A 144179-nucleotide genomic window follows, 5' to 3' on the forward strand; every position below is an offset into this window, starting at 1 on the left:
GTTCCACTGAAGAATAGACATCGACAAAAAAGAGAGATAGGATAGCAACAGAGAAAGAAGAAGAAATAGAGGTGAAAAAGGAACAAAGCATGTTAAAGAAGCACAGGGTCAGCGAAGTCAGGTATAGGGGGCATGGGTAAACTGAGTAAAGAAGGAGAGACAGGAGCGGGAGGACAGACCAGAGGTGGACGAGCAGGGTCCAGAGGAGGAGGAGGAGGATGATGAGGAGACAACCGAGAGGGAAGGGCAAGGAGAGCAGGAGGAGGAGAGGAAGAAAGAGGGGAGCACACCTCAGCAAGGGCAGCAACCGAGACGGAAGCGGGGGCCAAAGAAACCTCCACAGTAGGAACAGGAGGCTCTACCACCGAAACAGGAGGGAAAAGGAACGATAGAATCAGAGATAGGGGGCGAAGAAGAAAGCGAAGCCTTCTTACCTGCCGAGGAGGAGGAGGGAGAGGAGCTGGGTTTTCGCTTCTGACTCAGAGACAGGTGTCCCAGCAGCAATGTACTGGGCACCAGAGTGAACAACATGACCACCAGGAGAGCGATGGACATTAGCCCACATAGTCAAGCGGCGTGGAGAGCCAAGAGACGGAGGAGAATGACGGAAAGGAGGATCAGAGGGAGAGGAGAAAGAAGACGCAGTAGACATGACAGACTGGGTAGAAAGAAGGGGAACCATAGACCGAGAACCAGGAGGGGGACCCTTTTGGACAGAACGTAATGAACAGGGGAGGATGAGGTGGGCATGTCCGGGTCTAAGGCCGGGAAACGGTTGTGAGACTGAGGAAGGTGGGAGGGACAAGGAGAGGAAGAGCACAACACGCGAGCATAAGAGACACCAGCAAAAGGGGGGAGTCAATGAACTTGGCGCCTCGCTTAAGGAAAAGACAAACGGTCCCGGTGCCTCAAGTTTGTAACGTATACACGTGCGGGAGAAGGTAGGGTGGGCCTCACCGCAACTGAGGCAGTGAGCTTGGGGGGAAGTGCACTCCAACTTAGTGGCCCACATCCTCACACATGGGAGAGAGAGAGACAGAACCAGAGCAGCAGAGGGCACCATGCCCAAACCTCCAGCATTTATTACAGAGCCGAGGAGTTGGAATATACTCCTGAACGGAGCATCTGGCACCAGCAAGAATGACAGAGGGCACAAGGGTCCTACCACCAAAAGTAATCTTCACAACCCGAATTGGCAGACGACGACGACCACGAGGGGGACGAATAAACGTATCCACCTGATGGACAGAATGACCATGGGCCGCGAGGATATGCTTGATATCCTCGTGGTAGTCTTTTAGATTTCTAACACCGGTTGCAACATGGTGCGGGAGGAGAACAGTGCCAACACTGGCATTTAACTGAGCGTTCTTGGAGACCCGAACAGGGGTTTCGCCAATGCAGGATAAGGCAGCTAAGCGGGTGGCTGCATCTTGAGAAGGAGCAGCAACGACACAGGTAAAGGATGAGGTCAAAGTACTTAGTCCACGTAGCAGGACGAAACATGGCATGGTATGAATTAGTATGGGAAGGGAGCACACGAGAGCGGCCGTAGCGGGGATGGCAATGAGAACCTCTAGAGAGAGATGGGTCATAAGGCGCAGTAGTCACAATAAGAGATGGAGTCGTGCGTGCAAGGGGAACGAGGCCGTCACCACAGTGGGTTTGGGGCCCGACCCAACCACAAAGGGAGGGGGGATAGCAGGGAGGAGGAGTCCGGTCTGGGCCTAAACCGGACCCTGTTGTGGGGAGGCTACAGAGCCCGGTCTTCCAGGACAGTCCGACTCAGGGGGCCCGGTCGCCCACCCCATGAGCCTGGGTAAGAGAAGTCGTGTCGTCAATCATGCAGCAATCAATTGAAACGTTTTGGACCTGGAACCAAGGGATACCACCTACCAGAGCAGCAAGGAAGGCCGAGCGTGGGCCAGTGGAGGAAGGGTGAGTCGTCCCCAGCAGTGCTCTCCCTTTTGAACATGGGGATCCCTACTACATCGTCCATTCTCCCATACTGGTGCTAATACCCCATTCCCCCTATCGCCCCAGCCTGGACACCCAACCATCCACTCAGGGCGGCCCCTCACGGGCGACCCCTCCAGCGGGTGGTCCGATGGCTCACAAGGCCCCTACGTGAAGCCCTTCTGCACGTACACCACCCGGAGAGTGGGTGCAAAGGCAACCCACACCGGTCCGAGGGAGGTGTACGTGAGCCCCTCACCATGGAGAGGAGGCACCATGGAGGGGTCGGCTTGTTATAATTTACATCGGGGGTAAGACCTAATGTCCACAATGACACTGGGGGACATGGTAACATCACTTGAGTTACAGCAGTCGTCAGGAATGGTTGTACTTCGTTGATCTCCTGGAAGAAGGAAGAATATAGTGCCCTGTGTTAGCGGTGAAGTGAAGGCTACTTGTTTTCAAGTGTGAGGAAGCTGTTGGGAACATCGTACACCATTTCTCTGTGATATGAAGATATTAGAGACGACCTGGAAACGAGTGGTTAGTCGTGTCTGTGTGGAAATCCAATGTGTGTATTCCTTCAAAAGGAGGGAAATAAGCAGACGTTTCTGTGTGAAGCCTGCCGGGCGACTCAGTGTACTCAAATCAGGACTCAAAGTAGCTTGGTGATGCGGTCCTAAAACGATTTTGTCAGCAACCTTGGTGAACACCATGTTGACACATGTCTATGTTGTCAGAGTAGCTACCATTGTTTGATCGTGTGCCCAGCGCTCATAGTGAGTATGTGTATATAGTTTAGATATTTTATTAAGACAGATAGCTAAAATAAGGAGTTAGTGTTGAGTGAACATGCTAGAGGTGGTAGCGGCACACCTTCACTCGCCCTTGTCTAGTGGGCGACTGAGGGGGCAGAGCCCTAGGCTGATCTCTACTGTGGACTCGTCCAGGATGGGGGGAGGTCCCATCACGGCGGCGCTGTAGTGTTTAAAGGGATGTCATATAGAGGAGTTTATTTTCTGTGAATACATTTATTTACGTTTGCTAGGAAAACATTTTACTATGGCATGGTGATGTATATGCAGGTTTGTATGGGAGAAGTGAGTGAAGGAACTTCGAACCAGAGTAGTATTATATGCTAAACTCTATGTGGGAACTGCGCTGCAAGGTGGAGCAGAACTTCCAGTGAGCAGTGGAACTCCATTGACAGTGAATCTTCAAGTAGTGTAGGGAGCTACACGAATCTTAAGTGAAGCCATGTGAGAGAGCTTCATTGACATTCGAGGAGGACTTCAGATTTAGCAGATTAGAGGAACTGCAGGGGTACCTTACTTGAATTCCGAGGACCCAAATAGTTGTTTGTAATAGTGGGCCTCGAGGAATAGAACAGAGGTTCATATGGACACATTGATGTTTAAGGGAGTGCTTGATTGCATTTTGGCATGAAAGGCGCAGTGCAAGAAGAAAGATAGACGTCTTTTTGTAGTAAGAGATATATGAATATTTTTGTACTATGTATTTCAGCCCAGAACAGTGAAGGGGCCAACAAGTTGTAAGCTGAAGATTGACCAGCAGCCCAGTACGGTAATAGGATGAAGACAAAGGAATATTGGGGTGTTATCAGTTAGCAGCAGCCTAGGAGGTTGCATTGTAATATCTTGTATATATTCATGCGTATGTTCGTATGTATTAAATGTTTTATGTTAGCTGGTATTTGCTCTTGTCCTGGTGATGGTTCCTGGATATTGAGTGTGTGTCACGGTTGCAAATTGGGGGTGATAGTGGACAATAACTAAGAAGAAATTTGATAGATCATCCTACAGGAAGGAGAGTGCTGGGAGTCAGAGCAGCTAGAGAGCAGGTGTGTACTCTTGAAAACTAGGCAGTGTGAGCTGTACCCCTGAATAAAGGTGACGTTACTCCCCTCTTGAAAAACAAGAAGCTTACCAGGTTGATCTCCCAACTAATTGCGAGCACTCCAGTGTCCATTGCTGGTCGACTGACGGCAGCAGTAGTGTGGCTGTCTTAAGTAATTATCAAAGAAGGCACCAAGATGTGGATGTCGTGGTTGGTCATATTTTCTGTCAGGGACGGGTTGGGGTCTCTGTTCGACGGTAAGCTAGTATCAGGTTGGTTCAATAACCAGCAATAATAACAATAGCGCGTTTCATTATAGAAAATCCCAACCCCCCCTCCCACACCATAATAGTTACACCTGTGGATCATGTAACTAATGAAGTGATCCTACCTCTTGTCATTCTAGCTTTGTGGAGATGTTGGGTCACTTGGATGTAGAGAAACAGATATGCAAACTCTGCTAGACGAGTATGACTGTTTGGGGAAGTGGCTACACAGACCCACCTCATTAGCCATGATATTCAGCTCACAGACCCCACGCCCACTAGTATGCACCCCTACAGAGTGTCGCCAGAGAAGAGGGCTATTACAAGGGAGTGGAGTTCCTCCTAGAACATTGTCTCATTAAACCTTGCCAAAGTTCCTGGTGCTCACCCTGTTTGTTGGGTTCCTATGCCGGATGGGATGTGGCGCCTATGTACTAACTACAGGCGAATGATCAAGGTAACTGTAGATTATTGACCCGGCTGTTGTGGTGTCAGCACCAGGAGCGCGGCCCTCCGTCTGTTTTTGCGTCTGCGTCATGGGTATTATTCGCTGTACAGAGACTATAGGCCTGGAGTTTTCTGGCCGAGCGACGTATCTTGCGGTGGAAGTCATTCTGTTCGATATGCTCCACGTTCGAGAGTCTGATGTATTTGGTATATAGCTGCTAACGACCTACCGAGCACTTGTCAAGTTTCACTCCCTGTCTATCTATTGAAACTTCGAAGCCCGGTAAGATGGGCTTTTGTTTACCCTCCCGGGTAACAGGGTACCGACAATGCCTCCCCTGCATTCGATTGTTCCGAGTCCTCATGGGAGGTGGTTCCCCATGCCGTTGATGCTGGTGATAATAGTGGGTTGGTAGTAAGTAATTATTAATAAAAGGCTCCAAACCGGGAAGGCTATGTAGCACCACCAAATGTGCGGGATAATCAGAGGGCGCTAAATATCACCAAGGATGCCAATACGAGAACAGAAACGCATAAGGCGAACGATATCAAAAGTATCCGAGTCGCCAAGAATTCCATCGAGGGACAAGCGACCGCGGGGGACGGTTCTTAAAACAAGACACACGTTCGTCCTGGAAGTCAGGACATTCAACAAGGATATACACAACTGTAAGAGGGACAACGCAATTTGGACAATAAGGAGCAGGTCGGCGCTCCATTAAGTGACCGTGAGTTAAACGGGTATGGCCAATACGTAACCTAGCTAGAGCCGTTTCCCACCGCCGGTTACGGTGGCAGAACGAAGGCCACTGGGACACAGGACTCTTTAGAGTACGCAGTTTGTTACCAATAACAGAAGACCAACAACTCTGCCAGCGGGCAAGGTTAGAGGCATGAATAACTGGGTAAAAGTCGGAATAAGGAATACTTTTACGGGAGATGGGACAAGGGCGGATAGCTTCCTTAGCGGCAGCATCCGCACGCTCAATTAAAGAGACACCAACATGGCTGGGAACCCAGCAAAATGCAACTGACTTAAATTTACTGAAGATAAGAAACAGCCAATGTTGAATCTCGACAACCACCGGGTGGACCGGATTAAAGTTCTCTAACGCCATGAGGGCACTACAAGAGTCAACTACCACCACAAAGGAGGATTGACACCGGGAAAGCTGGATACGAGGAGCATAGAGAATAGCATAAAGTTCTGCTGTGAAGATGCTAGCCTCCGGAGGAAAGCAACACATATAAGTGTGGTCAGGAAAAACAACAGAGTAGCCTACACCGTCAGCAGACTTAGACCCATCGGTGAAGATGGGAACGGAGTGGGAGTAAGAAGAAAAGTGCTCAAGGAAGAAGCGTTTCAGAACTGTAGGGGGGGTAAAAGCTTTAGTGATGCGGGTCAGAGAAGTACAAAATTGGGGAAGGAGGACCCTCCACGGGGGCAAGGATGGAACAATACAAGGAGAAACATTGGTAATATGAACTGAAAGAGAATCCTGTAAGCGAGACAAACGGACAGAAAGAAGGAGGTGAAGAGGAACAGGAACTATAGGAGGGGTAAAAGTCAAAGCACGATAGAGGCGAAAGTGAGGATGCTGTAAGGATCGCGCAAGATACTGTAACGATCATGTAAAACTGTAAAACTGTAGCGATCATGGCGATCCTGGAGAGACAGAAAGCCAGTGTCAGCGTACAAGCTGAGGGTAGGAGTTGAACGAAAAGCACAAGAGCTGAGGCACAACCCAGTATGGTGCAAAGGATCAAGACGGCGAAGAGTAGAAGGAAAAGCAGAAGAGTAAGCAGGGCAACCATAATCGAGTTTGGACAGGATGAAATAGGAGTGCAAATAGAGGAGCGTGCGCCTACCTGCTTCCCAAGAAGTATGAGACAAAACCTTTAGTAGGTTAAGGGCCTTAGAGCATTCAATACGGAGGTAAGAGACATGGGGCGACCAAGACAAACGAGTGTCAAAGAATAACCCCAAAAGCTTGGCAGAATCTTTGTACTCAGGGGAAAGACCATAAAGTGACAAAGAGGGACGAAGAACGACCCACTTCCGAGTAAAAGTCATGGCACAATTCTTAGTAGTAGAGAACTTGAAGCCATGATTGGTGACCCAAGATGACACGGCATCAATTGCAAGTTGAAGCCGCCGTTGAAGGAGAGGCGAATCATCACCCCGACAGCAAAGAATAAGATCGTCGACATAAAGAGCGGAGAAGATGTAGCGGGTTGGTAGTGGTTCTGAAGAAGGCAGAAACGGCGGGTACCATGCCTCACACCCCGTTTCTTCGGTGGCGTTCTTGCCACCGACTCCTCCACCAGGTGGGGACTGGAGAGGCGGTCTTGCCGCCTCTGCAGTCGACGGAGAGGCATCCCAACATAGGCGATCCCAAAGGCATCCCAACATAGGCGATCCCAACGGCATCCCAACATAGGCGATTTGGGATGTCTAGGTTAAGACGTATCTGATGATAGATTAAAGTCACATGTATGGGTGTTTTTGATTATAAGTGATTTGTTCCTGTTGCACATGTTTCCTATGCTTTGCGGTGTTTGTGTCTGTGTGTGTGGTTGTGGGGTGGGTGGTTGCATGTGTGTGTGTGTGTGTGTGTGTGTGTGTGTGTGTGTGTGTGTGTGTGTGTGTGTGTGTGTGTGTGTGTGTGTGTGTGTGTGTGTGTGTGTGTGTGTGTGTGTGTGTGTGTGTGTGTGTGTGTGTGTGTGTGTGTGTGTGTGTACTCACCTAGTTGTACTCACCTAGTTGTGTTTGCGGGGGTTGAGCTCTGGCTCTTTGGTCCCGCCTCTCAACCGTCAATCAACAGGTGTACAGATTCCCGAGCCTATCGGGCTCTATCATATCTACACTTGAAACTGTGTACGGAGTCAGCCTCCACCACATCACTTCCTAATGCATTCCATTTGTCCACCACTCTGACACTAAAAAAGTTCTTTCTAATATCTCTGTGGCTCATTTGGGCACTCAGTTTCCACCTGTGTCCCCTTGTACGTGTTCCCCTTGTGTTAAATAGACTGTCTTTATCTACCCTATCAATTCCCTTCAGAATCTTGAATGTGGTGATCATGTCCCCCCTAACTCTTCTGTCTTCCAGCGAAGAGAGGTTTAATTCCCGTAGTCTCTCCTCGTAGCTCATACCTCTCAGCTCGGGTACTAGTCTGGTGGCAAACCTTTGAACCTTTTCCAGTTTAGTCTTATCCTTGACTAGATATGGACTCCATGCTGGGGCTGCATACTCCAGGATTGGCCTGACATATGTGGTATACAAAGTTTTGAATGATTCTTTACACAAGTTTCTGAATGCCGTTCGTATGTAGGCCAGCCTGGCATATGCCGCTGATGTTATCCGCTTGATATGTGCTGCAGGAGACAGGTCTGGCGTGATATCAACCCCCAAGTCTTTTTCCTTCTCTGACTCCTGAAGAATTTCCTCTCCCAGATGATACCTTGTATCTGGCCTCCTGCTCCCTACACCTATCTTCATTACATTACGTTACATTTCGTTGGGTTAAACTCTAACAACCATTTGTTCGACCATTCCTTCAGCTTGTCTAGGTCTTCTTGAAGCCTCAAACAGTCCTCTTCCGTTTTAATCCTTCTCATAATTTTAGCATCGTCCGCAAACATTGAGAGAAATGAATCGATACCCTCTGGGAGATCATTTACATATATCAGAAACAAGATAGGACCGAGTACAGAGCCCTGTGGGACTCCACTGGTGACTTCACGCCAATCGGAGGTCTCACCCCTCACTGTAACTCTCTGCTTCCTATTGCTTAGATACTCCCTTATCCACTGGAGCACCTTACCAGCTACATCTGCCTGTCTCTCCAGCTTATGTACCAGCCTCTTATGCGGTACTGTGTCAAAGGCTTTCCGACAATCCAAGAAAATGCAGTCCGCCCAGCCCTCTCTTTCTTGCTTAATCTTTGTCACCTGATCATAGAATTCTATCAAGCCTGTAAGGCAAGATTTACTCTCCCTGAACTCATGTTGGCGATTTGTCACGAAGTCCCTTCTCTCCAGATGTGTTACCAGGTTTTTTCTCACGACCTTCTCCATCACCTTGCATGGTATACAAGTCAAGGACACTGGCCTGTAGTTCAGTGCCTCTTGCCTGTCGCCCTTTTTGTATATTGGGACCACATTCGCCGTCTTCCATATTTCTGGTAGGTCTCCCGTCTCCAGAAACTTACTATACACTATGGAGAGTGGCAAGCAAAGTGCCTCTGCACACTCTTTCAGTGTCCATGGTGAGATCCCATCTGGACCAACAGCCTTTCTAACATCCAGATCCAGCAGGTGTCTCTTGACCTTCTCTCTCGTAATTTCGAACTCTTCCAACGCCTTGTGTGTGTGTGTGTGTGTGTGTGTGTGTGTGTGTGTGTGTGTGTGTGTGTGTGTGTGTGTGTGTGTGTGTGTGTGTGTGTGTGTGTGTGTGTGTGTGTGTGTGTGTGTGTGTGTGTGTGTGTGTGTGTGTGTGTGTGTGTGTGTGTGTGTGTGTGTGTGTGTGTGTGTGTGTGTGTGTGTGTGTGTGTGTGTATGTGTGTGTGTGTGTGTGTGTGTGTGTGTGTGTGTGTGTGTGTGTGTGTGTGTGTGTGTGTGTGTGTGTGTGTGTGTGTGTGTGTGTGTGTGTGGTTCGGGTTTGTATTCCGGGTTCCTGCGTGTTCCGGTTATGTGTTTGTGTGTTGGGTTATGTGTGGCCCTTCTGGCTTGCTGTGTGTGAGGATCTGATTTGTCTTTCCCGGTATGTTTGTGTTTGTGTCTTAGGTGTAAAATGTATTTTTCATGTGCCCGGTATAGTAGACCCTTTCCCCTTACTTGAAGATTGAATTGACCAGTTAGTTTATTGCCAATTAATTTCTAAGCTAGAGCTGTCAGTGGGTTATCACCAGGTGCCCTTGACAGACCGAGTAAGTGAAGTGTGAGCATTTGTAACACCAGACTGGTGTTTATCAGTATAATGTAATGCCCTTAAAGTTGCAAAACGCACCAGCAACTTTTCAATGATTGATGAACTTACTTTTGCAGGACATTTCCAATTGCCGTACATTTGTAGACGACATTGTCTTATTTATTGATTCCTGGCCGGAACATTTACATGGTTTGAGAAGTAATTATCAGAAGGAGGCACCAAACCGGGAAGGCTATGTAGCACCATCAAATATGCGAGATAATTAGAGGGTGCTAAATATCACCAAGGATGCCAATACGAGAACAGAAACGCATAAGGCGAACGATATCAAAAGTATCCAAGTCACCAAGAATGCTATCGAGGGACAAGCGACCGCAGGGGACGGTCGGAAAATAAGACACACGCTCGTCGTGGAGGTCAGGAAATTCAACAAGGATATGCACGACCATAAGAGGGACAATGCAATTTGGACAATAAGGAGAAGGGCGGCGCTCCATCAAGTGACCATGAGTTAAGCAAGTAGTTATCAAAACAAGGCACAAAACTGGGAAGGCTACGTAGCACCATCAAATGTGCAGGATAATCAGAGGGCACTAAATATCACCAAGGCTGCCAATACAAGAACAGAAACGCATAAGGCGAACGATATCAAAAGTATCCGAGTCGCCAAGAATACGATCGAGGGACAAGCGACTGCGGGGGACGGACGGAAAACAAGACACATGCTCGTCCTGGTTGTCAGGAAATTCAACAAGGATATGCACGACCATAAGAGGGACAATGCAATTTGGACAATAAGGAGCTGGGCGGCGCTCTATCAAGTTACCATGAGTTAAGCGTGTATGGCCAATACACAACCTCGCCAGAGCTGTTTCCCATCCTCGGTTACGGTGAGAGGAGGATGGGCATGAGGACACACAACTCTTTAGAGTATGCAGTTTGTTACCAGTAACAGAAGACCAAGAAGCCTGCCAACGGGTAAGGATGGAGGAATAAGTAACTGGGTAAAAGTTGGAATAAGAAACAACCTTAGGAGAGATGGGATAAGAGCAGACAGCTTTCTTGGCAGCAGCATCCGCATGTTCATTAAAAGAGACACCAATATGGCTTGAAACCCAACAAAACTCAACCGACTTAAATTTACTGTGAACAAGAAACAGACAATGCTGGATCTCGACAAGATCGAGATCCAGATGACCCAAGATGACACGGCATCAATCGCAAGTTGAAGCCGGCGTTGAAGGAGAGGCGAATCATCATCATGACAGAATAGGGTAAGATCGTCGACATAGAAAGCGGAGAAGACGCCAGAATGAACAGAGGAAAGAAGACCATTGAAGGCAACCAGAAAAAGAGTAGTGCTCAGAACACTACCCTGTGGCACACCTTCGTATTGATGAAAAGAGGCAAAGAGAGTGGTACCAATCCTCACCGGAAAGGAACGAGGAGATAGGAAGCTGCGGAGAAAGAGTGAAAGAGGGAGATGAGACAAAGGCCAAAAGAATGAAGTTGGGATATAAAATAATTGTGCAAAGTGGTGCCGTAAGCCTTTTCAGTGTCAAAAAGGACGGCAACAACGGAGGTCTTCGCAGGAAAAGCAGTACAAAAATATAGACAAAGTTCGCCAGGACGTCTGTTGTGCTGCGGCACTTGCAGAAACCAAATTGAAAAGGGGAGAGGTCATTATGGGGTTCTAAGAACCAAATCAGACGAACGTTAACCATACGTTCAAAAAGCTTGCAGACAACTTGTGAGGGCAATAGGGCGAAAGTCCTTAGGGGATATTCCCAGAGACCCTGGTATGCGAACAGGAAGCACAACGGCATCGAGCCAGTCCTCAGGGACTGACACTGACTCCAAACCCAATAATACAGACTCGGTAAATACTGAAACGTGCACGGAGAGATATGGCGAAGCATCTCATAATGAATGCCATCGGAGCCCGCCGCCGTAGAACCGCAGAGGGCCAGGGCAGACCGAAGTTCAGAGAGAGAGAGAGAGAAGGGATCGTTATAGGGATGTCGAAGACAAGTGCATAAATCTAAAGGACAGGTTTACGAAGAAGGAAAGATTGGGGAAGATGAAAACCAGAGCTAACAGAAGAAAAGTGGGAACCCAGTTTGGTAGCGACCTACAACGGGTCCGCCACAGGAGTACCACGGTGGTGAAGGACCGGTGAGATATCGGGAACGAACTTACCCGCTATCTGGCGGATACGCTTCCAGATTTGCGGCAGATCTGGAAGCGTGTAACAGTGGAGACAAGACGCCCAACATTTATGTTTAGCCATACGGATGGCCCTATGAGCCACCGCACTCGTCTTCCGAAATAAAAGAAAAGAATCGTCCGTCTGCCAGCGGTGGTGTCTCTTCCAGGCTGCACGCTTACAGCGGACAGCCCGAGCAGTCTGCATTCCACCAGGGAACGCACTTCCGTGGTCCCCGAGAGGAAGAGTGAGGAATAGAACGGAGGGCAGCATTAAAGACGGTGTCATGAAAAAGGAGAGAGCGAGGGAGAGGCAGAAGGGAGAGTTCAGAGAGAAAAGCACTGAGGGTAAATAGGTTGCAGTCTGCCTTAGCAAACTGCCACCTTGGGAAGGAGAGAGGAGGGTGAAAAGAGAAAAAGGTAACAAGCATGGGGAAATGGTCACTGCCTTGGAGGTCATTAAAAACCTGCCACGTGAAATCTAAGAGAAGACGAGCAAAGAGAAAGATCAAGACAGGAAAGGGTGCGAGTCTGAGAGTCCAAATGCGTGAACTCACCAGAATTCAGAAGAGACAGGGAAGAAGAGAGGATGAACGGCTCAAGAAGGCGACCCCGGGTGCTCGTCTGAACATCACCCCAAAGGAAATGACGACAATTGAAATCTCCCAGCAGGAGCAAAGGCTCCGGCAAGGAGTCCAGTAGGTGTTTAAGATTGGGAAGAGAAAGCGGAACACTTGGGGGGATATAAATGGAACAAACCATGTACCATTTCCTCACAAAGATACGAGCATCCGAACAATGGAGAGGTGAAGGAAAAAGTAAGGGGACAAAGGGAACATCAGAGCGAATCAAGAGAGCAGAAGAATTAAGAGCCCCAGCAACAGCTGGAGGGGGGGAGGGAGAGAGAGGAATAGCCTGGAAAGCTATCAGAACGAGCACCAAGCATCGGCTCCTGGAGACAGATACAAAGGGGCGAAAACCGCGAAATCGGAAGTTGGAGTTCAAGGAAATTGGCGTAATAACCACGAACGTTCCACTGAAGAATAGACATCGACAAGAAGAGAAAGGACAGCAACAGAGAACAACGAATAAACGAAGGTGAAAAGGGAACACAGCACGCTAAAGAAGCGCAGGATCAGGGTCAGGGTCAGCGAAGTCAGGGTTAGGAGGCATGGATGGCAAAGAAGGAGGGAAGGAAGCCGGAGGTCTCACCAGGGTCTGGAGGCGAAAGAGGGCATAACCGAGGGTCAAGGACAGCAGCAGGAGAGGCAGAAACCTGGGAGTGCATCCCCAGCAAGAACAGCAACCGAGAGGGAATCGGAGGCCAAAGAGACATCCATAGCAGGAACAGGGGGCGTAACCACCGAAACGGAAAGGGATGGAACGACAGTGTCAGAGGTAGGGGGCGAGGAAGAAAGCGAAGCCTTCATACCCGCCTGGGAGGAGGAAGGAGAGGAGCCAGGCTTACGCTTCTGACTCAAAGAGACAGGTGTCCCAACAACAATGTACTGGGCAACAGATTCTAGCGTTTCAACAGATGAAGCAGAACGAAAGCATACACGACGCCGTTAGGAGAGCGATGGACATCAGCCCGCACTGATAGGCGGCGTGGAGAGCCCATAGACGGAGGAGAAGGACGGGAAGAAGGATCGGAGGGAGACGAGGAAGAAGACACATGAGACATGACAAACCGGGCAGAAAGAAGGGGAACCTCAGACAGAGGTTCTGGAGGACCTGGAGGGGGGACCGTTTGGGATAGAACTCAAAGGAACAAAGGAGTGGGCGGTGGGCGTGTCAGAGTCTAAGGCCTGGAAACGGTTTTGAGTCAGAGGAAGGTGGGAAGGACGAGGAGAGTAAGAGCGCAACACGCGAGCATAAGAGACGTTAGCATAAGGTGGAAGACGACGAACTTGGCGCCTCGCCTCAAGAAAAGACACACGATCCCGGTGTTGCAAGTTGAAGACGGCTGCTTCAAGCTTGTAATGTATACATGCACGGAAGAAGGTAAGGTAGGCCTCACCTCAATTGAGGCAGCGAGCCTGGGGAGAAGGGCACTCCGACTTTGAGTTACCTTCGCCACAACACATAGGACAGAGAGAGAGACAGAACCAGAGCAGCAGAGGGCACCATGCCCAAACCTCCAGCACTTATTACAGAGCCGAGGAGAGGGAATGTACCCCTGGACGGAGCACCTGGCATTAGCAAGAATGACAGAGGATGGAAGGGTCCTACCATCAAAGGTAATCTTCACAACCCGAAGGGGATGACGGCGACGACCACGAAGCGGATGAGTACATGAGTCAACCTGGAGGACAGAATGGCCCTGGACTTCGAGGATATGCCGAACATCTTCGTGGCAGTCCTGTAGATTCCGATCACCGGATACAACATTGGTGGGAGGAGAATAGTGCCAACACTGGCATTCAACCGAACGTTCTTGGAGACCCGAAGAGGGGTCTCGCCAAGGCAGGATAAGGCTGCCAAGCGGGAGGCTGCATCCTGAGAAGGAGCAGCAACGACACGTGTACCAAGATGGGTGGGGTGGAAGGAAACAGAGGCATCTACTGAATCAACAAGGTGCCTATGGAGGGAGAAATCGTCAGGAGGCGTAGACTCTAGAGGGAAGAGATCAAAGTATTTGACCCGCGAAGCGGGACCAAACAAGGCTTGATACGCCTCAGTACCGGAAGGAATCAAGTGAGTGCGGCCGTGGCGAGGAGGGCGTTGAGAACCCATAGAGAGAGAGAGAGAGAGAGAGAGAGAGAGAGAGAGAGAGAGAGAGAGAGAGAGAGAGGGGTTAAAAGGTGCAGTAGTCACAACTAGATTCTTAACCGTGCCAGGGGACGAAGTGGTCATCACTGGGGGCTTGGGGCTCGACCCAACTACAGATGAGGGAGGGGAGCCGATGGGAGTAGTCAGGAGGGTCAAAGGAGGAGCAAGGTCGGGGCCCAATGCAGCGGGGGCTACAGAGCCCGGTCTTCCAACACAGTCCGACTCGGGAGCTTGGTTTCCCACCCCACTAGCCTGAGAAGGTACAAGAGGAACATTTACAGACATACTGACGAGAAAAAACACTTTCATTCACGAATATGCCCCCACACCCACCATGGAGCCCCAATTAGGGGCAGGACACCCAACAAGAAGCTATCGCCAATCATGCCGGGGCCCCCTTTGGGTGCATCATGAGTATAGGCCCCACAAACGCCCCCTTAAGAACCGTCAGTCCATCGAGATCGAGTTCAGACACGAAAGGATGAAGGGCAATAAAAGGTTCCCCTCGCTCTCGACGTTGGGTGTACAGTCTTACGGATGCAAGAGTATGCCTCTTCAAACACCCGGGCATCAAAACACAAGAAAGCCGAGAGAATTATCAAAACGGGCAAAAGGACGGCGGGAAACGATAATTCGAAAGGAGAAGAGGGGGGGGGGGTGAAAAATGAAATGCTAGGAAAGGAAAATACGTCTGGCACAATTTGTAAAGACAGCAGCAGGAGCATAAGGCTGCAAAAGGACAGAGGACAGACCCATGGTGCATCACACTCCGGCAGCCGTCCACCAAGCGCCCCTCACGGCGACAACGAGCCAGACAGGGAGGGGGAGTTATGTTAGGTTAGTTAGCTTAGGTTAGTTAAGTTTGATTAGCTAAGTTACATCAGTTAGGGGATGAATAGGATAGAATAGTTCAGGTTAGCTTAGATATATATTTTAACAGACGTGAAAGTTTGATAAGAAAAGCTTAACTAGTTACACTTGGGAGAGAGATTTTATGTCTGAAGATGTCTTAGAGTAAAACATTGATGTCTTGGAGAACAACTTTGATGAACGAAACTGAGTTAGAGATTACTTTTGATGACTGAGAATAATTTTTGATGACTGAGATAAATTTTTTTGATAGCTCTGAGAATAACTTTGATGACAGAGATTAACCTTGATGACAGATAATAACTTTGATAATTTAGAGAATAACTTTGATGAACGAAGATGTCTGAATAACTTTTTTGTCTTAGATAATAGCTTTTGTGGACATGAGTAGTATTTTGACGTTTTTGAATGTGTCTTTGATGTCTTGAAGAGTAACTTTGATGCCTCTGAGTGTGTGTGTGATGTTTCGAAGAGTATTTTTGTTGTCTGAGTATGTGCTTGAAGTCTCGAAGAGTGTCTTTGACTATTTTTCTTACTTAACGACACAATTTTTGTTACGAAAGTGCTGAAAGAAGTTACATTTGACTTCTTTAGTTCAGGGGAAGAATAATTTTAGTTAAGAAAAGACAAGAAAATATAATGAACGTGACTGTTTACAGTTGATTGACGAATGATTTTACTTATGGAACGTTAAGAAAAATTTGTCTTGGTAAATTTGATTTTAAAGAACATTTAAGAGAATACGGCGAACATAGTGAACATATGGGGAACACAGAAAACATGTAAGAAAAGCTGATGAACATAGTGAACATGCAGGGAATATGAACTTACAAAGAACATGAAGACATGATAAGGAACATAGGGAATACAACGAATGAACACTGAACATGTGAAGAACCAGCTCAGAACATTGAGAACATGAATATTGAGTATAAAAGTACTCAAGTATATAAGAAACGTCGTCGTTCCTTCAACTTCTAGTGTGTGGTCTGGTCAACATTGAATATAAAATCTGTACAGAGAACATGTGATGAACATGAAAACATGAACACAGGAAACATGGAGAATATGACAAAGAAAATATGAAAGAATGCGAAGAACACATTGAAGAACACACAAAATACACAAATATTTTAGGATTATTGAAGGTTTGGATAAGTTGGGAAATGGGAGAGATGAAGGGGAGGTAAGGAATGAGAAGGAACAGGGGAAAGGTAAAGGGTGTGGGGAGATATGGGCAGATGGGAGATGGGGGAAGGTAAGGGATGAGAAGGTAAAGGAGGGAAAGGGTAAGGTGTGATTTTTGACCGAGTGATTATTGCTTACTTGGGTAAACAAAGAGTAATGAGAGTAGGGTGCAATCTGACCGTGTGAATATTAGCATGTTAGTGATTATTTACATAGCTGAGTACAAAAAGGGTATTAAGGACAGGATATGTTTACTTTTGATAGACTGGAGAGCACCTTGATCTGATTTAATTTTGATGAACTAAGGCGGAGGACGAGAGTTGGAGCTCGGAAATTTGCTTTTGATTTATTTTATTACATTAGAAATATAGTGATCTTAAATATTAGGGGATTTGGTCCAATAATAAAGAACTTGTACAAATGAGCTAAGGTAGGGGACAAGAGTTAGAGCTCGGTAATTGTTTGGATTTATTTTATAGAGGGTTTGAAAATGTAGTTGGGTTTTTAAATCTCAGAGGAATTGCTCGGGTATTGACAGAAATGTAACAGTTAAGTAGGCGGAGGACAGGAGCTGAAACTCGGTAACTATTTTCTTTACTTGCTTAGTTAGAAGTGCGATGGGTTTAAATTTTAGGGAAATTGTTCAGGTAATAACGAAGATATGAGAGGGGGCTAAGGCGAGGGGGACAAGAGCTTGAGGTTGATAACTAAATTATTGTATTTTGCTATGTCTGAAATAGCTATGTTTTAAATTTCAGGGGAATTGGTTAGTTACGAAAGATGATATGCGAAATAACTATAGCGGGGGGCAGGAACTGAAGCTCGGTAATTGTTCGGATCCTATTTACTGTGTATGAAATACAGCGGGTTTAAATTTCAGGAAAATTGTTCAGGTATTAACTAAGATTTGTGAGGGAACTAACGTAGGGGACAGGAGCTAGAACTCGGTAATTGTTCGGATCTTATTTACTACGTCTGAAATATGCTTGTTTAAAATTGGGCTAATATTGGGCTATTAGTAGGGAAACTACACTTATAAATACGATGTCTAACGAATTTGGTCTTAAAATGGTCTTTGAAGAAAGTAAGTACATAAGTAAGTAATTATCAAAAGAAGGCACCAAACCGGGAAGGCTATGTAGCACCATCAAAGTGCGAAATAATCAGAGGGCGCGAAATATCACAAAGAATGCTAATACAAGAATAGAAATGCATAAGTGTAACAATATCAAAAGTATCCGATTCACCAAGAATTCTATCGAGGGACAAGTGACCGCGAGGGACGGTCGGAAAGCACGACACATGCGCATCCTGGAAGTCAGTATATTCATCAAGGATATGCATGACTGTAAGAGGGACAATGCAATTTGAACAATAAGGTTAAGTGACCGTGAGTTAAGCGAGTATGGCCAATACGCAACCTTGCTAGAGCCGTTTCCCACCGTCGGTTGCGGTAGCAGGAGGAAGTCCACGGGGGGGGGGACACTATGTTTGAGAGTATGCAGCTTGTTACCAACTAGAGAAGACCAACAACCCTGCCAATGGGCAAGGATGGAAGAATGAATAATTGGATAAAAGTTGGAATAAGGAATGCTCTTACGGGAGGCAGGACAAGAGTGGATAGCTTCTCTAACAGCAGCATCCACACGCTCATTTAAAGAAACACCAATATGGCTATGAACCCAGCAAAGCTCAATGGATTTAAATTTACTAGCGATAAGAAACGGCCAATGCTGAATCTCTACGACCACTATATGGACAGGATTAAGGGACCCTAGAGCCATGAGGGCACTACGAGAGTCAACTACAAATATATAGGAGGATTGACAATGATAAAGCAGGAGACGGAGAGAATAGAGAATAGCATAAAGTTCTGCTGTGAAGATGCTAGCCTCCGAAGGGAGGCAACAAACACAAGTGCGATCAAGAAAAACAACAGAGTAGCCCAGACCGTTCGCAGACTTAGACCCATTGGTGAAGATGGAAACGGAGCGGGAGTGTGAAGAAGTGTTCAAGGAAAAGGAGTTTCAGAACCTTAGGAGGAGTAAAAGCTTTAGTGATGCGGGTCAAGGATGTACAAAACTTTGGAAGGTGGATTCTCCACAGGGGCAAGGAAGGAACAATACGAGGAGAAACACGAGAAATACCAACAAAAAGAGAATCCTGTAAATGAGGTAGCCAGAGGGAAAGAGGTAGGCGATGAAGAGAAACAGGAACCACAGGAGGGGTAAAAGTTAAAGCACGACTGAGGCGAGATGAAGGATGTAATGACCGGGCAAGATAGTGAAGACGGTAGCGATCACGGTGGTCCTGGAGAGATAGGAAGCCAGTATAAAAATGCTAGCTGAGGGCGGGAGTCGAACGAAAGACATCAGAGCTGAGGCGCAACCCAGAATGGTGTAAAGAATCAAGAAGGCGAAGAGTAGAAGGAGAAGCAGAAGAGTATGGAGGGCTACCATAATCGAGTTTGGACAGGATGAAATAGGAGTGCAAATAGAGGAGCGTGCGCCTACCTGCTCACCAAGAAGTATGAGATAAAACCCTAAGTAGGTTAAGGACCTTACAGCACTCAACTCGGAGGTAAGAGATATGGGGCGACCAAGACAAACGAGTGTCAAAGATTAACGCCAAAAGCTTCGCGGAATCTTTGTTCACAAGAGGATGACCATAATATGACAAAGGACGTAGTACGACATGCTTTCGAGTAAAAGTCATAGCACAAGTCTTATTGGTAGAGAAGTTGAAGCCATGATTGGTGGCCCAAGATGACACGGCATCAATCGCAAGTTGAAGCTGCCGTTGAAGGAGCGGCGAATTACCCAGACAGCAGAGGGTGAAATCAACATAGAGAGCGAAGAAGATGCCAGAAGGAAGAGAGGAAAGAAGAGCATTGAGGGCAACTAGAAAAAGAGTAGTGCTCAGAAGACTACCCTGGGGCATACCCACACACATACTGCCTAAAAGGGGCAGAGAGAGAGGTACCAAGCCTCACTCAAAAGGAACGACGAGAGAGGAAAATCTGGAGGAATAGGGGGAGAATCCCACTAAGGCCAAATGAATGAAAGTGGGACAGAATATGATACCGCCAGGAAGTGTCATAAGCCTTTCCCAGGTCAAAAAAGGACTGTGACAATGGAGGTCTTCGAAGCAAAAGCGGTACGAATATAGACCTCCAAGTTCACCAGTACCTCAATTGTGCTGCGGTACTTGCGAAAACCATATTGAGTAGGAGAGAGGTGGTGATGGTGTTCCAAGAACCTCTTCAGACGAACGTTAACCATACATTCAAAGAGCTTGCAGACACAACTCGTGAGAGCAATAGGGCGGAAGTCCTGGGGGATGACTCGAGAGACTCTGATTTCCGAAGAGGGAGGACAACAGCATCGAGCCAGTCCTCAGGGACTGACGACTACTCCCAGACCCAATTATACAGACCCGGTAAATACTGAGACGTGCATGAAGGGAGATGGCGAAGCATCTCATAATGAATGCCATCAGTGCCTGTAACCATAGAACCGCAGAGGGCCAGGGCAGACTGGAGCCCAGAGAGAAAGAAGGGATCGTTAAAGGGAAAGTGAAGACGGGTACAGAAATCTAAAGGGCGATATTCAAGAATAGGCTTACGAAGAAAGAAGGATTGAGGAAGATGAGAACCAGAGCTAACAGAAGAAAAGTGTGAACCCAGTTCGGTTGCGACCTGCAACGGGTCCACCACAAGAGCACCACGAAGGTGAAGGACCGCCGAGACATCAGGAACGAACTTACCCGCTATCTTGTGGATATGCTTCCAAACTAGTGTCAGAGGAGTTTCGAACATAATGGTGGAGACATAAGACATCCAAAATGCACGTTTAGCCGTACGGATGGTCGTAGGCCACCGTGCGCCTTCCGAAACAAAAGAAAAGACTCGACCGTTTGCCGGCAACGGTGTCTCTTCCAGGCTGCACGCTTACAGCGGACAGCCCAAGCACTGTCCATAATCCACCAGGGAATGCACTTCTGTGTTCCCCGAGAAGAAGAACGAGGAATAGAGGAGGGCAGCGTTAAAGACAGTGTCATGGAAAAAAAGGAGGGTGCGAGGGAGAGGCAGAACGGATTGGTCAGAGATAGTAGCACATAGGGTAAACAGGCGCCAGTCAGCCTCGGCAAACCGTCACCTAGGAAAGGAGAGAGGAGGGTGAAGAGAGAGGAGGGTGAATAGAAAAAGGTAACAAGGCTGGGAAAATGGTCACTGCCATGGACGTCATGAAGGATCCACCACTCGAAATCTAAGTAAAGGGATGACGAGCAAAGAGAAAGATCGAGACATGAAATCGAGCGAGTCCGAGAATCCAAATGAGTGGGCTCACCAGAATTCAGAAGAGACAGGGAAGAAGAGAGGATGAACAGCTCGAGAAGGCGAACCAAGGGTGTTTGTCAGCGCATCACCCCAAAGAGCACGTCGACAATTGAAATCACCCAGCAGGAGCACAGGCTCTGGCAAGGAGTCCAGGAGGCGTTTAAGATCGGGAAGAGAAAGTAGGACAGTTGGGGGGAGATAAATGGAACAAACCGTGTACCATTTACACACAAAGACACTGGCAGCAGAACTGTAGTGAGGTGTCGAAAAAAGTAAGGGGACAAAGGGAACATCAGAGTGAATCAAGAGAGCAGAAGAGTTATGGGCCCCATCAACAGCCGAGGGAGAGGGGGGGTGGGGAAAGAAAAGAAGCGACCAAGACGAGCACTAAGCATCGGCTCCTGCAGACAGACACAAAATACGAAAACTGTGAAACTAGAAGTTGGAGGTCAAGGAAATTGGCGTAACATCCACGGATGTTCCACTGAAGAATAGACATCTACAAAAAGAAAGAGGAGAGCAACAGAGGGCAAAAAAAAGGTGAAAAAGGAACACAGCCCGTTAAAGAAGCACAGGGTCATCATCAGGGTCAGCAAAGTCAGGGTTAGGGGGCATGGGTAAACTGAGTAAAGAAGGAGGGAAAGGAGAGTGAGGACAGACCAGAGGTGGGGACGAGCAAGTTCCGGCGGAGGAGGAGCAGGAGGAGACAACAGAGAGGGGCGGGCATGGAGAGCAGGAGGAGATGGGGCAGAAAGAGGGGAGCGCACCTCAGTAAGGGCAGCAATCGAGACGGAACCGGGGGCCAAAGAAACCTCTACAGTAGTAACAAGAGGCTCTACTACCGAAGCGGGAGGGGAGGGAACGATAGATTCAGAAATAGGGGCGAAGAAGAAAGTGAAGCCTTCTTACATACTGGGGAGGAGGAAGGAGAGGAGCTAGGTTTTTGTTTCTGACTCAAAGAAACAGGTGTCCCAGCAGCAATGTACTGGGCAACAGACTAGTGTCTCAATAGGAGAAGAAGAACGAGAGCGAGCAACATAATCACCGGGAAAGCGATGGACATCAGCCCGCACTGTCAGGCGGCGTGGAGAACCAAGAGACAGAGGAGAATGACGGGAAGGAGGATCAGAGGGAGAGGATAGAGAAGACACAGGAGACATGACAGACTGTGTAGAAAGAAGGGAAACCACAGACGAGAACCAGGAGGAGGAGGAGGACCCTCCAGGACAGAACGTAAAGGAATAGAGGTGGGCATGGTGGGCATGTCCGGGTCTAAGGCCTGAAAACGGTTTTGAAACTGAGGAAGATGGGAAGGACGAGGAGACGAAGAGCGCAACATGCGAGCATAAGAGATGCCAGCGAAGGGGAGGGGGAGATGATGAACTTGGCACCTCGCCTCAGGAAAAGACAAACGGTCCCGGTGCTTCAATTTGAGGACGGCTGCCTCAAGTTTGTATCGGATACACGTGCGGGAGAAAGTAGGGTCGACCGAGGCCTGGTCGACGACCGGGCCGCGGGGACACTAAGCCCCGGAAGCACCTCAAGGTAGCCTCAAGGTAGGGTAGGCCTCATTGAAATTGAGGCAGCGGGCCTAGGGAGAAGTGCATTCCAACTTGAAGTGACCCTCGCCCCACACATGGGACAGAGAGAGACAGGACTAGAGCATTTGAGGGCACCATGACCAAACCTCCAGCACTTATTTCATAGCCGGGGAGATTGAATATACTCATGAACGGAGCATCTGGCACCAGCAAGAATAACAGAGAACGGAAGGGTCCTACCATCAAAGGTAATCTTCACAACCCGAATTGGCAGACGGCGGTGACCACGAGGGGGACGAATAAACGTATCCATCTGAAGGACAGAATGACCTTGGGCTTCGAGGATATGCTTGATAGCCTCGTGGCAGTGTGAGATTTCTAACACCGGTTGCATCATGGTGCGAGAGGAGAACAGTGCAAACACTGGCATTTAACCGAGCGTTCTTGGAGACCCGAACAGGGGTCTTGCAAATGCAGGATAAGGCGGCCAAACAGGTGGCTGCATCCTGAGGAGCAGCAGCAACGACACGGGTACCGAGACAGGTGGGGGTTGAAAGTAACAGGCATCTACTGAATACACATGATGCCTATGAAGGGAAAAATCGTCAGAGAGAGTTGAATCTTAAGGATGGAGGTCAAAGTACTTAGTCCACGTAACAGGACCAAACAATGCACGATATGAATTTGTATGGGGAAGGGAGCATACGAGAGCGGCCGTGACGGCAATGAAAACCTTTAGAGAGAGATGGGTCGTAAGGTGCAGAAGAGATGCAATAAGAGATGGAGCCAAGCAAGAGGACGAGGCGGTCACCACAGCGGGCTTGGGGCTCGACCCAACCACAGAAGAGGGAGGAGAGCAGGGAGGAGTCCAGTCAGGGCCTAAACTGGGCCCTGTAGTGAAAGCTACAGAACCCGGTCTTCCAGGACAGTCCAACTCAGGGGCCTGGTCGCCCACCCCATGAGCTTGGGTAAGAGAAGTCGTGTCGTCATCCATGCAGCAATCAATTAGAAAGGTTTGGGACCTGGAACCAAGGGATACCACCTACCATGGCAGCCAGAGAGGCCGAGCGTGGGCCAGTGCAAGAAGGGTGCGTCGTCCCCAGCGGTGCTCCCTCTTTTCAAAAGGAGAGTCTCCCACTGGTGCTAAGACCGCATTCCTCCTATCGCCCCAGCCTGGACACCCAACGATCCACTCAGGGCAGCCCCTCACGGGCGACCCCTCCAGCGGGTGGTCCGATGGCTCACAAGGCCCCTACGTGGTGCGCTTCTGCACGTACACCACCCAAAGAGGGGAGCAGGAGAGGGGGCAAAGGCAACCCACACCGGTCCCAGGGAGGTGTACGTGAGCCCCTCACCAAGGCAAGGAGGCACCATGGAGGAGGGTCTTTGAAGAAAATTGATCTTTGAAGAAAATCAATGGATATAAATTGGATAAGTTTAGATTTAGGAAAGACTTGGGTAAATACTGGTTCAGTAACAGGGTTGTTGATTTGTGGAACCAATTGCCGCGTAACATTGTGGAGGTGGGGTCCCTCGATTGTTTCAAGCACGGGTTGGACAAGTATATGAGTGGGATTGGGTGGTTATAGAATAGGAGCTGCCTCGTATGGGCCAATAGGCCTTCTGCAGTTACCTTTGTTCTTATGTTCTTATCTGAAAATGGTCTCTGAATATTTTTAGGCTCAACTGGATTCAGATAATATTTGAATTTCCTCCATAAGAACTTTTTAAGAACGTAGGTGTAAGTAAAACTGAATTATTTTGATCTTAAAATCGTCTCTGATTAATCTTTGTCTTCAATTGGACTGATTAATTTTTGGTCATGAACTGGACGAATTTTGGGGCTTAAGCTGGACTCTGATGGATTTTGGATCTTTAAACGGTCTCTGCCTAATTTCTGGTGATGAACTGGACTTTGGTGAAAATTGGTCTGAAAATGGTCTCTGAATAATTTACTGTCTCTACTGGACTTTGACAAATTTTACTGGGCTCGGAATAATTTGAGTAAAATAATCTGTCTTAAATGGTCTCTGAAGAAAATAGGTCTTCAAATGGTCTGTTGAAAATAGGTCTTCATATGGTCTGTTGAAAATTGATCTTTTTCAGATGAAATAGCCATAAATGGATATAAAACTAAAAGTCACGGCTAAGATGTCTGTTTTCATTAACAAAACTTCTGTTAACATATTCTCTGAAAATAGTAGTTTTTCTAAATTTCAGTCATAAACTCGTAAATAAATTTCTATGTTAAAATGAACTCCGAAATATATTCATAAAACGGAACTCTGAAAAATTTTGATTTTCCCCATAAAAACTCTTAACAAACTTTTATGAAATTATTTTCCTCATAAGAACTCTGAATAATCTTTTATGATCGCTTTATCCGAAAATAGTCTTTGAAAAATGCGTGATTTTCAAAAACAAAAATTGTCCGTAGAGATTACGTGGGACCCCCGACACCGCAGCGACAAATGGGAAATTTACCTGGAACCCCCGACGCCTTAGCGCCAAGTGGCCAAAAAAATTTATTTGTCAGTAAGGGGTCAACCCTACTACTGTGTACAGTACTAGTGGTGGTGCTGGTGTGATAGTGGTGGTGTACTAGTGGTGTGGTAGTGGTGGTGTACTAGTGGTGTGGTAGTGGTGGTGTACTAGTGGTGTGGTAGTGGTGGTGTACTAGTGGTGTGGTAGTGGTGGTGTACTAGTGGTGTGGTAGTAGTGGTGTACTAGGGGTGTGATGGTGGTGGTGTACTAGTGGTGGTACTCCCCTAATTGTGCTCAACTAATTGTGCTTGCGAGGGTTGAGCTTTGTCTCTTTGGTCCTGCCTCTCAACTGTCAATCAACTGGTGTACAGATTCCTGAGCCTACTGAGCTCTATCATATCTACATTTGAAAGTGTGTATGGAGTCAGCCTCCACCACATCACTGCCTAGTGCATTGCATTTATTAACTACTCCGACATTGAAAAAAACTCTTTCTAACGTCTCTGTGGCTCATCTGGGTACTAAGTTTCCACCTGTGTCCCCTTGTTCGTGTCCCACCAGTGCAGAAAAGTTTGTCTTTTCCACCCTGTCAATTCCCCTGAGAATTTTGTAGGTGGTTTTCATGTCTCCCCTTACTCTTCTGTTTTTGTACACCTTGTAGGTGGTGTGGTGGTAGTGGTATACTAGTGGTGGTGGTGTGGTGGTTGTACTTACCTAATTGTGCTTGCAGGGGTTGAGCTTTGGATCTTTGGTCCCACCTCTCAACTATCAATCAACTGGTGTACAGATTCCTGAGCCTACTGGGCTCTATCATATCTACATTTGAAACTGTGTATGGAGTCAGCCTCCACCACATCACTGCCTAAAGCATTCCATTTATTAACTACTCTGACACTGAACAAATTCTTTCTAACGTCTCTGTGGGTCATCTGGGTACTAAGTTTCCACCTGTGTCCCCTTGTTTGTGTTCCACCCGTGCTGAAGAGTTTATCTTTGTCCACCCTGTCAATTCCCCTGAGTATTTTGTAGGTGGTTATCATGTCTCCCCTTACTCTTCTGTTTTCCAGGGATGTGAGTTTCAGCTCCTTTAGCCTTTCCTCGTAGCTCATTCCTCTCAGTTCCGGGACGAGCCTGGTGGCATACCTCTGAATCTTCTCTAGCTTTGTCTTGTGTTTAACTAGGTATGGACTCCAGGCTGGAGCTGCATACTCCAGGATTGGTCTTACATAAGCGGTATACAGGGTTCTGAAAGATTCCTTACACAAGTTTCTAAAGGCAGTTCTTATGTTTGCCAGTCTAGCATATGCCGCTGATGATATTCTTTTGATGTGGGCCTCTGGGGACAGGTTCGATGTGATATCAACCCCCAAATCTTTCTCTCTATTTGACTCTTGTAAGATTTCACCTCCCAGATGATACCTTGTGTTCAGCCTCCTGCTCCCTTCGCCTAATTTCATTAACTTACACTTTCCTGAGTTGAACTTTAGCAAACATTTTCTAGACCATTCCTCCAGTTTATCCAGGTCATCCTGTAGTCTCTGTCTATCTTCATCCGTCTTGATTCTTCTCATAATTTTTGCATCATCAGCAAACATTGAGAGAAATGAGTCTATACCTTCCGGAAGATCATTTACATATATTAGAAACAGTGGTGGTGTTGTGGTGGTGGTGGTAGTGGTGTACTAGTGGTGTACTAGTGGTGGTGGTAGTGGTGCTGGTGGTAGTGGTGGTGGTGGTGTACTCACCTAATTGTACTCACCTAATTGTGCTTGCAGGAGTTGAGCTGTGGCTCTTTAGTCCCGCCTCTCAATCGTCAATCAACAGGTGTACAGTTTCCTGAGCCTATTGGGCTTTATCATATCTTCACTTGAAACTGTGTATGGAGTCCGCCTCCACCACATCACTTCCTAATGCATTCCATTTCTCAACCGCTGACACTAAAAAAGTTCTTTCTAATATCTCTGTGGCTCATTTGGGCACCCAGTTTCCACCTGTGTCCCCTAGTGTGTGTGTGCCCCTTGTGTTAAATAGCCTGTCTTTATCTACCCTATAAATTACCTTGAGAATCTTTAATGTTGTGATCATGTCCCCCTAACTCTTCTGTTTTCCAGCGAAGTGAGGTTTAATTCCCGTAGCCTCTCCTCGTAGCTTATACATCTCAGCTCGTGTCGGGACAGGTTTGTCTGGTGGCAAACCTTTGAACCTTTTCTAGTTTGGTCTTATCCTTGACTAGATATGGACTCCATGCTGGAGCTGCATACTCCAGGATTGGCCTGACATATATGGTATACAAAGTTCTGAATGATTCCTTGCACAAGTTTCTGAATGCCGTTCTTATGTTGGACAGCCTGGCATATGCCGCTGATGTTATCCTCTTGATATGGGCTGCCGGGGACAGGTCTGGCGTCATGTCAACCCCCAAGTCTTTTTCTCTCTCTGACTCGAAGAATTTCATCTCCCAGATGAAATTAACTGAAATTTACTTAAAATGCAATATTATGCAAAATTCTGAGATTTAAAAGCCAAATCACATATCGTGATACTACATGAAATAGTATCGAAATATTGGTAAAAACGAATATATTCACGTGAAGTCACACTACATGAAAAACGTGAACAAAATCGCACTATTACCATATTTGAGGATTTTAACTTCAAATCATAAAGCGAGGTTTTGTATTATTTAGATCTTAGAAAAGACATATAAAAATGTTGTTTCCAATACAATTGATAAAAATCAGTGTGTTTTCATTAGAATTGAGTAAAATGTTCCTGATTTTCCGTTTATATTACCGATGGAAGATGTACACGTAAAACCGCTTGAATCCGGCTGAAACGTCGATATATGCAATACAAACAGAACTTCTCCCCTTTTCAATATCTTACTGAGTATTTTATCGAGAAACAAATAGTTGATTAAAAATTAAGTATTTGTTTTTTTCTTCTAATCAATTAGGTGTTTGCTTCATTTTTATCGAATATTTAATGAATTATTAACAATAAACTGAAAATTCACAAAAACGTGGAAAAACGGCAAAATATTGCCTAATTCGATGATATTTTGTTTAAATCACATAAAGGGAAAAAAGATGATAAACGTCAATATATTGCTAAATTCAATGATTTTTAGTACGAAACAAAACGCAAGAAAACTTGCTTAAAAATGAAAAATTTAGCGAAATTCTGAGATTTGAAGGCCAAATCACATATCGTGAGAAAACATGAAGTATTATCGAAATATTGGTAAAAACGAATATATTTACGTAATGTCACACTACATGAAAAACGTGAAAAAAGTCGCTATATTTCCAAATTTGAGGATTTTTACTTCAAATCAAAAAGCGAGGTTTCGTATTTTTTAGATCCTAGAAAAGACATAAAAATGTTGTTTCCAATACAAATGATAAAAATCAATGTGTTTTCATTAGAATTAACTAAAATGTTCCTGATTTTCCGTTTATATTACCGATGGAAGATGTACACGTAAAACCGCTCTAAACCGGCTGAAACGTCGATATATGCAATAAAATCACAACTTCTCGCTTTTTCATTATCTTACTCAGTTTTTTTTACGAGAAACAAATAGTTGATTGAAAATGAAGTATTTATTATTAATTTCAAATCAATTATGTGTTTGCATCATTTTTATCGTATATATAATGAATTATTACCAATTAACTGAAAATTCACAAAAACGTGGAAAAACCGCAAAATATTGCCTAATTCGATGATATTTTCTTTATATCACATAAAGGTAAGGGGGATGATAAACGTCAAAATATTGCTATATTCGATGATTTTTTAGTACGAAACAAAATGCAAGAAAACTTGCTTAAAATGCAATATTATGCGAAATTCTGATATTTAAAGGCCAAATCACATACCGTGATACTACATGAAATAGTATCGAAATATTAGTAAAAACGAATATATTCACGTGATGTCACGCTACATTAAAAACGTGAACAAAATCGCTCTATTATCTAATTTGAGGATTTTAACTTCAAAACATAAAGCGATGTTTTGTATTATTTAGATCTTAGAAAAGACATATAAAAATGTTGTATCCAATACAAATGATAAAAATCAATGTGTTTTCATTAGAAATATCTAAAATGTTCCTGATTTTCCGTTTATATTTCTGATGGAAGATATACACGTAAAACCGCTCTAATCCGGCTGAAACGTCGATATATGCAATAAAAACAGAACTTCTCGCTTTTTCAATATCATACTCAGTATTTTAACGAGAAACAAATAGTTGATTGAAAATGAAGTATTTAAGTTTTTTTCTAATCAATTATATGTTTGCATCATTTTTATCGTATATTTAATGAATTATTAACAATAAACTGAAAATTCACAAAAACGTGGAAAACGGCAAAATATATCCTAATTCAATGGTATTTTGTTTAAATCGCATAAAGGAAAAGAGGATGATAAACGTCAAAATATTGCTAAATTCAATGATTTTTAGTACAAAATAAAACGCAAGAAAACTTGTCTAAAAATGAAAAATTTGCGAAATTCTGAAATTTGAATGCCAAATCACATATCGTGAGAAAACATGAAGTAGTATCGAAATATTGGTAAAAACGAATATATTTACGTAAAGCGACACTACATGAATAACGTGAAAAAAGTCGCTATATTACCAAATTTGAGGATTTTAACGTCAAATCATAGAGCGAGGTTTCGTATTTTTTAGATCCTAGAAAAGACATAAAAATGTTGTTTCCAATACAAATGTTAAAAATCAATGTGTTTTCTAAAATGTTCTTGATTTTCAGTTTATATTACCCATGGAAAATGTACACGTAAAACCGCTCTAATCCGGCTGAAACGTCGATATATGCAATAAAAACATAACTTCTCGCTTTTTCAATATCTTACTCAGTTTTTTAACGAGAATAAATAGCTGATTGATAATGAAGTATTTATTGTTAATTTCTAATCAATTTTGCATCATCATCATCGTGTGATGCAAAGTTTTGCAGTTTTGCAGTCCTGCAGTTTTGCAATTTGCATCATTTTTATCGTTTATATAATGAATTAATAACAATAAACTGAAAATTCACAAAAACGTGGAAAAACGGCAAAATATTGCCTAATTCGATGATATTTTGTTAAAATCAAATAAAGGAAAAGGGGATGATAAACGTCAAAATATTGCTATATTCGATGATTTTTGGTACGAAACAAAATGCAAGAAAACTTACTTAAAATGCAATATTATGCAAAATTCTGTATTTAAAGGCCAAATCACATGTCGTGATACTACATGAAATAGAATCGAAATATTGGTAAAAACGAATATATTCACGTGAATTCACACTACATGAAAAACGTGAACAAAATCGCTCTATTACCATATATGAGGGTTTTAACTTCAAATCATTAAGCGAGGTTTCGTATTATTTAGATCCTAGAAAAGACATATAAAAATGTTACTTCCAATACAAATGATAAAAATCAATGTGTTTTCATTAGAATTAACTAAAGTGTTCCTGATTTTCCGTTTATATTACCGATGGAAGATGTACACGTAAAACTGCTCTAATCCGGCTGAAACGTCGATATATACAATAAAAACAGAACTTCTCCCCTTTTCAATATCTTATTCAGTATTTTAACGAGAAACAAATAGTTGATTGAAAATGAAGTATTTAATGTTAATTTCTAATGAATTATGTGTTTGCATCATTTTTATCGTATATATAATGAATTAATACCAATAAATTGAAAATTCACAAAAACGTGGAAAAACGGCAAAATATTGCCTAATTCGGTGATATTTTGTTTATATCACATAAAGGAAAAGGGGATGAAAAACGTCAAAATATTACTAAATTCAACGATTTTAAGTACCAAACAAAACGTAAGAAAACTTTCTTAAAAATGCAATATTAAGCGAAATTCTCAGATTTAAGGCCAAATCACATATCGTGGGAAAACACATATCGAAATATTGGTAAAAATGAATATATTTACGTACAATCACACAACATGAAAAACGTGAAAAAAATTGCTATATTACCATATTTGAGGATTTTAACTTCAAATCATAAAGCGAGTTTCCATATTATTTAGATCCAAAAAAGACATATAAAGATGTTGTTTGCAATACAAATGATAAAAATCAATGTGTTTTCATTAAAATACTCTAAAATATTTCTGGTTTTCCGTTTATATTACCGATGGAAGATGTACACGTAAAACCGCTCTAAACGTCGATATATGCAATAAAAACAGAACTTCTCCCCTTTTCAATATCTTACTCAGTATTTTAACGAGAAACAAATAGTCGATTGAAAATGAAGTATTTAATGTTAATTTCTAATCAATTATGTGTTTGCATCATTTTTATCGTATATATAATGAATTATTAACAATAAACTGAAAATTCACAAAAACGTGGAAAAACGGCAAAATATTGCCAAATTCGATGATATTTTGTTTATATCACATAATGGAAAAGGGGCTGATAAACTTCAAAATGTTGCTATATTCGATGATTTTAGTACGAAACAAAATGCAAGAAAACTTGATTAAAATTCAATATTATGCGAAATTCTGATATTTAAAGGCCAAATAACATATCGTGATAATACATGAAATAATATCGAAATATTAGTAAAAACGAATATATTCCCGTGATGTCACACTACATAAAAAACGTGAACAAAATCGCTCTATTACTTTATTTGAGGATTTTAACATCAAATAATTAAGCGAGGTTTCGTATTATTTAGATCTTAGTAGAGACATATAAAAATGTTGTTTCCAATACAAATGATAAAAATCAATGTGTTTTCATTAGAATTAACTAAAGTGTTCCTGATTTTCCGTTTATATTACCGATGGAAGATGTACACGTAAAACCGCTCTAATCCGGCTGAAACGTCGATATATGCAATAAAAACAGAACTTTTCCCCTTTTCAATATCTTTCTCAGTATTTTAACGAGAAACAAATAGTTGATTGAAAATTAAGTATTTACTGTTAATTTCTTATCAATTATGTGCTTGCATTATTTTTATCGTATGAATTATTACCAATAAACTGAAAAATCACAAAAACGTGGAAAAACGGCAAAATATTGCCTATTTCGATGATATTTGGTCTATATCACATAAAGGAAAAGGGGATGATAAACGTCAAAATATTGCTAAATTCAATGATTTTTAGTAGAAAACAAAACGTAAAAAACTTGTTTAAAAATGCAATAATAAGCGAAATTCTCAGATTTAAGGCCAAATCACATATCGTGAGAAAACATGAAGTATAATCGAAATATTGGTATAAATGAATATATTTACGTAAAATCACACTACATGAAAAACGTGAAAAAAATCGCTATATTACCATATTTGCGGATTTTAACTTCAAATCATAAAGTGAGGTTCCATATTATTTAGATCCTAGAAAAGACATATAAAGATGTTGTTTGCAATACAAATGATAAAAATATGTGTTTTCATTAAAATACGCTAAAATATTTCTGATTTTCCGTTTACATTACCGATGGAAGATAAACACGTAAAACAGCTCTAAACGTCGAAATTTGCAATAAAAACCGAACTTCTCCCCTTTTCAATATCTTACTCAGTATTTTAACGAGAAACAAATAGTTGATTGAAAATGAAGTATTTAATGTTAATTTCTAATCAATTATGTGTTTGCATCATTTTTATCGTATATATAATGAATTATTAACAATAAACTGAAAATTCACAAAAACGTGGAAAAACGGCAAAATATTGCCTAATTCGATGATATTTTGTCTATATCACATAAAGGAAAAGGGGATGATAAACGTCAAAATATTGCTAAATTCAATGATTTTTAGTAGAAAACAAAACGTAAAAAACTTGCTTAAAAATGCAATAATAAGCGAAATTCTCAGATTTAAGGCCAAATCACATATCGTGAGAAAACATAAAGTATAATCGAAATATTGGTATAAATGAATATATTTACTTAAAATCACACTACATGAAAAACGTGAAAAAAATCGCTATATTACCATATTTGAGGATTTTAACTTCAAATCTTAAAGTTGATTTAAAGTTGTAAAGTTACATATTATTTAGATCCTAGAAAAGACATATAAAGATGATGTTTCTAATACAAATGATAAAAATCAATGTGTTTTCATTAAAGTACTTCAAAATATTTCTGATTTTCCGTTTATATTACCGATGGAAGATGTACACGTAAAACCGATCTAATCTGGCTGAAACGTCGATATATGCAATAAAAACAGAACTTCTCCCCTTTTCGATATCTTACTCAGTTTTTTAACGAGAAACAAATAGTTGATTGAAAATGAAGTATTTAATGTTAATTTCTAATCAATTATATGTTTGCATCATTTTTATCATATATATATATTGAATTAATAACAATAAACTGAAAATTCACAAAAACGTGGAAAAACGGCAAAATATTGCCTAATTTGATGATATTTTGTTAAAATCACATAAAGGAAAAGGGGCTGATAAACGTCAAAATGTTGCTATATTCGATGATTTTAGTACGAAACGAAATGCAAGAATATTACCGATGGAAGATGTACACGTAAAACCGCTCTAATCCGGCTGAAATGTCTATATATGCAATAAAAACAGAACTTCTCCCCTTCTAAATATCTTACTCAGTATTTTACCGAGAAACAAATAGTTGATTGAAAATGAAGTATTTAAGTTTTTTCAAATCAATTATATGTTTGCATCATTTTTATTGTATATTTAATGAATTATTAACAATAAACTGAAAATTCACTAAAACGTGGAAAAACGGCAAATTATTGCCTAATTCGATGATATTTTGTTTATATCACATAAAGGTAAAGGGGAGGATAAACGTCAAAATATTGCTATATTCGACGATTTTTAGTACGAAACAAAATGCAAGAAAACTTACTTAAAATGCAATAATATGCAAAAATAGAGATTTAAAGGCCAAATAACATATCGTGATACAACATGAAATAGTATCGAAATTTTTCTTAAAAACGAATATATTCACGTGAAGTCACACTACATGAAAAACGTGAACAAAATCGCACTATTACCATATTTGAGGACTTTAACTTCAAATCATAAAGTGAGGTTTCGTATTATTTAGATCTTAGAAAAGACATATAAAAATGTTGTTTCAAATACAAATGATAAAAATCAATGTGATTTCATTAGAATTAACTAAAGTGTTCCTGATTTTCCGTTTATATTACCGATGGAAGATGTACACGTAAAACCGCTCTAATCCGGCTGAAACGTCGAAATATGCAATAAAAACAGAACTTCTCGCTTTTTCAAAATATTACTCAGTTTTTAACGAGAAACAAATAGTTGATTGCAAATGAAGAATTTACTGTTAATTTCTAATCAATTATGTGTTTGCATCAATTTTATCGTATATATAATGAATTATTACCAATTAACTTAAATTTCCCAAAACGTGGAAAAACGGCAAAATATTGCCTAATTCGATGATATTTAGTTTATATCACATAAAGGAAAAGGGGATGATAAGCGTCAAAATATTACTAAATTCAATGATTTTTAGTACAAAACAAAACATAAGAAAACTTGCTTAAAAATGCCATATTAAGTAAAATTCTCAGATTTAAGGCCAAATCACATATCGTGAGAAAACATAAAGTATTATCGAAATATTGGTAAAAATGAATATATTTACGTACAATCACACTACATGAAAAACGTGAAAAAAATCGCTATATTACCATATTTGAGGATTTTAACTTCAAATCATAAAGCGAGGTTCCATATTATTTAGATCCTAGAAAAGACATATAAAGATGTTGTTTGCAATACAAATGATAAAAATATGTGTTTTCATTAAAATACTCTAAAATGTTTCTGATTTTCCGTTTACATTACCGATGGAAGATGTACACGTAAAACCGCTCTAAACGTCGAAATATGCAATAAAAACAAAACTTCTCCCCTTTTCAATATCTTACTCAGTATTTTAACGAGAAACAAATAGTTGATTGAAAATGAAGTATTTAATGTTAATTTCTATTCAATTATGTGTTTGCATCATTTTTATCGTATATCTAATGAATTATTAACAATAAACTGAAAATTCACTAAAACGTGGAAAAACGGCAAAATATTGCCTAATTCGATGATATTTTGTCTATATCACATAAAGGAAAAGGGGATGATAAACGTCAAAATATTGCTAAATTCAATGATTTTTAGTAGAAAACAAAACGTAAAAAACTTGCTTAAAAATGCAATAATAAGCGAAATTCTCAGATTTAAGGCCAAATCACATATCGTGAGAAAACATAAAGTATAATCGAAATATTGGTATAAATGAATATATTTACTTAAAATCACACTACATGAAAAACGTGAAAAAATCGCTATATTACCATATTTGAGGATTTTAACTTCAAATCATAAAGTTGATTTAAAGTTGTAAAGTTACATATTATTTAGATCCTAGAAAAGACATATAAAGATGTTGTTTCTAATACAAATGATAAAAATCAATGTGTTTTCATTAAAATACCTCAAAATATTTCTACTTTCCGTTTATATTACCGATGGAAGATGTACACGTAAAGCCGCTCTAATCCGGCTGAAACGTCGATATATGCAATAAAAACAGAACTTCTCCCCTTTCCGATATCTTACTCAGTTTTTTAACGAGAAACAAATAGTTGATTGAAAATGAAGTATTTAATGTTAATTTCTAATTAATTATGTGTTTGCATCATTTTTATCGTATATATATTGAATTAATAACAATAAACTGAAAATTCACAAAAACGTGGAAAAACGGCAAAATATTGCCTAATTCGATGATATTTTGTTAAAATCACATAAAGGAAAAGGGGCTGATAAACGTCAAAATGTTGCTATATTCGATGATTTTAGTACGAAACAAAATGCAAGAATATTACCGATGGAAGATGTACACGTAAAACCGCTCTAATCCGGCTGAAATGTCTATATATGCAATAAAAACAGAACTTCTCCCCTTCTAAATATCTTACTCAGTATTTTACCGAGAAACAAATAGTTGATTGAAAATGAAGTATTTAAGTTTTTTCAAATCAATTATATGTTTGCATCATTTTTATCGTATATTTAATGAATTATTAACAATAAACTGAAAATTCACAAAAACGTGGAAAAACGGCAAAATATTGCCTAATTCGATGATATTTTGTTTATATCACATAAAGGTAAAGGGGATGATAAACGTCAAAATATTGCTATATTCGATGATTTTTAGTACGAAACAAAATGCAAGAAAACTTACTTAAAATGCAATATTATGCAAAAATAGAGATTTAAAGGCCAAATAACATATCGTGATACAACATGAAATAGTATCGAAATTTTTCTTAAAAACGAATATATTCACGTGAAGTCACACTACATGAAAAACGTGAACAAAATCGCACTATTACCATATTTGAGGATTTTAACTTCCAATCATAAAGCGAGGTTTCGTATTAATTAGATCTTAGAAAAGACATATAAAAATGTTGTTTCCAATACAAATGATAAAAATCAATGTGCTTTCGTTAGAATTAACTAAAGTGTTCCTGATTTTCCGTTTATATTACCGATGGAAGATGTACACGTAAAACCGCTCTAATCCGGCTGAAACGTCGAAATATGCAATAAAAACAGAACTTCTCGCTTTTTCAAAATATTACTCAGTTTTTAACGAGAAACAAATAGTTGATTGCAAATGAAGTATTTACTGTTAATTTCTTATCAATTATGTGTTTGCATCAATTTTATCGTATATATAATGAATTATTAACAATTAACTGAAAATTCACAAAAACGTGGAAAAACGGCAAAATATTGCCTAATTCGATGATATTTTGTTTATATCACATAAAGGAAAAGGGGATGATAAACGTCAAAATATTACTAAATTCAATGATTTTTAGTACAAAACAAAACGTAAGAAAACTTGCTTAAAAATGCAATAATAAGCGAAATTCTCAGATTTAAGGCCAAATCCCATGTCGTGAGAAAACATAAAGTATAATCGAAATATTGGTATAAATGAATATATTTACTTAAAATCACACTACATGAAAAACGTTAAAAAAATCGCACTATTACCATATTTGAGGATTTTAACTTCAAATCATAAAGCGAGGTTTCGTATTTTTTAGATCCTAGAGAAGACATAAAAATGTTGTTTCCAATACAAATGATAAAAATCAATGTGTTTTCATTAGAATTAACTAAAATGTTCCTGATTTTCCGTTTATATTACCGATGGAAGATGTTCACGTAAAACCGCTCTAAAAAGGCTGAAACGTCGATATATGCAATAAAATCATAACTTCTCACTTTTTCAATATCTTACTCAGTTTTTTAACGAGAAACAAATAGTTGATTGAAAATGAAATATTTATTATTAATTTCTAATCAATTATGTGTTTGCATCATTTTTATCGTATATATAATGAAATATTACCAATAAACTGAAAATTCACAAAAACGTTGAAAAACGGCAAAATATTGCCTAATTCGATGATATTTTGTTTATATCACATAAAGGTAAGGGGGATGATAAACGTCAAAATATTGCTATATTCGATGATTTTTAGTACGAAACAAAATGCAAGAAAACTTACTTAAAATGCAATATTATGCAAAAATCTGAGATTTAAAGGCCAAATCACATATAGTGATACTACATGAAATAGTATCGAATTTTTTCTTAAAAACGAATATATTCACGTGAAGTCACACTACTTGAAAAACGTGAACAAAATCGCACTATTACCGTATTTGAGGATTTTAACTTCAAATCATAAAGCGAGGTTTCGTATTATTTAGATGTTAGAAAAGACATATAAAAATGTTGTTTCCAATACAATTGATAAAAATCAATGTGTTTTTATTAGAATTGATTAAAATGGTACTGATTTTCCGTTTATAATACCGATGGAAGATGAACACGTAACAACTTGAATCCGGCTGAAACGTCGATATATGCAATAAAAACAGAACTTCTCCCCTTTTCAATATCTTACTCAGTATTTTAACGAGAAACAAATAGTTGATTGAAAATGAAGTATTTAATGTTAATTTCTAATCAATTATGTGTTTGCATCATTTTTATCGTATATATAATGCATTATTAACAATAAACTGAAAATTCACAAAAATGTGGAAAAACGGCAAAATATTGCCTAATTCGATGATATTTTGTTTATATCACATAAAGAAAAAGGGGCTGATAAACTTCAAAATGTTGCTATATTCGATGATTTTAGTACGAAACAAAATGCAAGAAAACTTGATTAAAGTGCAATATTATGCGAAATTCTGATATTTAAAGGCCAAATAACATATCGTGATAATACATGAAATAGTATCGAAATATTAGTAAAAACGAATATAATCCCGTGATGTCACACTACATAAAAAACGTGAACAAAATCGCTCTATTACCTTATTTGAGGATTTTAACTTCAAATAATTAAGCGAGGTTTCGTATTGTTTAGATCTTAGAAGAGACATATAAAAATGTTGTTTCCAATATAAATGATAAAAATCAATGTGTTTTCATTAGAATTTACTAAAGTGTTCCTGATTTTCCGTTTATATTACCGATGGAAGATGTACACGTAAAACCGCTCTAATCCGGCTGAAACGTCGATATATGCAATAAAAACAGAACTGAACAAAATCGCTCTATTACCAAATTTGAGGATTTTAACTTCAAATAATTAAGCGAGGTTTCGTATTGTTTAGATCTTAGAAGAGACATATAAAAATGTTGTTTCCAATATAAATGATAAAAATCAATGTGTTTTCATTAGAATTTACTAAAGTGTTCCTGATTTTCCGTTTATATTACCGATGGAAGATGTACACGTAAAACCGCTCTAATCCGGCTGAAACGTCGATATATGCAATAAAAACATAAAAAACGTGAACAAAATCGCTCTATTACCTTATTTGAGGATTTTAACTTCAAATAATTAAGCGAGGTTTCGTATTGTTTAGATCTTAGAAGAGACATATAAAAATGTTGTTTCCAATATAAATGATAAAAATCAATGTGTTTTCATTAGAAATTACTAAAGTGTTCCTGATTTTCCGTTTATATTACCGATGGAAGATGTACACGTAAAACCGCTCTAATCCGGCTGAAACGTCGATATATGCAATAAAAACAGAACTTCTCCCCTTTTAAATATCTTACTCAGTATTTTACAGAGAAACAAATAGTTGATTGAAAATGAAGTATTTAATGTTAATTTCTAATCAATTATGTGTTTGCATCATTTTTATCGTAATATAATGAATTATTAACAATAAACTGAAAATTCACAAAAACGTGGAAAAACGGCAAAATATTGCCTAATTCGATGATATTTTGTTTATATCACATAAAGGTAAGGGGATGATAAACGTCAAAATATTGCTATATTCGATGATTTTTAGTACGAAACAAAATGCAAGAAAACTTACTTAAAATGCAATATTATGCAAAAATCTGAGATTTAAAGGCCAAATCACATATCGTGAGAAAACATGAAGTATAATCGAAATATTGGTAAAAATGAATATATTTATGTACAATCTCTCTACTAGAAAAACGTGAAAAAAGTTTTGCAGTTTTGCAGTCTAGCAGTTTTGCCGTTTGCATCATTTTTATCGTATATATAATGAATTAATAATAATAAACTGAAAATTCACAAAAATGTGGAAAAACGGGAAAATATTGCCTATTTCGATGATATTTTGTTTATATCACATAAAGGAAAAGGGTATGATGAACGTTAAAATATTGCTAAATTCAATGATTTTTAGTACAAAACAAAACGTAAGAAAACTTGCTTAAAAATGCAATATTAAGCGAAATTCTCAGATTTAAGGCCAAATCACATATCGTGAGAAATTATGAAGTATAATCGAAATATTGGTAAAAATGAATATATTTACGTACAATCACACTACATGAAAAACGTGAAAAAAATCGCTATATTACCATATATGAGGATTTTAACTTCAAATCATAAAGCTAGGTTCCATATTATTTAGATCCTAGAAAAGACATATAAAGATGTTGTTTCCAATACAAATGATAAAAATCAATGTGTTTTCATTAAAATACTCTAAAATATTTCTGATTTTCCGTTTTATTACCGATGGAAGATGTACATGTAAAACCGCTCTAATCCGGCTGAAACGTCGATATATGCAATAAAAACAGAACTTCTCCCCTTTTCAATATCTTACTCACCATTTAACGAGACACAAATAGTTGATTGAAAATGAAGTATTTAATGTTAATTTCTAATCAATTATGTGTTTATATCTTTTTTATCGTATATATATTGAATTATTAACAATAAACTGAAAATTCACAAAAACGTGGAAAAACGGCAAAATATTGCCTAATTCGATGATATTTTGTTTATATCACATAAAGGAAAAGGGGATGATAAACGTCAAAATATTACTAAATTCAATGATTTTTAGTACAAAACAAAACGTAAGAAAACTTGCTTAAAAATGCAATAATAAGCGAAATTCTCAGATTTAAGGCCGAATCCCATATCGTGAGAAAACATAAAGTATAATCGAAATATTGGTATAAATGAATATATTTACTTAAAATCACACTACATGAAAAACGTGAAAAAAATCGCACTATTACCATATTTGAGGATTTTAACTTCAAATCATAAAGCGAGGTTTCGTATTTTTTAGATCCTAGAGAAGACATAAAAATGTTGTTTCCAATACAAATGATAAAAATCAATGTGTTTTCATTAGAATTAACTAAAATGTTCCTGATTTTCCGTTTATATTACCGATGGAAGATGTTCACGTAAAACCGCTCTAATCCGGCTGAAACGTCGATATATGCAATAAAATCATAACTTCTCGCTTTTTCAATATCTTACTCAGTTTTTTAACGAGAAACAAATAGTTGATTGAAAATGAAATATTTATTATTAATTTCTAATCAATTATGTGTTTGCATCATTTTTATCGTATATATAATGAAATATTACCAATAAACTGAAAATTCACAAAAACGTTGAAAAACGGCAAAATATTGCCTAATTCGATGATATTTTGTTTATATCACATAAAGGTAAGGGGGATGATAAACGTCAAAATATTGCTATATTCGATGATTTTTAGTACGAAACAAAATGCAAGAAAACTTACTTAAAATGCAATATTATGCAAAAATCTGAGATTTAAAGGCCAAATCATATATAGTGATACTACATGAAATAGTATCGAATTTTTTCTTAAAAACGAATATATTCACGTGAAGTCACACTACTTGAAAAACGTGAACAAAATCGCACTATTACCGTATTTGAGGATTTTAACTTCAAATCATAAAGCGAGGTTTCGTATTATTTAGATCTTAGAAAAGACATATAAAAATGTTGTTTCCAATACAATTGATAAAAATCAATGTGTTTTTATTAGAATTGATTAAAATGGTACTGATTTTCCGTTTATAATACCGATGGAAGATGAACACGTAACAACTTGAATCCGGCTGAAACGTCGATATATGCAATAAAAACAGAACTTCTCCCCTTTTCAATATCTTACTCAGTATTTTAACGAGAAACAAATAGTTGATTGAAAATGAAGTATTTAATGTTAATTTCTAATCAATTATGTGTTTGCATCATTTTTATCGTATATATAATGCATTATTAACAATAAACTGAAAATTCACAAAAATGTGGAAAAACGGCAAAATATTGCCTAATTCGATGATATTTTGTTTATATCACATAAAGAAAAAGGGGCTGATAAACTTCAAAATGTTGCTATATTCGATGATTTTAGTACGAAACAAAATGCAAGAAAACTTGATTAAAGTGCAATATTATGCGAAATTCTGATATTTAAAGGCCAAATAACATATCGTGATAATACATGAAATAGTATCGAAATATTAGTAAAAACGAATATAATCCCGTGATGTCACACTACATAAAAAACGTGAACAAAATCGCTCTATTACCTTATTTGAGGATTTTAACTTCAAATAATTAAGCGAGGTTTCGTATTGTTTAGATCTTAGAAGAGACATATAAAAATGTTGTTTCCAATATAAATGATAAAAATCAATGTGTTTTCATTAGAATTTACTAAAGTGTTCCTGATTTTCCGTTTATATTACCGATGGAAGATGTACACGTAAAACCGCTCTAATCCGGCTGAAACGTCGATATATGCAATAAAAACAGAACTTCTCCCCTTTTAAATATCTTACTCAGTATTTTACAGAGAAACAAATAGTTGATTGAAAATGAAGTATTTAATGTTAATTTCTAATCAATTATGTGTTTGCATCATTTTTATCGTAATATAATGAATTATTAACAATAAACTGAAAATTCACAAAAACGTGGAAAAACGGCAAAATATTGCCTAATTCGATGATATTTTGTTTATATCACATAAAGGTAAGGGGATGATAAACGTCAAAATATTGCTATATTCGATGATTTTTAGTACGAAACAAAATGCAAGAAAACTTACTTAAAATGCAATATTATGCAAAAATCTGAGATTTAAAGGCCAAATCACATATCGTGAGAAAACATGAAGTATAATCGAAATATTGGTAAAAATGAATATATTTATGTACAATCTCTCTACTAGAAAAACGTGAATAAAGTTTTGCAGTTTTGCAGTCTAGCAGTTTTGCCGTTTGCATCATTTTTATCGTATATATAATGAATTAATAATAATAAACTGAAAATTCACAAAAATGTGGAAAAACGGGAAAATATTGCCTATTTCGATGATATTTTGTTTATATCACATAAAGGAAAAGGGTATGATGAACGTTAAAATATTGCTAAATTCAATGATTTTTAGTACAAAACAAAACGTAAGAAAACTTGCTTAAAAATGCAATATTAAGCGAAATTCTCAGATTTAAGGCCAAATCACATATCGTGAGAAATTATGAAGTATAATCGAAATATTGGTAAAAATGAATATATTTACGTACAATCACACTACATGAAAAACGTGAAAAAAATCGCTATATTACCATATATGAGGATTTTAACTTCAAATCATAAAGCTAGGTTCCATATTATTTAGATCCTAGAAAAGACATATAAAGATGTTGTTTCCAATACAAATGATAAAAATCAATGTGTTTTCATTAAAATACTCTAAAATATTTCTGATTTTCCGTTTTATTACCGATGGAAGATGTACATGTAAAACCGCTCTAATCCGGCTGAAACGTCGATATATGCAATAAAAACAGAACTTCTCCCCTTTTCAATATCTTACTCACCATTTAACGAGACACAAATAGTTGATTGAAAATGAAGTATTTAATGTTAATTTCTAATCAATTATGTGTTTATATCTTTTTTATCGTATATATATTGAATTATTAACAATAAACTGAAAATTCACAAAAACGTGGAAAAACGGCAAAATATTGCCTAATTCGATGATATTTTGTTTATATCACATAAAGGAAAAGGGGATGATAAACGTCAAAATATTACTAAATTCAATGATTTTTAGTACAAAACAAAACGTAAGAAAACTTGCTTAAAAATGCAATAATAAGCGAAATTCTCAGATTTAAGGCCAAATCCCATATCGTGAGAAAACATAAAGTATAATCGAAATATTGGTATAAATGAATATATTTACTTAAAATCACACTACATGAAAAACGTGAAAAAAATCGCACTATTACCATATTTGAGGATTTTAACTTCAAATCATAAAGCGAGGTTTCGTATTTTTTAGATCCTAGAGAAGACATAAAAATGTTGTTTCCAATACAAATGATAAAAATCAATGTGTTTTCATTAGAATTAACTAAAATGTTCCTGATTTTCCGTTTATATTACCGATGGAAGATGTTCACGTAAAACCGCTCTAATCCGGCTGAAACGTCGATATATGCAATAAAATCATAACTTCTCGCTTTTTCAATATCTTACTCAGTTTTTTAACGAGAAACAAATAGTTGATTGAAAATGAAATATTTATTATTAATTTCTAATCAATTATGTGTTTGCATCATTTTTTTCGTATACATAATGAAATATTACCAATAAACTGAAAATTCACAAAAACGTTGGAAAACGGCAAAATATTGCCTAATTCGATGATATTTTGTTTATATCACATAAAGGTAAGGGGGATGATAAACGTCAAAATATTGCTATATTCGATGATTTTTAGTACGAAACAAAATGCAAGAAAACTTACTTAAAATGCAATATTATGCAAAAATCTGAGATTTAAAGGCCAAATCACATATAGTGATACTACATGAAATAGTATCGAATTTTTTCTTAAAAACGAATATATTCACGTGAAGTCACACTACTTGAAAAACGTGAACAAAATCGCACTATTACCGTATTTGAGGATTTTAACTTCAAACATAAAGTTAGGTTTCGTATTATTTAGATCTTAGAAAAGACATAAAAATGTTGTTTCCAATACAATTGATAAAAATCAATGTGTTTTCATTAGAATTGAGTAAAATTTTCCTGATTTTACTCAATAAATATATTACCGATAAAAGTTTATATTTATATTATATAAACTACCGATGGAAGTTTATACCGTTTATATTACCGATGGAAGATGTACACGTAAAACCGCTTGAATCCGGCTGAAACATCGATATATGCAATAAAAACAGAACTTCTCCCCTTTTCAATATCTTACTGAGTATTTTATCGAGCAACAAATAGTTGATTGAAAATGAAGTATTTAAGGTTTTTTCAAATCAATTATGTGTTTGCTTCATTTTTATCGAATATTTAATGAATTATTAACAATAAACTGAAAATTCACAAAAACGTGGAAAAACGGCAAAATATTGCCTAATTCGATGGTACTTTGTTTAAATCACATAAAGGGAAAAAGGATGATAAACGACAATATATTGCTAAATTCAATGATTTTTAGTACGAAACAAAACGCAAGAAAACTTGCTTAAAAACGCAAAATTTGCGAAATTCTGAGATTTGAAGGCCAAATCACATATCGTGGGAAAACATGAAGTATTATCGAAATATTGGTAAAAACGAATATATTTACGTAATGTCACACTACATGAAAAACGTGAAAAAAGTCGCTATATTTCCAAATTTGAGGATTTTTACTTTAAATCAAAAAGCGAGGTTTCGAATTTTTTAGATCCTAGAGAAGACATAAATATGTTGTTTCCAATACAAATGATAAAAATCAATGTGTTTTCATTATAATTAAATAAAATGTTCCTGATTTTCCGCTTATATTACCGATGGAAGATGTTCACGTAAAACCGCTATAATCCGGCTGAAACGTCGATATATGCAATAAAATCATAACTTCTCGCTTTTTCAATATCTTACTCAGTTTTTTAACGAGAAACAAATAGTTGATTGAAAATGAAATATTTATTATTAATTTCTAATCAATTATGTGTTTGCATCATTTTTATCGTATACATAATGAAATATTACCAATAAACTGAAAATTCACAAAAACGTTGAAAAACGGCAAAATATTGCCTAATTCGATGATATTTTGTTTATATCACATAAAGGTAAGGGGGATGATAAACGTCAAAATATTGCTATATTCGATGATTTTTAGTACGAAACAAAATGCAAGAAAACTTACTTAAAATGCAATATTATGCAAAAATCTGAGATTTAAAGGCCAAATCACATATAGTGATACTACATGAAATAGTATCGAATTTTTTCTTAAAAACGAATATATTCACATGAAGTCACACTACTTGAAAAACGTGAACAAAATCGCACTATTACCGTATTTGAGGATTTTAACTTCAAATCATAAAGCGAGGTTTCGTATTATTTAGATCTTAGAAAAGACATAAAAATGTTGTTTCCAATACAATTGATAAAAATCAATGTGTTTTCATTAGAATTGAGTAAAATGTTCCTGATTTTACTCAATAAATATATTACCGATAAAAGTTTATATTTATATTATATAAACTACCGATGGAAGTTTATACCGTTTATATTACCGATGGAAGATGTACACGTAAAACCGCTTGAATCCGGCTGAAACATCGATATATGCAATAAAAACAGAACTTCTCCCCTTTTCAATATCTTACTGAGTATTTTATCGAGCAACAAATAGTTGATTGAAAATGAAGTATTTAAGGTTTTTTCAAATCAATTATGTGTTTGCTTCATTTTTATCGAATATTTAATGAATTATTAACAATAAACTGAAAATTCACAAAAACGTGGAAAAACGGCAAAATATTGCCTAATTCGATGGTACTTTGTTTAAATCACATAAAGGGAAAAAGGATGATAAACGACAATATATTGCTAAATTCAATGATTTTTAGTACGAAACAAAACGCAAGAAAACTTGCTTAAAAACGCAAAATTTGCGAAATTCTGAGATTTGAAGGCCAAATCACATATCGTGGGAAAACATGAAGTATTATCGAAATATTGGTAAAAACGAATATATTTACGTAATGTCACACTACATGAAAAACGTGAAAAAAGTCGCTATATTTCCAAATTTGAGGATTTTTACTTTAAATCAAAAAGCGAGGTTTCGAATTTTTTAGATCCTAGAGAAGACATAAATATGTTGTTTCCAATACAAATGATAAAAATCAATGTGTTTTCATTATAATTAAATAAAATGTTCCTGATTTTCCGCTTATATTACCGATGGAAGATGTTCACGTAAAACCGCTCTAAACCGGCTGAAACGTCGATATATGCAATAAAATCATAACTTCTCGCTTTTTCAATATCTTACTCAGTTTTTTAACGAGAAACAAATAGTTGATTGAAAATGAAGTATTTATTATTAATTTCTAATCAATTATGTGTTTGCATCATTTTTATCATATATATAATGAAATATTACCAATTAACTAAAAAATTCACAAAAACGTGGAAAAACGGCAAAATGTTGCCTAATTCGATGATATTTTGTTTATATCACATAAAGGTAAGGGGTGATGATAATCGTCAAAATATTGCTATATTCGATTATTTTTAGAACGAACCAAAATGCAAGAAAACTTACTTAAAATGCAATATTATGCAAAATTCTGAGATTTAAAGGCCAAATCACATATCGTGATACTACATGAAATAGAATCGAAATATTGGTAAAAACAAATAAAATTATAATAAAATTCACGTGAAGTCACACTACATGAAAAACGTGAACAAAATCGCTCTATTACCATATATGAGGATTTTAACTTCAAAGCATAGAGCGAGGTTTCGTATTATTTAGATCTTAGAAAAGACATATAAAAATGTTGTTTCCAATACAATTGATAAAAATCAATGTGTTTTTATTAGAATTGATTAAAATGGTACTGATTTTCCGTTTATAATACCGATGGAAGATGAACAAGTAACAACTTGAATCCGGCTGAAACGTCGATATATGCAATAAAAACAGAACTTCTCCCCTTTTCAATATCTTACTCAGTATTTTAACGAGAAACAAATAGTTGATTGAAAATGAAGTATTTAATGTTAATTTCTAATCAATTATGTGTTTGCATCATTTTTATCGTATATATAATGAATTAATACCAATAAATTGAAAATTCACAAAAACGTGGAAAAACGGCAAAATATTGCCTAATTCGATGATATTTTGTTTATATCAAATAAAGGAAAAGGGGATGATAAACGTCAAAATATTACTAAATTCAACGATTTTAAGTACAAAACAAAACGTAAGAAAACTTGCTTAAAAATGCAATATTAAGCGAAATTCTCAGATTTAAGGCCAAATCACATATCGTGAGAAAACACATATCGAAATATTGGTAAATATGAATATATTTACATACAATCACACTACATGAAAAACGTGAAAAAATCGCTATATTACCATATTTGAGGATTTTAACTTCAAATCATAAAGCGAGTTTCCATATTATTTAGATCCTAGAAAAGACATATAAAGATGTTGTTTGCAATACAAAGGATAAAAATCAATGTGTTTTTATTAAAATACTCTAAAATATTTCTGATTTTCCGTTTATATTACCGATGGAAGATGTACACGTAAAACAGCTCTAAACGTCGATATATGAAATAAAAACAGAACTTCTCCCCTTTTCAATATCTTACTCAGTATTTTAACGAGAAACAAATAGTTGATTGAAAATGAAGTATTTAATGTTAATTTCTAATCAATTATGTGTTTGCATCATTTTTATCGTATATATAATGAATTATTAACAATAAACTGAAAATTCACAAAAATGTGGAAAAACGGCAAAATATTGCCTAATTCGATGATATTTTGTTTATATCACATAAAGAAAAAGGGGCTGATAAACTTCAAAATGTTGCTATATTCAATGATTTTAGTACGAAACAAAATGCAAGAAAACTTGATTAAAGTGCAATATTATGCGAAATTCTGATATTTAAAGGCCAAATAACATATCGTGATAATACATGAAATAGTATCGAAATTTTAGTAAAAACGAATATAATCCCGTGATGTCACACTACATAAAAAACGTGAACAAAATCGCTATATTACCAAATTTGAGGATTTTAACTTCAAATCATAAAGCGAGGTTTCGTATTATTTAGACCCTAGAGAAGACATATAAAGATGTTGTTTCCAATATAAATGATAAAAATCAATGTGTTTTCATTAGAATTAACTAAAATGTTCCTGATTTTCCGTTTATATTACCGATGGAAGATGTACACGTAAAACCGCTCTAATCCGGCTGAAACGTCGATATATGCAATAAAAACAGAACTTCTTCCTTTTCAATATCTTACTCAGTATTTTAAAGAGAAACAAATTGTTGATTGAAAATGAAGTATTTATTGTTAACTTTTAATCAATTATGTGTTTGCATCATTTTTATCGTATATATATTGAATTATTAACAATAAACTGAAAATTCACAAAAACGTGGAAAAACGGCAAAATATTGCCTAATTCGATGATTTTTTGTTAAATTCAAAAAAAGGAAAAGGGGATGATAAACGTCAAAATATTGCTATATTCGATGATTTTTAGTACGTAACAAAATGCAAGAAAACTTACTTAAAATGCAATATTATGTAAATTCTGAGATTTAAAGACCAAATCACATATCGTGATACTACATGATATAGTATCGAAATATTGGTAAAAAGAATATATTCACGTGAAGTCACACTACATGAAAAACGTGAACAAAATCGCTCTATTACCATATTTGAGGATTTTAACTTCAAATCATAAAGTGAGGTTTCGTATTATTTAGATCATAGAAAAGACATATAAAAATGTTGTTTCCAATACAATTGATAAAAATCAATGTGTTTTTATTAGAATTGACTAAAATGTTCCTGATTTTCTGTTTATATTACCGATAAAAAATGTACACGTAAAACCGCTTGAATCCGGCTGAAACGTCGATATATGCAATAAAAACAGAACTTCCCCCCTTTTCAATATCTTACTAAGTATTTTATCGAGAAACAAATAGTTGTTTGAAAATGAAGTATTTAAGTTTTTTTTTCTAATCAATTATGTGTTTGCATCATTTTTATCCTATATTTAATGAATTATTAACAATAAACTGAAAATTCACAAAAACGTGGAAAAACGGCAAAATATTGCCTAATTCGATGGTGTTTTGTTTAAATAGCACAAAGGAAAAAAGAATGATAAACGTCAAAATATTGCTAAATTCAATGATTTTTAGTACGAAACAAAACGCAAGAAAACTTGCTTAAAAATGCAAAATTTGCGAAATTCTGAGATTTGAAGGCCAAATCACATATCGTGAGAAAACATGAAGTATTATCGAAATATTGGTAAAACGAATATATTTACGGAAAGTCAAACTACATGAAAAACGTGAAAAAGTCGTTATATTACCAAATTTGAGGATATTTACTTCAAAACAAAAAGCGAGGTTTCGTATTTTTTAGATCCTACAAAAGACATAAAAATGTTATTTCCAATACAAATGATAAATATCAATGTGTTTTCATTACAATTAACTAAAATGTTCCTGATTTTCCGTTTATATTACCGATGGAAGATGTACACGTAAAACCACTGTAATCCGGCTGAAACGTCGATATATGCAATGAAAATAGAACTTCTCCCCTTTTTAATATCTTACTCAGTATTTTAACGAGAAACAAATTGTTGATTGAAAATGAAGTATTTAATGTTAATTTTTAATCAAATATGTGTTTGCATCATTTTTATCGTATATATATTGAATTATTAACAATAAACTGAAAATTCACAAAAACGTGGAAAAACGGCATAATATTCCCTAATTCGATGATATTTTGTTAAAATCAAATAAAGGAAAAGGGGATGATAAACGTCAAAATATTGCTATATTAGATGATTTTTAGTACGAAACAAAATGCAAGAAAACTTACTTAAAATGCAATATTATGCAAAATTCTGAGATTTAAAGGCCAAATCACATATCGTGATACTACATGAAATAGTATCGAAATATTGGTAAAAACGAATATATTCACGTGAAGTCACACTACATGAAAAACGTGAACAAAATCGCTCTATTACCATATTTGAGGATTTTAACTTCAAAACATAGAGTGAGGTTTCCTATTATTTAGATCATAGAAAAGACATACAAAAATGTTGTTTCTAATACAATTCATAAAAATCAATGTGTTTTTATTAGAATTGACTAAAATTTTCTTGATTTTCTGTTTATATTACCGATAAAAGATGTACACGTAAAACTGCTTGAATCCAGCTGAAACGTCGATATATGCAATAAAAACAGAACTTCTCCCCTTTTCAATATCTTACTGAGTATTTTATCGAGAAACAAATAGTTGATTGAAAATGAAGTATTTAAGTTTTTTTTTCTAATCAATTATGTGTTTGCATAATTTTTATCGTATATTTAATGAATTATTAACAATAAACTGAAAATTCACAAAAACTTGGAGAAACGGCCAAATATTGCCTAATTCGATGGTATTTTGTTTAATTCACAATAAAGGAAAAAAGGATGATAAACGTCAAAATATTGCTAATTTCAATGATTTTTAGTACGAAACAATACGCAAGAAAACTTGCTTAAAAATTCAAAATATGCGAAATTCTGAGATTTGAATGCCAAATCACACATCGTGAGAAAACATGAAGTATTATCGAAATATTGGTAAAAACGAATATATTTACGTAATGTCACACTACATGAAAAACGTGAAAAAAGTTGCTATATTACCAAATTTGAGGATTTTTACTTCAAATCAAAAAGGGAGGTTTCGTAGTCTTTAGATCCTAGAAAAGACATAAAAATGTTGTTTCCAATACAAATGATAAAAATCAATGTGTTTTCATTAAAATACTCTAAAATTTTCCTGATATTCCGTTTATATTACCGATGGAAGATGTACACGTAAAACCGCTCTAATCCAGCTAAAACGTCGATATATGCAATAAAATCATAACTTCTCGCTTTTTCAATATCTTACTCTGTTTTTTAACGAGAAACAAATAGTTGGTTGAAAATGAAGTATTTATTATTAATTTCTAATCAATTATGTGTTTGCATCATTTTTATCGTATATATAATGAATTAATACCAATAAACTGAAAATTCACAAAAACGTAGAAAAACGGCAAAATATTGCCTAATTAGATGATATTTTGTTTATATCACATAGAAGAAAAGAAATAAACGTGAAAATATTGCTATATTCGATGATTTTTAGTACGAAACAAAACGTAAGAAAACTTGTTTAAAAATGCAATATTAAGCGAAATTCTCAGATTTAAGGCCAAATCACATATCGTGAGAAAACATGAAGTATAATCGAAATATTGGTATAAATAAATATATTTACGTACAATCACACTACATGAAAAACGTGAAAAAATCGCTATATTACCAAATTTGAGGATTTTAACTTCAAATCATAAAGTTGATTTAAAGTTGTAAAGTTCCATATTATTTAGATCCTAGAAAAGACATAAAGATGTTGTTTCCAATACAAATGATAAAAATCAATGTGTTTTCATTAAAATACTCTAAAATATTTCTGATTTTCCGTTTATATTACCGATTGAAGATGTACAAATAAAACTGCTCTAATCCGGCTGAAACGTCGATATATGCAATAAAAACAGAACTTCTCCCATTTTCAATATCTTACTCAGTTTTTTAACGAGAAACAAATAGTTGATTGGAAATGAAGTATTTAATGTTAATTTCTAATCAATTACGTGTTTGCATCTTTTTTATCGTATATATATTGAATTATTAACAATAAACTGAAATTTCACAAAAACGTGGAAAAACGGCATAATATTGCCTAATTCGATGATATTTTGTTAAAATCAAATAAATGAAAAGTGGATGATAAACGTCAAAATATTGCTATATTCGATGATTTTTAGTACGAAACAAAATGCAAGAAAACTTACTTAAAATGCAATATTATGCAAAATTCTGAGATTTGAAGGTCAAATCACCTATCGTGATACAACATGAAATAGAATCGAAATATTGGTAAAAACGAATATATTCACGTGAAGTCACACTACATGAAAAACGTGAACAAAATCGCTCTATTACCATATTTGAGGATTTTAACTTCAAATCATAAAGCGAGATTTCATATTATTTAGATCTTAGAAAAGACATATAAAAATGTTGTTTCCAATACAATCAATAAAAATCAATGTTTTTATTAGAATTGACTAAAATGTTCCTGATTTTCCGTTTATATTACCGATGGAAGATGTACACGTAAAACAGCTTGAATCCGGCTGAAACGTCGATATATGCAATAAAAACAGAACTTCTCCCCTTTTCAATATCTTACTAAGTATTTTATCGAGAAACAAATAGTTGATTGAAAATTAAGTATTTAAGTTTTTTTTCTAATCTATTATGTGTTTGCATCATTTTTATCGTATATTTAATGAATTATTATCAATAAACTGAAAATTCACAAAAACGTGGAAAAACGGCAAAATATTGCCTAATTCGATGATATTTTGTTAAAATCAAATAAAGGAAAAGGGGATGATAAACGTCAAAATATTGCTATATTCGATGATTTTTAGTACGAAACAAAATGCAAGAAAACTTACTTAAAATGCAATATTATGCAAAATTCTGAGATTTAAAGGCCAAATCACATATCGTGATACTACATGATATAGTATCGAAATATTGGTAAAAACGAATATATTCACGTGAAGTCACACTACATGAAAAACGTGACCAAAATCGCTCTATTACCATATTTGAGGATTTTAACCTCAAATCATAAAGTGAGGTTTCGTATTATTTATATCATAGAAAAGACATATAAAAATGTTGTTTCCAATATAATTGATAAAAATCAATGTGTTTTTATTAGAATTGACTAAAATGTTCCTGATTTTCTGTTTATATTACCGATAAAAGATGTACACGTAAAACCGCTTGAATCCGGCTGAAACGTCGATATATGCAATAAAAACACAACTTCCCCCCTTTTCAATATCTTACTTAGTATTTTATCGAGGAACAAATAGTTGATTGAAAATGAAGTATTTAAGGTTTTTTCTAATCAATTATGTGTTTGCATAATTTTTATCGTATATTTAATGAATTATTAACAATAAACTGAAAATTCACAAAAACGTGGAAAAACTGCAAAATATTGCCTAATTCGATGGTGTTTTGTTTAAATAGCATAAAGGAAAAAAGGATGATAAACGTCAAAATATTGCTAAATTCAATGATTTTTAGTACGAAACAAAACGCAAGAAAACGTGCTTAAAAATGCAAAATTTGCGAAATTCTGAGATTTGAAGGCCAAATCACATATCGTGAGAAAACATGAAGTATTATCGAAATATTGGTAAAAACGAATATATTTACGGAAAGTCAAACTACCTGAAAAACGCGAAAAAAGTCGCTATATTACCAAATTTGAGGATTTTTACTTCAAAACAAAAGCGAGGTTTTGTATTTTTTAGATCCTACAAAAGACATAAAAATGTTGTTTCCAATACAAATGATAAAAATCAATGTGTTTTCATTAGAATTAACTAAAATGTTCCTGATTTTCCGTTTACATTACCGATGGAAGATGTACACGTAAAACCACTCTAATCCGGCTGAAACGTCGATATATGCAATAAAAATAGAACTTCTCCCCTTTTTAATATCTTACTGAGTATTTTATCGAGAAACAAAAAGTTGATTGAAATGAAGTATTTAAGGGGTTTTTTCTAGTCAATTATGTATTTGCATAATTTTTATCGTATATTTAATGAATTATTAACAATAAACTGAAAATTCACAAAAACTTGGAAAAACGGCAAAATATTGCCTAATTCGATGGTATTTTGTTTAATTCACATAAAGTAAAAAAGGATGATTAACGTCAAAATATTGCTAATTTCAATGATTTTTAGTACGAAACAATATGCAAGAAAACTTGCTTAAAAATGCAAAATATGCGAAATTCTGAGATTTGAAGGCCAAATCACACATCGTGAGAAAACATGAAGTATTATCGAAATATTGGTAAAAACGAATATATTTACGAAATGTCACACTACATGAAAAACGTGAAAAAAGTTGCTATATTACCATATTTGAGGATTTTTACTTCAAATCAAAAAGGGAGGTTTCGTAGTCTTTAGATCCTAGAAAAGACATAAAAATGTTGTTTCCAATACAATTGATAAAAATCAATGTTTTTATTAGAATTGACTAAAATGTTCCTGATTTTCCGTTTATATTACTGATGGAAGATGTACACGTAAAACAGCTTCAATCCGGCTGAAACGTCGAAATATGCAATAAAAACAGAACTTCTCCCCTTTTCAATATCTTACTAAGTATTTTATCGAGAAACAAATAGTTGATTGAAAATGAGAGTTGCTCCTGAGCTACCGTGCAGTGAGGACGTGTCGCCTGCTGCTCCGGTGGTTTGAGTCGGTTCTCACTACGTGTAGAGAGCCATGGGGAAGGCTCAGCGCAAGAGGGAATGGAAGCAGCTTTCGGACGAGGAAGGACGGGGGACCGATGTGCAGCAGGCCCCAAAGAAAACTGCTATCGAGGCTTTACCACTTGCTTCTACCAGCAAGTCAGCGGACGTAATGGACCTAGAGAGGACAGCGTCAGTCACACACCAGCCAGTGTCAGTCAATGTTTCTCTGTCCGCAACGCTGCCGCGGGACGGCAGTATGAGTCAGGAGAGGACACCACCGGTTTCACGCCAGCCAATGTCGGCCATTGTTCCTCTCTCCACAGCCCAGCCGCAGGACAGCAGTATGGGACAGGGGAGGACACCACCAGTCTCACACCAGACATCGCCAGCCTCTGCACTTCTTCCGAAATTCAAGATCATGCAGACCGACCACTTTCCTACAGCATATGGAGTAGTAACGGCGATGGAAAAAGAACAACCAGAGCTCAAACTTTTCATTACAGTCAACCTGAAGGGAGAAATAATACTGACACCTCAAGACCAACAGACTGCACATTACTTAGAGAAGGTAAGAGTCCTGCAGGGGAAACCTGTATGCTTGGTAAAGCTGGACCCTTCAGAACGACGCACACGAGTCGTGCTTTTGGGATACCCAATCGACTTTCCCCTGGATCCAGTGCTAGAACACAAGCAAGTCCTGAGTGCGGAACGTTGCCACACAAAAGTAGACAAGGCAGCGACGCGTCAGGTTCTGGTGACCGTCATGGGACATGTGCCGGAAACTTTCGGTCGTGGAAATTGGGGGACATACCGACAGAGGCCATACGTCCCGGAACCCCTACGCTGCTTCAGGTGTCAGAAATACGGCCACCATCAGTCACGCTGCACAGGACAGGAGAGGTGCGGAGTGTGCAGCCTGAGACATCCCACCAAAGACTGTATTGCCAAGCACAAGGCGAACCAGACCACAACGGCCAAATGTCCAAATTGTGGAGGCAAACATCATGCCTGGAGCACAACCTGCTCTGCACGGAAACAAAAGGTGCAGACAGCTCAGGCCAGGGTCAACACACTGACCAGCGGTACATCCACCAACACCACCGTCTGGAACACTCGTGCACAGCCACAACAGCCACCCGCTCTCACAGAGCAAAATTTCCCGAATCTGTCAATTCCGAATCAGACATTACACGAAAGTGTTGCAGAAGTCCAGCAAGTGCAAATGAGCAGAAAACACTTACTTTCGGAATCTACTCACCAGCTATACAGTTTTACCGAGGTCCAGCTGAAAACCATCGTGAAGATCATGGCAGAGACCATTATCAATTGCCTACAGATGACGCAGAACGCCTCATAACAACAGACTCAAGACATCACTTGTGTGATAATGGACAAGATCGTGCAGCAGACCACAGTTACACGAGAAATAGACAGTCTCCGACAGGATGGAGCACAAGAGGACAAACAACGCAACTTGGACTTACTGACTACCAACAACAGTCGGATAGTCATGACACCGGAACTTCGACATTCACAAACGCAACTACAAGACGCAGTGACCACCCACGATCAACAGAATCTTCCAACACAGGAGACAGACAACAACAGCCAATGCAGTCTGATCTGCAGCAACGCCAACAAAGACGTATTGAACAGCAGAGATGCGCAGGTTCCGCCAACACAGGAAACGGCCGCGAGCAATCAATGCAGTCCGACTTGCAGCAATACCAACAACAAAGTGATGGACCACAGTTCTGCACAGATTCCAACAACGTCGGGGATGACCACGAACTATCAATGCAGTCCGATTTGCAGCGACACGACTTGCGAGGCGGAGAATATAGAGGTCGATTCCGAGGAGGAGTTCTAGTAGAACAAGCAACACCAACCGAACCCGTCGTCTGGCCGTTACGAATTCTGCAGTGGAACATACAAGGTCTTGGAAATAAAAAACACACACTTCAGGAGGCTGCAATCAGCACGAAAGCAGATATAATCGTTTTGGAAGAAACTCTTTTCCCAGCCACGAAATCCTTCAGATTAGCTGGATATCAGCACTATGTTCTCCCGTATGAGCAGGGGAGACTAAGAGGATTAATGACCCTAGTCAGAAACACCATACCCAGCAAGAAAATAGACTCGGTTTCATGTGGGGATGGAGTAGAGGTATTAGCAGTTACAGTGAATATGGCTAATTTTGAGCTCCTCATATACAACGTCTACAAGCCCCCTCGACGTAAACTAGAAGCAGAGGCAGTGCTTGCCTTGGCCACGCAGGAAAATTTAATTCTTGCTAGAGATTTTAATGCTCATCATCCAGAGTTAGGTGCAACTGGGCCAGCCAATGCAGATGGGCGCCATTTAGCTGCAGCTCTGCGAGAAGTACCTGAAATTACACTTCTCAACACTGGGGAACCCACTCACATTCTAGGAGGTTCCCTTGATCTTACATTCATCTCCACAGCACTCCAGCAACAGGCGAAGTGGGAAGTAGACCCGGTGATCACTAGTGACCACTATGCTACTGTCACGACACTCAACCTGGCACGACCTCCTACACCTCCTGCGCGGCCTCGGTGGAATTTAGGGAAGGCCAATTGGAATGTACACCAGGAAGAACTTGAAAAATGGTATGCAACGTACACGCCACCTGAGGATTTGAACATACACGAGACCAATCTGCAGGAAGCCGTTGCAGCTGCTGCGAACAAAGCTATTCCAATCATTATCACAGGTAACACGAAACGAAAGAACTATTGGTTCTATAGTAATGACGTTAAAGAACGGAACCACAGAGTCAATATCTTCAGAAAACATCTAAAGAGAAACCCCACACCAGAAGGACGAACTCTGCTACGAGCGGTGATATCTGAAGCAAGGCGAGTTTCTCGAGAAGTAAAGGAGGCAAGATGGTTTGAGTGGTGTCAAACTCTAAATGAACATAGTAGTCTTGGCAAGATATGGGGTCAGATTAAAACTATATCAGGTCGACCAGCCCGGCCACAGGCATGTATTCAACCATTGCAGGAGGCTGAGAGACTTGCTCTCCAATTTGCAGAAAGAACAGCTTCATATCAGCTTCCTGCAATGGTCCGAAGGCAGCAAGAACACTTAAAACAAGAGAGGATGACAGTCATTCATGAGGGCTTAGCTATAAATGACGAATGTGACTGTCCCTTCACCGAACAGGAACTAAGCAGAGCCAAAAAGGGTGGTAAGGACACTGCACCAGGTGCTGATAACATTACATACTCAATGATCGCACGTGCAGGTCCTGCTGGAGACCGAGGGATGTTGGACGTCATCAATGCGTCTTGGCAGCAAGGCACACTACCGCCCTCTTGGAAGAAAGCAGACATCATACCGATTCCTAAGCCGAATGAACCTGGCAATTACAGACCCATTTCCTTAACATCATGCGTTAGTAAAACTGCAGAACGGATGGTCTTAAATAGGCTACTGTGGAAGACTGGAGACCTTCATAAACACATATTTGGCTTCACTAGAGGTGTAGGTACTGCCAACTGCATAGCAACATTACTAGGAACAGTTAACTCGGGTCCAGCTATAGTGGTCTTCCTTGATTTGGAAAAAGCATTTGAACTTGCAAGCCCGCCAGCAATACTACACACCTTAGTTAAAAAAGGTGTGAGGGGGAAAATGCTAGCATGGATTCAAGATTACCTAAGTCACAGGTATGCCAGAGTAAAGTTGCAAGGACAAGTGTCGGACTACCACTTGCACGAGAATGGGACTCCACAAGGAGGAGTCCTCAGTCCTAGTCTTTTTAACATCCTTATGGAAAACCTTGTTACCATGTCCTTTACAGAAGGGGTTACATTGCTAAGCTATGCTGATGATCTAGCATTAGTCGTTACGGGTCCTTCACTTCTAAATAAAGCTCAAGGTGCTTTAGATCAAGTGACATCTGAATGCAGTGTTTTAGGGCTAAAAATATCTGCACAGAAGTCTAAGGCGATGAGACTAGGTGGCAAGGCTCCAGACAGGCACCTACGCATTCAGGACATTAACCTTCAGTGGGTTCCACAATATCGATATCTCGGAGTGTGGATTGATTTTAAGATGACATTCAATAAGCAAATTCAATATCTAAAGGAGAAAGCAAAGTCACGAATAAATATAATGAGAGCAATCACAGGGCCCCGTCTAGGAGCGGGACACAGAGTGTTGAGAATGTTTTTACATACACGCCGTTCGTTCCCTGGTTGATTATGCAGCACCTGCCTTACTCACTCTTTCTCCTGGTCAGTGGGCAAACGTTGAGGTTATTCAAAATGATGCATTGCGAGTCATAACAGGTGCTCCCAGATGGACTAAAATCCTGAACCTAAGACTAGAGACAAAGCTAACGTCGATTGAAATAAGGGTAAAGGGGATTGCTGCGTGCATGCTGACCAAGATATTGACTAGACCTAGAATCAGTTCACTTAAAGATTTGATCACTGGAGCACTAACTCTGGACAGAAGAGCCTCCAATAGCAACAGGTGGACCCATTGTGCGATAAACGCCATCGATACGTTCGATATGGCAAACACAGTCACTGAGAGGGGTGTCGACGACATACATGCAGACTTTGTTATACAAGCCCCTTGGGAATCTCTGCCAGCAGACTTTCAGATTATGGCTCTTGACGGAAAGAAGAACCAGACACATCCTCATCTGCTACGTCACATTGCACAGATGCATATAGAAGCAAACATGGCATCCGACAGCTTCACTTACTTCACGGATGGGTCAGTAGACCAGCAGGGACAGGAAACCGGAGCTGCAGTTAAAGCAGGAAACTCTGTATATAGTTGGAGGCTCTCAAATGGGTGTTCGACTTTACAGACTGAGATGCTAGCCATTCAAAAGGCTTTGGAACATGCTCTTGCTGAACACCGCCAACATGTTATCGTCCATACAGATTCGAGAACCGCCATTGAAACCTTGCAACAGGAACACATATGTGATAACATCCATCTGATCACCAATGTCTTATCATTCATGCACACACTCCACCGACAAGGCCGACGGGTGCTTATCAACTGGGTGCCAAGTCATGTGGGACTATTAGGTAATGACATTGCAGACGAAGCTGCAAAACTTGCTACTAAGAGGAGGAATGTAGACATTTACATACCACCGAGTCTCTCCCAGATGAAGAAAGTGATTCGAAACAGAGCAATGCGAAGGCTGTACAGTGACCACAACACAGCAGTTGCAACATCAGGATCTGCGAGTTGGTACAAGAATTCCACCAACTACGAACCACTTAGTTTGATGAAAGGGGGCAGTAGAACAACAGAAGTGCACTTACATCGCATCAGGCTTGGATACCCATGTGCATGGGAAATAGGCTTACGGGTTCCGGAAGGTGAGAGGAAATGTCAACACTGTGGAGAAATGCCCGACAGACCACTGGAACATTATCTAACACAGTGCACAGTTACAAACCCGTTAAGATTTCACCTTCGATTCGACAGAGCAGAGGAAGTTGTTAAACACATATGGCAAAATCTTACTGAAGCGACCATACGGGTCATACATACTCATCCTCCGCCCAGGTAAACCAGAAACGAGCATCACTTAGTGGGCCAGCCAGAGGCTTAGGGCCCGCGCAGGATTATCCCTGCTAAAAAGAAAGAAAAAAAAAAAAAAAAAGATTGAAGATGAAGTATTTAAGGTTTTTTTCTAATGAATTATGTGTTTGCATCATTTTTATCGTATATTTAATGAATTATTAACAATAAACTGAATAATTCACAAAAACTTGGAAAAACGGCAATATATTGCCTAATTAGATGGTATTTTGTTTAAATCACATAAAGGAAAAAAGGATGATAAACGTCAAAATATTGCTAAATTCAATGATTTTTAGTATGAACAAAACGCAAGAAAACCTGCTTAATAATGCAAAATTTGCGAAATTCGGAGATTTAAAGGCCAAATCACATATCATGAGAAAACATGAAGTATTATCGAAATATTGGTAAAAACGGATATATTTACGGAATGTCACCCTACATGAAAAACGTGAAAAAAATCGCTATATTACCAAATTTGAGGATTTTAACTTCAAATCATAAAGCGAGGTTTCATATTATTTAGACCCTAGAGAAGACATATAAAGATGTTGTTTCCAATATAAATGATAAAAATCAATGTGTTTTCATTAGAATTAACTATAATGTTCCTGATTTTCCGTTTATATTACCGATGGAAGATGTACACGTAAAACCGCTCTAATCCGGCTGAAACGTCGATATATGCAATAAAAACAGAACTTCTCCCTTTTCAATATCTTACTCAGTATTTTAACGAGAAACAAATTGTTGATTGAAAATGAATTATTTATTGTTCATTTTTAATCAATTATGTGTTTGCATCATTTTTATCGTATATATATTGAATTATTAACAATAAACTGAAAATTCACAAAAACGTGGAAAAACGGCATAATATTCCCTAATTCGATGATATTTTGTTAAAATCAAATAAAGGAAAAGGGGATGATAAACGTCAAAATATTGCTATATTCGATGATTTTTAGTACGGAACAAAATGCAAGAAAACTTACTTAAAATGCAATATTATGCAAAATTCTGAGATTTAAAGGCCATATCACATATCGTGATACTACATGATATAGTATCGAAATATTGGTAAAAACGAATATATTCACATGAAGTCACACTACATGAAAAACGTGAACAAAATCGCTCTATTACCATATTTGAGGATTTTAACTTCAAATCATAAAGTGAGGTTTCGTATTATTTAGATCATAGAAAAGACATATAAAAATGTTGTTTCCAATACAATTGATAAAAATCAATGTGTTTTTATTAGAATTGACTAAAATGTTCCTGATTTTCTGTTTATATTACCGATAAAAGATGTACACGTAAAACCGCTTGAATCCGGCTGAAACGTCGATATATGCAATAAAAACAGAACTTCCTCCCTTTTCAATATCTTACTAAGTATTTTATCGAGAAACAAATAGTTGATTGAAAATGAAGTATTTAAGGTTTTTTTCTAATCAATTATGTGTTTGCATAATTTTTATCTTATATTTAATGAATTATTAACAATAAACTGAAAATTCACAAAAACGTGGAAAAACGGCAAAATATTGCTAAAGTCAATGATTTTTTGTACGAAACAAAACGCAAGAAAACTTGCTTAAAAATGCAAAATTGGCGAAATTCTGAGATTTGAAGGCCAAATCACATATCGTGAGAAAACATGAAGTATTATCAAAATATTGGTAGAAACGAATATATTTACGGAAAGTCAAACTACATGAAAAACGTGAAAAAGTCGCTATATTACCAAATTTGAGGATTTTTACTTCAAAACAAAAAGCGAGGTTTCGTATTTTTTAGATCCTTCAAAAGACATAAAAATGTTGTTTCCAATACAAATGATAAAAATCAATGTGTTTTCATTAGAATTAACTAAAATATTCCTGATTTTCCGTTTATATTACCGATGGAAGACGTACACGTAAAACCACTCTAATCCGGCTGAAACGCCGATATATGCAATAAAAATAGAACTTCTCCCCTTTTCAATATCTTACTCAGTATTTTAATGAGAAACAAATTGTTGATTGAAAATGAAGCATTTAATGTTAATTTTTAATCAAATATGTGTTTGCATCATTTTTATCGTATGTATATTGAATTATTAACAATAAACTGTAAATTCACAAAAACGTGGAAAAACGGCAAAATATTGCCTAATTCGATGACATTTTTATAAAATCAAATAAAGGAAAAGGGGATGATAAACGTCAAAATATTGCTATATTCGATGATTTTTAGTACGAAACAAAATGCAAGAAAACTTACTTAAAATGCAATATTATGCAAAATTCTGAGATTTAAAGGCCAAATCACATATCGTGATACTACATGAAATAGAATCGAAATATTGGTAAAAACAAATATATATTCACGTGAAGTCACACTACATGATAAACGTGAACAAAATCGCTCTATTACCATATTTGAGGATTTTAACTTCAAATCATAAAGTGAGGTTTCGTATTATTTAGATCATAGAAAAGTCATATAAAAATGTTGTTTCCAATACAATTGATAAAAATCAATGTGTTTTTATTAGAATTGACTAAAATGTTCATGATTTTCTGTTTATATTACCGATAAAAGATGTACACGTAAAACTGGGTGAATCAGGCTGAAACGTCGATATATGCAATAAAAACATAACTTCTCCCCTTTTCAATATCTTACTGAGTATTTTATCGAGGATCAAATTGTTGATTGAAAATGAAGTATTTAAGGTTTTTTTTTCTAATCAATTATGTGTTTGCATGATATTTATCGTATATTTAATGAATTATTAACAATAAACTAAAAATTCACAAAAACTTGGAAAAACGGCAAAATATTGCCTAATTCGATGGTATTTTGTTTAATTCACATAAAGGAAAAAAGGGTGATTAACGTCAAAATATTGCTAATTTCAATGATTTTTAGTACGAAACAATACGCAAAAAAACTTGCTTAAAAATGCAAAATATGCGAAATTCTGAGATTTGAAGGCCAAATCACACATCGTGAGAAAACATGAAGTATTATCGAAATATTGGTAAAAACGAATATATTTACGTAATGTCACACTACATGAAAAACGTGAAAAAAGTTGCTATATTACCATATTTGAGGATTTTTACTTCAAAACAAAAAGGGAGGTTTCGTAGTCTTTAGATCCTAGAAAAGACATAAAAATGTTGTTTCCAATATAAATGATAAAAATCAATGTGTTTTCATTAAAATACTCTAAAATGTTCCTGATTTTCCGTTTTTATTACCGATGGAAGATGTACACGTAAAACCGCTCTAATCCGGCTGAAAGGTCGATATATGCAATAAAATCATAACTTCTCGCTTTTTCAATATATTACTCAGTTTTTTAACGAGAAACAAATAGTTGATTGAAAATGAAGTATTTATTATAATTTCTAATCAATTATGTGTTTGCATCATTTTAATCGTATATATAATGAATTAATACCAATAAACTGAAAACTCACAAAAACGTGGAAAAACGGGAAAATATTGCCTAATTAGATGATATTTTGTTTATATCACATAGAAGAAAAGAAATAAACGTGAAAATATTGCTATATTCGATGATTTTTAGTACGAAACAAAACGTAAGAAAACTTGCTTAAAAATGCAATATTAAGCGAAATTCTCAGATTTAAGGCCAAATCACATATCGTGAGAAAACATGAAGTATAATCGAAATATTGGTATAAATGAATATATTTACGTAAAATCACACTACATGAAAAACGTGAAAAAAATCGCTATATTACCAAATTTGAGGATTTTAACTTCAAATCATAAAGTTGATTTAAAGTTGTAAAGTTCCATATTATTTAGATCCTAGAAAAGACATAAAGATGTTGTTTCCAATACAAATGATAAAAATTAATGTGTTTTCATTAAAATACTCTAAAATATTTCTGATTTTCCGTTTATATTACCGATGGAAGATGTACAAGTAAAACCGCTCTAATCCGGCTGAAACGTCGATATATGCAATAAAAACCGAACTTCTCCCCTTTTCAATATCTTACTCAGTTTTTTAACGAGAAACAAATTGTTGATTGAAAATGAAGTATTTAATGTTAATTTCTAATCAATTATGTGTTTGCATCTTTTTTATCGTATATATATTGAATTATTAACAATAAACTGAAAATTCACAAAAACGTGGAAAAACGGCAAAATATTGCCTAATTCGATGATATTTTGTTAAAATCAAATAAAGGAAAAGTGGATGATAAACGTCAAAATATTGCTATATTCGATGATTTTTAGTTCGAAACAAAATGCAAGAAAACTTGCTTAAAATGTAATATTATGCGAAATTCTGATATTTAAAGGCCAAATCACATATCATGATAATACATGAAATAGTATCGAAATATTAGTAAAAACGAATATATTCCCGTGATGTCAGACTACATAAAAAACGTGGAACAAAATCGCTCTATTACCTTATTTGAGGATTTTAACTTCAAATCATAAAGCGATGTTTCGTATTATTTAGATCCTAGAAAAGACATATAAAAATGTTGCTTCCAATACAAATGATAAAAATCAATGTGTTTTCAATAATATTAACTAGAATGTTCCTGATTTTCCGATTATATTTCTGATGGAAGATATACACATAAAATGGCTCTAATCCGGGTGAAACGTCGATATATGCAAAAAAAACATAACTTCTCGCTTCTTTTAATATCTTACTCAGTTTTTTAACGAGAAACAAATAGTTGATTGATAATGAAGTATTTAATGTTAATTTCTAATCAATTTTGCATCATCATAATCGTGTGATGCAAAGTTTTGCAGTTTTGCAGTCAAGCAGTTTTGCAGTTTGCATCATTTTTATCGAATATATATAATGAATTAATAACAATAAACTGAAAATTCACAAAAACGTGGAAAAACGGGAAAATATTGCCTATTTCGATGATATTTTGCTTATATCACATAAATGAAAAGGGTATGATGAACGTCAAAATATTGCTAAATTCAATGATTTTTAGTACTAAACAAAACGTAAGAAAACTTGCTTAAAAATGCAATATTAAAAGAAATTCTCAGATTTAAGGCCAAATCACATATCGTGAGAAAACATGAAGTATAATCGAAATATTGGTAAAAATGAATATATTTACGTACAATCACACTACATGAAAAACGTGAAAAAAATCGCTATATTACCATATATGAGGATTTTAACTTCAAATCATAAAGCTAGGTTCCATATTATTTAGATCCTAGAAAAGACATATAAAGATGTTGTTTCCAATACAAATGATAAAAATCAATGTGTTTTCATTAAAATACTCTAAAATAATTCTGATTTTCCGTTTTATTACCGATGGAAGATGTACGTGTAAAACCGCTCTAATCCGGCTGAAACGTCGATATATGCAATAAAAACAGAACTTCTCCCCTTTTCAATATCTTACTCAGCATTTTACCGAGACACAAATAGTTGATTGAAAATGAAGTATTTAATGTTAATTTCTAATCAATTATGTGTTTGCATCTTTTTTATCGAATATATATTGAATTATTAACAATAAACTGAAAATTCACAAAAACGTGGAAAAACGGCCTAATTTTGCCTAATTCGATGATATTTTGTTAAAATCAAATGAAGGAAAAGGGGATGATAAACATCAAAATATTGCTATATTCGATGATTTTTAGAACGAAACAAAATGAAAGAAAACTTACTTAAAATGCAATATTATGCAAAATTCTGAGATTTAAAGGCCAAATCACATATCGTGATACTACAAGAAATAGAATCGAAATATTGGTAAAAACAAATATATATTCACGTGAAGTAACACTACATAAAAAACGTGAACAAAATCGCTCTATTACCATATTTGAGGATTTTAACTTCAAATAATTAAGCGAGGTTTCGTATTATTTAGATCTTAGAAGAGACATATAAAAATGTTGTTTCCAATATAAATGATAAAAAACAATGTGTTTTCATTAGAATTAACTATAATGTTCTTGATTTTCCGTTTATATTACCGATGGAAGATGTACACGTAAAACCGCTCTAATTCGGGTGAAACGTCGATATATGCAATAAAAACAGAACTTCTTCCCTTTTCAATATCTTACTCAGTATTTTAACGAGAAACAAATAGTTGATTGAAATTGAAGTATTTACTGTTAATTTCTTATCAATTATGTGTTTGCATCATTTTTATCGTATATATGATGAATTATTACCAATAAACTAAAAATTCACAAAAACGTGGAAAAACGGCAAAATATTGCCTATTTCGATGATATTTTGTTTATATCACATAATAGAAAAGGGGATGATAAACGTCAAAATATTGCTAAATTCAATGATTTTTAGTACAAAACAAAACGTAAGAAAACTTGCTTATAAATGCAATATTAGGCGAAATTCTCAGATTTAAGGCCAAATCACATATCGTGATAAAACATGAAGTATAATCGAAATATTGGTATAAATGAATACATTTACGTGAAGTCACACTACATGAAAAACGTGAACAAAATTGCTCAATTACCATATTTGAGGATTTTAACTACAAATCATAAAGCGAGGTTTCGTATTATTTAGATCATAGAAAAGACATATAAAAATGTTGTTTCCAATACAATTGATAAAAATCAATGTGTTTTCATTAGAATTAACAAAAATGTTCATGATTTTCCGTTTATATTACCGATGGAAGATGCACACATAAAACCGCTCTAATCCGCCTGAAATGTCGATATATGCAATAAAAGCAGAACTTCTCCCTTTTCAATATCTTACTCAGTATTTTAACGAGAAACAAATTGTTGATTGAAAATGAAGTATTTATTGTTAATTTTTAATCAATTATGTGTTTGCATCATTTTTATCGTATATATATTGAATTATTAACAAAAAACAGAAAATTCACAAAAACGTGGAAAAACGGCAAAATATTGCCTAATTCGATGATATTTTGTTAAAATCAAATAAAGGAAAAGGGGATGATAAACGTCAAAATATTGCTATATTCGATGATTTTTAGTACGAAACAAAATGCAAGAAAACTTACTTAAAATGCAATATTATGCAAAATTCTGAGATTTAAAGGCCAAATCACATATCGTGATACTACATGATATAGAATCGAAATATTGGTAAAAACGAATATATTCACGTGATGTCACACTACATGAAAAACGTGAACAAAATCGCTCTATTACCATATTTGAGGATTTTAACTTCAAATCATAAAGTGAGGTTTCGTATTATTTAGATCATAGAAAAGACATATAAAAATGTTGTTTCCAATACAATTGATAAAAATCAATGTGTTTTTATTAGAATTGACTAAAATGTTCCTAATTTTCTGTTTATATTACCTATAAAAGATGTACACGTAAAACCGCTTGAATCCGGCTGAAACGTCGATATATGCAATAAAAACAGAACTTCCCCCCTTTTCAATATCTTACTAAGTATTTTATCGAGAAACAAATAGTTGATTGAAAATGAAGTATTTAAGGTTTTTTCTAATCAATTATGTGTTTGCATAATTTTTATCGTATATTTAATGAATTATTAACAAGAAACTGAAAATTCACAAAAACGTGGAAAAACGGCAAAATATTGAATAATTCGATGGTGTTTTGTTTAAATAGCAGAAAGGAAAAAAGGATGATAAACGTCAAAATATTGCTAAATTCAATGATTTTTTGTACGAAACAAAACGCAAGAAAACTTGCTTAAAAATGCAAAATTTGCGAAATTCTGAGATTTGAAGGTCAAATCACATATCGTGAGAAAACATGAAGTACTATCGAAATATTGGTAAAAACGAATATATTTACGGAAAGTTAAACTACATGAAAAACGTGAAAAAAGTCGCTATATTACCAAATTTGAGGATTTTTACTTCAAAACAAAAAGCGAGGTTTCGTATTTTTTAGATCCTACAAAAGACATAAAAATGTTGTTTCCAATACAAATGATAAAAATCAATGTGTTTTCATTAAAATACTTTTAAATGTTCCTGATTTTCCGTTTATATTACCGATGAACATGTACACGTAAAACCGCTCTAATCCGGCTGAAACGTCGATATATGCAATAAAATCATAACTTCTCGCTTTTTCAATATCTTACTCAGTTTTTTAACGAGAAACAAATAGTTGATTGAAAATGAAGTATTTAATGTTAATTTCTAATCAATTATGTGTTTTCATCTTTTTTATCGTATATATATTGAATTATTAACAATAAACTGAAAATTCACAAAAACGTGGATAAACGGCAAAATATTGCCTAATTCGATGATATTTTGTTAAAATCAAATAAAGGAAAAGTGGATGATAAACGTCAAAATATTGCTATATTCGAAGATTTTTTGTACGAAACAAAATTCAAGAAAACTTGCTTAAAATGTAATATTATGCGAAATTCTGATATATAAAGGCCAAATCACATATCGTGATAATACATGAAATAGTATCGAAATATTAGTAAAAACGAATATATTCCCGTGATGTCAGACTACATAAAAAACGTGGAACAAAATCGCTCTATTACCTTATTTGAGGATTTTACCTTCAAATCATAAAGCGATGTTTTGTATTATTTAGATCCTAGAAAAGACATATAAAAATGTTGCTTCCAATACAAATGATAAAAATCAATGTGTTTTCAATAATATTAACTAAAATGTTCCTGATTTTCCGATTATATTTCTAATGGAAGATGTACACGTAAAATGGCTCTAATCCGGGTGAAACGTCGATATATGCAAAAAAAAACATAATTTCTCGCTTCTTTTAATATCTTACTCAGTTTTTTAACGAGAAACAAATAGTTGATTGATAATGAAGTATTTAATGTTAATTTCTAATCAATTTTGCATCATCATCATCGTGTGATGCAAAGTTTTGCAGTTTTGCAGTCTAGCAGTTTTGCAGTTTGCATCATTTTCATCGTATATATAATGAATTAATAATAATAAACTGAAAATTCACAAAAACGTGGAAAAACGGGAAAATATTGCCTATTTCGATGATATTTTGTTTATATCACATAAAGGAAAAGGGTATGATGAACGTCAAAATATTGCTAAATTCAATGATATTTAGTACAAAACAAAACGTAAGAAAACTTGCTTAAAAATGCAATATTAAGCGAAATTCTCAGATTTAAGGCCAAATCACATATCGTGAGAAAACATGAAGTATAATCGAAATATTGGTAAAAATGAATATATTTGCGTACAATCACACTACATGAAAAACGTGAAAAAAATCGCTATATTACCAAATTTGAGGATTTTAACTTCAAATCATAAAGTTGATTTAAAGTTGTAAAGTTCCATATTATTTAGATCCTAGAAAAGACATATAAAGATGTTGTTTCCAATACAAATGATAAAAATCAATGTGTTTTCATTAAAATACTCTAAAATATTTCTGATTTTCCGTTTATTAGCGATGGAAGATGTACATGTAAAACCGCTCTAATCCGGCTGAAACGTCGATATATGCAATAAAACAGAACTTATCCCCTTTTCAATATCTTACTCACCATTTTAACGAGACACAAATAGTTGATTGAAAATGAAGTATTTAATGTTAATTTCCAATCAATTATGTGTTTGCATCTTTTTTATCGTATATATATTGAATTATTAACAATAAACTGAAAATTCACAAAAACGTGGAAGGCTTAAGAGAGGGATGCAGAGGCTCAAGAGAGTGATGCAGAGGCTCAAGAGAGTGATGCAGGAGCTCAGGAGAGTGATGCAGAGGATTAAGAGAGTGATAGAGAGGCTCAAGAGAGTGATGCAGAGGCTCAAGAGAGTGATGAAAAAGCTTAAGAGAGTGATGCAGAGTCTTATGAGAGTGATGCAGAGGCTTAAGAGGGATGCACAGGCTCAAGAGAGTGATGCAGAAGCTCAAGAGAGTGATGCAGAGGCTTAGGAGAATAATGCAGAGGCTCAAGAGAGGGATGCAAAGATTGAAGAGAGAGATGAAGAGGCTCAAGAGAGTGGTGCAGAGGCATAAGAGAGGGATACCGAGGCTCAAGAGAGTGATGCAGGGGCTTAAGAGAGTGATGCAGAGGCATAAGAGAGGGATGCAGGGGCTCAAGAGAGGGATGCAGAGGCTCATGAGAGTGATGCAGAGGCTTACGAGAGTGATGCAGAGGCTCAAGAGAGGGATGTAGAGGCTCAAGAGAGTGATGCAGAGGCTCAAGAGAGTGATGCAGAGGCTCAAGAGAGGGATTCAGAGGTTTAAGAGATGGATGCAGATGCTCAAGAGAGTGATCCAGAGGCTCAAGAGATTGATGAAGAGGCTCGAGAGAGTGATGCAGAGGCTCAAAAGAGGGATTCAGAGGCTCAAGAGAGGGATGCAGAGGCTCAAGAGAGTGATGCAGAGGCTCGAGTGAGTGATGCAGAGGCTCAAAAGAGGAATTCTGAGGCTCAAGAGAGGGATGCAGAGGCTGATGAGAGTGTTGCAGAGGCTCAAGAGAGGGATGCCGAGGCTCAAGAGAGTGATGCAGAGACTCAAAAGAGTTATGCAGAGGCTCAAGAGAGTGATGCAGAGGCTTAAGAGAGTGATGCAGAGGCATAAGAGAGGGACGCAGGGGCTCAAGAGAGTGATGCAGAGGCTTAAGAGAGTGATGCAGAGGCATAAGAGAGGGACGCAGGGGCTCAAGAGAGTGATGCAGAGGCTTAAGAGAGTGATGCAGAGGCACAAGAGAGGGACGCAGGGGCTCAAGAGAGGGATGCAGAGGCTCACGAGAGTGATGCAGAGGCTTAAGAGAGTGATGCAAAGGCTCAAGAGAGGGATGCAGAGGCTCACGAGAGGGATGCAGAGGCTCATGAGCGTGAGGCAGAGGCTTAAAATTGTGATGCAGAGGCTCAAAATAGGGATAAAGAGGCTTATGAGGGTGATGCAGAGGCTCAAGAGAGTGATGCAGAGGCTCAAGCGAGGGATGCAGAGGCTCAAGAGAGTGGTGCAGAGGATTACAAGAGTGATGCAGAGGCTCAAGAGATGGATGTAGAGGCTCAAGAGAGTGATGCAGAAGCTTCAGAGAGTGATGCAGAGGCTTAAGAGAGTGATGCAGAGGATCAAGAGAGTGATGCAGAGGCTCGAGAGAGGGATTCAGAGGCTCAAGAGATGGATGCAGAGGCTTAAGAGAGTGATGCAGAGGCTTAAGAGAGTGATGCAGAGGCTCAAGAGAGTGATGCAGAGGCTTAAGAGAGGGATTCAGAGGCTCAAGAGATGGATGCAGAGGCTTAAGAGAGTGATGCAGAGGCTCAAGAGAGTGATGCAGAGGCTCGAGAGAGTGATGCAGAGGCTCAAAAGAGGAATTCTGAGGCTCAAGAGACGGATGCAGAGGCTGATGAGAGTGTTGCAGAGGCTCAAGAGAGGGATGCTGAGGCTCAAGAGAGTGATGCAGAGACTCAAGAGAGTTATACAGAGGCTCAAGAGAATGATGCAGAAACTTTCGAGAGTGATGCAGAGGCTCAAGAGAGGGATGTAGAAGCTCAAGAGAGTGATGCAGAAGCTCAGGAGAGTGATGCAGAGGCTCAAGAGAGTGATGCAGAGGCTGAAGTGAGAGATGCAGAAGCCCACAATAAGTGATGCAGAGGCTCAAAATAGGGATGCAGAGGCTTAAGAGGGTGATGCAGAGGCTCAGGTGAGTGATGCAGAGACTCAAGAGAAGGATGCAGAGGCTGAAGAGAGTGATGCAGAGGCTCAAGGGAGTGATGCAGAAGATGAAAAGAGGGATGCAGAGGCTCAAGAGAGTGATGCAGAGGCTCAAGAGAGTGATGCAGAGGCTCAAGAGAATGATGCAGAGGCTCAAGAGAGGGATTCAGAGGCTCAAGAGAGGGATGCAGAGGCTCAAGAGAGTGATGCAGATGCTTAAGAGAGTAATGCAGAGGCTCAAGAGAGTGATGCAGAAGATGAAGAGAGGGATGCAGAGGCTTAAGAGAGTAATGCAGAGGCTCAAAAGAATGATGTAGAAGATGAAGAGAGTGATGCAGAAGCTTAAGAGAGTAATGCAGAGGCTCAAGAGAGTGATGCAGAGGATGAAGAGAGGAATGCAGAGGCTTAAGAGAGTTATACAGAGGCTCAAGAAAGTGATGCAGAGGATGAAGAGAGGGTTGCAGAGGCTCAAGAGAATGATGCAGAGGCTCAAGAGAGTGATGCAGAGGCTCAAGAGAGTGATGCAGAGGATGAAGAGAGTGATGTAAAGTCTCAAGAGAGTGATGCAGAGGATCAAGAGAATGATGCAGAGGCTCGAGAGAATGACGCAGAGGCTCAAGAGAGGGATTCAGAGTCTCACGAGAGGGATTCAGAGGCTTAGGAGAGTGATGCAGAGGCTGAAGAGAGTGTTGCAGAGGCTCAAGAGAGGGATGTAGAGGCTCAAGAGAGGGATTCAGAGTCTCACGAGAGGGATCCAGAGGCTTAGGAGAGTGATGCAGAGGCTGAAGAGAGTGTTGCAGAGGCTCAAGAGAGGGATGCAGAGGCTCAAGAGAGGGATGCAGATGCTCAAGAGAGTTAGGCAGAGGATGAAGAGAGTGATGCAGAGGCTCGAGAGAGTGATGCAGAGACTCAAGAGAGTTATGCAGAGGCTCAAGAGAATGACGTAGAGGCTTGACAGAGGGATGCAGAGGTTCAAGAGAATGATGCAGAGGCTCAAGAGAGTGATGCAGAGGATGAAGAGAGGGATGCAGAGGCTTAAGAGAGTGATGCAGAGGCTGAAGAGAGTGTTGCAGAGGCTTAAGAGAGGGATGCAGAGGCTCAAGAGAGTGAAGCAGGGGCTCAAGAGGGTGATGCAGAGGCTCAAGACAGGGGATGCAGAGGCTTAAGAGAGGGATGCAGAGACTCAAAAGAGTGATGCAAAGGCTCAAGAGAGTGATGCAGAGGCTCAAGAGAGTGATGCAAAGGCTCAAGAGAGGGATGCAGAGGCTCATGAGAGGGATGCAGAGGCTTAAGAGAGTGATGCAGAGGCTTAGGAGAATGATGCAGAGGCTCAAGAGAGGGATGCAGAGGCTCAAGAGAGTGATGCAGAGGCTCCAGAGAGTGATGCAGGAGCTCAGGAGAGTGATGCAGAGGATTAAGAGAGTGATAGAGAGGCTCAAGAGAGTGATGCAGAGGCTCAAGAGAGTGATGAAAAGGCTTAAGAGAGTGATGCAGAGTCTTATGAGAGTGATGCAGAGGCTTAAGAGAGGGATGCAGAGGCTCAAGAGAGGGATGCAGAGGCTCAAGAGAGTGATGCAGATGCTTAAGAGAGTAATGCAGAGGCTCAAGAGAGTGATGCAGAGGATGAAGAGAGGGATGCAGAGGCTTAAGAGAGTAATGCAGAGGCTCAAAAGAATGATGTAGAAGATGAAGAGAGTGATGCAGAAGCTTAAGAGAGTAATGCAGAGGCTCAAGAGAGTGATGCAGAGGATGAAGAGAGGAATGCAGAGGCTTAAGAGAGTTATACAGAGGCTCAAGAAAGTGATGCAGAGGATGAAGAGAGGGTTGCAGAGGCTCAAGAGAATGATGCAGAGGCTCAAGAGAGTGATGCAGAGGCTCAAGAGAGTGATGCAGAGGATGAAGAGAGTGATGTAAAGTCTCAAGAGAGTGATGCAGAGGATCAAGAGAATGATGCAGAGGCTCGAGAGAATGACGCAGAGGCTCAAGAGAGGGATTCAGAGTCTCACGAGAGGGATTCAGAGGCTTAGGAGAGTGATGCAGAGGCTGAAGAGAGTGTTGCAGAGGCTCAAGAGAGGGATGTAGAGGCTCAAGAGAGGGATTCAGAGTCTCACGAGAGGGATCCAGAGGCTTAGGAGAGTGATGCAGAGGCTGAAGAGAGTGTTGCAGAGGCTCAAGAGAGGGATGCAGAGGCTCAAGAGAGGGATGCAGATGCTCAAGAGAGTTAGGCAGAGGATGAAGAGAGTGATGCAGAGGCTCGAGAGAGTGATGCAGAGACTCAAGAGAGTTATGCAGAGGCTCAAGAGAATGACGTAGAGGCTTGACAGAGGGATGCAGAGGTTCAAGAGAATGATGCAGAGGCTCAAGAGAGTGATGCAGAGGATGAAGAGAGGGATGCAGAGGCTTAAGAGAGTGATGCAGAGGCTGAAGAGAGTGTTGCAGAGGCTTAAGAGAGGGATGCAGAGGCTCAAGAGAGTGAAGCAGGGGCTCAAGAGGGTGATGCAGAGGCTCAAGACAGGGGATGCAGAGGCTTAAGAGAGGGATGCAGAGACTCAAAAGAGTGATGCAAAGGCTCAAGAGAGTGATGCAGAGGCTCAAGAGAGTGATGCAAAGGCTCAAGAGAGGGATGCAGAGGCTCATGAGAGGGATGCAGAGGCTTAAGAGAGTGATGCAGAGGCTTAGGAGAATGATGCAGAGGCTCAAGAGAGGGATGCAGAGGCTCAAGAGAGTGATGCAGAGGCTCCAGAGAGTGATGCAGGAGCTCAGGAGAGTGATGCAGAGGATTAAGAGAGTGATAGAGAGGCTCAAGAGAGTGATGCAGAGGCTCAAGAGAGTGATGAAAAGGCTTAAGAGAGTGATGCAGAGTCTTATGAGAGTGATGCAGAGGCTTAAGAGAGGGATGCAGAGGCTCAAGAGAGTGATGCAGAAGCTCAAGAGAGTGATGCAGAGGCTTAGAAGAATAATGCAGAGGCTCAAGAGAGGGATGCAATGATTGAAGAGAGTGATGAAGAGGCTCAAGAGAGTGGTGCAGAGGCATAAGAGAGGGATACCGAGGCTCAAGAGAGTGATGCAGAGGCTTAAGAGAGTGATGCAGAGGCATAAGAGAGGGATGAAGGGGCTCAAGAGAGGGATGCAGAGGCTCAAGAGAGTGATGCAGAGGCTTACGAGAGTGATGCAGAGGCTCAAGAGAGGGATGCAGAGACTCAAGAGAGTGATGCAGAGGCTCAAGAGAGTGATGCAGAGGCTCAAGAGAGGGATTCAGAGGCTTAAGAAATGGATGCAGATGCTTAAGAGAGTGATGCAGAGGCTCAAGAGAGTGATGCAGAGGCTCAAGAGAGTGATGCAGAGGCTCGAGAGAGTGATGCAGAGGCTCAAAAGAGGGATTCAGAGGCTCAAGAGAGGGATGCAGAGGCTCAAGAGAGTGATGCAGAGGCTCGAGTGAGTGATGCAGAGGCTCAAAAGAAGAATTCTGAGGCTCAAGAGAGGGATGCAGAGGCTGATGAGAGTGTTGCAGCGGCTCAAGAGAGGGATGCCGAGGCTCAAGAGAGTGATGCAGAGGCTTAAGAGAGTGATGCAGAGGCATAGGAGAGGGACGCAGGGGCTCAAGAGAGTGATGCAGAGGCTTAAGAGAGTGATGCAGAGGCATAAGAGAGGGACGCAGGGGCTCAAGAGAGGGATGCAGAGGCTCACGAGAGTGATGCAGAGGCTTAAGAGAGTGATGCAAAGGCTCAAGAGAGGGATGCAGAGGCTGCCGAGAGGGATGCAGAGGCTCATGAGCGTGAGGCAGAGGCTTAAAATTGTGATGCAGAGGCTCAAAATAGGGATAAAGAGGCTTATGAGGGTGATGCAGAGGCTCAAGAGATTGATGCAGAGGCTCAAGCGAGGGATGCAGAGGCTCAAGAGAGTGGTGCAGAGGCTTACAAGAGTGATGCAGAGGCTCAAGAGATGGATGTAGAGGCTCAAGAGAGTGGTGCAGAAGCTTAAGAGAGTGATGCAGAGGCTTAAGAGAGGGATTCAGAGGCTCAAGAGATGGATGCAGAGGCTTAAGAGAGTGATGCAGAGGCTCAAGAGAGTGATGCAGAGGCTCGAGAGAGTGATGCAGAGGCTCAAAAGAGGAATTCTGAGGCTCAAGAGACGGATGCAGAGGCTGATGAGAGTGTTGCAGAGGCTCAAGAGAGGGATGCTGAGGCTCAAGAGAGTGATGCAGAGACTCAAGAGAGTTATGCAGAGGCTCAAGAGAATGATGCAGAATCTTTCGAGAGTGATGCAGAGGCTCAAGAGAGGGATGTAAAAGCTCAAGAGAGTGATGCAGAAGCTCAGGAGAGTGATGCAGAGGCTCAAGAGAGTGATGCAGAGGCTGAAGTGAGAGATGCAGAAGCCCACAATAAGTGATGCAGAGGCTCAAAATAGGGATGCAGAGGCTTAAGAGGGTGATGCAGAGGCTCAGGTGAGTGATGCAGAGGCTCAAGAGAAGGATGCAGAGGCTGAAGAGAGTGATGCAAAGGCTCAAGAGAATGATGCAGAGGCTCAAGAGAGGGATTCAGAGGCTCAAGAGAGGGATGCAGAGGCTCAAGAGAGTGATGCAGATGCTTAAGAGAGTAATGCAGAGGCTCAAGAGAGTGATGCAGAGGATGAAGAGAGGGATGCAGAGGCTTACGAGAGTAATGCAGAGGCTCAAAAGAATGATGTAGAAGATGAAGAGAGTGATGCAGAAGCTTAAGAGAGTAATGCAGAGGCTCAAGAGAGTGATGCAGAGGATGAAGAGAGGAATGCAGAGGTTTAAGAGAGTTATACAGAGGCTCAAGAGAGTGATGCAGAGGATGAAGAGAAGGTTGCAGAGGCTCAAGAGAATGATGCAGAGGCTCAAGAGAGTGATGCAGAGGCTCAAGAGAGTGATGCAGAGGATCAAGAGAATGATGCAGAGGCTCGAGAGAATGACGCAGAGGCTCAAGAGAGGGATTCAGAGTCTGACGAGAGGGATTCAGAGGCTCAGGAGAGGGATCCAGAGGCTTAGGAGAGTGATGCAGAGGCTGAAGAGAGTGTTGCAGAGGCTCAAGAGAGGGATGCAGAGGCTCAAGAGAGGGATGCAGATGCTCAAGAGAGTTAGGCAGAGGATGAAGAGAGTGATGCAGAGGCTCGAGAGAGTGATGCAGAGACTCAAGAGAGTTATGCAGAGGCTCAAGAGAATGATGTAGAGGCTTGACAGAGGGATGTAGAGGTTCAAGAGAATGATGCAGAGGCTCAAGAGAGTGATGCAGAGGATGAAGAGAGGGATGCAGAGGCTTAAGAGAGTGATGCAGAGGCTGAAGAGAGTGTTGCAGAGGCTTAAGAGAGGGATGCAGAGGCTCAAGAGAGTGAAGCAGGGGCTCAAGAGGGTGATGCAGAGGCTCAAGACAGGGTATGCAGAGGCTTAAGAGAGGGATGCAGAGACTCAAAAGAGTGATGCAAAGGCTCAAGAGAGTTATGCAGAGGCTCAAGAGAGTGATGCAAAGGCTCTAGAGAGGGATGCAGAGGCTCATGAGAGGGATGCAGAGGCTTAAGAGAGTGATGCAGAGGCTTAGGAGAATGACGCAGAGGCTCAAGAGAGGGATGCAGAGGCTCAAGAGAGTGATGCAGAGGCTCCAGAGAGTGATGCAGGAGCTCAGGAGAGTGATGCAGAGGATTAAGAGAGTGATAGAGAGGCTCAAGAGAGTGATGCAGAGGCTCAAGAGAGTGATGAAAAGGCTTAAGAGAGTGATGCAGAGTCTTATGAGAGTGATGCAGAGGCTTAAGAGAGGGATGCAGAGGCTCAAGAGAGTGTTGCAGAAGCTCAAGAGAGTGATGCAGAGGCTTAGAAGAATAATGCAGAGGCTCAAGAGAGGGATGCAATGATTGAAGAGAGTGATGAAGAGGCTCAAGAGAGTGGTGCAGAGGCATAAGAGAGGGATAACGAGGCTCAAGAGAGTGATGCAGAGGCTTAAGAGAGTGATGCAGAGGCATAGGAGAGGGATGAAGGGGCTCAAGAGAGGGATGGAGAGGCTCAAGAGAGTGATGCAGAGGCTTACGAGAGTGATGCAGAGGCTCAAGAGAGGGATGTAGAGACTCAAGAGAGTGATGCAGAGGCTCAAGAGAGTGATGCAGAGGCTCAAGAGAGGGATTCAGAGGCTTAAGAGATGGATGCAGATGCTTAAGAGAGTGATGCACAGGCTCAAGAGAGTGATGCAGAGGCTCGAGAGAGTGATGCAGAGGCTCAAAAGAGGGATTCAGAGGCTCAAGAGCGGGATGCAGAGGCTCAAGAGAGTGATGCAGAGGCTCGAGTTAGTGATGCAGAGGCTTAAGAGAGTGATGCAGAGGCATAGGAGAGGGACGCAGGGGCTCAAGAGAGTGATGCAGAGGCTTAAGAGAGTGATACAGAGGCATAAGAGAGGGACGCAGGGGCTCAAGAGAGGGATGCAGAGGCTCACGAGAGTGATGCAGAGGCTTAAGAGAGTGATGCAAAGGCTCAAGAGAGGGATGCAGAGGCTGCCGAGAGGGATGCAAAGGCTCATGAGCGTGAGGCAGAGGCTTAAAATTGTGATGCAGAGGCTCAAAATAGGGATAAAGAGGCTTATGAGGGTGATGCAGAGGCTCAAGAGAGTGATGCAGAGGCTCAAGCGAGGGATGCAGAGGCTCAAGAGAGTGGTGCAGAGGCTTACGTGAGTGATGCAGAGGCTCAAGAGAGGGATGTAGAGGCTCAAGAGAGTGATGCAGAAGCTTAAGAGAGTGATGCAGAGGCTTAAGAGAGTGATGCAGAGGCTCAAGAGAGTGATGCAGAGGCTCAAGAGAGGGATTCAGAGGTTCAAGAGAGTGGTGCAGAGGCTTACGAGAGTGATGCAGAGGCTCAAGCGAGGGATGCAGAGGCTCAAGAGAGTAGTGCAGAGGCTTACGAGAGTGATGCAGAGGCTCAAGAGAGGGATGTAGAGACTCAAGAGAGTGATGCAGAGGCTTAAGAGATGGATGCAGATGCTTAAGAGAGTGATGCAGAGGCTCAAGAGAGTGATGCAGAGGCTCGAGAGAGTGATGCAGAGGCATAGGAGAGGGACGCAGGGGCTCAAGAGAGTGATGCAGAGGCTTAAGAGAGTGATGCAGAGGCATAAGAGAGGGACGCAGGGGCTCAAGAGAGGGATGCAGAGGCTCACGAGAGTGATGCAGAGGCTTAAGAGAGTGATGCAAAGGCTCAAGAGAGGGATGCAGAGGCTGCCGAGAGGGATGCAGAGGCTCATGAGCGTGAGGCAGAGGCTTAAAATTGTGATGCAGAGGCTCAAAATAGGGATAAAGAGGCTTATGAGGGTGATGCAGAGGCTCAAGAGATTGATGCAGAGGCTCAAGCGAGGGATGCAGAGGCTCAAGAGAGTGGTGCAGAGGCTTACAAGAGTGATGCAGAGGCTCAAGAGATGGATGTAGAGGCTCAAGAGAGTGGTGCAGAAGCTTAAGAGAGTGATGCAGAGGCTTAAGAGAGGGATTCAGAGGCTCAAGAGATGGATGCAGAGGCTTAAGAGAGTGATGCAGAGGCTCAAGAGAGTGATGCAGAGGCTCGAGAGAGTGATGCAGAGGCTCAAAAGAGGAATTCTGAGGCTCAAGAGACGGATGCAGAGGCTGATGAGAGTGTTGCAGAGGCTCAAGAGAGGGATGCTGAGGCTCAAGAGAGTGATGCAGAGACTCAAGAGAGTTATGCAGAGGCTCAAGAGAATGATGCAGAATCTTTCGAGAGTGATGCAGAGGCTCAAGAGAGGGATGTAAAAGCTCAAGAGAGTGATGCAGAAGCTCAGGAGAGTGATGCAGAGGCTCAAGAGAGTGATGCAGAGGCTGAAGTGAGAGATGCAGAAGCCCACAATAAGTGATGCAGAGGCTCAAAATAGGGATGCAGAGGCTTAAGAGGGTGATGCAGAGGCTCAGGTGAGTGATGCAGAGGCTCAAGAGAAGGATGCAGAGGCTGAAGAGAGTGATGCAAAGGCTCAAGAGAATGATGCAGAGGCTCAAGAGAGGGATTCAGAGGCTCAAGAGAGGGATGCAGAGGCTCAAGAGAGTGATGCAGATGCTTAAGAGAGTAATGCAGAGGCTCAAGAGAGTGATGCAGAGGATGAAGAGAGGGATGCAGAGGCTTACGAGAGTAATGCAGAGGATCAAAAGAATGATGTAGAAGATGAAGAGAGTGATGCAGAAGCTTAAGAGAGTAATGCAGAGGCTCAAGAGAGTGATGCAGAGGATGAAGAGAGGAATGCAGAGGTTTAAGAGAGTTATACAGAGGCTCAAGAGAGTGATGCAGAGGATGAAGAGAAGGTTGCAGAGGCTCAAGAGAATGATGCAGAGGCTCAAGAGAGTGATGCAGAGGCTCAAGAGAGTGATGCAGAGGATCAAGAGAATGATGCAGAGGCTCGAGAGAATGACGCAGAGGCTCAAGAGAGGGATTCAGAGTCTGACGAGAGGGATTCAGAGGCTCAGGAGAGGGATCCAGAGGCTTAGGAGAGTGATGCAGAGGCTGAAGAGAGTGTTGCAGAGGCTCAAGAGAGGGATGCAGAGGCTCAAGAGAGGGATGCAGATGCTCAAGAGAGTTAGGCAGAGGATGAAGAGAGTGATGCAGAGGCTCGAGAGAGTGATGCAGAGACTCAAGAGAGTTATGCAGAGGCTCAAGAGAATGATGTAGAGGCTTGACAGAGGGATGTAGAGGTTCAAGAGAATGATGCAGAGGCTCAAGAGAGTGATGCAGAGGATGAAGAGAGGGATGCAGAGGCTTAAGAGAGTGATGCAGAGGCTGAAGAGAGTGTTGCAGAGGCTTAAGAGAGGGATGCAGAGGCTCAAGAGAGTGAAGCAGGGGCTCAAGAGGGTGATGCAGAGGCTCAAGACAGGGTATGCAGAGGCTTAAGAGAGGGATGCAGAGACTCAAAAGAGTGATGCAAAGGCTCAAGAGAGTTATGCAGAGGCTCAAGAGAGTGATGCAAAGGCTCTAGAGAGGGATGCAGAGGCTCATGAGAGGGATGCAGAGGCTTAAGAGAGTGATGCAGAGGCTTAGGAGAATGACGCAGAGGCTCAAGAGAGGGATGCAGAGGCTCAAGAGAGTGATGCAGAGGCTCCAGAGAGTGATGCAGGAGCTCAGGAGAGTGATGCAGAGGATTAAGAGAGTGATAGAGAGGCTCAAGAGAGTGATGCAGAGGCTCAAGAGAGTGATGAAAAGGCTTAAGAGAGTGATGCAGAGTCTTATGAGAGTGATGCAGAGGCTTAAGAGAGGGATGCAGAGGCTCAAGAGAGTGTTGCAGAAGCTCAAGAGAGTGATGCAGAGGCTTAGAAGAATAATGCAGAGGCTCAAGAGAGGGATGCAATGATTGAAGAGAGTGATGAAGAGGCTCAAGAGAGTGGTGCAGAGGCATAAGAGAGGGATAACGAGGCTCAAGAGAGTGATGCAGAGGCTTAAGAGAGTGATGCAGAGGCATAGGAGAGGGATGAAGGGGCTCAAGAGAGGGATGGAGAGGCTCAAGAGAGTGATGCAGAGGCTTACGAGAGTGATGCAGAGGCTCAAGAGAGGGATGTAGAGACTCAAGAGAGTGATGCAGAGGCTCAAGAGAGTGATGCAGAGGCTCAAGAGAGGGATTCAGAGGCTTAAGAGATGGATGCAGATGCTTAAGAGAGTGATGCACAGGCTCAAGAGAGTGATGCAGAGGCTCGAGAGAGTGATGCAGAGGCTCAAAAGAGGGATTCAGAGGCTCAAGAGCGGGATGCAGAGGCTCAAGAGAGTGATGCAGAGGCTCGAGTTAGTGATGCAGAGGCTTAAGAGAGTGATGCAGAGGCATAGGAGAGGGACGCAGGGGCTCAAGAGAGTGATGCAGAGGCTTAAGAGAGTGATACAGAGGCATAAGAGAGGGACGCAGGGGCTCAAGAGAGGGATGCAGAGGCTCACGAGAGTGATGCAGAGGCTTAAGAGAGTGATGCAAAGGCTCAAGAGAGGGATGCAGAGGCTGCCGAGAGGGATGCAAAGGCTCATGAGCGTGAGGCAGAGGCTTAAAATTGTGATGCAGAGGCTCAAAATAGGGATAAAGAGGCTTATGAGGGTGATGCAGAGGCTCAAGAGAGTGATGCAGAGGCTCAAGCGAGGGATGCAGAGGCTCAAGAGAGTGGTGCAGAGGCTTACGTGAGTGATGCAGAGGCTCAAGAGAGGGATGTAGAGGCTCAAGAGAGTGATGCAGAAGCTTAAGAGAGTGATGCAGAGGCTTAAGAGAGTGATGCAGAGGCTCAAGAGAGTGATGCAGAGGCTCAAGAGAGGGATTCAGAGGTTCAAGAGAGTGGTGCAGAGGCTTACGAGAGTGATGCAGAGGCTCAAGCGAGGGATGCAGAGGCTCAAGAGAGTAGTGCAGAGGCTTACGAGAGTGATGCAGAGGCTCAAGAGAGGGATGTAGAGACTCAAGAGAGTGATGCAGAGGCTTAAGAGATGGATGCAGATGCTTAAGAGAGTGATGCAGAGGCTCAAGAGAGTGATGCAGAGGCTCGAGAGAGTGATGCAGAGGCTCAAGCGAGGGATGCAGAGGCTCATGAGAGTGGTGCAGAGGCTTACGAGAGTGATGCAGAGGCTCAAGAGAGGGATGTAGAGACTCAAGAGAGTGATGCAGAGGCTCAAGAGAGTGATGCAGAGGCTCAAGAGAGGGATTCAGAGGCTTAAGAGATGGATGCAGATGCTTAAGAAAGTGATGCAGAGGCTCAAGAGAGTGATGCAGAGGCTCGAGAGAGTGATGCAGAGGCTCAAAAGAGGGATTCAGAGGCTCAAGAGAGGGATGCAGAGGCTCAAGAGAGTGATGCAGAGGCTCGAGTGAGTGATGCAGAGGCTTAAGAGAGTGATGCAGAGGCATAGGAGAGGGACGCAGGGGCTCAAGAGAGTGATGCAGAGGCTTAAGAGAGTGATGCAGAGGCATAAGAGAGGGACGCAGGGGCTCAAGAGAGGGATGCAGAGGCTCACGAGAGTGATGCAGAGGCTTAAGAGAGTGATGCAAAGGCTCAAGAGAGGGATGCAGAGGCTGCCGAGAGGGATGCAGAGGCTCATGAGCGTGAGGCAGAGGCTCGAGAGAGTGATGCAGAGGCTCAAAAGAGGGATTCAGAGGCTCAAGAGAGGGATGCAGAGGCTCAAGAGAGTGATGCAGAGGCTCGAGTGAGTGATGCAGAGGCTCAAGAGAGGGATGCTGAGGCTCAAGAGAGTGATGCAGAGACTCAAGAGAGTTATGCAGAGGCCAAAGAGAATGATGCAGAAACTTTCGAGAGTGATGCAGAGGCTCAAGAGAGTGATGCAGAAGCTCAGGAGAGTGATGCAGAGGCTCAAGAGAGTGATGCAGAGGCTGAAGTGAAAGATGCAGAAGCCAACAATAAGTGATGCAGAGGCTCAAAATAGGGATGCAGAGGCTTAAGAGGGTGATGCAGAGGCTCAGGTGAGTGATGCAGAGGCTCAAGAGAAGGATGCAGAGGCTGAAGAGAGTGATGCAGAGGCTCAAGGGAGTGATGCAGAGGATGAAAAGAGGGATGCAGAGGCTCAAGGGAGTGATGCAGAGGCTCAAGAGAGTGATGCAGAGGCTCAAGAGAATGATGCAGAGGCTCAAGAGAGGGATTCAGAGGCTCGAGTGAGTGATGCAGAGGCTCAAAACAAGAATTCTGAGGCTCAAGAGAGGGATGCAGAGGCTGATGAGAGTGTTGCAGAGGCTCAAGAGAGGGATGCCGAGGCTCAAGAGAGTGATGCAGAGGCTTAAGAGAGTGATGCAGAGGCATAGGAGAGGGACGCAGGGGCTCAAGAGAGTGATGCAGAGGCTTAAGAGAGTGATGCAGAGGCATAAGAGAGGGACGCAGGGGCTCAAGAGAGGGATGCAGAGGCTCACGAGAGTGATGCAGAGGCTTAAGAGAGTGATGCAAAGGCTCAAGAGAGTGATGCAGATGCTTAAGAGAGTAATGCAGAGGCTCAAGAGAGTGATGCAGAGGATGAAGAGAGGGATGCAGAGGCTTAAGAGAGTAATGCAGAGGCTCAAATGAATGATGTAGAAGATGAAGAGAGTGATGCAGAAGCTTAAGAGAGTAATGCAGAGGCTCAAGAGAGTGATGCAGAGGATGAAGAGAGGGTTTCAGAGGCTCAAGAGAATGATGCAGAGGCTCAAGAGAGTGATGCAGAGGATGAAGAGAGTGATGTAAAGTCTCAAGAGAGTGATGTAAAGTCTCAAGAGAGTGATGCAGAGGATCAAGAGAATGATGCAGACCCTCGAGAGAATGACGCAGAGGCTCAAGAGAGGGATTCAGAGTCTCACGAGAGGGATTCAGAGGCTTATGAGAGTGATGCAGAGGCTGAAGAGAGTGTTGCAGAGGCTCAAGAGAGGGATGCAGAGGCTCAGGAGAGGTATTCAGAGTCTCACGAGAGGGATCCAGAGGCTTAGGAGAGTGATGCAGAGGCTGAAGAGAGTGTTGCAGAGGCTCAAGAGAGGGATGCAGAGGCTCAAGAGAGGGATGCAGATGCTCAAGAGAGTTATGCAGAGGATGAAGAGAGTGATGCAGAGGCTCAAGAGAGTGATGCAGAGACTCAAGAGAGTTATGCAGAGGCTCAAGAGAGTGATGAAGAGGCTCAAGAGAGTGATGCAGAGGCTGAAGAGAGGGATGTAGAGGCTCAAGAGAGTTATGCAGAAGCTCAATAGAGTGATGCAGAGGCTTAAGAGAGTTGTGCAGAGTCTTAATAGAGGGGATGCAGAGGCTCAAGAGAGTGTTGCAGAGGCTGAAGAGAGTGATGCAGAGGCTCAAGAGAATGATGTAGAGGCTTGACAGAGGGATGCAGAGGTTCAAGAGAATGATGCAGAGGCTCAAGAGAGTGATGCAGAGGATGAAGAGAGGGATGCAGAGGCTTAAGAGAGTGATGCAGAGGCTGAAGAGAGTGTTGCAGAGGCTTAAGAGAGGGATGCCGAGGCTCAAGAGAGTGAAGCAGGGGCTCAAGAGGGTGATGCAGAGGCTCAAGACAGGGGATGTAGAGGCTTAAGAGAGGGATGCAGAGACTCAAAAGAGTAATGCAAAGGCTCAAGAGAGTGATGCAGAGGCTCAAGAGAGTGATGCAAAGGCTCAAGAGAGGGATGCAGAGGCTCATGAGAGGGATGCAGAGGCTTAAGAGAGTGATGCAGAGGCTTAGGAGAATGATGCAGAGGCTCAAGAGAGGGATGCAGAGGCTCAAGAGAGTGATGCAGAGGCTCAAGAGAGTGATGCAGGAGCTCAGGAGAGTGATGCAGAGTCTTATGAGAGTGATGCAGAGGCTTAAGAGAGGGATGCAGAGGCTCAAGAGAGTGATGCAGAAGCTCAAGAGAGGGATGCAGAGGCTTAGGAGAATAATGCAGAGGCTCAAGAGAGGGATGCAAAGATTGAAGAGAGTGATGAAGAGGCTCAAGAGAGTGGTGCAGAGGCATAAGAGAGGGATACCGAGGCTCAAGAGAGTGATGCAGAGGCTTAAGAGAGTGATGCAGAGGCATAAGAGAGGGATGCAGGGGCTCAAGAGAGGGATGCAGAGGCTCAAGAGAGGGATGCAGAGGCTTACGAGAGTGATGCAGAGGCTCAAGAAAGGGATGTAGAGGCTCAAGAGAGTGATGCAGAGGCTCAAGAGAGTGATGCAGAGGCTCAAGAGAGGGATTCAGAGGCTTAGGAGGTGGATGCAGATGCTTAAGAGAGTGATGCAGAGGCTCGAGAGAGTGATGCAGAGGCTCGAGAGAGTGATGCAGATGCTCAAAAGAGGGATTCAAAGGCTCAAGAGAGGGATGCAGAGGCTCAAGAGAGTGATGCAGAGGCTCGAGTGAGTGATGCAGAGGCTCAAAAGAGGAATTCTGAGGCTCAAGAGAGGGATGCAGAGGCTGATGAGAGTGTTGCAGAGGCTCAAGAGAGAGATGCCGAGGCTCAAGAGAGTGATGCAGAGACTCAAGAGAGTTATGCAGAGGCTCAAGAGAGTGATGCAGAGGCTTACGAGAGTGATGCAGAGGCTCACGATAGGGATGTAGAGGCTCAAGAGAGTGATGCAGAAGCTCAAGAGAGTGATGCATAGGCTCAAGAGAGTGATGCAGAGGCCCAAGAGAGGGATGCAGAGGCTCAAGAGAGTGATGCAGAGACTGAAGTGAGAGATGGAGAAGCCCACAATAAGTGATGCAGAGGCTCAAAATAGGGATGCAGAGGCTTAAGAGGGTGATGCAGAGGCTCAGGAGAGTGATGCAGAGGCTCAAGAGAGGGATGCAGAGGCTGAAGAGAGTGATGCAGAGGCTCGAGTGAGTGATGCAGAGGCTCAAGAGAGGGATGCTGAGGCTCAAGAGAGTGATGCAGAGACTCAAGAGAGTTATGCAGAGGCTAAAGAGAATGATGCAGAAACTTTCGAGAGTGATGCAGAGGCTCAAGAGAGGGATGTAGAAGCTCAAGAGAGTGATGCAGAAGCTCAGGAGAGTGATGCAGAGGCTCAAGAGAGTGATGCAGAGGCTGAAGTGAGAGATGCAGAAGCCCACAATAAGTGATGCAGAGGCTCAAAATAGGGATGCAGAGGCTTAAGAGGGTGATGCAGAGGCTCAGGTGAGTGATGCAGAGGCTCAAGAGAAGGATGCAGAGGCTGAAGAGAGTGATGCAGAGGCTCAAGGGAGTGATGCAGAGGATGAAAAGAGGGATGCAGAGGCTCAAGGGAGTGATGTAGAGGCTCAAGAGAGTGATGCAGAGGCTCAAGAGAATGATGCAGAGGCTCATGAGAGGGATTCAGAGGCTCGAGTGAGTGATGCAGAGGCTCAAAAGAAGAATTCTGAGGCTCAAGAGAGGATGCAGAGGCTGATGAGAGTGTTGCAGAGGCTCAAGAGAGGGATGCCGAGGCTCAAGAGAGTGATGCAGAGGCTTAAGAGAGTGATGCAGAGGCATAGGAGAGGGACGCAGGGGCTCAAGAGAGTGACGCAGAGGCTTAAGAGAGTGATGCAGAGGCAGAAGAGAGGGACGCAGGGGCTCAAGAGAGGGATGCAGAGGCTCACGAGAGTGATGCAGAGGCTTAAGAGAGTGATGCAAAGGCTCAAGAGAGTGATGCAGATGCTTAAGAGAGAAATGCAGAGGCTCAAGAGAGTGATGCAGAGGATGAAGAGAGGGATGCAGAGGCTTAAGAGAGTAATGCAGAGGCTCAAAAGAATGATGTAGAAGATGAAGAGAGTGATGCAGAAGCTTAAGAGAGTAATGCAGAGGCTCAAGAGAGTGATGCAGAGGATGAAGAGAGGAATGCAGAGGCTTAAGAGAGTTATACAGAGGCTCAAGAGAGTGATGCAGAGGATGAAGAGAGGGTTTCAGAGGCTCAAGAGAATGATGCAGAGGCTCAAGAGAGTGATGCAGAGGATGAAGAGAGTGATGTAAAGTCTCAAGAGAGTGATGTAAAGTCTCAAGAGAGTGATGCAGAGGATCAAGAGAATGATGCAGACCCTCGAGAGAATGACGCAGAGGCTCAAGAGAGGGATTCAGAGTCTCACGAGAGGGATTCAGAGGCTTAGGAGAGTGATGCAGAGGCTGAAGAGAGTGTTGCAGAGGCTCAAGAGAGGGATGCAGAGGCTCAAGAGAGGGATTCAGAGTCTCACGAGAGGGATCCAGAGGCTTAGGAGAGTGATGCAGAGGCTGAAGAGAGTGTTGCAGAGGCTCAAGAGAGGGATGCAGAGGCTCAAGAGAGGGATGCAGATGCTCAAGAGAGTTAGGCAGAGGATGAAGAGAGTGATGCAGAGGCTCAAGAGAGTGATGCAGAGACTCAAGAGAGTTATGCAGAGGCTCAAGAGAGTGATCAAGAGGCTCAAGAGAGTGATGCAGAGGCTGAAGAGAGGGATGTGGAGGCTCAAGAGAGTTATGCAGAAGCTCAATAGAGTGATGCAGAGGCTTAAGAGAGTTGTGCAGAGTCTTAATAGAGAGGATGCATAGGCTCAAGAGAGTGTTGCAGAGGCTGAAGAGAGTGATGCAGAGGCTCAAGAGAATGATGTAGAGGCTTGACAGAGGGATGCAGAGGTTCAAGAGAATGATGCAGAGGCTCAAGAGAGTGATGCAGAGGATGAAGAGAGGGATGCAGAGGCTTAAGAGAGTGACGCAGAGGCTGAAGAGAGTGTTGCAGAGGCTTAAGAGAGGGATGCAGAGGCTCAAGAGAGTGAAGCAGGGGCTCAAGAGGGTGATGCAGAGGCTCAAGACAGGGGATGCAGAGGCTTAAGAGAGGGATGCAGAGACTCAAAAGAGTAATGCAAAGGCTCAAGAGAGTGATGCAGAGGCTCAAGAGAGTGATGCAGAGGCTCATGAGAGGGATGCATAGGCTTAAGAGAGTGATGCAGAGGCTTAGGAGAATGATGCAGAGGCTCAAGAGAGGGATGCAGAGGCTCACGAGAGTGATGCAGAGGCTCAAGAGAGTGATGCAGGAGCTCAGGAGACTGATGCAGAGTCTTATGAGAGTGATGCAGAGGCTTAAGAGAGGGATGCAGAGGCTCAAGAGAGTGATGCAGAAGCTCAAGAGAGTGATGCAGAGGCTTAGGAGAATCATGCAGAGGCTCAAGAGAGGGATGCAAAGATTGAAGATAGCGATGAAGAGGCTCAAGAGAGTGGTGCAGAGGCATAAGAGAGGGATGCAGAGGCTCAAGAGAGTTAGGCAGAGGATGAAGAGAGTGATGCAGTGGCTCGAGAGAGTGATGCAGAGACTCAAGAGAGTTATGCAGAGGCTCAAGAGAATGATGTAGAGGCTTGACAGAGGGATGCAGAGGTTAAAGAGAATGATGCAAAGGCTCAAGAGAGTGATGCAGAGGATGAAGAGAGGGATGCAGAGGCTTAAGAGAGTGATGCAGAGGCTGAAGAGAGTGTTGCAGAGGCTTAAGAGAGGGATGCAGAGGCTCAAGAGAGTGAAGCAGGGGCTCAAGAGGGTGATGCAGAGGCTCAAGACAGGGGATGCAGAGGCTTAAGAGAGGGATGCAGAGACTTAAAAGAGTGATGCAAAGGCTCAAGAGAGTGATGCAGAGGCTCAAGAGAGTGATGCAAAGGCTCAAGAGAGGGATGCAGAGGCTCATGAGAGGGATGCAGAGGCTTAAGAGAGTGATGCAGAGGCTTAGGAGAATGATGCAGAGGCTCAAGAGAGGGAAGCAGAGGCTCAAGAGAGTGATGCAGAGGCTCCAGAGAGTGATGCAGGAGCTCAGGAGAGTGATGCAGAGGATTAAGAGAGTGATAGAGAGGCTCAAGAGAGTGATGCAGAGGCTCAAGAGAGTGATGAAAAGGCTTAAGAGAGTGATGCAGAGTCTTATGAGAGTGATGCAGAGGCTTAAGAGAGGGATGCAGAGGCTCAAGAGAGTGATGCAGAAGCTCAAGAGAGTGATGCAGAGGCTTAGAAGAATAATGCAGAGGCTCAAGAGAGGGATGCAATGATTGAAGAGAGTGATGAAGAGGCTCAAGAGAGTGGTGCAGAGGCTCAAGAGAGTGATGCAGAGGCTGAAGAGAGGGATGTGGAGGCTCAAGAGAGTTATGCAGAAGCTCAATAGAGTGATGCAGAGGCTTAAGAGAGTTGTGCAGAGTCTTAATAGAGAGGATGCATAGGCTCAAGAGAGTGTTGCAGAGGCTGAAGAGAGTGATGCAGAGGCTCAAGAGAATGATGTAGAGGCTTGACAGAGGGATGCAGAGGTTCAAGAGAATGATGCAGAGGCTCAAGAGAGTGATGCAGAGGATGAAGAGAGGGATGCAGAGGCTTAAGAGAGTGACGCAGAGGCTGAAGAGAGTGTTGCAGAGGCTTAAGAGAGGGATGCAGAGGCTCAAGAGAGTGAAGCAGGGGCTCAAGAGGGTGATGCAGAGGCTCAAGACAGGGGATGCAGAGGCTTAAGAGAGGGATGCAGAGACTCAAAAGAGTAATGCAAAGGCTCAAGAGAGTGATGCAGAGGCTCAAGAGAGTGATGCAGAGGCTCATGAGAGGGATGCATAGGCTTAAGAGAGTGATGCAGAGGCTTAGGAGAATGATGCAGAGGCTCAAGAGAGGGATGCAGAGGCTCACGAGAGTGATGCAGAGGCTCAAGAGAGTGATGCAGGAGCTCAGGAGACTGATGCAGAGTCTTATGAGAGTGATGCAGAGGCTTAAGAGAGGGATGCAGAGGCTCAAGAGAGTGATGCAGAAGCTCAAGAGAGTGATGCAGAGGCTTAGGAGAATCATGCAGAGGCTCAAGAGAGGGATGCAAAGATTGAAGATAGTGATGAAGAGGCTCAAGAGAGTGGTGCAGAGGCATAAGAGAGGGATGCAGAGGCTCAAGAGAGTTAGGCAGAGGATGAAGAGAGTGATGCAGTGGCTCGAGAGAGTGATGCAGAGACTCAAGAGAGTTATGCAGAGGCTCAAGAGAATGATGTAGAGGCTTGACAGAGGGATGCAGAGGTTAAAGAGAATGATGCAAAGGCTCAAGAGAGTGATGCAGAGGATGAAGAGAGGGATGCAGAGGCTTAAGAGAGTGATGCAGAGGCTGAAGAGAGTGTTGCAGAGGCTTAAGAGAGGGATGCAGAGGCTCAAGAGAGTGAAGCAGGGGCTCAAGAGGGTGATGCAGAGGCTCAAGACAGGGGATGCAGAGGCTTAAGAGAGGGATGCAGAGACTTAAAAGAGTGATGCAAAGGCTCAAGAGAGTGATGCAGAGGCTCAAGAGAGTGATGCAAAGGCTCAAGAGAGGGATGCAGAGGCTCATGAGAGGGATGCAGAGGCTTAAGAGAGTGATGCAGAGGCTTAGGAGAATGATGCAGAGGCTCAAGAGAGGGAAGCAGAGGCTCAAGAGAGTGATGCAGAGGCTCCAGAGAGTGATGCAGGAGCTCAGGAGAGTGATGCAGAGGATTAAGAGAGTGATAGAGAGGCTCAAGAGAGTGATGCAGAGGCTCAAGAGAGTGATGAAAAGGCTTAAGAGAGTGATGCAGAGTCTTATGAGAGTGATGCAGAGGCTTAAGAGAGGGATGCAGAGGCTCAAGAGAGTGATGCAGAAGCTCAAGAGAGTGATGCAGAGGCTTAGAAGAATAATGCAGAGGCTCAAGAGAGGGATGCAATGATTGAAGAGAGTGATGAAGAGGCTCAAGAGAGTGGTGCAGAGGCATAAGAGAGGGATACCGAGGCTCAAGAGAGTGATGCAGAGGCTTAAGAGAGTGATGCAGAGGCATAAGAGAGGGATGAAGGGGCTCAAGAGAGGGATGCAGAGGCTCAAGAGAGTGATGCAGAGGCTTACGAGAGTGATGCAGAGGCTCAAGAGAGGGATGCAGAGACTCAAGAGAGTGATGCAGAGGCTCAAGAGAGTGATGCAGAGGCTCAAGAGAGGGATTCAGAGGCTTAAGAAATGGATGCAGATGCTTAAGAGAGTGATGCAGAGGCTCAAGAGAGTGATGCAGAGGCTCAAGAGAGTGATGCAGAGGCTCGAGAGAGTGATGCAGAGGCTCAAAAGAGGGATTCAGAGGCTCAAGAGAGGGATGCAGAGGCTCAAGAGAGTGATGCAGAGGCTCGAGTGAGTGATGCAGAGGCTCAAAAGAAGAATTCTGAGGCTCAAGAGAGGGATGCAGAGGCTGATGAGAGTGTTGCAGCGGCTCAAGAGAGGGATGCCGAGGCTCAAGAGAGTGATGCAGAGGCTTAAGAGAGTGATGCAGAGGCATAGGAGAGGGACGCAGGGGCTCAAGAGAGTGATGCAGAGGCTTAAGAGAGTGATGCAGAGGCATAAGAGAGGGACGCAGGGGCTCAAGAGAGGGATGCAGAGGCTCACGAGAGTGATGCAGAGGCTTAAGAGAGTGATGCAAAGGCTCAAGAGAGGGATGCAGAGGCTGCCGAGAGGGATGCAGAGGCTCATGAGCGTGAGGCAGAGGCTTAAAATTGTGATGCAGAGGCTCAAAATAGGGATAAAGAGGCTTATGAGGGTGATGCAGAGGCTCAAGAGATTGATGCAGAGGCTCAAGCGAGGGATGCAGAGGCTCAAGAGAGTGGTGCAGAGGCTTACAAGAGTGATGCAGAGGCTCAAGAGATGGATGTAGAGGCTCAAGAGAGTGGTGCAGAAGCTTAAGAGAGTGATGCAGAGGCTCAAGAGAGGGATTCAGAGGCTCAAGAGATGGATGCAGAGGCTTAAGAGAGTGATGCAGAGGCTCAAGAGAGTGATGCAGAGGCTCGAGAGAGTGATGCAGAGGCTCAAAAGAGGAATTCTGAGGCTCAAGAGACGGATGCAGAGGCTGATGAGAGTGTTGCAGAGGCTCAAGAGAGGGATGCTGAGGCTCAAGAGAGTGATGCAGAGACTCAAGAGAGTTATGCAGAGGCTCAAGAGAATGATGCAGAATCTTTCGAGAGTGATGCAGAGGCTCAAGAGAGGGATGTAAAAGCTCAAGAGAGTGATGCAGAAGCTCAGGAGAGTGATGCAGAGGCTCAAGAGAGTGATGCAGAGGCTGAAGTGAGAGATGCAGAAGCCCACAATAAGTGATGCAGAGGCTCAAAATAGGGATGCAGAGGCTTAAGAGGGTGATGCAGAGGCTCAGGTGAGTGATGCAGAGGCTCAAGAGAAGGATGCAGAGGCTGAAGAGAGTGATGCAGAGGCTCAAGAGAGTGATGCAGATGCTTAAGAGAGTAATGCAGAGGCTCAAGAGAGTGATGCAGAGGATGAAGAGAGGGATGCAGAGGCTTACGAGAGTAATGCAGAGGCTCAAAAGAATGATGTAGAAGATGAAGAGAGTGATGCAGAAGCTTAAGAGAGTAATGCAGAGGCTCAAGAGAGTGATGCAGAGGATGAAGAGAGGAATGCAGAGGTTTAAGAGAGTTATACAGAGGCTCAAGAGAGTGATGCAGAGGATGAAGAGAAGGTTGCAGAGGCTCAAGAGAATGATGCAGAGGCTCAAGAGAGTGATGCAGAGGCTCAAGAGAGTGATGCAGAGGATCAAGAGAATGATGCAGAGGCTCGAGAGAATGACGCAGAGGCTCAAGAGAGGGATTCAGAGTCTGACGAGAGGGATTCAGAGGCTCAGGAGAGGGATCCAGAGGCTTAGGAGAGTGATGCAGAGGCTGAAGAGAGTGTTGCAGAGGCTCAAGAGAGGGATGCAGAGGCTCAAGAGAGGGATGCAGATGCTCAAGAGAGTTAGGCAGAGGATGAAGAGAGTGATGCAGAGGCTCGAGAGAGTGATGCAGAGACTCAAGAGAGTTATGCAGAGGCTCAAGAGAATGATGTAGAGGCTTGACAGAGGGATGTAGAGGTTCAAGAGAATGATGCAGAGGCTCAAGAGAGTGATGCAGAGGATGAAGAGAGGGATGCAGAGGCTTAAGAGAGTGATGCAGAGGCTGAAGAGAGTGTTGCAGAGGCTTAAGAGAGGGATGCAGAGGCTCAAGAGAGTGAAGCAGGGGCTCAAGAGGGTGATGCAGAGGCTCAAGACAGGGTATGCAGAGGCTTAAGAGAGGGATGCAGAGACTCAAAAGAGTGATGCAAAGGCTCAAGAGAGTTATGCAGAGGCTCAAGAGAGTGATGCAAAGGCTCTAGAGAGGGATGCAGAGGCTCATGAGAGGGATGCAGAGGCTTAAGAGAGTGATGCAGAGGCTTAGGAGAATGACGCAGAGGCTCAAGAGAGGGATGCAGAGGCTCAAGAGAGTGATGCAGAGGCTCCAGAGAGTGATGCAGGAGCTCAGGAGAGTGATGCAGAGGATTAAGAGAGTGATAGAGAGGCTCAAGAGAGTGATGCAGAGGCTCAAGAGAGTGATGAAAAGGCTTAAGAGAGTGATGCAGAGTCTTATGAGAGTGATGCAGAGGCTTAAGAGAGGGATGCAGAGGCTCAAGAGAGTGTTGCAGAAGCTCAAGAGAGTGATGCAGAGGCTTAGAAGAATAATGCAGAGGCTCAAGAGAGGGATGCAATGATTGAAGAGAGTGATGAAGAGGCTCAAGAGAGTGGTGCAGAGGCATAAGAGAGGGATAACGAGGCTCAAGAGAGTGATGCAGAGGCTTAAGAGAGTGATGCAGAGGCATAGGAGAGGGATGAAGGGGCTCAAGAGAGGGATGGAGAGGCTCAAGAGAGTGATGCAGAGGCTTACGAGAGTGATGCAGAGGCTCAAGAGAGGGATGTAGAGACTCAAGAGAGTGATGCAGAGGCTCAAGAGAGTGATGCAGAGGCTCAAGAGAGGGATTCAGAGGCTTAAGAGATGGATGCAGATGCTTAAGAGAGTGATGCACAGGCTCAAGAGAGTGATGCAGAGGCTCGAGAGAGTGATGCAGAGGCTCAAAAGAGGGATTCAGAGGCTCAAGAGCGGGATGCAGAGGCTCAAGAGAGTGATGCAGAGGCTCGAGTTAGTGATGCAGAGGCTTAAGAGAGTGATGCAGAGGCATAGGAGAGGGACGCAGGGGCTCAAGAGAGTGATGCAGAGGCTTAAGAGAGTGATACAGAGGCATAAGAGAGGGACGCAGGGGCTCAAGAGAGGGATGCAGAGGCTCACGAGAGTGATGCAGAGGCTTAAGAGAGTGATGCAAAGGCTCAAGAGAGGGATGCAGAGGCTGCCGAGAGGGATGCAAAGGCTCATGAGCGTGAGGCAGAGGCTTAAAATTGTGATGCAGAGGCTCAAAATAGGGATAAAGAGGCTTATGAGGGTGATGCAGAGGCTCAAGAGAGTGATGCAGAGGCTCAAGCGAGGGATGCAGAGGCTCAAGAGAGTGGTGCAGAGGCTTACGTGAGTGATGCAGAGGCTCAAGAGAGGGATGTAGAGGCTCAAGAGAGTGATGCAGAAGCTTAAGAGAGTGATGCAGAGGCTTAAGAGAGTGATGCAGAGGCTCAAGAGAGTGATGCAGAGGCTCAAGAGAGGGATTCAGAGGTTCAAGAGAGTGGTGCAGAGGCTTACGAGAGTGATGCAGAGGCTCAAGCGAGGGATGCAGAGGCTCAAGAGAGTAGTGCAGAGGCTTACGAGAGTGATGCAGAGGCTCAAGAGAGGGATGTAGAGACTCAAGAGAGTGATGCAGAGGCTTAAGAGATGGATGCAGATGCTTAAGAGAGTGATGCAGAGGCTCAAGAGAGTGATGCAGAGGCTCGAGAGAGTGATGCAGAGGCATAGGAGAGGGACGCAGGGGCTCAAGAGAGTGATGCAGAGGCTTAAGAGAGTGATGCAGAGGCATAAGAGAGGGACGCAGGGGCTCAAGAGAGGGATGCAGAGGCTCACGAGAGTGATGCAGAGGCTTAAGAGAGTGATGCAAAGGCTCAAGAGAGGGATGCAGAGGCTGCCGAGAGGGATGCAGAGGCTCATGAGCGTGAGGCAGAGGCTTAAAATTGTGATGCAGAGGCTCAAAATAGGGATAAAGAGGCTTATGAGGGTGATGCAGAGGCTCAAGAGATTGATGCAGAGGCTCAAGCGAGGGATGCAGAGGCTCAAGAGAGTGGTGCAGAGGCTTACAAGAGTGATGCAGAGGCTCAAGAGATGGATGTAGAGGCTCAAGAGAGTGGTGCAGAAGCTTAAGAGAGTGATGCAGAGGCTTAAGAGAGGGATTCAGAGGCTCAAGAGATGGATGCAGAGGCTTAAGAGAGTGATGCAGAGGCTCAAGAGAGTGATGCAGAGGCTCGAGAGAGTGATGCAGAGGCTCAAAAGAGGAATTCTGAGGCTCAAGAGACGGATGCAGAGGCTGATGAGAGTGTTGCAGAGGCTCAAGAGAGGGATGCTGAGGCTCAAGAGAGTGATGCAGAGACTCAAGAGAGTTATGCAGAGGCTCAAGAGAATGATGCAGAATCTTTCGAGAGTGATGCAGAGGCTCAAGAGAGGGATGTAAAAGCTCAAGAGAGTGATGCAGAAGCTCAGGAGAGTGATGCAGAGGCTCAAGAGAGTGATGCAGAGGCTGAAGTGAGAGATGCAGAAGCCCACAATAAGTGATGCAGAGGCTCAAAATAGGGATGCAGAGGCTTAAGAGGGTGATGCAGAGGCTCAGGTGAGTGATGCAGAGGCTCAAGAGAAGGATGCAGAGGCTGAAGAGAGTGATGCAAAGGCTCAAGAGAATGATGCAGAGGCTCAAGAGAGGGATTCAGAGGCTCAAGAGAGGGATGCAGAGGCTCAAGAGAGTGATGCAGATGCTTAAGAGAGTAATGCAGAGGCTCAAGAGAGTGATGCAGAGGATGAAGAGAGGGATGCAGAGGCTTACGAGAGTAATGCAGAGGATCAAAAGAATGATGTAGAAGATGAAGAGAGTGATGCAGAAGCTTAAGAGAGTAATGCAGAGGCTCAAGAGAGTGATGCAGAGGATGAAGAGAGGAATGCAGAGGTTTAAGAGAGTTATACAGAGGCTCAAGAGAGTGATGCAGAGGATGAAGAGAAGGTTGCAGAGGCTCAAGAGAATGATGCAGAGGCTCAAGAGAGTGATGCAGAGGCTCAAGAGAGTGATGCAGAGGATCAAGAGAATGATGCAGAGGCTCGAGAGAATGACGCAGAGGCTCAAGAGAGGGATTCAGAGTCTGACGAGAGGGATTCAGAGGCTCAGGAGAGGGATCCAGAGGCTTAGGAGAGTGATGCAGAGGCTGAAGAGAGTGTTGCAGAGGCTCAAGAGAGGGATGCAGAGGCTCAAGAGAGGGATGCAGATGCTCAAGAGAGTTAGGCAGAGGATGAAGAGAGTGATGCAGAGGCTCGAGAGAGTGATGCAGAGACTCAAGAGAGTTATGCAGAGGCTCAAGAGAATGATGTAGAGGCTTGACAGAGGGATGTAGAGGTTCAAGAGAATGATGCAGAGGCTCAAGAGAGTGATGCAGAGGATGAAGAGAGGGATGCAGAGGCTTAAGAGAGTGATGCAGAGGCTGAAGAGAGTGTTGCAGAGGCTTAAGAGAGGGATGCAGAGGCTCAAGAGAGTGAAGCAGGGGCTCAAGAGGGTGATGCAGAGGCTCAAGACAGGGTATGCAGAGGCTTAAGAGAGGGATGCAGAGACTCAAAAGAGTGATGCAAAGGCTCAAGAGAGTTATGCAGAGGCTCAAGAGAGTGATGCAAAGGCTCTAGAGAGGGATGCAGAGGCTCATGAGAGGGATGCAGAGGCTTAAGAGAGTGATGCAGAGGCTTAGGAGAATGACGCAGAGGCTCAAGAGAGGGATGCAGAGGCTCAAGAGAGTGATGCAGAGGCTCCAGAGAGTGATGCAGGAGCTCAGGAGAGTGATGCAGAGGATTAAGAGAGTGATAGAGAGGCTCAAGAGAGTGATGCAGAGGCTCAAGAGAGTGATGAAAAGGCTTAAGAGAGTGATGCAGAGTCTTATGAGAGTGATGCAGAGGCTTAAGAGAGGGATGCAGAGGCTCAAGAGAGTGTTGCAGAAGCTCAAGAGAGTGATGCAGAGGCTTAGAAGAATAATGCAGAGGCTCAAGAGAGGGATGCAATGATTGAAGAGAGTGATGAAGAGGCTCAAGAGAGTGGTGCAGAGGCATAAGAGAGGGATAACGAGGCTCAAGAGAGTGATGCAGAGGCTTAAGAGAGTGATGCAGAGGCATAGGAGAGGGATGAAGGGGCTCAAGAGAGGGATGGAGAGGCTCAAGAGAGTGATGCAGAGGCTTACGAGAGTGATGCAGAGGCTCAAGAGAGGGATGTAGAGACTCAAGAGAGTGATGCAGAGGCTCAAGAGAGTGATGCAGAGGCTCAAGAGAGGGATTCAGAGGCTTAAGAGATGGATGCAGATGCTTAAGAGAGTGATGCACAGGCTCAAGAGAGTGATGCAGAGGCTCGAGAGAGTGATGCAGAGGCTCAAAAGAGGGATTCAGAGGCTCAAGAGCGGGATGCAGAGGCTCAAGAGAGTGATGCAGAGGCTCGAGTTAGTGATGCAGAGGCTTAAGAGAGTGATGCAGAGGCATAGGAGAGGGACGCAGGGGCTCAAGAGAGTGATGCAGAGGCTTAAGAGAGTGATACAGAGGCATAAGAGAGGGACGCAGGGGCTCAAGAGAGGGATGCAGAGGCTCACGAGAGTGATGCAGAGGCTTAAGAGAGTGATGCAAAGGCTCAAGAGAGGGATGCAGAGGCTGCCGAGAGGGATGCAAAGGCTCATGAGCGTGAGGCAGAGGCTTAAAATTGTGATGCAGAGGCTCAAAATAGGGATAAAGAGGCTTATGAGGGTGATGCAGAGGCTCAAGAGAGTGATGCAGAGGCTCAAGCGAGGGATGCAGAGGCTCAAGAGAGTGGTGCAGAGGCTTACGTGAGTGATGCAGAGGCTCAAGAGAGGGATGTAGAGGCTCAAGAGAGTGATGCAGAAGCTTAAGAGAGTGATGCAGAGGCTTAAGAGAGTGATGCAGAGGCTCAAGAGAGTGATGCAGAGGCTCAAGAGAGGGATTCAGAGGTTCAAGAGAGTGGTGCAGAGGCTTACGAGAGTGATGCAGAGGCTCAAGCGAGGGATGCAGAGGCTCAAGAGAGTAGTGCAGAGGCTTACGAGAGTGATGCAGAGGCTCAAGAGAGGGATGTAGAGACTCAAGAGAGTGATGCAGAGGCTTAAGAGATGGATGCAGATGCTTAAGAGAGTGATGCAGAGGCTCAAGAGAGTGATGCAGAGGCTCGAGAGAGTGATGCAGAGGCTCAAGCGAGGGATGCAGAGGCTCATGAGAGTGGTGCAGAGGCTTACGAGAGTGATGCAGAGGCTCAAGAGAGGGATGTAGAGACTCAAGAGAGTGATGCAGAGGCTCAAGAGAGTGATGCAGAGGCTCAAGAGAGGGATTCAGAGGCTTAAGAGATGGATGCAGATGCTTAAGAAAGTGATGCAGAGGCTCAAGAGAGTGATGCAGAGGCTCGAGAGAGTGATGCAGAGGCTCAAAAGAGGGATTCAGAGGCTCAAGAGAGGGATGCAGAGGCTCAAGAGAGTGATGCAGAGGCTCGAGTGAGTGATGCAGAGGCTTAAGAGAGTGATGCAGAGGCATAGGAGAGGGACGCAGGGGCTCAAGAGAGTGATGCAGAGGCTTAAGAGAGTGATGCAGAGGCATAAGAGAGGGACGCAGGGGCTCAAGAGAGGGATGCAGAGGCTCACGAGAGTGATGCAGAGGCTTAAGAGAGTGATGCAAAGGCTCAAGAGAGGGATGCAGAGGCTGCCGAGAGGGATGCAGAGGCTCATGAGCGTGAGGCAGAGGCTCGAGAGAGTGATGCAGAGGCTCAAAAGAGGGATTCAGAGGCTCAAGAGAGGGATGCAGAGGCTCAAGAGAGTGATGCAGAGGCTCGAGTGAGTGATGCAGAGGCTCAAGAGAGGGATGCTGAGGCTCAAGAGAGTGATGCAGAGACTCAAGAGAGTTATGCAGAGGCCAAAGAGAATGATGCAGAAACTTTCGAGAGTGATGCAGAGGCTCAAGAGAGTGATGCAGAAGCTCAGGAGAGTGATGCAGAGGCTCAAGAGAGTGATGCAGAGGCTGAAGTGAAAGATGCAGAAGCCAACAATAAGTGATGCAGAGGCTCAAAATAGGGATGCAGAGGCTTAAGAGGGTGATGCAGAGGCTCAGGTGAGTGATGCAGAGGCTCAAGAGAAGGATGCAGAGGCTGAAGAGAGTGATGCAGAGGCTCAAGGGAGTGATGCAGAGGATGAAAAGAGGGATGCAGAGGCTCAAGGGAGTGATGCAGAGGCTCAAGAGAGTGATGCAGAGGCTCAAGAGAATGATGCAGAGGCTCAAGAGAGGGATTCAGAGGCTCGAGTGAGTGATGCAGAGGCTCAAAACAAGAATTCTGAGGCTCAAGAGAGGGATGCAGAGGCTGATGAGAGTGTTGCAGAGGCTCAAGAGAGGGATGCCGAGGCTCAAGAGAGTGATGCAGAGGCTTAAGAGAGTGATGCAGAGGCATAGGAGAGGGACGCAGGGGCTCAAGAGAGTGATGCAGAGGCTTAAGAGAGTGATGCAGAGGCATAAGAGAGGGACGCAGGGGCTCAAGAGAGGGATGCAGAGGCTCACGAGAGTGATGCAGAGGCTTAAGAGAGTGATGCAAAGGCTCAAGAGAGTGATGCAGATGCTTAAGAGAGTAATGCAGAGGCTCAAGAGAGTGATGCAGAGGATGAAGAGAGGGATGCAGAGGCTTAAGAGAGTAATGCAGAGGCTCAAATGAATGATGTAGAAGATGAAGAGAGTGATGCAGAAGCTTAAGAGAGTAATGCAGAGGCTCAAGAGAGTGATGCAGAGGATGAAGAGAGGGTTTCAGAGGCTCAAGAGAATGATGCAGAGGCTCAAGAGAGTGATGCAGAGGATGAAGAGAGTGATGTAAAGTCTCAAGAGAGTGATGTAAAGTCTCAAGAGAGTGATGCAGAGGATCAAGAGAATGATGCAGACCCTCGAGAGAATGACGCAGAGGCTCAAGAGAGGGATTCAGAGTCTCACGAGAGGGATTCAGAGGCTTATGAGAGTGATGCAGAGGCTGAAGAGAGTGTTGCAGAGGCTCAAGAGAGGGATGCAGAGGCTCAGGAGAGGTATTCAGAGTCTCACGAGAGGGATCCAGAGGCTTAGGAGAGTGATGCAGAGGCTGAAGAGAGTGTTGCAGAGGCTCAAGAGAGGGATGCAGAGGCTCAAGAGAGGGATGCAGATGCTCAAGAGAGTTATGCAGAGGATGAAGAGAGTGATGCAGAGGCTCAAGAGAGTGATGCAGAGACTCAAGAGAGTTATGCAGAGGCTCAAGAGAGTGATGAAGAGGCTCAAGAGAGTGATGCAGAGGCTGAAGAGAGGGATGTAGAGGCTCAAGAGAGTTATGCAGAAGCTCAATAGAGTGATGCAGAGGCTTAAGAGAGTTGTGCAGAGTCTTAATAGAGGGGATGCAGAGGCTCAAGAGAGTGTTGCAGAGGCTGAAGAGAGTGATGCAGAGGCTCAAGAGAATGATGTAGAGGCTTGACAGAGGGATGCAGAGGTTCAAGAGAATGATGCAGAGGCTCAAGAGAGTGATGCAGAGGATGAAGAGAGGGATGCAGAGGCTTAAGAGAGTGATGCAGAGGCTGAAGAGAGTGTTGCAGAGGCTTAAGAGAGGGATGCCGAGGCTCAAGAGAGTGAAGCAGGGGCTCAAGAGGGTGATGCAGAGGCTCAAGACAGGGGATGTAGAGGCTTAAGAGAGGGATGCAGAGACTCAAAAGAGTAATGCAAAGGCTCAAGAGAGTGATGCAGAGGCTCAAGAGAGTGATGCAAAGGCTCAAGAGAGGGATGCAGAGGCTCATGAGAGGGATGCAGAGGCTTAAGAGAGTGATGCAGAGGCTTAGGAGAATGATGCAGAGGCTCAAGAGAGGGATGCAGAGGCTCAAGAGAGTGATGCAGAGGCTCAAGAGAGTGATGCAGGAGCTCAGGAGAGTGATGCAGAGTCTTATGAGAGTGATGCAGAGGCTTAAGAGAGGGATGCAGAGGCTCAAGAGAGTGATGCAGAAGCTCAAGAGAGGGATGCAGAGGCTTAGGAGAATAATGCAGAGGCTCAAGAGAGGGATGCAAAGATTGAAGAGAGTGATGAAGAGGCTCAAGAGAGTGGTGCAGAGGCATAAGAGAGGGATACCGAGGCTCAAGAGAGTGATGCAGAGGCTTAAGAGAGTGATGCAGAGGCATAAGAGAGGGATGCAGGGGCTCAAGAGAGGGATGCAGAGGCTCAAGAGAGGGATGCAGAGGCTTACGAGAGTGATGCAGAGGCTCAAGAAAGGGATGTAGAGGCTCAAGAGAGTGATGCAGAGGCTCAAGAGAGTGATGCAGAGGCTCAAGAGAGGGATTCAGAGGCTTAGGAGGTGGATGCAGATGCTTAAGAGAGTGATGCAGAGGCTCGAGAGAGTGATGCAGAGGCTCGAGAGAGTGATGCAGATGCTCAAAAGAGGGATTCAAAGGCTCAAGAGAGGGATGCAGAGGCTCAAGAGAGTGATGCAGAGGCTCGAGTGAGTGATGCAGAGGCTCAAAAGAGGAATTCTGAGGCTCAAGAGAGGGATGCAGAGGCTGATGAGAGTGTTGCAGAGGCTCAAGAGAGAGATGCCGAGGCTCAAGAGAGTGATGCAGAGACTCAAGAGAGTTATGCAGAGGCTCAAGAGAGTGATGCAGAGGCTTACGAGAGTGATGCAGAGGCTCACGATAGGGATGTAGAGGCTCAAGAGAGTGATGCAGAAGCTCAAGAGAGTGATGCATAGGCTCAAGAGAGTGATGCAGAGGCCCAAGAGAGGGATGCAGAGGCTCAAGAGAGTGATGCAGAGACTGAAGTGAGAGATGGAGAAGCCCACAATAAGTGATGCAGAGGCTCAAAATAGGGATGCAGAGGCTTAAGAGGGTGATGCAGAGGCTCAGGAGAGTGATGCAGAGGCTCAAGAGAGGGATGCAGAGGCTGAAGAGAGTGATGCAGAGGCTCGAGTGAGTGATGCAGAGGCTCAAGAGAGGGATGCTGAGGCTCAAGAGAGTGATGCAGAGACTCAAGAGAGTTATGCAGAGGCTAAAGAGAATGATGCAGAAACTTTCGAGAGTGATGCAGAGGCTCAAGAGAGGGATGTAGAAGCTCAAGAGAGTGATGCAGAAGCTCAGGAGAGTGATGCAGAGGCTCAAGAGAGTGATGCAGAGGCTGAAGTGAGAGATGCAGAAGCCCACAATAAGTGATGCAGAGGCTCAAAATAGGGATGCAGAGGCTTAAGAGGGTGATGCAGAGGCTCAGGTGAGTGATGCAGAGGCTCAAGAGAAGGATGCAGAGGCTGAAGAGAGTGATGCAGAGGCTCAAGGGAGTGATGCAGAGGATGAAAAGAGGGATGCAGAGGCTCAAGGGAGTGATGTAGAGGCTCAAGAGAGTGATGCAGAGGCTCAAGAGAATGATGCAGAGGCTCATGAGAGGGATTCAGAGGCTCGAGTGAGTGATGCAGAGGCTCAAAAGAAGAATTCTGAGGCTCAAGAGAGGATGCAGAGGCTGATGAGAGTGTTGCAGAGGCTCAAGAGAGGGATGCCGAGGCTCAAGAGAGTGATGCAGAGGCTTAAGAGAGTGATGCAGAGGCATAGGAGAGGGACGCAGGGGCTCAAGAGAGTGACGCAGAGGCTTAAGAGAGTGATGCAGAGGCAGAAGAGAGGGACGCAGGGGCTCAAGAGAGGGATGCAGAGGCTCACGAGAGTGATGCAGAGGCTTAAGAGAGTGATGCAAAGGCTCAAGAGAGTGATGCAGATGCTTAAGAGAGAAATGCAGAGGCTCAAGAGAGTGATGCAGAGGATGAAGAGAGGGATGCAGAGGCTTAAGAGAGTAATGCAGAGGCTCAAAAGAATGATGTAGAAGATGAAGAGAGTGATGCAGAAGCTTAAGAGAGTAATGCAGAGGCTCAAGAGAGTGATGCAGAGGATGAAGAGAGGAATGCAGAGGCTTAAGAGAGTTATACAGAGGCTCAAGAGAGTGATGCAGAGGATGAAGAGAGGGTTTCAGAGGCTCAAGAGAATGATGCAGAGGCTCAAGAGAGTGATGCAGAGGATGAAGAGAGTGATGTAAAGTCTCAAGAGAGTGATGTAAAGTCTCAAGAGAGTGATGCAGAGGATCAAGAGAATGATGCAGACCCTCGAGAGAATGACGCAGAGGCTCAAGAGAGGGATTCAGAGTCTCACGAGAGGGATTCAGAGGCTTAGGAGAGTGATGCAGAGGCTGAAGAGAGTGTTGCAGAGGCTCAAGAGAGGGATGCAGAGGCTCAAGAGAGGGATTCAGAGTCTCACGAGAGGGATCCAGAGGCTTAGGAGAGTGATGCAGAGGCTGAAGAGAGTGTTGCAGAGGCTCAAGAGAGGGATGCAGAGGCTCAAGAGAGGGATGCAGATGCTCAAGAGAGTTAGGCAGAGGATGAAGAGAGTGATGCAGAGGCTCAAGAGAGTGATGCAGAGACTCAAGAGAGTTATGCAGAGGCTCAAGAGAGTGATCAAGAGGCTCAAGAGAGTGATGCAGAGGCTGAAGAGAGGGATGTGGAGGCTCAAGAGAGTTATGCAGAAGCTCAATAGAGTGATGCAGAGGCTTAAGAGAGTTGTGCAGAGTCTTAATAGAGAGGATGCATAGGCTCAAGAGAGTGTTGCAGAGGCTGAAGAGAGTGATGCAGAGGCTCAAGAGAATGATGTAGAGGCTTGACAGAGGGATGCAGAGGTTCAAGAGAATGATGCAGAGGCTCAAGAGAGTGATGCAGAGGATGAAGAGAGGGATGCAGAGGCTTAAGAGAGTGACGCAGAGGCTGAAGAGAGTGTTGCAGAGGCTTAAGAGAGGGATGCAGAGGCTCAAGAGAGTGAAGCAGGGGCTCAAGAGGGTGATGCAGAGGCTCAAGACAGGGGATGCAGAGGCTTAAGAGAGGGATGCAGAGACTCAAAAGAGTAATGCAAAGGCTCAAGAGAGTGATGCAGAGGCTCAAGAGAGTGATGCAGAGGCTCATGAGAGGGATGCATAGGCTTAAGAGAGTGATGCAGAGGCTTAGGAGAATGATGCAGAGGCTCAAGAGAGGGATGCAGAGGCTCACGAGAGTGATGCAGAGGCTCAAGAGAGTGATGCAGGAGCTCAGGAGACTGATGCAGAGTCTTATGAGAGTGATGCAGAGGCTTAAGAGAGGGATGCAGAGGCTCAAGAGAGTGATGCAGAAGCTCAAGAGAGTGATGCAGAGGCTTAGGAGAATCATGCAGAGGCTCAAGAGAGGGATGCAAAGATTGAAGATAGCGATGAAGAGGCTCAAGAGAGTGGTGCAGAGGCATAAGAGAGGGATGCAGAGGCTCAAGAGAGTTAGGCAGAGGATGAAGAGAGTGATGCAGTGGCTCGAGAGAGTGATGCAGAGACTCAAGAGAGTTATGCAGAGGCTCAAGAGAATGATGTAGAGGCTTGACAGAGGGATGCAGAGGTTAAAGAGAATGATGCAAAGGCTCAAGAGAGTGATGCAGAGGATGAAGAGAGGGATGCAGAGGCTTAAGAGAGTGATGCAGAGGCTGAAGAGAGTGTTGCAGAGGCTTAAGAGAGGGATGCAGAGGCTCAAGAGAGTGAAGCAGGGGCTCAAGAGGGTGATGCAGAGGCTCAAGACAGGGGATGCAGAGGCTTAAGAGAGGGATGCAGAGACTTAAAAGAGTGATGCAAAGGCTCAAGAGAGTGATGCAGAGGCTCAAGAGAGTGATGCAAAGGCTCAAGAGAGGGATGCAGAGGCTCATGAGAGGGATGCAGAGGCTTAAGAGAGTGATGCAGAGGCTTAGGAGAATGATGCAGAGGCTCAAGAGAGGGAAGCAGAGGCTCAAGAGAGTGATGCAGAGGCTCCAGAGAGTGATGCAGGAGCTCAGGAGAGTGATGCAGAGGATTAAGAGAGTGATAGAGAGGCTCAAGAGAGTGATGCAGAGGCTCAAGAGAGTGATGAAAAGGCTTAAGAGAGTGATGCAGAGTCTTATGAGAGTGATGCAGAGGCTTAAGAGAGGGATGCAGAGGCTCAAGAGAGTGATGCAGAAGCTCAAGAGAGTGATGCAGAGGCTTAGAAGAATAATGCAGAGGCTCAAGAGAGGGATGCAATGATTGAAGAGAGTGATGAAGAGGCTCAAGAGAGTGGTGCAGAGGCTCAAGAGAGTGATGCAGAGGCTGAAGAGAGGGATGTGGAGGCTCAAGAGAGTTATGCAGAAGCTCAATAGAGTGATGCAGAGGCTTAAGAGAGTTGTGCAGAGTCTTAATAGAGAGGATGCATAGGCTCAAGAGAGTGTTGCAGAGGCTGAAGAGAGTGATGCAGAGGCTCAAGAGAATGATGTAGAGGCTTGACAGAGGGATGCAGAGGTTCAAGAGAATGATGCAGAGGCTCAAGAGAGTGATGCAGAGGATGAAGAGAGGGATGCAGAGGCTTAAGAGAGTGACGCAGAGGCTGAAGAGAGTGTTGCAGAGGCTTAAGAGAGGGATGCAGAGGCTCAAGAGAGTGAAGCAGGGGCTCAAGAGGGTGATGCAGAGGCTCAAGACAGGGGATGCAGAGGCTTAAGAGAGGGATGCAGAGACTCAAAAGAGTAATGCAAAGGCTCAAGAGAGTGATGCAGAGGCTCAAGAGAGTGATGCAGAGGCTCATGAGAGGGATGCATAGGCTTAAGAGAGTGATGCAGAGGCTTAGGAGAATGATGCAGAGGCTCAAGAGAGGGATGCAGAGGCTCACGAGAGTGATGCAGAGGCTCAAGAGAGTGATGCAGGAGCTCAGGAGACTGATGCAGAGTCTTATGAGAGTGATGCAGAGGCTTAAGAGAGGGATGCAGAGGCTCAAGAGAGTGATGCAGAAGCTCAAGAGAGTGATGCAGAGGCTTAGGAGAATCATGCAGAGGCTCAAGAGAGGGATGCAAAGATTGAAGATAGTGATGAAGAGGCTCAAGAGAGTGGTGCAGAGGCATAAGAGAGGGATGCAGAGGCTCAAGAGAGTTAGGCAGAGGATGAAGAGAGTGATGCAGTGGCTCGAGAGAGTGATGCAGAGACTCAAGAGAGTTATGCAGAGGCTCAAGAGAATGATGTAGAGGCTTGACAGAGGGATGCAGAGGTTAAAGAGAATGATGCAAAGGCTCAAGAGAGTGATGCAGAGGATGAAGAGAGGGATGCAGAGGCTTAAGAGAGTGATGCAGAGGCTGAAGAGAGTGTTGCAGAGGCTTAAGAGAGGGATGCAGAGGCTCAAGAGAGTGAAGCAGGGGCTCAAGAGGGTGATGCAGAGGCTCAAGACAGGGGATGCAGAGGCTTAAGAGAGGGATGCAGAGACTTAAAAGAGTGATGCAAAGGCTCAAGAGAGTGATGCAGAGGCTCAAGAGAGTGATGCAAAGGCTCAAGAGAGGGATGCAGAGGCTCATGAGAGGGATGCAGAGGCTTAAGAGAGTGATGCAGAGGCTTAGGAGAATGATGCAGAGGCTCAAGAGAGGGAAGCAGAGGCTCAAGAGAGTGATGCAGAGGCTCCAGAGAGTGATGCAGGAGCTCAGGAGAGTGATGCAGAGGATTAAGAGAGTGATAGAGAGGCTCAAGAGAGTGATGCAGAGGCTCAAGAGAGTGATGAAAAGGCTTAAGAGAGTGATGCAGAGTCTTATGAGAGTGATGCAGAGGCTTAAGAGAGGGATGCAGAGGCTCAAGAGAGTGATGCAGAAGCTCAAGAGAGTGATGCAGAGGCTTAGAAGAATAATGCAGAGGCTCAAGAGAGGGATGCAATGATTGAAGAGAGTGATGAAGAGGCTCAAGAGAGTGGTGCAGAGGCATAAGAGAGGGATACCGAGGCTCAAGAGAGTGATGCAGAGGCTTAAGAGAGTGATGCAGAGGCATAAGAGAGGGATGAAGGGGCTCAAGAGAGGGATGCAGAGGCTCAAGAGAGTGATGCAGAGGCTTACGAGAGTGATGCAGAGGCTCAAGAGAGGGATGCAGAGACTCAAGAGAGTGATGCAGAGGCTCAAGAGAGTGATGCAGAGGCTCAAGAGAGGGATTCAGAGGCTTAAGAAATGGATGCAGATGCTTAAGAGAGTGATGCAGAGGCTCAAGAGAGTGATGCAGAGGCTCAAGAGAGTGATGCAGAGGCTCGAGAGAGTGATGCAGAGGCTCAAAAGAGGGATTCAGAGGCTCAAGAGAGGGATGCAGAGGCTCAAGAGAGTGATGCAGAGGCTCGAGTGAGTGATGCAGAGGCTCAAAAGAAGAATTCTGAGGCTCAAGAGAGGGATGCAGAGGCTGATGAGAGTGTTGCAGCGGCTCAAGAGAGGGATGCCGAGGCTCAAGAGAGTGATGCAGAGGCTTAAGAGAGTGATGCAGAGGCATAGGAGAGGGACGCAGGGGCTCAAGAGAGTGATGCAGAGGCTTAAGAGAGTGATGCAGAGGCATAAGAGAGGGACGCAGGGGCTCAAGAGAGGGATGCAGAGGCTCACGAGAGTGATGCAGAGGCTTAAGAGAGTGATGCAAAGGCTCAAGAGAGGGATGCAGAGGCTGCCGAGAGGGATGCAGAGGCTCATGAGCGTGAGGCAGAGGCTTAAAATTGTGATGCAGAGGCTCAAAATAGGGATAAAGAGGCTTATGAGGGTGATGCAGAGGCTCAAGAGATTGATGCAGAGGCTCAAGCGAGGGATGCAGAGGCTCAAGAGAGTGGTGCAGAGGCTTACAAGAGTGATGCAGAGGCTCAAGAGATGGATGTAGAGGCTCAAGAGAGTGGTGCAGAAGCTTAAGAGAGTGATGCAGAGGCTCAAGAGAGGGATTCAGAGGCTCAAGAGATGGATGCAGAGGCTTAAGAGAGTGATGCAGAGGCTCAAGAGAGTGATGCAGAGGCTCGAGAGAGTGATGCAGAGGCTCAAAAGAGGAATTCTGAGGCTCAAGAGACGGATGCAGAGGCTGATGAGAGTGTTGCAGAGGCTCAAGAGAGGGATGCTGAGGCTCAAGAGAGTGATGCAGAGACTCAAGAGAGTTATGCAGAGGCTCAAGAGAATGATGCAGAATCTTTCGAGAGTGATGCAGAGGCTCAAGAGAGGGATGTAAAAGCTCAAGAGAGTGATGCAGAAGCTCAGGAGAGTGATGCAGAGGCTCAAGAGAGTGATGCAGAGGCTGAAGTGAGAGATGCAGAAGCCCACAATAAGTGATGCAGAGGCTCAAAATAGGGATGCAGAGGCTTAAGAGGGTGATGCAGAGGCTCAGGTGAGTGATGCAGAGGCTCAAGAGAAGGATGCAGAGGCTGAAGAGAGTGATGCAGAGGCTCAAGAGAGTGATGCAGATGCTTAAGAGAGTAATGCAGAGGCTCAAGAGAGTGATGCAGAGGATGAAGAGAGGGATGCAGAGGCTTACGAGAGTAATGCAGAGGCTCAAAAGAATGATGTAGAAGATGAAGAGAGTGATGCAGAAGCTTAAGAGAGTAATGCAGAGGCTCAAGAGAGTGATGCAGAGGATGAAGAGAGGAATGCAGAGGTTTAAGAGAGTTATACAGAGGCTCAAGAGAGTGATGCAGAGGATGAAGAGAAGGTTGCAGAGGCTCAAGAGAATGATGCAGAGGCTCAAGAGAGTGATGCAGAGGCTCAAGAGAGTGATGCAGAGGATCAAGAGAATGATGCAGAGGCTCGAGAGAATGACGCAGAGGCTCAAGAGAGGGATTCAGAGTCTGACGAGAGGGATTCAGAGGCTCAGGAGAGGGATCCAGAGGCTTAGGAGAGTGATGCAGAGGCTGAAGAGAGTGTTGCAGAGGCTCAAGAGAGGGATGCAGAGGCTCAAGAGAGGGATGCAGATGCTCAAGAGAGTTAGGCAGAGGATGAAGAGAGTGATGCAGAGGCTCGAGAGAGTGATGCAGAGACTCAAGAGAGTTATGCAGAGGCTCAAGAGAATGATGTAGAGGCTTGACAGAGGGATGCAGAGGTTCAAGAGAATGATGCAGAGGCTCAAGAGAGTGATGCAGAGGATGAAGAGAGGGATGCAGAGGCTTAAGAGAGTGATGCAGAGGCTGAAGAGAGTGTTGCAGAGGCTTAAGAGAGGGATGCAGAGGCTCAAGAGAGTGAAGCAGGGGCTCAAGAGGGTGATGCAGAGGCTCAAGACAGGGTATGCAGAGGCTTAAGAGAGGGATGCAGAGACTCAAAAGAGTGATGCAAAGGCTCAAGAGAGTTATGCAGAGGCTCAAGAGAGTGATGCAAAGGCTCTAGAGAGGGATGCAGAGGCTCATGAGAGGGATGCAGAGGCTTAAGAGAGTGATGCAGAGGCTTAGGAGAATGATGCAGAGGCTCCAGAGAGGGATGCAGAGGCTCAAGAGAGTGATGCAGAGGCTCCAGAGAGTGATGCAGGAGCTCAGGAGAGTGATGCAGAGGATTAAGAGAGTGATAGAGAGGCTCAAGAGAGTGATGCAGAGGCTCAAGAGAGTGATGAAAAGGCTTAAGAGAGTGATGCAGAGTCTTATGAGAGTGATGCAGAGGCTTAAGAGAGGGATGCAGAGGCTCAAGAGAGTGTTGCAGAAGCTCAAGAGAGTGATGCAGAGGCTTAGAAGAATAATGCAGAGGCTCAAGAGAGGGATGCAATGATTGAAGAGAGTGATGAAGAGGCTCAAGAGAGTGGTGCAGAGGCATAAGAGAGGGATAACGAGGCTCAAGAGAGTGATGCAGAGGCTTAAGAGAGTGATGCAGAGGCATAAGAGAGGGATGAAGGGGCTCAAGAGAGGGATGGAGAGGCTCAAGAGAGTGATGCAGAGGCTTACGAGAGTGATGCAGAGGCTCAAGAGAGGGATGTAGAGACTCAAGAGAGTGATGCAGAGGCTCAAGAGAGTGATGCAGAGGCTCAAGAGAGGGATTCAGAGGCTTAAGAGATGGATGCAGATGCTTAAGAGAGTGATGCACAGGCTCAAGAGAGTGATGCAGAGGCTCGAGAGAGTGATGCAGAGGCTCAAAAGAGGGATTCAGAGGCTCAAGAGCGGGATGCAGAGGCTCAAGAGAGTGATGCAGAGGCTCGAGTGAGTGATGCAGAGGCTTAAGAGAGTGATGCAGAGGCATAGGAGAGGGACGCAGGGGCTCAAGAGAGTGATGCAGAGGCTTAAGAGAGTGATACAGAGGCATAAGAGAGGGACGCAGGGGCTCAAGAGAGGGATGCAGAGGCTCACGAGAGTGATGCAGAGGCTTAAGAGAGTGATGCAAAGGCTCAAGAGAGGGATGCAGAGGCTGCCGAGAGGGATGCAAAGGCTCATGAGCGTGAGGCAGAGGCTTAAAATTGTGATGCAGAGGCTCAAAATAGGGATAAAGAGGCTTATGAGGGTGATGCAGAGGCTCAAGAGAGTGATGCAGAGGCTCAAGCGAGGGATGCAGAGGCTCAAGAGAGTGGTGCAGAGGCTTACGAGAGTGATGCAGAGGCTCAAGAGAGGGATGTAGAGGCTCAAGAGAGTGATGCAGAAGCTTAAGAGAGTGATGCAGAGGCTTAAGAGAGTGATGCAGAGGCTCAAGAGAGTGATGCAGAGGCTCAAGAGAGGGATTCAGAGGTTCAAGAGAGTGGTGCAGAGGCTTACGAGAGTGATGCAGAGGCTCAAGCGAGGGATGCAGAGGCTCAAGAGAGTAGTGCAGAGGCTTACGAGAGTGATGCAGAGGCTCAAGAGAGGGATGTAGAGACTCAAGAGAGTGATGCAGAGGCTTAAGAGATGGATGCAGATGCTTAAGAGAGTGATGCAGAGGCTCAAGAGAGTGATGCAGAGGCTCGAGAGAGTGATGCAGAGGCTCAAGCGAGGGATGCAGAGGCTCATGAGAGTGGTGCAGAGGCTTACGAGAGTGATGCAGAGGCTCAAGAGAGGGATGTAGAGACTCAAGAGAGTGATGCAGAGGCTCAAGAGAGTGATGCAGAGGCTCAAGAGAGGGATTCAGAGGCTTAAGAGATGGATGCAGATGCTTAAGAAAGTGATGCAGAGGCTCAAGAGAGAGATGCAGAGGCTCGAGAGAGTGATGCAGAGGCTCAAAAGAGGGATTCAGAGGCTCAAGAGAGGGATGCAGAGGCTCAAGAGAGTGATGCAGAGGGTCGAGTGAGTGATGCAGAGGCTTAAGAGAGTGATGCAGAGGCATAGGAGAGGGACGCAGGGGCTCAAGAGAGTGATGCAGAGGCTTAAGAGAGTGATGCAGAGGCATAAGAGAGGGACGCAGGGGCTCAAGAGAGGGATGCAGAGGCTCACGAGAGTGATGCAGAGGCTTAAGAGAGTGATGCAAAGGCTCAAGAGAGGGATGCAGAGGCTGCCGAGAGGGATGCAGAGGCTCATGAGCGTGAGGCAGAGGCTCGAGAGAGTGATGCAGAGGCTCAAAAGAGGGATTCAGAGGCTCAAGAGAGGGATGCAGAGGCTCAAGAGAGTGATGCAGAGGCTCGAGTGAGTGATGCAGAGGCTCAAGAGAGGGATGCTGAGGCTCAAGAGAGTGATGCAGAGACTCAAGAGAGTTATGCAGAGGCCAAAGAGAATGATGCAGAAACTTTCGAGAGTGATGCAGAGGCTCAAGCGAGTGATGCAGAAGCTCAGGAGAGTGATGCAGAGGCTCAAGAGAGTGATGCAGAGGCTGAAGTGAAAGATGCAGAAGCCAACAATAAGTGATGCAGAGGCTCAAAATAGGGATGCAGAGGCTTAAGAGGGTGATGCAGAGGCTCAGGTGAGTGATGCAGAGGCTCAAGAGAAGGATGCAGAGGCTGAAGAGAGTGATGCAGAGGCTCAAGGGAGTGATGCAGAGGATGAAAAGAGGGATGCAGAGGCTCAGGGGAGTGATGCAGAGGCTCAAGAGAGTGATGCAGAGGCTCAAGAGAATGATGCAGAGGCTCAAGAGAGGGATTCAGAGGCTCGAGTGAGTGATGCAGAGGCTCAAAACAAGAATTCTGAGGCTCAAGAGAGGGATGCAGAGGCTGATGAGAGTGTTGCAGAGGCTCAAGAGAGGGATGCCGAGGCTCAAGAGAGTGATGCAGAGGCTTAAGAGAGTGATGCAGAGGCATAGGAGAGGGACGCAGGGGCTCAAGAGAGTGATGCAGAGGCTTAAGAGAGTGATGCAGAGGCATAAGAGAGGGACGCAGGGGCTCAAGAGAGGGATGCAGAGGCTCACGAGAGTGATGCAGAGGCTTAAGAGAGTGATGCAAAGGCTCAAGAGAGTGATGCAGATGCTTAAGAGAGTAATGCAGAGGCTCAAGAGAGTGATGCAGAGGATGAAGAGAGGGATGCAGAGGCTTAAGAGAGTAATGCAGAGGCTCAAATGAATGATGTAGAAGATGAAGAGAGTGATGCAGAAGCTTAAGAGAGTAATGCAGAGGCTCAAGAGAGTGATGCAGAGGATGAAGAGAGGAATGCAGAGGCTTAAGAGAGTTATACAGAGGCTCAAGAGAGTGATGCAGAGGATGAAGAGAGGGTTTCAGAGGCTCAAGAGAATGATGCAGAGGCTCAAGAGAGTGATGCAGAGGATGAAGAGAGTGATGTAAAGTCTCAAGAGAGTGATGTAAAGTCTCAAGAGAGTGATGCAGAGGATCAAGAGAATGATGCAGACCCTCGAGAGAATGACGCAGAGGCTCAAGAGAGGGATTCAGAGTCTCACGAGAGGGATTCAGAGGCTTATGAGAGTGATGCAGAGGCTGAAGAGAGTGTTGCAGAGGCTCAAGAGAGGGATGCAGAGGCTCAGGAGAGGGATTCAGAGTCTCACGAGAGGGATCCAGAGGCTTAGGAGAGTGATGCAGAGGCTGAAGAGAGTGTTGCAGAGGCTCAAGAGAGGGATGCAGAGGCTCAAGAGAGGGATGCAGATGCTCAAGAGAGTTATGCAGAGGATGAAGAGAGTGATGCAGAGGCTCAAGAGAGTGATGCAGAGACTCAAGAGAGTTATGCAGAGGCTCAAGAGAGTGATGAAGAGGCTCAAGAGAGTGATGCAGAGGCTGAAGAGAGGGATGTAGAGGCTCAAGAGAGTTATGCAGAAGCTCAATAGAGTGATGCAGAGGCTTAAGAGAGTTGTGCAGAGTCTTAATAGAGGGGATGCAGAGGCTCAAGAGAGTGTTGCAGAGGCTGAAGAGAGTGATGCAGAGGCTCAAGAGAATGATGTAGAGGCTTGACAGAGGGATGCAGAGGTTCAAGAGAATGATGCAGAGGCTCAAGAGAGTGATGCAGAGGATGAAGAGAGGGATGCAGAGGCTTAAGAGAGTGATGCAGAGGCTGAAGAGAGTGTTGCAGAGGCTTAAGAGAGGGATGCCGAGGCTCAAGAGAGTGAAGCAGGGGCTCAAGAGGGTGATGCAGAGGCTCAAGACAGGGGATGTAGAGGCTTAAGAGAGGGATGCAGAGACTCAAAAGAGTAATGCAAAGGCTCAAGAGAGTGATGCAGAGGCTCAAGAGAGTGATGCAAAGGCTCAAGAGAGGGATGCAGAGGCTCATGAGAGGGATGCAGAGGCTTAAGAGAGTGATGCAGAGGCTTAAGAGAATGATGCAGAGGCTCAAGAGAGGGATGCAGAGGCTCAAGAGAGTGATGCAGAGGCTCAAGAGAGTGATGCAGGAGCTCAGGAGAGTGATGCAGAGTCTTATGAGAGTGATGCAGAGGCTTAAGAGAGGGATGCAGAGGCTCAAGAGAGTGATGCAGAAGCTCAAGAGAGGGATGCAGAGGCTTAGGAGAATAATGCAGAGGCTCAAGAGAGGGATGCAAAGATTGAAGAGAGTGATGAAGAGGCTCAAGAGAGTGGTGCAGAGGCATAAGAGAGGGATACCGAGGCTCAAGAGAGTGATGCAGAGGCTTAAGAGAGTGATGCAGAGGCATAAGAGAGGGATGCAGGGGCTCAAGAGAGGGATGCAGAGGCTCAAGAGAGGGATGCAGAGGCTTACGAGAGTGATGCAGAGGCTCAAGAAAGGGATGTAGAGGCTCACGAGAGTGATGCAGAGGCTCAAGAGAGTGATGCAGAGGCTCAAGAGAGGGATTCAGAGGCTTAGGAGATGGATGCAGATGCTTAAGAGAGTGATGCAGAGGCTCGAGAGAGTGATGCAGAGGCTCGAGAGAGTGATGCAGATGCTCAAAAGAGGGATTCAGAGGCTCAAGAGAGGGATGCAGAGGCTCAAGAGAGTGATGCAGAGGCTCGAGTGAGTGATGCAGAGGCTCAAAAGAGGAATTCTGAGGCTCAAGAGAGGGATGCAGAGGCTGATGAGAGTGTTGCAGAGGCTCAAGAGAGAGATGCCGAGGCTCAAGAGAGTGATGCAGAGACTCAAGAGAGTTATGCAGAGGCTCAAGAGAGTGATGCAGAGGCTTACGAGAGTGATGCAGAGGCTCACGATAGGGATGTAGAGGCTCAAGAGAGTGATGCAGAAGCTCAAGAGAGTGATGCATAGGCTCAAGAGAGTGATGCAGAGGCCCAAGAGAGGGATGCAGAGGCTCAAGAGAGTGATGCAGAGACTGAAGTGAGAGATGGAGAAGCCCACAATAAGTGATGCAGAGGCTCAAAATAGGGATGCAGAGGCTTAAGAGGGTGATGCAGAGGCTCAGGAGAGTGATGCAGAGGCTCAAGAGAGGGATGCAGAGGCTGAAGAGAGTGATGCAGAGGCTCGAGTGAGTGATGCAGAGGCTCAAGAGAGGGATGCTGAGGCTCAAGAGAGTGATGCAGAGACTCAAGAGAGTTATGCAGAGGCTAAAGAGAATGATGCAGAAACTTTCGAGAGTGATGCAGAGGCTCAAGAGAGGGATGTAGAAGCTCAAGAGAGTGATGCAGAAGCTCAGGAGAGTGATGCAGAGGCTCAAGAGAGTGATGCAGAGGCTGAAGTGAGAGATGCAGAAGCCCACAATAAGTGATGCAGAGGCTCAAAATAGGGATGCAGAGGCTTAAGAGGGTGATGCAGAGGCTCAGGTGAGTGATGCAGAGGCTCAAGAGAAGGATGCAGAGGCTGAAGAGAGTGATGCAGAGGCTCAAGGGAGTGATGCAGAGGATGAAAAGAGGGATGCAGAGGCTCAAGGGAGTGATGTAGAGGCTCAAGAGAGTGATGCAGAGGCTCAAGAGAATGATGCAGAGGCTCATGAGAGGGATTCAGAGGCTCGAGTGAGTGATGCAGAGGCTCAAAAGAAGAATTCTGAGGCTCAAGAGAGGATGCAGAGGCTGATGAGAGTGTTGCAGAGGCTCAAGAGAGGGATGCCGAGGCTCAAGAGAGTGATGCAGAGGCTTAAGAGAGTGATGCAGAGGCATAGGAGAGGGACGCAGGGGCTCAAGAGAGTGACGCAGAGGCTTAAGAGAGTGATGCAGAGGCAGAAGAGAGGGACGCAGGGGCTCAAGAGAGGGATGCAGAGGCTCACGAGAGTGATGCAGAGGCTTAAGAGAGTGATGCAAAGGCTCAAGAGAGGGATGCAGAGGCTGCCGAGAGGGATGCAAAGGCTCATGAGAGTGAGGCAGAGGCTTAAAATTGTGATGCAGAGGCTCAAAATAGGGATAAAGAGGCTTATGAGGGTGATGCAGAGGCTCAAGAGAGTGATGCAGAGGCTCAAGCGAGGGATGCAGAGGCTCAAGAGAGTGGTGCAGAGGCTTACGAGAGTGATGCAGAGGCTCAAGAGAGGGATGTAGAGGCTCAAGAGAGTGATGCAGAAGCTTAAGAGAGTGATGCAGAGGCTTAAGAGAGTGATGCAGAGGCTCAAGAGAGTGATGCAGAGGCTCAAGAGAGGGATTCAGAGGTTCAAGAGAGTGGTGCAGAGGCTTACGAGAGTGATGCAGAGGCTCAAGCGAGGGATGCAGAGGCTCAAGAGAGTAGTGCAGAGGCTTACGAGAGTGATGCAGAGGCTCAAGAGAGGGATGTAGAGACTCAAGAGAGTGATGCAGAGGCTTAAGAGATGGATGCAGATGCTTAAGAGAGTGATGCAGAGGCTCAAGAGAGTGATGCAGAGGCTCGAGAGAGTGATGCAGAGGCTCAAGCGAGGGATGCAGAGGCTCATGAGAGTGGTGCAGAGGCTTACGAGAGTGATGCAGAGGCTCAAGAGAGGGATGTAGAGACTCAAGAGAGTGATGCAGAGGCTCAAGAGAGTGATGCAGAGGCTCAAGAGAGGGATTCAGAGGCTTAAGAGATGGATGCAGATGCTTAAGAAAGTGATGCAGAGGCTCAAGAGAGTGATGCAGAGGCTCGAGAGAGTGATGCAGAGGCTCAAAAGAGGGATTCAGAGGCTCAAGAGAGGGATGCAGAGGCTCAAGAGAGTGATGCAGAGGCTCGAGTGAGTGATGCAGAGGCTTAAGAGAGTGATGCAGAGGCATAGGAGAGGGACGCAGGGGCTCAAGAGAGTGATGCAGAGGCTTAAGAGAGTGATGCAGAGGCATAAGAGAGGGACGCAGGGGCTCAAGAGAGGGATGCAGAGGCTCACGAGAGTGATGCAGAGGCTTAAGAGAGTGATGCAAAGGCTCAAGAGAGGGATGCAGAGGCTGCCGAGAGGGATGCAGAGGCTCAAGAGCGTGAGGCAGAGGCTCGAGAGAGTGATGCAGAGGCTCAAAAGAGGGATTCAGAGGCTCAAGAGAGGGATGCAGAGGCTCAAGAGAGTGATGCAGAGGCTCGAGTGAGTGATGCAGAGGCTCAAGAGAGGGATGCTGAGGCTCAAGAGAGTGATGCAGAGACTCAAGAGAGTTATGCAGAGGCCAAAGAGAATGATGCAGAAACTTTCGAGAGTGATGCAGAGGCTCAAGAGAGTGATGCAGAAGCTCAGGAGAGTGATGCAGAGGCTCAAGAGAGTGATGCAGAGGCTGAAGTGAAAGATGCAGAAGCCAACAATAAGTGATGCAGAGGCTCAAAATAGGGATGCAGAGGCTTAAGAGGGTGATGCAGAGGCTCAGGTGAGTGATGCAGAGGCTCAAGAGAAGGATGCAGAGGCTGAAGAGAGTGATGCAGAGGCTCAAGGGAGTGATGCAGAGGATGAAAAGAGGGATGCAGAGGCTCAGGGGAGTGATGCAGAGGCTCAAGAGAGTGATGCAGAGGCTCAAGAGAATGATGCAGAGGCTCAAGAGAGGGATTCAGAGGCTCGAGTGAGTGATGCAGAGGCTCAAAACAAGAATTCTGAGGCTCAAGAGAGGGATGCAGAGGCTGATGCGAGTGTTGCAGAGGCTCAAGAGAGGGATGCCGAGGCTCAAGAGAGTGATGCAGAGGCTTAAGAGAGTGATGCAGAGGCATAGGAGAGGGACGCAGGGGCTCAAGAGAGTGATGCAGAGGCTTAAGAGAGTGATGCAGAGGCATAAGAGAGGGACGCAGGGGCTCAAGAGAGGGATGCAGAGGCTCACGAGAGTGATGCAGAGGCTTAAGAGAGTGATGCAAAGGCTCAAGAGAGTGATGCAGATGCTTAAGAGAGTAATGCAGAGGCTCAAGAGAGTGATGCAGAGGATGAAGAGAGGGATGCAGAGGCTTAAGAGAGTAATGCAGAGGCTCAAATGAATGATGTAGAAGATGAAGAGAGTGATGCAGAAGCTTAAGAGAGTAATGCAGAGGCTCAAGAGAGTGATGCAGAGGATGAAGAGAGGAATGCAGAGGCTTAAGAGAGTTATACAGAGGCTCAAGAGAGTGATGCAGAGGATGAAGAGAGGGTTTCAGAGGCTCAAGAGAATGATGCAGAGGCTCAAGAGAGTGATGCAGAGGATGAAGAGAGTGATGTAAAGTCTCAAGAGAGTGATGTAAAGTCTCAAGAGAGTGATGCAGAGGATCAAGAGAATGATGCAGACCCTCGAGAGAATGACGCAGAGGCTCAAGAGAGGGATTCAGAGTCTCACGAGAGGGATTCAGAGGCTTATGAGAGTGATGCAGAGGCTGAAGAGAGTGTTGCAGAGGCTCAAGAGAGGGATGCAGAGGCTCAGGAGAGGGATTCAGAGTCTCACGAGAGGGATCCAGAGGCTTAGGAGAGTGATGCAGAGGCTGAAGAGAGTGTTGCAGAGGCTCAAGAGAGGGATGCAGAGGCTCAAGAGAGGGATGCAGATGCTCAAGAGAGTTATGCAGAGGATGAAGAGAGTGATGCAGAGGCTCAAGAGAGTGATGCAGAGACTCAAGAGAGTTATGCAGAGGCTCAAGAGAGTGATGAAGAGGCTCAAGAGAGTGATGCAGAGGCTGAAGAGAGGGATGTAGAGGCTCAAGAGAGTTATGCAGAAGCTCAATAGAGTGATGCAGAGGCTTAAGAGAGTTGTGCAGAGTCTTAATAGAGGGGATGCAGAGGCTCAAGAGAGTGTTGCAGAGGCTGAAGAGAGTGATGCAGAGGCTCAAGAGAATGATGTAGAGGCTTGACAGAGGGATGCAGAGGTTCAAGAGAATGATGCAGAGGCTCAAGAGAGTGATGCAGAGGATGAAGAGAGGGATGCAGAGGCTTAAGAGAGTGATGCAGAGGCTGAAGAGAGTGTTGCAGAGGCTTAAGAGAGGGATGCCGAGGCTCAAGAGAGTGAAGCAGGGGCTCAAGAGGGTGATGCAGAGGCTCAAGACAGGGGATGTAGAGGCTTAAGAGAGGGATGCAGAGACTCAAAAGAGTAATGCAAAGGCTCAAGAGAGTGATGCAGAGGCTCAAGAGAGTGATGCAAAGGCTCAAGAGAGGGATGCAGAGGCTCATGAGAGGGATGCAGAGGCTTAAGAGAGTGATGCAGAGGCTTAAGAGAATGATGCAGAGGCTCAAGAGAGGGATGCAGAGGCTCAAGAGAGTGATGCAGAGGCTCAAGAGAGTGATGCAGGAGCTCAGGAGAGTGATGCAGAGTCTTATGAGAGTGATGCAGAGGCTTAAGAGAGGGATGCAGAGGCTCAAGAGAGTGATGCAGAAGCTCAAGAGAGGGATGCAGAGGCTTAGGAGAATAATGCAGAGGCTCAAGAGAGGGATGCAAAGATTGAAGAGAGTGATGAAGAGGCTCAAGAGAGTGGTGCAGAGGCATAAGAGAGGGATACCGAGGCTCAAGAGAGTGATGCAGAGGCTTAAGAGAGTGATGCAGAGGCATAAGAGAGGGATGCAGGGGCTCAAGAGAGGGATGCAGAGGCTCAAGAGAGGGATGCAGAGGCTTACGAGAGTGATGCAGAGGCTCAAGAAAGGGATGTAGAGGCTCAAGAGAGTGATGCAGAGGCTCAAGAGAGTGATGCAGAGGCTCAAGAGAGGGATTCAGAGGCTTAGGAGATGGATGCAGATGCTTAAGAGAGTGATGCAGAGGCTCGAGAGAGTGATGCAGAGGCTCGAGAGAGTGATGCAGATGCTCAAAAGAGGGATTCAGAGGCTCAAGAGAGGGATGCAGAGGCTCAAGAGAGTGATGCAGAGGCTCGAGTGAGTGATGCAGAGGCTCAAAAGAGGAATTCTGAGGCTCAAGAGAGGGATGCAGAGGCTGATGAGAGTGTTGCAGAGGCTCAAGAGAGAGATGCCGAGGCTCAAGAGAGTGATGCAGAGACTCAAGAGAGTTATGCAGAGGCTCAAGAGAGTGATGCAGAGGCTTACGAGAGTGATGCAGAGGCTCACGATAGGGATGTAGAGGCTCAAGAGAGTGATGCAGAAGCTCAAGAGAGTGATGCATAGGCTCAAGAGAGTGATGCAGAGGCCCAAGAGAGGGATGCAGAGGCTCAAGAGAGTGATGCAGAGACTGAAGTGAGAGATGGAGAAGCCCACAATAAGTGATGCAGAGGCTCAAAATAGGGATGCAGAGGCTTAAGAGGGTGATGCAGAGGCTCAGGAGAGTGATGCAGAGGCTCAAGAGAGGGATGCAGAGGCTGAAGAGAGTGATGCAGAGGCTCGAGTGAGTGATGCAGAGGCTCAAGAGAGGGATGCTGAGGCTCAAGAGAGTGATGCAGAGACTCAAGAGAGTTATGCAGAGGCTAAAGAGAATGATGCAGAAACTTTCGAGAGTGATGCAGAGGCTCAAGAGAGGGATGTAGAAGCTCAAGAGAGTGATGCAGAAGCTCAGGAGAGTGATGCAGAGGCTCAAGAGAGTGATGCAGAGGCTGAAGTGAGAGATGCAGAAGCCCACAATAAGTGATGCAGAGGCTCAAAATAGGGATGCAGAGGCTTAAGAGGGTGATGCAGAGGCTCAGGTGAGTGATGCAGAGGCTCAAGAGAAGGATGCAGAGGCTGAAGAGAGTGATGCAGAGGCTCAAGGGAGTGATGCAGAGGATGAAAAGAGGGATGCAGAGGCTCAAGGGAGTGATGTAGAGGCTCAAGAGAGTGATGCAGAGGCTCAAGAGAATGATGCAGAGGCTCATGAGAGGGATTCAGAGGCTCGAGTGAGTGATGCAGAGGCTCAAAAGAAGAATTCTGAGGCTCAAGAGAGGATGCAGAGGCTGATGAGAGTGTTGCAGAGGCTCAAGAGAGGGATGCCGAGGCTCAAGAGAGTGATGCAGAGGCTTAAGAGAGTGATGCAGAGGCATAGGAGAGGGACGCAGGGGCTCAAGAGAGTGACGCAGAGGCTTAAGAGAGTGATGCAGAGGCAGAAGAGAGGGACGCAGGGGCTCAAGAGAGGGATGCAGAGGCTCACGAGAGTGATGCAGAGGCTTAAGAGAGTGATGCAAAGGCTCAAGAGAGTGATGCAGATGCTTAAGAGAGAAATGCAGAGGCTCAAGAGAGTGATGCAGAGGATGAAGAGAGGGATGCAGAGGCTTAAGAGAGTAATGCAGAGGCTCAAAAGAATGATGTAGAAGATGAAGAGAGTGATGCAGAAGCTTAAGAGAGTAATGCAGAGGCTCAAGAGAGTGATGCAGAGGATGAAGAGAGGAATGCAGAGGCTTAAGAGAGTTATACAGAGGCTCAAGAGAGTGATGCAGAGGATGAAGAGAGGGTTTCAGAGGCTCAAGAGAATGATGCAGAGGCTCAAGAGAGTGATGCAGAGGATGAAGAGAGTGATGTAAAGTCTCAAGAGAGTGATGTAAAGTCTCAAGAGAGTGATGCAGAGGATCAAGAGAATGATGCAGACCCTCGAGAGAATGACGCAGAGGCTCAAGAGAGGGATTCAGAGTCTCACGAGAGGGATTCAGAGGCTTAGGAGAGTGATGCAGAGGCTGAAGAGAGTGTTGCAGAGGCTCAAGAGAGGGATGCAGAGGCTCAAGAGAGGGATTCAGAGTCTCACGAGAGGGATCCAGAGGCTTAGGAGAGTGATGCAGAGGCTGAAGAGAGTGTTGCAGAGGCTCAAGAGAGGGATGCAGAGGCTCAAGAGAGGGATGCAGATGCTCAAGAGAGTTAGGCAGAGGATGAAGAGAGTGATGCAGAGGCTCAAGAGAGTGATGCAGAGACTCAAGAGAGTTATGCAGAGGCTCAAGAGAGTGATCAAGAGGCTCAAGAGAGTGATGCAGAGGCTGAAGAGAGGGATGTGGAGGCTCAAGAGAGTTATGCAGAAGCTCAATAGAGTGATGCAGAGGCTTAAGAGAGTTGTGCAGAGTCTTAATAGAGAGGATGCATAGGCTCAAGAGAGTGTTGCAGAGGCTGAAGAGAGTGATGCAGAGGCTCAAGAGAATGATGTAGAGGCTTGACAGAGGGATGCAGAGGTTCAAGAGAATGATGCAGAGGCTCAAGAGAGTGATGCAGAGGATGAAGAGAGGGATGCAGAGGCTTAAGAGAGTGATGCAGAGGCTGAAGAGAGTGTTGCAGAGGCTTAAGAGAGGGATGCAGAGGCTCAAGAGAGTGAAGCAGGGGCTCAAGAGGGTGATGCAGAGGCTCAAGACAGGGGATGCAGAGGCTTAAGAGAGGGATGCAGAGACTCAAAAGAGTAATGCAAAGGCTCAAGAGAGTGATGCAGAGGCTCAAGAGAGTGATGCAGAGGCTCATGAGAGGGATGCATAGGCTTAAGAGAGTGATGCAGAGGCTTAGGAGAATGATGCAGAGGCTCAAGAGAGGGATGCAGAGGCTCACGAGAGTGATGCAGAGGCTCAAGAGAGTGATGCAGGAGCTCAGGAGACTGATGCAGAGTCTTATGAGAGTGATGCAGAGGCTTAAGAGAGGGATGCAGAGGCTCAAGAGAGTGATGCAGAAGCTCAAGAGAGTGATGCAGAGGCTTAGGAGAATCATGCAGAGGCTCAAGAGAGGGATGCAAAGATTGAAGATAGTGATGAAGAGGCTCAAGAGAGTGGTGCAGAGGCATAAGAGAGGGATGCAGAGGCTCAAGAGAGTTAGGCAGAGGATGAAGAGAGTGATGCAGAGGCTCGAGAGAGTGATGCAGAGACTCAAGAGAGTTATGCAGAGGCTCAAGAGAATGATGTAGAGGCTTGACAGAGGGATGCAGAGGTTAAAGAGAATGATGCAAAGGCTCAAGAGAGTGATGCAGAGGATGAAGAGAGGGATGCAGAGGCTTAAGAGAGTGATGCAGAGGCTGAAGAGAGTGTTGCAGAGGCTTAAGAGAGGGATGCAGAGGCTCAAGAGAGTGAAGCAGGGGCTCAAGAGGGTGATGCAGAGGCTCAAGACAGGGGATGCAGAGGCTTAAGAGAGGGATGCAGAGACTTAAAAGAGTGATGCAAAGGCTCAAGAGAGTGATGCAGAGGCTCAAGAGAGTGATGCAAAGGCTCAAGAGAGGGATGCAGAGGCTCATGAGAGGGATGCAGAGGCTTAAGAGAGTGATGCAGAGGCTTAGGAGAATGATGCAGAGGCTCAAGAGAGGGAAGCAGAGGCTCAAGAGAGTGATGCAGAGGCTCCAGAGAGTGATGCAGGAGCTCAGGAGAGTGATGCAGAGGATTAAGAGAGTGATAGAGAGGCTCAAGAGAGTGATGCAGAGGCTCAAGAGAGTGATGAAAAGGCTTAAGAGAGTGATGCAGAGTCTTATGAGAGTGATGCAGAGGCATAAGAGAGGGATGCAGAGGCTAAAGAGAGTGATGCAGAAGCTCAAGAGAGTGATGCAGAGGCTTAGAAGAATAATGCAGAGGCTCAAGAGAGGGATGCAAAGATTGAAGAGAGTGATGAAGAGGCTCAAGAGAGTGGTGCAGAGGCATAAGAGAGGGATACCGAGGCTCAAGAGAATGATGCAGAGGCTTAAGAGAGTGATGCAGAGGCATAAGAGAGGGATGAAGGGGCTCAAGAGAGGGATGCAGAGGCTCAAGAGAGTGATGCAGAGGCTTACGAGAGTGATGCAGAGGCTCAAGAGAGGGATGTAGAGACTCAAGAGAGTGATGCAGAGGCTCAAGAGAGTGATGCAGAGGCTCAAGAGAGGGATTCAGAGGCTTAACAGATGGATGCAGATGCTTAAGAGAGTGATGCAGAGGCTCAAGAGAGTGATGCAGAGGCTCGAGAGAGTGATGCAGAGGCTCAAAAGAGGGATTCAGAGGCTCAAGAGAGGGATGCAGAGGCTCAAGAGAGTGATGCAGAGTCTCGAGTGAGTGATGCAGAGGCTCAAAAGAAGAATTCTGAGGCTCAAGAGAGGGATGCAGAGGCTGATGAGAGTGTTGCAGAGGCTCAAGAGAGGGATGCCGAGGCTCAAGAGAGTGATGCAGAGGCTTAAGAGAGTGATGCAGAGGCATAGGAGAGGGACGCAGGGGCTCAAGAGAGTGATGCAGAGGCTTAAGAGAGTGATGCAGAGGCATAAGAGAGGGACGCAGGGGCTCAAGAGAGGGATGCAGAGGCTTACGAGAGTGATGCAGAGGCTTAAGAGAGTGATGCAAAGGCTCAAGAGAGGGATGCAGAGGCTGCCGAGAGGGATGCAGAGGCTCATGAGCGTGAGGCAGAGGCTTAAAATTGTGATGCAGAGGCTCAAAATAGGGATAAAGAGGCTTATGAGGGTGATGCAGAGGCTCAAGAGAGTGATGCAGAGGCTCAAGCGAGGGATGCAGAGGCTCAAGAGAGTGGTGCAGAGGCTTACGAGAGTGATGCAGAGGCTCAAGAGAGGGATGTAGAGGCTCAAGAGAGTGATGCAGAAGCTTAAGAGAGTGATGCAGAGGCTTAAGAGAGTGATGCAGAGGCTCAAGAGAGTGATGCAGAGGCTCAAGAGAGGGATTCAGAGGCTCAAGAGATGGATGCAGAGGCTTAAGAGAGTGATGCAGAGGCTCAAGAGAGTGATGCAGAGGCTCGAGAGAGTGATGCAGAGGCTCAAAAGAGGGATTCAGAGGCTCAAGAGAGGGATGCAGAGGCTCAAGAGAGTGATGCAGAGGCTCGAGTGAGTGATGCAGAGGCTCAAGAGAGGGATGCTGAGGCTCAAGAGAGTGATGCAGAGACTCAAGAGAGTTATGCAGAGGCCAAAGAGAATGATGCAGAAACTTTCGAGAGTGATGCAGAGGCTCAAGAGAGTGATGCAGAAGCTCAGGAAAGTGATGCAGAGGCTCAAGAGAGTGATGCAGAGGCTGAAGTGAAAGATGCAGAAGCCAACAATAAGTGATGCAGAGGCTCAAAATGGGGATGCAGAGGCTTAAGAGGGTGATGCAGAGGCTCAGGTGAGTGATGCAGAGGCTCAAGAGAAGGATGCAGAGGCTGAAGAGAGTGATGCAGAGGCTCAAGGGAGTGATGCAGAGGATGAAAAGAGGGATGCAGAGGCTCAAGGGAGTGATGCAGAGGCTCAAGAGAGTGATGCAGAGGCTCAAGAGAATGATGCAGAGGCTCAAGAGAGGGATTCAGAGGCTCGAGTGAGTGATGCAGAGGCTCAAAAGAAGAATTCTGAGGCTCAAGAGAGGGATGCAGAGGCTTATGAGAGTGTTGCAGAGGCTCAAGAGAGGGATGCCGAGGCTCAAGAGAGTGATGCAGAGGCTTAAGAGAGTGATGCAGAGGCATAGGAGAGGGACGCAGGGGCTCAAGAGAGTGATGCAGAGGCTTAAGAGAGTGATGCAGAGGCATAAGAGAGGGACGCAGGGGCTCAAGAGAGGGATGCAGAGGCTCACGAGAGTGATGCAGAGGCTTAAGAGAGTGATGCAAAGGCTCAAGAGAGTGATGCAGATGCTTAAGAGAGTAATGCAGAGGCTCAAGAGAGTGATGCAGAGGATGAAGAGAGGGATGCAGAGGCTTAAGAGAGTAATGCAGAGGCTCAAATGAATGATGTAGAAGATGAAGAGAGTGATGCAGAAGCTTAAGAGAGTAATGCAGAGGCTCAAGAGAGTGATGCAGAGGATGAAGAGAGGAATGCAGAGGCTTAAGAGAGTTATACAGAGGCTCAAGAGAGTGATGCAGAGGATGAAGAGAGGGTTTCAGAGGCTCAAGAGAATGATGCAGAGGCTCAAGAGAGTGATGCAGAGGATGAAGAGAGTGATGTAAAGTCTCAAGAGAGTGATGTAAAGTCTCAAGAGAGTGATGCAGAGGATCAAGAGAATGATGCAGACCCTCGAGAGAATGACGCAGAGGCTCAAGAGAGGGATTCAGAGTCTCACGAGAGGGATTCAGAGGCTTAGGAGAGTGATGCAGAGGCTGAAGAGAGTGTTGCAGAGGCTCAAGAGAGGGATGCAGAGGCTCAAGAGAGGGATGCAGATGCTCAAGAGAGTGATGCAGAGGCTGAAGAGAGTGTTGCAGAGGCTCAAGAGAGGGATGCAGAGGCTCAAGAGAGGGATGCAGATGCTCAAGAGAGTTAGGCAGAGGATGAAGAGAGTGATGCAGAGGCTCAAGAGAGTGTTGCAGAGGCTCAAGAGAGGGATGCAGAGGCTCAAGAGAGGGATTCAGAGTCTCACGAGAGGGATCCAGAGGCTTAGGAGAGTGATGCAGAGGCTGAAGAGAGTGTTGCAGAGGCTCAAGAGAGGGATGCAGAGGCTCAAGAGAGGGATGCAGATGCTCAAGAGAGTTAGGCAGAGGATGAAGAGAGTGATGCAGAGGCTCAAGAGAGTGATGCAGAGACTCAAGAGAGTTATGCAGAGGCTCAAGAGAGTGATGAAGAGGCTCAAGAGAGTGATGCAGAGGCTGAAGAGAGGGATGTAGAGGCTCAAGAGAGTTATGCAGAAGCTCAATAGAGTGATGCAGAGGCTTAAGAGAGTTGTGCAGAGTCTTAATAGAGGGGATGCAGAGGCTCAAGAGAGTGTTGCAGAGGCTGAAGAGAGTGATGCAGAGGCTCAAGAGAATGATGTAGAGGCTTGACAGAGGGATGCAGAGGTTCAAGAGAATGATGCAGAGGCTCAAGAGAGTGATGCAGAGGATGAAGAGAGGGATGCAGAGGCTTAAGAGAGTGATGCAGAGGCTGAAGAGAGTGTTGCAGAGGCTTAAGAGAGGGATGCAGAGGCTCAAGAGAGTGAAGCAGGGGCTCAAGAGGGTGATGCAGAGGCTCAAGACAGGGGATGCAGAGGCTTAAGAGAGGGATGCAGAGACTCAAAAGAGTAATGCAAAGGCTCAAGAGAGTGATGCAGAGGCTCAAGAGAGTGATGCAAAGGCTCAAGAGAGGGATGCAGAGGCTCATGAGAGGGATGCAGAGGCTTAAGAGAGTGATGCAGAGGCTTAGGAGAATGATGCAGAGGCTCAAGAGAGGGATGCAGAGGCTCAAGAGAGTGATGCAGAGGCTCAAGAGAGTGATGCAGGAGCTCAGGAGAGTGATGCAGAGTCTTATGAGAGTGATGCAGAGGCTTAAGAGAGGGATGCAGAGGCTCAAGAGAGTGATGCAGAAGCTCAAGAGAGTGATGCAGAGGCTTAGGAGAATAATGCAGAGGCTCAAGAGAGGGATGCAAAGATTGAAGAGAGTGATGAAGAGGCTCAAGAGAGTGGTGCAGAGGCATAAGAGAGGGATACCGAGGCTCAAGAGAGTGATGCAGAGGCTTAAGAGAGTGATGCAGAGGCATAAGAGAGGGATGCAGGGGCTCAAGAGAGGGATGCAGAGGCTCAAGAGAGGGATGCAGAGGCTTACGAGAGTGATGCAGAGGCTCAAGAGAGGGATGTAGAGGCTCAAGAGAGTGATGCAGAGGCTCAAGAGAGTGATGCAGAGGCTCAAGAGAGGGATTCAGAGGCTTAAGAGATGGATGCAGATGCTTAAGAGAGTGATGCAGAGGCTCGAGAGAGTGATGCAGAGGCTCGAGAGAGTGATGCAGAGGCTCAAAAGAGGGATTCAGAGGCTCAAGAGAGGGATGCAGAGGCTCAAGAGAGTGATGCAGAGGCTCGAGTGAGTGATGCAGAGGCTCAAAAGAGGAATTCTGAGGCTCAAGAGAGGGATGCAGAGGCTGATGAGAGTGTTGCAGAGGCTCAAGAGAGAGATGCCGAGGCTCAAGAGAGTGATGCAGAGACTCAAGAGAGTTATGCAGAGGCTCAAGAGAGTGATGCAGAGGCTTACGAAAGTGATGCAGAGGCTCACGATAGGGATGTAGAGGCTCAAGAGAGTGATGCAGAAGCTCAAGAGAGTGATGCATAGGCTCAAGAGAGTGATGCAGAGGCCCAAGAGAGGGATGCAGAGGCTCAAGAGAGTGATGCAGAGACTGAAGTGAGAGATGGAGAAGCCCACAATAAGTGATGCAGAGGCTCAAAATAGGGATGCAGAGGCTTAAGAGGGTGATGCAGAGGCTCAGGAGAGTGATGCAGAGGCTCAAGAGAGGGATGCAGAGGCTGAAGAGAGTGATGCAGAGGCTCGAGTGAGTGATGCAGAGGCTCAAGAGAGGGATGCTGAGGCTCAAGAGAGTGATGCAGAGACTCAAGAGAGTTATGCAGAGGCTAAAGAGAATGATGCAGAAACTTTCGAGAGTGATGCAGAGGCTCAAGAGAGGGATGTAGAAGCTCAAGAGAGTGATGCAGAAGCTCAGGAGAGTGATGCAGAGGCTCAAGAGAGTGATGCAGAGGCTGAAGTGAGAGATGCAAAAGCCCACAATAAGTGATGCAGAGGCTCAAAATAGGGATGCAGAGGCTTAAGAGGGTGATGCAGAGGCTCAGGTGAGTGATGCAGAGGCTCAAGAGAAGGATGCAGAGGCTGAAGAGAGGGATTCAGAGTCTCACGAGAGGGATCCAGAGGCTTAGGAGAGTGATGCAGAGGCTGAAGAGAGTGTTGCAGAGGCTCAAGAGAGGGATGCAGAGGCTCAAGAGAGGGATGCAGATGCTCAAGAGAGTTAGGCAGAGGATGAAGAGAGTGATGCAGAGGCTCAAGAGAGTGATGCAGAGACTCAAGAGAGTTATGCAGAGGCTCAAGAGAGTGATGAAGAGGCTCAAGAGAGTGATGCAGAGGCTGAAGAGAGGGATGTAGAGGCTCAAGAGAGTTATGCAGAAGCTCAATAGAGTGATGCAGAGGCTTAAGAGAGTTGTGCAGAGTCTTAATAGAGGGGATGCAGAGGCTCAAGAGAGTGTTGCAGAGGCTGAAGAGAGTGATGCAGAGGCTCAAGAGAATGATGTAGAGGCTTGACAGAGGGATGCAGAGGTTCAAGAGAATGATGCAGAGGCTCAAGAGAGTGATGCAGAGGATGAAGAGAGGGATGCAGAGGCTTAAGAGAGTGATGCAGAGGCTGAAGAGAGTGTTGCAGAGGCTTAAGAGAGGGATGTAGAGGCTCAAGAGAGTGAAGCAGGGGCTCAAGAGGGTGATGCAGAGGCTCAAGACAGGGGATGCAGAGGCTTAAGAGAGGGATGCAGAGACTCAAAAGAGTAATGCAAAGGCTCAAGAGAGTGATGCAGAGGCTCAAGAGAGTGATGCAAAGGCTCAAGAGAGGGATGCAGAGGCTCATGAGAGGGATGCAGAGGCTTAAGAGAGTGATGCAGAGGCTTAGGAGAATGATGCAGAGGCTCAAGAGAGGGATGCAGAGGCTCAAGAGAGTGATGCAGAGGCTCAAGAGAGTGATGCAGGAGCTCAGGAGAGTGATGCAGAGTCTTATGAGAGTGATGCAGAGGCTTAAGAGAGGGATGCAGAGGCTCAAGAGAGTGATGCAGAAGCTCAAGAGAGTGATGCAGAGGCTTAGGAGAATAATGCAGAGGCTCAAGAGAGGGATGCAAAGATTGAAGAGAGTGATGAAGAGGCTCAAGAGAGTGGTGCAGAGGCATAAGAGAGGGATACCGAGGCTCAAGAGAGTGATGCAGAGGCTTAAGAGAGTGATGCAGAGGCATAAGAGAGGGATGCAGGGGCTCAAGAGAGGGATGCAGAGGCTCAAGAGAGGGATGCAGAGGCTTACGAGAGTGATGCAGAGGCTCAAGAGAGGGATGTAGATGCTCAAGAGAGTGATGCAGAGGCTCAAGAGAGTGATGCAGAGGCTCAAGAGAGGGATTCAGAGGCTTAAGAGATGGATGCAGATGCTTAAGAGAGTGATGCAGAGGCTCGAGAGAGTGATGCAGAGGCTCGAGAGAGTGATGCAGAGGCTCAAAAGAGGGATTCAGAGGCTCAAGAGAGGGATGCAGAGGCTCAAGAGAGTGATGCAGAGGCTCGAGTGAGTGATGCAGAGGCTCAAAAGAGGATTTCTGAGGCTCAAGAGAGGGATGCAGAGGCTGATGAGAGTGTTGCAGAGGCTCAAGAGAGTGATGCAGAAGCTCAAGAGAGTGATGCAGAGGCTTAGGAGTATAATGCAGAGGCTCAAGAGAGGGATGCAAAGATTGAAGAGAGTGATGAAGAGGCTCAAGAGAGTGGTGCAGAGGCATAAGAGAGGGATACCGAGGCTCAAGAGAGTGATGCAGAGGCTTAAGAGAGTGATGCAGAGGCATAAGAGAGGGATGCAGGGGCTCAAGAGAGGGATGCAGAGGCTCAAGAGAGGGATGCAGAGGCTTACGAGAGTGATGCAGAGGCTCAAGAGAGGGATGTAGAGGCTCAAGAGAGTGATGCAGAGGCTCAAGAGAGTGATGCAGAGGCTCAAGAGAGGGATTCAGAGGCTTAAGAGATGGATGCAGATGCTTAAGAGAGTGATGCAGAGGCTCGAGAGAGTGATGCAGAGGCTCGAGAGAGTGATGCAGAGGCTCAAAAGAGGGATTCAGAGGCTCAAGAGAGGGATGCAGAGGCTCAAGAGAGTGATGCAGAGGCTCGAGTGAGTGATGCAGAGGCTCAAAAGAGGAATTCTGAGGCTCAAGAGAGGGATGCAGAGGCTGATGAGAGTGTTGCAGAGGCTCAAGAGAGAGATGCCGAGGCTCAAGAGAGTGATGCAGAGACTCAAGAGAGTTATGCAGAGGCTCAAGAGAGTGATGCAGAGGCTTACGAGAGTGATGCAGAGGCTCACGATAGGGATGTAGAGGCTCAAGAGAGTGATGCAGAAGCTCAAGAGAGTGATGCATAGGCTCAAGAGAGTGATGCAGAGGCCCAAGAGAGGGATGCAGAGGCTCAAGAGAGTGATGCAGAGACTGAAGTGAGAGATGGAGAAGCCCACAATAAGTGATGCAGAGGCTCAAAATAGGGATGCAGAGGCTTAAGAGGGTGATGCAGAGGCTCAGGAGAGTGATGCAGAGGCTCAAGAGAGGGATGCAGAGGCTGAAGAGAGTGATGCAGAGGCTCGAGTGAGTGATGCAGAGGCTCAAGAGAGGGATGCTGAGGCTCAAGAGAGTGATGCAGAGACTCAAGAGAGTTATGCAGAGGCTAAAGAGAATGATGCAGAAACTTTCGAGAGTGATGCAGAGGCTCAAGAGAGGGATGTAGAAGCTCAAGAGAGTGATGCAGAAGCTCAGGAGAGTGATGCAGAGGCTCAAGAGAGTGATGCAGAGGCTGAAGTGAGAGATGCAAAAGCCCACAATAAGTGATGCAGAGGCTCAAAATAGGGATGCAGAGGCTTAAGAGGGTGATGCAGAGGCTCAGGTGAGTGATGCAGAGGCTCAAGAGAAGGATGCAGAGGCTGAAGAGAGGGATTCAGAGTCTCACGAGAGGGATCCAGAGGCTTAGGAGAGTGATGCAGAGGCTGAAGAGAGTGTTGCAGAGGCTCAAGAGAGGGATGCAGAGGCTCAAGAGAGGGATGCAGATGCTCAAGAGAGTTAGGCAGAGGATGAAGAGAGTGATGCAGAGGCTCAAGAGAGTGATGCAGAGACTCAAGAGAGTTATGCAGAGGCTCAAGAGAGTGATGAAGAGGCTCAAGAGAGTGATGCAGAGGCTGAAGAGAGGGATGTAGAGGCTCAAGAGAGTTATGCAGAAGCTCAATAGAGTGATGTAGAGGCTTAAGAGAGTTGTGCAGAGTCTTAATAGAGGGGATGCAGAGGCTCAAGAGAGTGTTGCAGAGGCTGAAGAGAGTGATGCAGAGGCTCAAGAGAATGATGTAGAGGCTTGACAGAGGGATGCAGAGGTTCAAGAGAATGATGCAGAGGCTCAAGAGAGTGATGCAGAGGATGAAGAGAGGGATGCAGAGGCTTAAGAGAGTGATGCAGAGGCTGAAGAGAGTGTTGCAGAGGCTTAAGAGAGGGATGCAGAGGCTCAAGAGAGTGAAGCAGGGGCTCAAGAGGGTGATGCAGAGGCTCAAGACAGGGGATGCAGAGGCTTAAGAGAGGGATGCAGAGACTCAAAAGAGTAATGCAAAGGCTCAAGAGAGTGATGCAGAGGCTCAAGAGAGTGATGCAAAGGCTCAAGAGAGGGATGCAGAGGCTCATGAGAGGGATGCAGAGGCTTAAGAGAGTGATGCAGAGGCTTAGGAGAATGATGCAGAGGCTCAAGAGAGGGATGCAGAGGCTCAAGAGAGTGATGCAGAGGCTCAAGAGAGTGATGCAGGAGCTCAGGAGAGTGATGCAGAGTCTTATGAGAGTGATGCAGAGGCTTAAGAGAGGGATGCAGAGGCTCAAGAGAGTGATGCAGAAGCTCAAGAGAGTGATGCAGAGGCTTAGGAGAATAATGCAGAGGCTCAAGAGAGGGATGCAAAGATTGAAGAGAGTGATGAAGAGGCTCAAGAGAGTGGTGCAGAGGCATAAGAGAGGGATACCGAGGCTCAAGAGAGTGATGCAGAGGCTTAAGAGAGTGATGCAGAGGCATAAGAGAGGGATGCAGGGGCTCAAGAGAGGGATGCAGAGGCTCAAGAGAGGGATGCAGAGGCTTACGAGAGTGATGCAGAGGCTCAAGAGAGGGATGTAGAGGCTCAAGAGAGTGATGCAGAGGCTCAAGAGAGTGATGCAGAGGCTCAAGAGAGGGATTCAGAGGCTTAAGAGATGGATGCAGATGCTTAAGAGAGTGATGCAGAGGCTCGAGAGAGTGATGCAGAGGCTCGAGAGAGTGATGCAGAGGCTCAAAAGAGGGATTCAGAGGCTCAAGAGAGGGATGCAGAGGCTCAAGAGAGTGATGCAGAGGCTCGAGTGAGTGATGCAGAGGCTCAAAAGAGGAATTCTGAGGCTCAAGAGAGGGATGCAGAGGCTGATGAGAGTGTTGCAGAGGCTCAAGAGAGAGATGCCGAGGCTCAAGAGAGTGATGCAGAGACTCAAGAGAGTTATGCAGAGGCTCAAGAGAGTGATGCAGAGGCTTACGAGAGTGATGCAGAGGCTCACGATAGGGATGTAGAGGCTCAAGAGAGTGATGCAGAAGCTCAAGAGAGTGATGCATAGGCTCAAGAGAGTGATGCAGAGGCCCAAGAGAGGGATGCAGAGGCTCAAGAGAGTGATGCAGAGACTGAAGTGAGAGATGGAGAAGCCCACAATAAGTGATGCAGAGGCTCAAAATAGGGATGCAGAGGCTTAAGAGGGTGATGCAGAGGCTCAGGAGAGTGATGCAGAGGCTCAAGAGAGGGATGCAGAGGCTGAAGAGAGTGATGCAGAGGCTCGAGTGAGTGATGCAGAGGCTCAAGAGAGGGATGCTGAGGCTCAAGAGAGTGATGCAGAGACTCAAGAGAGTTATGCAGAGGCTAAAGAGAATGATGCAGAAACTTTCGAGAGTGATGCAGAGGCTCAAGAGAGGGATGTAGAAGCTCAAGAGAGTGATGCAGAAGCTCAGGAGAGTGATGCAGAGGCTCAAGAGAGTGATGCAGAGGCTGAAGTGAGAGATGCAGAAGCCCACAATAAGTGATGCAGAGGCTCAAAATAGGGATGCAGAGGCTTAAGAGGGTGATGCAGAGGCTCAGGTGAGTGATGCAGAGGCTCAAGAGAAGGATGCAGAGGCTGAAGAGAGTGATGCAGAGGCTCAAGGGAGTGATGCAGAGGATGAAAAGAGGGATGCAGAGGCTCAAGGGAGTGATGCAGAGGCTCAAGAGAGTGATGCAGAGGCTCAAGAGAATGATGCAGAGGCTCATGAGAGGGATTCAGAGGCTCGAGTGAGTGATGCAGAGGCTCAAAAGAAGAATTCTGAGGCTCAAGAGAGGATGCAGAGGCTGATGAGAGTGTTGCAGAGGCTCAAGAGAGGGATGCCGAGGCTCAAGAGAGTGATGCAGAGGCTTAAGAGAGTGATGCAGAGGCATAGGAGAGGGACGCAGGGGCTCAAGAGAGTGACGCAGAGGCTTAAGAGAGTGATGCAGAGGCAGAAGAGAGGGACGCAGGGGCTCAAGAGAGGGATGCAGAGGCTCACGAGAGTGATGCAGAGGCTTAGGAGAGTGATGCAAAGGCTCAAGAGAGTGATGCAGATGCTTAAGAGAGTAATGCAGAGGCTCAAGAGAGTGATGCAGAGGATGAAGAGAGGGATGCAGAGGCTTAAGAGAGTAATGCAGAGGCTCAAAAGAATGATGTAGAAGATGAAGAGAGTGATGCAGAAGCTTAAGAGAGTAATGCAGAGGCTCAAGAAAGTGATGCAGAGGATGAAGAGAGGAATGCAGAGGCTTAAGAGAGTTATACAGAGGCTCAAGAGAGTGATGCAGAGGATGAAGAGAGGGTTTCAGAGGCTCAAGAGAATGATGCAGAGGCTCAAGAGAGTGATGCAGAGGATGAAGAGAGTGATGTAAAGTCTCAAGAGAGTGATGTAAAGTCTCAAGAGAGTGATGCAGAGGATCAAGAGAATGATGGAGACCCTCGAGAGAATGACGCAGAGGCTCAAGAGAGGGATTCAGAGTCTCACGAGAGGGATTCAGAGGCTTAGGAGAGTGATGCAGAGGCTGAAGAGAGTGTTGCAGAGGCTCAAGAGAGGGATGCAGAGGCTCAAGAGAGGGATTCAGAGTCTCACGAGAGGGATCCCGAGGCTTAGGAGAGTGATGCAGAGGCTGAAGAGAGTGTTGCAGAGGCTCAAGAGAGGGATGCAGAGGCTCAAGAGAGGGATGCAGATGCTCAAGAGAGTTAGGCAGAGGATGAAGAAAGTGATGCAGAGGCTCAAGAGAGTGATGCAGAGACTCAAGAGAGTTATGCAGAGGCTCAAGAGAGTGATGAAGAGGCTCAAGAGAATGATGCAGAGGATGAAGAGAGGGATGCAGAGGCTTAAGAGAGTGATGCAGAGGCTGAAGAGAGTGTTGCAGAGGCTTAAGAGAGGGATGCAGAGGCTCAAGAGAGTGAAGCAGGGGCTCAAGAGGGTGATGCAGAGGCTCAAGACAGGGGATGCAGAGGCTTAAGAGAGGGATGCAGAGACTCAAAAGAGTAATGCAAAGGCTCAAGAGAGTGATGCAGAGGCTCAAGAGAGTGATGCAAAGGCTCAAGAGAGGGATGCAGAGGCTCATGAGAGGGATGCAGAGGCTTAAGAGAGTGATGCAGAGGCTTAGGAGAATGATGCAGAGGCTCAAGAGAGGGATGCAGAGGCTCAAGAGAGTGATGCAGAGGCTCAAGAGAGTGATGCAGGAGCTCAGGAGAGTAATGCAGAGTCTTATGAGAGAGATGCAGAGGCTTAAGAGAGGGATGCAGAGGCTCAAGAGAGTGATGCAGAAGCTCAAGAGAGTGATGCAGAGGCTTAGGAGAATAATGCAGAGGTTCAATTGAGAGGGATGCAAAGATTGAAGAGAGTGATGAAGAGGCTCAAGAGAGTGGTGCAGAGGCATAAGAGAGGGATACCGAGGCTCAAGAGAGTGATGCAGAGGATGAAGAGAGTGATGTAAAGTCTCAAGAGAGTGATGTAAAGTCTCAAGAGAGTGATGCAGAGGATCAAGAGAATGATGCAGACCCTCGAGAGAATGACGCAGAGGCTCAAGAGAGGGATTCAGAGTCTCACGAGAGGGATTCAGAGGCTTAGGAGAGTGATGCAGAGGCTGAAGAGAGTGTTGCAGAGGCTCAAGAGAGGGATGCAGAGGCTCAAGAGAGGGATTCAGAGTCTCACGAGAGGGATCCCGAGGCTTAGGAGAGTGATGCAGAGGCTTAAGAGAGTGTTGCAGAGGCTCAAGAGAGGGATGCAGAGGCTCAAGAGAGGGATGCAGATGCTCAAGAGAGTTAGGCAGAGGATGAAGAAAGTGATGCAGAGGCTCAAGAGAGTGATGCAGAGACTCAAGAGAGTTATGCAGAGGCTCAAGAGAGTGATGAAGAGGCTCAAGAGAATGATGCAGAGGATGAAGAGAGGGATGCAGAGGCTTAAGAGAGTGATGCAGAGGCTGAAGAGAGTGTTGCAGAGGCTTAAGAGAGGGATGCAGAGGCTCAAGAGAGTGAAGCAGGGGCTCAAGAGGGTGATGCAGAGGCTCAAGACAGGGGATGCAGAGGCTTAAGAGAGGGATGCAGAGACTCAAAAGAGTAATGCAAAGGCTCAAGAGAGTGATGCAGAGGCTCAAGAGAGTGATGCAAAGGCTCAAGAGAGGGATGCAGAGGCTCATGAGAGGGATGCAGAGGCTTAAGAGAGTGATGCAGAGGCTTAGGAGAATGATGCAGAGGCTCAAGAGAGGGATGCAGAGGCTCAAGAGAGTGATGCAGAGGCTCAAGAGAGTGATGCAGGAGCTCAGGAGAGTGATGCAGAGTCTTATGAGAGTGATGCAGAGGCTTAAGAGAGGGATGCAGAGGCTCAAGAGAGTGATGCAGAAGCTCAAGAGAGTGATGCAGAGGCTTAGGAGAATAATGCAGAGGTTCAATTGAGAGGGATGCAAAGATTGAAGAGAGTGATGAAGAGGCTCAAGAGAGTGGTGCAGAGGCATAAGAGAGGGATACCGAGGCTCAAGAGAGTGATGCAGAGGCTTAAGAGAGTGATGCAGAGGCATAAGAGAGGGATGCAGGGGCTCATGAGAAGGAAGCAGAGGCTCAAGAGAGGGATGCAGAGGCTTACGAGAGTGATGCAGAGGCTCAAGAGAGGGATGTAGAGGCTCAAGAGAGTGATGCAGAGGCTCAAGAGAGTGATGCAGAGGCTCAAGAGAGGGATTCAGAGGCTTAGGAGATGGATGCAGATGCTTAAGAGAGTGATGCAGAGGCTCAAGAGAGTGATGCAGAGGCTCGAGAGAGTGATGCAGAGGCTCAAAAGAGGGATTCAGAGGCTCAAGAGAGGGATGCAGAGGCTCAAGAGAGTGATGCAGAGGCTCGAGAGAGGGATGCAGAGGCTCAAAAGAGGAATTCTGAGGCTCAAGAGAGGGATGCAGAGGCTGATGAGAGTGTTGCAGAGGCTGAAGAGAGAGATGCCGAGGCTCAAGAGAGTGATGCAGAGACTCAAGAGAGTTATGCAGAGGCTCAAGAGAGTGATGCAGAGGCTTACGAGAGTGATGCAGAGGCTCTAGATAGGGATGTAGAGGCTCAAGAGAGTGATGCAGAAGCTCAAGAGAGTGAAGCAAAGGCTCAAGAGAGTGATGCAGAGGCCCAAGAGAGGGATGCAGAGGCTCAAGAGAGTGATGCAGAGACCGAAGTGAGAGATGGAGAAGCCCACAATATGTGATGCAGAGGCTCAAAATAGGGATGCAGAGGCTTAAGAGGGTGATGCAGAGGCTCAGGAGAGTGATGCAGAGGATGAAAAGAGGGATGCAGAGGCAGAAGAGAGTGATGCAGAGGCTGAAGAGAGTGATTCAAAGGCTCAAGAGAGTGATGTAGAGGCTTGGGAGAATGATGCAGAGGCTCAAGAGAGGGATGCAGAGGCTCAAGAGAGTGATGCTGAGGCTCAAGAGAGTGATACAGGAGCTCAGGAGAGTGATGCAGAGGATTAAGAGAGTGATAGAGAGGCACAAGAGAGTGATGCAGAGGCTCAAGAGAATGATGTAGAGGCTTGACAGAGGGATGCAGAGGTTCAAGAGAATGATGCAGAGGCTCAAGAGAGTGATGCAGAGGATGAAGAGTGGGATGCAGAGGCTTAAGAGAGTGATGCAGAGGCTGAAGAGAGTGTTGCTGAGGCTTAAGAGAGGGATGCAGAGGCTCAAGAGAGTGAAGCAGGGGCTTAAGAGGGTGATGCAGAGGCTCAAGACAGGGGATGCAGAGGCTTAAGAGAGGGATGCAGAGACTCAAAAGAGTAATGCAAAGGCTCAAGAGAGTGATGCAGAGGCTCAAGAGAGTGATGCAAAGGCTCAAGAGAGGGATGCAGAGGCTCATGAGAGGGATGCATAGGCTTAAGAGAGTGATGCAGAGGCTTAGGAGAATGATGCAGAGGCTCAAGAGAGGGATGCAGAGGCTCACGAGAGTGATGCAGAGGCTCAAGAGAGTGATGCAGGAGCTCAGGAGAGTGATGCAGAGTCTTATGAGAGTGATGCAGAGGCTTAAGAGAGGGATGCAGAGGCTCAAGAGAGTGATGCAGAAGCTCACGAGAGTGATGCAGAGGCTTAGAAGAATAATGCAGAGGCTCAAGAGAGGGATGCAAAGATTGAAGAGAGTGATGAAGAGGCTCAAGAGAGTGGTGCAGAGGCATAAGAGAGGGATACCGAGGCTCAAGAGAGTGATGCAGAGGCTTAAGAGAGTGATGCAGAGGCATAAGAGAGGGATGAAGGGGCTCAAGAGAGGGATGCAGAGGCTCAAGAGAGTGATGCAGAGGCTTACGAGAGTAATGCAGAGGCTCAAGAGAGGGATGTAGAGACTCAAGAGAGTGATGCAGAGGCTCAAGAGAGTGATGCAGAGGCTCAAGAGAGGGATTCAGAGGCTTAACAGATGGATGCAGATGCTTAAGAGAGTGATGCAGAGGCTCAAGAGAGTGATGCAGAGGCTCGAGAGAGTGATGCAGAGGCTCAAAAGAGGGATTCAGAGGCTCAAGAGAGGGATGCAGAGGCTCAAGAGAGTGATGCAGAGTCTCGAGTGAGTGATGCAGAGGCTCAAAAGAAGAATTCTGAGGCTCAAGAGAGGGATGCAGAGGCTGATGAGAGTGTTGCAGAGGCTCAAGAGAGGGATGCCGAGGCTCAAGAGAGTGATGCAGAGGCTTAAGAGAGTGATGCAGAGGCATAGGAGAGGGACGCAGGGGCTCAAGAGAGTGATGCAGAGGCTTAAGAGAGTGATGCAGAGGCATAAGAGAGGGACGCAGGGGCTCAAGAGAGGGATGCAGAGGCTCACGAGAGTGATGCAGAGGCTTAAGAGAGTGATGCAAAGGCTCAAGAGAGGGATGCAGAGGCTGCCGAGAGGGATGCAGAGGCTCATGAGCGTGAGGCAGAGGCTTAAAATTGTGATGCAGAGGCTCAAAATAGGGATAAAGAGGCTTATGAGGGTGATGCAGAGGCTCAAGAGAGTGATGCAGAGGCTCAAGCGAGGGATGCAGAGGCTCAAGAGAGTGGTGCAGAGGCTTACGAGAGTGATGCAGAGGCTCAAGAGAGGGATGTAGAGGCTCAAGAGAGTGATGCAGAAGCTTAAGAGAGTGATGCAGAGGCTTAAGAGAGTGATGCAGAGGCTCAAGAGAGTGATGCAGAGGCTCAAGAGAGGGATTCAGAGGCTCAAGAGATGGATGCAGAGGCTTAAGAGAGTGATGCAGAGGCTCAAGAGAGTGATGCAGAGGCTCGAGAGAGTGATGCAGAGGCTCAAAAGAGGGATTCAGAGGCTCAAGAGAGGGATGCAGAGGCTCAAGAGAGTGATGCAGAGGCTCGAGTGAGTGATGCAGAGGCTCAAGAGAGGGATGCTGAGGCTCAAGAGAGTGATGCAGAGACTCAAGAGAGTTATGCAGAGGCCAAAGAGAATGATGCAGAAACTTTCGAGAGTGATGCAGAGGCTCAAGAGAGTGATGCAGAAGCTCAGGAGAGTGATGCAGAGGCTCAAGAGAGTGATGCAGAGGCTGAAGTGAAAGATGCAGAAGCCAACAATAAGTGATGCAGAGGCTCAAAATAGGGATGCAGAGGCTTATGAGGGTGATGCAGAGGCTCAGGTGACTGATGCAGAGGCTCAAGAGAAGGATGCAGAGGCTGAAGAGAGTGATGCAGAGGCTCAAGGGAGTGATGCAGAGGATAAAAAGAGGGATGCAGAGGCTCAAGGGAGTGATGCAGAGGCTCAAGAGAGTGATGCAGAGGCTCAAGAGAATGATGCAGAGGCTCAAGAGAGGGATTCAGAGGCTCGAGTGAGTGATGCAGAGGCTCAAAAGAAGAATTCTGAGGCTCAAGAGAGGGATGCAGAGGCTGATGAGAGTGTTGCAGAGGCTCAAGAGAGGGATGCCGAGGCTCAAGAGAGTGATGCAGAGGCTTAAGAGAGTGATGCAGAGGCATTGGAGAGGGACGCAGGGGCTCAAGAGAGTGATGCAGAGGCTTAAGAGAGTGATGCAGAGGCATAAGAGAGGGACGCAGGGGCTCAAGAGAGGGATGCAGAGGCTCACGAGAGTGATGCAGAGGCTTAAGAGAGTGATGCAAAGGCTCAAGAGAGTGATGCAGATGCTTAAGAGAGTAATGCAGAGGCTCAAGAGAGTGATGCAGAGGATGAAGAGAGGGATGCAGAGGCTTAAGAGAGTAATGCAGAGGCTCAAATGAATGATGTAGAAGATGAAGAGAGTGATGCAGAAGCTTAAGAGAGTAATGCAGAGGCTCAAGAGAGTGATGCAGAGGCTTACGAGAGTGATGCAGAGGCTCACGATAGGGATGTAGAGGCTCAAGAGAGTGATGCAGAAGCTCAAGAGAGTGATGCATAGGCTCAAGAGAGTGATGCAGAGGCCCAAGAGAGGGATGCAGAGGCTCAAGAGAGTGATGCAGAGACTGAAGTGAGAGATGGAGAAGCCCACAATAAGTGATGCAGAGGCTCAAAATAGGGATGCAGAGGCTTAAGAGGGTGATGCAGAGGCTCAGGAGAGTGATGCAGAGGCTCAAGAGAGGGATGCAGAGGCTGAAGAGAGTGATGCAGAGGCTCGAGTGAGTGATGCAGAGGCTCAAGAGAGGGATGCTGAGGCTCAAGAGAGTGATGCAGAGACTCAAGAGTTATGCAGAGGCTAAAGAGAATGATGCAGAAACTTTCGAGAGTGATGCAGAGGCTCAAGAGAGGGATGTAGAAGCTCAAGAGAGTGATGCAGAAGCTCAGGAGAGTGATGCAGAGGCTCAAGAGAGTGATGCAGAGGCTGAAGTGAGATATGCAGAAGCCCGCAATAAGTGATGCAGAGGCTCAAAATAGGGATGCAGAGGCTTAAGAGGGTGATGCAGAGGCTCAGGTGAGTGATGCAGAGGCTCAAGAGAAGGATGCAGAGGCTGAAGAGAGGGATTCAGAGTCTCACGAGAGGGATCCAGAGGCTTAGGAGAGTGATGCAGAGGCTGAAGAGAGTGTTGCAGAGGCTCAAGAGAGGGATGCAGAGGCTCAAGAGAGGGATGCAGATGCTCAAGAGAGTTAGGCAGAGGATGAAAAGAGTGATGCAGAGGCTCAAGAGAGTGATGCAGAGACTCAAGAGAGTTATGCAGAGGCTCAAGAGAGTGATGAAGAGGCTCAAGAGAGTGATGCAGAGGCTGAAGAGAGGGATGTAGAGGCTCAAGAGAGTTATTCAGAAGCTCAATAGAGTGATGCAGAGGCTTAAGAGAGTTGTGCAGAGTCTTAATAGAGGGGATGCAGAGGCTCAAGAGAGTGTTGCAGAGGCTGAAGAGAGTGATGCAGAGGCTCAAGAGAATGATGTAGAGGCTTGACAGAGGGATGCAGAGGTTCAAGAGAATGATGCAGAGGCTCAAGAGAGTGATGCAGAGGATGAAGAGAGGGATGCAGAGGCTTAAGAGAGTGATGCAGAGGCTGAAGAGAGTGTTGCAGAGGCTTAAGAGAGGGATGCAGAGGCTCAAGAGAGTGAAGCAGGGGCTCAAGAGGGTGATGCAGAGGCTCAAGACAGGGGATGCAGAGGCTTAAGAGAGGGATGCAGAGACTCAAAAGAGTAATGCAAAGGCTCAAGAGAGTGATGCAGAGGCTCAAGAGAGTGATGCAAAGGCTCAAGAGAGGGATGCAGAGGCTCATGAGAGGGATGCAGAGGCTTAAGAGAGTGATGCAGAGGCTTAGGAGAGTGATGCAGAGGCTCAAGAGAGGGATGCAGAGGCTCAAGAGAGGGATGCAGAGGCTCAAGAGAGTGATGCAGGAGCTCAGGAGAGTGATGCAGAGTCTTATGAGAGTGATGCAGAGGCTTAAGAGAGGGATGCAGAGGCTCAAGAGAGTGATGCAGAAGCTCAAGAGAGTGATGCAGAGGCTTAGGAGAATAATGCAGAGGCTCAAGAGAGGGATGCAAAGATTGAAGAGAGTGATGAAGAGGCTCAAGAGAGTGGTGCAGAGGCATAAGAGAGGGATACCGAGGCTCAAGAGAGTGATGCAGAGGCTTAAGAGAGTGATGCAGAGGTATAAGAGAGGGATGCAGGGGCTCAAGAGAGGGATGTAGAGGCTCAAGAGAGGGATGCAGAGGCTTACGAGAGTGATGCAGAGGCTCAAGAGAGGGATGTAGAGGCTCAAGAGAGTGATGCAGAGGCTCAAGAGAGTGATGCAGAGGCTCAAGAGAGGGATTCAGAGGCTTAAGAGATGGATGCAGATGCTTAAGAGAGTGATGCAGAGGCTCGAGAGAGTGATGCAGAGGCTCGAGAGAGTGATGCAGAGGCTCAAAAGAGGGATTCAGAGGCTCAAGAGAGGGATGCAGAGGCTCAAGAGAGTGATGCAGAGGCTCGAGTGAGTGATGCAGAGGCTCAAAAGAGGAATTCTGAGGCTCAAGAGAGGGATGCAGAGGCTGATGAGAGTGTTGCAGAGGCTCAAGAGAGAGATGCCGAGGCTCAAGAGAGTGATGCAGAGACTCAAGAGAGTTATGCAGAGGCTCAAGAGAGTGATGCAGAGGCTTACGAGAGTGATGCAGAGGCTCACGATAGGGATGTAGAGGCTCAAGAGAGTGATGCAGAAGCTCAAGAGAGTGATGCATAGGCTCAAGAGAGTGATGCAGAGGCCCAAGAGAGGGATGCAGAGGCTCAAGAGAGTGATGCAGAGACTGAATTGAGAGATGGAGAAGCCCACAATAAGTGATGCAGAGGCTCAAAATAGGGATGCAGAGGCTTAAGAGGGTGATGCAGAAGCTCAGGAGAGTGATGCAGAGGCTCAAGAGAGGGATGCAGAGGCTGAAGAGAGTGATGCAGAGGCTCGAGTGAGTGATGCAGAGGCTCAAGAGAGGGATGCTGAGGCTCAAGAGAGTGATGCAGAGACTCAAGAGAGTTATGCAGAGGCTAAAGAGAATGATGCAGAAACTTTCGAGACTGATGCAGAGGCTCAAGAAAGGGATGTAGAAGCTCAAGAGAGTGATGCAGAAGCTCAGGAGAGTGATGCAGAGGCTCAAGAGAGTGATGCAGAGGCTGAAGTGAGAGATGCAGAAGCCCACAATAAGTGATGCAGAGGCTCAAAATAGGGTTGCAGAGGCTTAAGAGGGTGATGCAGAGGCTCAGGTGAGTGATGCAGAGGCTCAAGAGAAGGATGCAGAGGCTGAAGAGAGTGATGCAGAGGTTCAAGGGAGTGATGCAGAGGATGAAAAGAGGGATGCAGAGGCTCAAGGGAGTGATGCAGAGGCTCAAGAGAGTGATGCAGAGGCTCAAGAGAATGATGCAGAGGCTCATGAGAGGGATTCAGAGGCTCGAGTGAGTGATGCAGAGGCTCAAAAGAAGAATTCTGAGGCTCAAGAGAGGATGCAGAGGCTGATGAGAGTGTTGCAGAGGCTCAAGAGAGGGATGCCGAGGCTCAATTAAGAGAGTGATGCAGAGGCTTAAGAGAGTGATGCAGAGGCATAGGAGAGGGACGCAGGGGCTCAAGAGAGTGACGCAGAGGCTTAAGAGAGTGATGCAGAGGCAGAAGAGAGGGACGGAGGGGCTCAAGAGAGGGATGCAGAGGCTCACGAGAGTGATGCAGAGGCTTAAGAGAGTGATGCAAAGGCTCAAGAGAGTGATGCAGATGCTTAAGAGAGTAATGCAGAGGCTCAAGAGAGTGATGCAGAGGATGGAGAGAGGGATGTAGAGGCTTAAGAGAGTAATGCAGAGGCTCAAAAGAATGATGTAGAAGATGAAGAGAGTGATGCAGAAGCTTAAGAGAGTAATGCAGAGGCTCAAGAAAGTGATGCAGAGGATGAAGAGAGGAATGCAGAGGCTTAAGAGAGTTATACAGAGGCTCAAGAGAGTGATGCAGAGGATGAAGAGAGGGTTTCAGAGGCTCAAGAGAATGATGCAGAGGCTCAAGAGAGTGATGCAGAGGATGAAGAGAGTGATGTAAAGTCTCAAGAGAGTGATGTAAAGTCTCAAGAGAGTGATGCAGAGGATCAAGAGAATGATGCAGACCCTCGAGAGAATGACGCAGAGGCTCAAGAGAGGGATTCAGAGTCTCACGAGAGGGATTCAGAGGCATAGGAGAGTGATGCAGAGGCTGAAGAGAGTGTTGCAGAGGCTCAAGAGAGGGATGCAGAGGCTCAAGAGAGGGATTCAGAGTCTCACGAGAGGGATCCAGAGGCTTAGGAGAGTGATGCAGAGGCTGAAGAGAGTGTTGCAGAGGCTCAAGAGAGGGATGCAGAGGCACAAGAGAGGGATGCAGATGCTCAAGAGAGTTAGGCAGAGGATGAAGAAAGTGATGCAGAGGCTCAAGAGAGTGATACAGAGACTCAAGAGAGTTATGCAGAGGCTCAAGAGAGTGATGAAGAGGCTCAAGAGAGTGATGCAGAGGCTGAAGAGAGGGATGTAGAGGCTCAAGAGAGTAATGCAGAAGCTCAATAGAGTGATGCAGAGGCTTAAGAGAGTTGTGCAGAGTCTTAATAGAGGGGATGCAGAGGCTCAAGAGAGTGTTGCAGAGGCTGAAGAGAGTGATGCAGAGGCTCAAGAGAATGATGCAGAGGATGAAGAGAGGGATGCAGAGGCTTAAGAGAGTGATGCAGAGGCTGAAGAGAGTGTTGCAGAGGCTTAAGAGAGGGATGCAGAGGCTCAAGAGAGGGATGCAGAGGCTTAAGAGAGTGATGCAGAGACTGAAGTGAGAGATGGAGA

This window comes from Procambarus clarkii, chromosome 16 (genome assembly GCF_040958095.1).
Source record: "Procambarus clarkii isolate CNS0578487 chromosome 16, FALCON_Pclarkii_2.0, whole genome shotgun sequence".
Lineage (NCBI taxonomy): Eukaryota > Metazoa > Arthropoda > Malacostraca > Decapoda > Cambaridae > Procambarus > Procambarus clarkii.